The sequence below is a fragment of the Macaca nemestrina genome, chromosome 1 (assembly GCF_043159975.1).
Source record: "Macaca nemestrina isolate mMacNem1 chromosome 1, mMacNem.hap1, whole genome shotgun sequence".
Lineage (NCBI taxonomy): Eukaryota > Metazoa > Chordata > Mammalia > Primates > Cercopithecidae > Macaca > Macaca nemestrina.
This window is the reverse complement of record NC_092125.1, coordinates 112,117,164-112,239,059: the sequence shown is the minus strand read 5'-3', so window position 1 is coordinate 112,239,059 and position 121,896 is coordinate 112,117,164. Positions and strand designations below refer to the sequence as shown.

The 121,896-nt window shown below is 46.1% G+C and overlaps 8 protein-coding genes and 3 long non-coding RNA genes across 21 annotated transcripts; 4 read left to right on the top strand and 7 right to left on the bottom strand.

Annotated features, from left to right (window-relative positions):
• The first annotated feature begins 338 nt into the window (after positions 1 to 338).
• LOC105479039 (uncharacterized) lies at positions 339 to 10,706 on the top strand. Its single transcript, XR_985647.3, has 4 exons — positions 339 to 663; positions 4,903 to 5,927; positions 9,646 to 9,775; positions 10,618 to 10,706. It is a non-coding gene; the product is annotated as an uncharacterized lncRNA (long non-coding RNA).
• On the bottom strand, positions 2,573 to 21,831 carry LOC105479040 (integrin subunit alpha 10). 7 transcript variants are annotated; one of them, XM_011736828.3, is made up of 30 exons: positions 21,119 to 21,374; positions 19,097 to 19,208; positions 18,788 to 18,897; positions 18,483 to 18,574; positions 18,147 to 18,261; positions 16,419 to 16,546; positions 15,783 to 15,931; positions 14,556 to 14,706; positions 14,199 to 14,364; positions 13,991 to 14,064; positions 13,623 to 13,767; positions 13,267 to 13,415; positions 12,886 to 13,029; positions 12,542 to 12,742; positions 11,766 to 11,896; positions 10,875 to 11,041; positions 10,636 to 10,778; positions 10,158 to 10,271; positions 9,867 to 9,952; positions 9,559 to 9,700; positions 9,294 to 9,386; positions 9,054 to 9,130; positions 8,811 to 8,900; positions 8,311 to 8,395; positions 8,026 to 8,139; positions 7,673 to 7,753; positions 7,325 to 7,438; positions 5,603 to 5,698; positions 5,228 to 5,341; positions 2,854 to 4,930 (listed from the first exon to the last, which is right to left on the bottom strand). In XM_011736828.3, exons 1-30 carry the CDS (start codon positions 21,357 to 21,359, stop codon positions 4,865 to 4,867), a joined length of 3,690 nt encoding a protein of 1,229 aa, XP_011735130.2. In that variant the 5' UTR covers positions 21,360 to 21,374; the 3' UTR covers positions 2,854 to 4,864. The 7 variants fall into 7 exon arrangements, with proteins under 7 accessions (XP_070926011.1, XP_011735136.2, XP_024647798.2 ...); XM_011736829.2 differs by having other exon boundaries at positions 2,855 to 4,930; positions 12,542 to 12,745; XM_071069910.1 differs by lacking the exons at positions 18,788 to 18,897; positions 21,119 to 21,374 and having other exon boundaries at positions 2,573 to 4,930; positions 12,542 to 12,745; positions 19,097 to 21,112.
• Positions 21,832 to 22,518: 687 nt separating this feature from the next.
• Positions 22,519 to 29,558, bottom strand: LOC105479041 (peroxisomal biogenesis factor 11 beta). Of its 3 annotated transcripts, none has more exons than XM_011736838.2 (4): positions 29,445 to 29,558; positions 28,515 to 28,630; positions 27,632 to 27,833; positions 22,519 to 23,713 (listed from the first exon to the last, which is right to left on the bottom strand). In XM_011736838.2, exons 1-4 carry the CDS (start codon positions 29,498 to 29,500, stop codon positions 23,308 to 23,310), a joined length of 780 nt encoding a protein of 259 aa, XP_011735140.1. In that variant the 5' UTR covers positions 29,501 to 29,558; the 3' UTR covers positions 22,519 to 23,307. The 3 variants fall into 3 exon arrangements, with proteins under 3 accessions (XP_011735140.1, XP_011735141.1, XP_070926183.1); XM_011736839.2 differs by having other exon boundaries at positions 29,449 to 29,534; XM_071070082.1 differs by lacking the exon at positions 29,445 to 29,558 and adding an exon at positions 29,241 to 29,342.
• Positions 29,559 to 29,789: 231 nt separating this feature from the next.
• Positions 29,790 to 36,484, top strand: GNRHR2 (gonadotropin releasing hormone receptor 2). Its single transcript, XM_011736840.3, has 3 exons — positions 29,790 to 30,719; positions 34,277 to 34,487; positions 34,933 to 36,484. Exons 1-3 carry the CDS (start codon positions 30,210 to 30,212, stop codon positions 35,349 to 35,351), a joined length of 1,140 nt encoding a protein of 379 aa, XP_011735142.2. The 5' UTR covers positions 29,790 to 30,209; the 3' UTR covers positions 35,352 to 36,484.
• LOC105479043 (RNA binding motif protein 8A) lies at positions 35,829 to 37,617 on the bottom strand. Of its 2 annotated transcripts, none has more exons than XM_011736842.3 (6): positions 37,460 to 37,617; positions 37,117 to 37,176; positions 36,908 to 36,985; positions 36,581 to 36,717; positions 36,145 to 36,281; positions 35,829 to 36,035 (listed from the first exon to the last, which is right to left on the bottom strand). In XM_011736842.3, exons 1-6 carry the CDS (start codon positions 37,524 to 37,526, stop codon positions 35,990 to 35,992), a joined length of 525 nt encoding a protein of 174 aa, XP_011735144.1. In that variant the 5' UTR covers positions 37,527 to 37,617; the 3' UTR covers positions 35,829 to 35,989. The 2 variants fall into 2 exon arrangements, with proteins under 2 accessions (XP_011735144.1, XP_011735145.1); XM_011736843.3 differs by having other exon boundaries at positions 36,908 to 36,982.
• A 5,221-nt stretch (positions 37,618 to 42,838) lies between these two features.
• LOC105479289 (limb and CNS expressed 1 like) lies at positions 42,839 to 67,389 on the bottom strand. The gene is made up of 6 exons (XM_071070072.1): positions 67,007 to 67,389; positions 56,049 to 56,212; positions 50,584 to 50,724; positions 46,671 to 46,766; positions 46,001 to 46,078; positions 42,839 to 45,644 (listed from the first exon to the last, which is right to left on the bottom strand). Exons 1-6 carry the CDS (start codon positions 67,296 to 67,298, stop codon positions 45,402 to 45,404), a joined length of 1,014 nt encoding a protein of 337 aa, XP_070926173.1. The 5' UTR covers positions 67,299 to 67,389; the 3' UTR covers positions 42,839 to 45,401.
• Positions 47,728 to 53,149, top strand: LOC139356374 (uncharacterized). The gene is made up of 2 exons (XR_011608143.1): positions 47,728 to 47,842; positions 53,051 to 53,149. It is a non-coding gene; the product is annotated as an uncharacterized lncRNA (long non-coding RNA).
• A 1,416-nt stretch (positions 67,390 to 68,805) lies between the features above and the next one.
• LOC105479044 (ankyrin repeat domain 34A) lies at positions 68,806 to 71,939 on the bottom strand. Its single transcript, XM_011736845.3, has 2 exons — positions 71,799 to 71,939; positions 68,806 to 71,257 (listed from the first exon to the last, which is right to left on the bottom strand). The coding sequence occupies exon 2, from the start codon at positions 71,129 to 71,131 to the stop codon at positions 69,641 to 69,643; it is 1,491 nt and encodes a 496-aa protein (XP_011735147.1). The 5' UTR covers positions 71,132 to 71,257; positions 71,799 to 71,939; the 3' UTR covers positions 68,806 to 69,640.
• Positions 71,777 to 85,807, top strand: LOC105479045 (RNA polymerase III subunit GL). Of its 2 annotated transcripts, none has more exons than XM_011736847.3 (8): positions 71,777 to 71,872; positions 73,973 to 74,136; positions 81,870 to 81,999; positions 84,012 to 84,080; positions 84,422 to 84,478; positions 84,716 to 84,789; positions 84,921 to 85,034; positions 85,320 to 85,807. In XM_011736847.3, the coding sequence occupies exons 1-8, from the start codon at positions 71,803 to 71,805 to the stop codon at positions 85,404 to 85,406; spliced, it is 765 nt and encodes a 254-aa protein (XP_011735149.1). In that variant the 5' UTR covers positions 71,777 to 71,802; the 3' UTR covers positions 85,407 to 85,807. The 2 variants fall into 2 exon arrangements, with proteins under 2 accessions (XP_011735149.1, XP_011735150.1); XM_011736848.2 differs by lacking the exon at positions 71,777 to 71,872 and adding an exon at positions 81,386 to 81,552 and having other exon boundaries at positions 73,974 to 74,136.
• On the bottom strand, positions 72,577 to 93,940 carry LOC139356377 (uncharacterized). Its single transcript, XR_011608147.1, has 3 exons — positions 93,678 to 93,940; positions 74,031 to 74,207; positions 72,577 to 73,852 (listed from the first exon to the last, which is right to left on the bottom strand). It is a non-coding gene; the product is annotated as an uncharacterized lncRNA (long non-coding RNA).
• A 6,213-nt stretch (positions 93,941 to 100,153) lies between these two features.
• On the bottom strand, positions 100,154 to 103,891 carry TXNI (thioredoxin interacting protein). The gene is made up of 8 exons (XM_011736849.2): positions 103,311 to 103,891; positions 102,689 to 102,761; positions 102,428 to 102,575; positions 102,213 to 102,315; positions 101,824 to 102,080; positions 101,558 to 101,714; positions 101,293 to 101,444; positions 100,154 to 101,162 (listed from the first exon to the last, which is right to left on the bottom strand). The coding sequence occupies exons 1-8, from the start codon at positions 103,558 to 103,560 to the stop codon at positions 101,127 to 101,129; spliced, it is 1,176 nt and encodes a 391-aa protein (XP_011735151.1). The 5' UTR covers positions 103,561 to 103,891; the 3' UTR covers positions 100,154 to 101,126.
• Positions 103,892 to 121,896: the final 18,005 nt, after the last annotated feature.

Below are 121,896 nucleotides of genomic sequence, written 5' to 3'. Positions count from 1 at the left end.
CTTGACTTCTTAGGCTCAAGAGATCCTCCCACTTCAGCCTTCTGAGTAGCTGGGACTACAGGTGCACGTCACCATGCCCAGCTAATTTTCATATATTTGGTAGAAACAGGGTTTCACCATGTTGCCCAGATGGGTTTTGAACTCCCGGGCTCGAGCAATTCTCCTCGCCTCAACTCCCAGAGCGCCAGGCCTCAAACTGTTCTAATTTATAATTCCCTTTGAGGCTGGTGATTAATCCTCCCAAGAATGCGTCCTGTCACATTTGATCCCTGTGGTGGAAAAGTTAAATATTAAATTTGAACTCAATTGAACGTGGACAGAAACAATGGTCACCGAGTCCCAGAACAGGTTGTGTGAGCCCTTTTGAGGTGTTCATCCAGCACTGTTTTGGAGAAATCTCTATTTCAATCTATTCCTATACGTTAGTTATTGAAAAACAATAGACAATTACAAAAATAAGTTGAACGTTTTGTGTTTCTTGAGCCCAGTTGCCAAGGGCCTCGTGACTGGGCCTCATGCCAAACAACTCGTTACAAAAAGAGGTAGGGTCCCAGACTGCGCCAAAACTTCATGAGACCTCTCCTCGTCTGTGCATGGACCAGTGGCCAACTCTGGAGCCCAGGCTGTTGCTTCTCAGTCTGGTGGTGAATCCTCCATAGTCTGGTGAGTGTAAATATCTTTTCCCTTCTCCCCTTCCCATTGCAATTTGCCTATTATATCAATCTGTTTATTATATCATTTGCTTATTATATCATTTGCTTATTATATCAATTTGCTTATTAATTTGCTTATGCCATTTGCTTATTATATCTGCATTGCCATTTACGTGGATAAAGCTTGTTTACCCTTAAAGGTATTGTGTGTGTGTCTTTTCTTCTCCCTTTGCGTGTTTCCTGCACAGAACAACCCCCAGGCCAAATTTCTTTTTTCTATAAAGTTTTCCCTTACAACCCTGCCACCCCCACTGCCCAAGAAAGTGTGCCTCTTATATGACATACTCCTAGTACTTGTTGATATATAGCAACCACCTCTTTGCATTTGCCTTTTTTTTTTTTGCTTTTGTTTTTGAGATGGTGTCTTACTCTGTCACCCAGGCTGGAGTGTGGTGGGGTGATCTCGGCTCACTGTAACCTCCACTTCCTGGGCTCACGCCATCCTCCCACCTCAGCCTCCCAAGTAGATGGGACTACAGGTGCGCGCCACCGTGCCCAGCTAATTGTTTTTGTATTTTTGTTAAGGACGGGGTTTCACTGTGTTGTCCAAGATGGTCTCGAACTACTGAACTCAAGTGATCCGACTGCCACGACCTCCCAAAGTGCTGGGATCACAGGCGTGAGCCACTGCGTCCAGCCTGTATTTGCCACTATTTGTTTACATGTTTGTTTCTGCTACTAGATTGGACTCTTTGATGGTAGTTGTGTTTTATATTATTGCCATTGCCAAGCACATATTATGAGCTTGATATCTGATGAATAAATGAATGAAAAAATTAATGAAGAAGCAAAGGACTAATACTATTGCAAATAAAGGGATAACAAGATTGGGGTTAGAGAAAGTCCCAGTCTGGTGCTGAGGATGGATAGGAGGGGTATCTCTAGGTGGAAAAATACATTAAAAGTGCTCTCTTAATCATATGGATAAAGAATTACATGAGGTCAGGCACAGTGGCTCACACCTATAATCCCAGTATGTGGATAGGCCAAGACAGGAGGATTGCTTGAGGCCAGGAGTTGGAGACCAGCCTAGGCAACATAGTGAGACCCCCTCTCTAAAAAAAATTTTAAATATACACATATATATGCATATATGTGTAAGAATTAGGAAACCCACCTCCATTTGGGGGCTGACTGAGGGTAAAGAGGAGAGGAGAGTCTGTCAACATAACACGGTTGCAGTCTCAGCCCTAGAAACTCTGTGCTCCATAAAGGCTGATAAAGTTACAGCCTGTATGAAGTGCACTGAGGGTCACGATGGAAACCCTTTCCTGTCACAAAACAACTCAGCAGGTTGACAGAGAATGGTGTTCATGCCAAATAGGCCAGACAGGCCACAATTCTCAGGGTTAGGCAACAGAGGCAGAGACTGGGTCTCTAGAAGGCCATTGCTTAAGTGCACATGTTCCCTCAGGGTACTGGAAAAACTCTGGGTGTTTCAAGAGGAGCCTAGAAGATACCTGCTTAATAGAATCAAATAGATTTGATCCCTACCATTAGAACCTTAAATTCTCCAGCTAATTATCACCTTAAAGAGCTCAAAGAGTTTATTTCAAAAAGGATGAGGCAGGCCAGGCACAGTGGCTCACGCCTGTAATCCTAGCACTTTGGGAGGCTGAGGCAGGCAGATCACGTGAGGTCAGGAGTTCAAAACCAGCCTGGTCAACATGGTGAAACCCTGTCTCCAAAAATTAGCTGGGCATGGTGGTGCACACCTGTAGTCCCAGCTACTCAGGAGGCCTGAGGCAGGAGAATCACTTGAACCCAGGAGGCGGAGGTTGCAGTGAGCTGAGATCACGCCACTGTACTCCAGCCTGGGCGACAGAGCGAGACTCCATCTCAAAAAAAAAAAAAAAAAAGGTGATGAGGCATAGGATAAGATTTAGTGGATGAGACAATAGCACATAGAAGAAACACACCTTCACGATCTGGGAGATGGGTCAGAGAGCAGGAACGCCACCACCTGGTGCTCCAGTATACTTTCTCCCTTAATCCTCACAAGGCATGATACGGTAGATTATTTTACGACAAAATAGTTTTATAATCATAGTTACCATTTACTGAGCATTTACTAAATGCTCACTTTTCTTGGATTATTTCATTTTGTCTTCATGACCCTAACAGGTTTAAAGATGAGAAAGCCAAGATTTAGAGAAGTTAAGTCTGTCCTAGGTGAAACGGAATTTTTAAGTTGTATAGCCTAGATTTAAACCCAAATCTGCCCTCATTGTTCACCACTGTAATACACAGCCTCTTATTATTATCTGAGCCTCAGGGAAGTTATGACTTGCTGAAGGCCATATAGTTAATAAATGGCAGACAGGATTTCAGTCCAAGCCTCTGTGCTTCCCAGACCTTTATACTTTCTGGTCACTTAAGCAGGTGAGAATTACAGGAGGCTAGAATACATCTCCTGTGGGAAAGCTACAGAAAACATTTAAAATACTTCTTAACTTTGCCTTCCAGGGACTCCATTCTGTAAAGTCCCAGGCAAAACAAGTATCTACCTCTCACTATTACTGAGCAGTCTATATCCTAGGGAACACATATAGAGCCAAAGGTCATTTGACACTGAACTTTATTTGTTCTGACCATCTGATATACTGTCCACCCTGCTGGGAAACAGAGACAATGCCCATGAGGGTGGGCCTCTGCAGAAGGCCAGAGACATGCCAAAATAAACACTGTGGTCAGGCCTCAGGAACAGCCTGGGAGGACAGGTTCTGTGACTGCTAGTCAACCACCCAATCAGGTCTTCTCTTTTCTCAGCTCTAAATGAGTGCTGATTCTTCAAAAGGCTCTCAGAGCTGCACTCTGGAGATCAATAACTGACTTCGATATCTCAAGTCTTGATTACAAAGAAATATAAGTTACCCAGTTGTCTATGAGACTCCAACTGCCTTTACTGGCCATGACCCAAATATGGAGTGGGTTGGGGAGGGGTCAGAGATAGAAATTAACCTGGAGATTTCCGCTAAACATCAAGCAAGGGCTGGCAAACTGATTCCACCAGAGAAACCCTGCAAAATATGACCAAGGTTCTATAGGGTTGCCCCAGAAACATTTTCCTAGGAGCTATTTGTGCTACATAACCAGTGCTGAGCAAGTAAGGGCTTGCTCCCCACAGTCCCATGCCACCCTCGAAGGCTTCTTAATGCAGACCCCTCACGTTAGATCCCATGGGGCTGCTGCTTCCCAAAGCTGGTAAAGTGAAAGCATTTCCCATCACCAAGCAGCAGGACACTCTCTCCTGTCTGCTTTCTAAGCAGGCCCTAAGGAGGGCTCAAGAGTGAGTATAAGACTTGAAAGAAGTAGAGAAAACATTGCCTAGGTACACCCAGTCCTCCCTGCTTTTCCAGCTCCAGCCACCTGAGGGCTCCTGGCTACAGAAAATCAGGCACCAGGCCCTGGCTCTGCTCCCAGAAAAGGCTTGGAATCAGGAAGCCTATGCCCAGCGAGCCTGGGGGCAGCTCTGTTTCACCAACACCTGAGGGCGGGCGAGTGCACCACAGGTCTCAGGTTTCACGGGGGATGGCAGTTGCCTGTCTAAGGCTTCTCTGTTCCTTGGAATTGTACAGAATGTCTCTTGTGGCTTTTCCTCCTCCCTCCTTTTTTCCTGTTGACTCTCCCCATCCGGCTCTATGAATCACCAGAGTCCACAGGAAAGCAGCAGATGTTGACTTTACTCCTTTCAAGCCAACGTCAGCTCCCTCCTGTGGAGTGGGGAACAGGCAGGAAGGTGAGAGGGTGGAAGAATCGAGGAAGATAACTCTTATCCTTTCCAAACTGTGAGGGAAGATTAAGAGGGAATCTGAAAGGAGTCAGGCACCTAGGCAAAAAAATGATTGGTTCCTGGGGATAAAAGGACCCCAAACAAAGGCCCCAGTGTTGGCTATGGAACCAGGATCATGAAGAGGAGGGAAGCAGAGGGTGGGAGCATGGCTAGTTTTGGTGCCAGCTCTTCTTGTCTGAGGTAAAGTCTCTTCTCTAGCCAACAGCATCCCTAGGACTCAAAAGTCAAGTCAGGCTGCTGGTCTGGGGAGATAGTCCAGAGGCGGCTTCTTGTCCCATCTGAGCCCCCAAACCTCCGCTTTTATGCAAGTGTCTTGAAGAAGCTGCCAGGGAGGACTTTCTAGACCCTTATTCTACATTCATTGTTCCAACTTCTCTTCTCTTTTTTCTTCCTCAGGGATTTTCTTATGGGCAAAGAAGCCAAGCTGTAGAGGAAAAGATAAGCGTCATCGCCAAATGCCTGGACTGGGAACCCTGCCAGTAGCTCTCAGACTTATCTGAGATCTTCACTTTTGTTCTGTTTCCAAAAATGGAATTCAAATTTATTTTATTTGGCTTAGGAGAATTTAACCAACATTTGTGGGGTACAGTGAAGGAGACCTGGGCATGACATCCACAGCCTGCTTAGCTGCCCAGCACAAATCATGTTCTCTCTGCTATAATCAAGAATTCTTCAACTCACGGGCAGCATGCTCCACACTCCCCACTAAAGCAGTGCTTACCTTCCACAGGCAGAAGACAAGGAGAGCAAGCAGGAGCAACCCTCCCAGGACACTGCCTATGAGGATCCACAGGGAGATGAGGATAGGCCGGGTCTGAACCACCTCCAGAAGGCTCTGTATGGAGAGAAGAGTAGTTTTCTACATGCGTTCTGTAACCCAACTAGTCTCATCTCACACTATACCAAAGCCAGCCGCTAAATAGAATAACCTCCTTCTACTTAAAAGAAAGAAACTGAGGCAGGAATGGCGGCAGTGGAACACTAGGATCCTGCTACCTGATGGAGATGCCTTCGTTCTGGAAAAGCCCATGGGTGGCCCTATCCTATACCCATCATCATTATTTTCACAGCTCTCAAACTCGGTCTCCGGCCCCACCTCACTCCAACGGGAGGCTTCAGTCAGCTGTAGGACACTGCCCTCCTCGGTTCCCAGCTCAAAGGTGCTGACCACCATCAGGGACTTGAACTTGGCCTGTGGAACAAGTGGATAGGAAGACATTTAAAATGAGCCATCACCAGGTGATGTAGTTGTTTAGAATCCCAATAGCAAAGTTGAGGCCGAGAGACATAACCTCAAGGGCTCTCAAGACTAGAAGAAAAGGCTGAAGACCAATGGGAAAAGAGAGGAAGGATAATAGATGGAAAACCCCTGGTCACATCTGCTGCTGCTGTTTGTTTTCCAAGGACAGTCAGTACATCTGGTACTTTACCTGAAATGCATTCTACTTCTCTTTCCTTTGGCTGACCTCTACCCCTCCTTTAGATTGAAGTTTAGAAGTCATCCCCTCTGGGATTTAGGGAAATCATTCTTCCTAACCCCCACCAACCCTGGTGTTTACTTCTGTCTTTCACTCCTGAACTATAAGATCCTCCAGGTTAAAGGCTGTGCCTTAATAACTTTTGTGTCCTTGGTGCCTAGTAGATAGCACAGTGCCAAGTATGTAGCAGTTTCTTTCTTTTTTTTTTTTTTTTTGAGATGGAGTCTCTTTCTGTCACCCAGGCTGGAGTGCAGTGGCGTGATCTCTGCTCACTGCAAGCTCCGCCTCCCGGGTTCACGCCATTCTTCTGCCTCAGCCTCAGCCTCCCAAGGAGCTGGGACTACAGGCGCCCGCCACCACACAGCAGCTAATTTTTTGTATTTTTAGTAGAGACAGGGTTTCACTGTGTTAGCCAGGATGGTCTTGATCTCCTGACCTCGTGATCCGCCTGCCTCGGCCTCCCAAAGTGCAGGGATTACAGGCGTGAGCCACCGTGCAGCCATGTAGTGGTTTCTTAATAAATCTTTGTTGAAAGCATGAATAGATTAATGAAAAAAAGATACCAAAGAAGGACAAAGAGACTTGGAGAAGGATGGTTTATTGGACTGAACTTCCCTAAAACATATGATGACATCCCAGGGATCTTGTGTTATTCCAGGTAGATATGGGAAAGCACATCAACCTTAGTGCCAAATGCCATTACAATTAAGATGCCATTCCCCTGCCCAGGAGGAACTCACACTGACTCCTCACTACTTGTCATATTAAGTTCAATTTCTCCCTGGATTCAAAGGCCTTTCATAATCTAGATCCCTCTCGCCTATACAATCTTACTTCCCACTGCTCCCCAATGCAAATCCTGCATGTAATATCAATTATTCATTCATTTAGCAAAAATATATTAAGCACCTACAATGAGTTAGGCATGGGGGCTAAATGTTGGAGATATTCTCCTCAGTGTCAGCCTAATACAGGGCCTTTTACGTAATAAGCACTTGATGGATTATTAACTGATTAGATGTAGGTATCCTGTAAATGTTGATTGATACAGCACTAAGGAATGGTCAGTGGAGGAAAATACAAGGATAATAACTTGTGTTCACCATATGTCCAGCTCATTATTCATTTATTCTTTATAACAACCCCATGAAATTGGTATTATCTTCCCCTTTTAGAGATTAGGAAAAAGAGGCTTAGGGAGATGAAATAACTTGCTCGTGGTCAAATAGCTAGTAAGAGGCAAAAGTGAAACTTGAACATGGGTCTGTCTACCTCCAAAACCTATGCTAAAGTTCCAGAAAGGAGCAAAAGAGGGGAATAGTAGAAAAGGAAAGGCTTACTCTTCGGAAAAATTCATTGTGAACCAGCCTCAATAGTCCAACAGAGACCTCGGTCCCCTTTGCCAGCTGCCCAAGGTGGCACCTCACCACCTGACACTGAGTATTGCTCCCATTCTAACAGAAGAGAGAGAGACAGACAGATCAGGACTCTGTGGTGGAAAGATCCTCTTTCCCCACCTCTAGTTCACACAGTCTTGTCCCAAGGCACCTGACTCCATTTTCATTCCCACTCCAGATCAGACCCTGGGGTGGAAAGATCCCTTCCTCTCCGCTCCAGTTCCTACCCCCTTGTCCAGGGCACCCAACTCCACTTGCATTCCCACTCCGACACCCCCTTGTGACTCATACCAGTCTGTTTGTGTGTTGAAGCTCCTCTGGATGCACAGGGGGTGCTGGGGGTTCAGTCAGATTCTGCACTGTGCAGCTTGCCTAGGGGAAGATCCAACTTGAAAGACCCTCCTGATGGGGTGGGGCTAGCCACTCAAGGCTGAGCTGGAACATACCCACACCTTGCAGTTCTTCCCCTTATAATCCCTTTTTATTCTCCCAAATAAGCCACATGTGTGAAAAGAAAGCCCCCCCCAGAGAGAGGAGCCCCAAGAGTAGCAGCCCAACAGATAGGGAGCTGGTCTGGTGTCCAGCTTCAGTGAGTCCACCAGCTCAAGGGGGCAGGACTCCATGCCCTCCTAGACCAGACTCACATTGTTAGTGATGACTTGAGACAGTGATAGGAAGTAATTGCCCCCATGGGCTACAGCTGGAAGGAGGGCTGAGATGATGAGGCCACTGACCACATAGCAGCCTAGGTTCTGAACCTAAGAGGAAGGTTGGGAATAGTAAGAAGTGGGAGATGGAAGGCCCTTCCTCATCTGTTCCCCTTCACCCTAGATACCATTAAAATCCAAGAGAGACCCTTCCAATCCTTTTCCCACAAAGCTGCTGTTCTCCCACCTCCCCTTCATGCCAAGACCCCTCCAGCTTCTCACCCTAAGAGTGGTTTTGAATTCTGGGCCAGGACCCACTGGGAGGGTCCCATATGGGTGAACCTCATAGCGGTGCAGGGTAGACTCACTGTATGAACACCAAGTCAGGAAGTACATGGTCACAGCCATGACACAGACACAGGGGCACATGATCAGCACACAGACATGGATTCAGAGGAGGCAGGGCCAGCACATGGATAAAGAGATGGGGGTACATGCAGAAGACAGAAGTAGAACATGACACAGACAATGCAAGCTTTGTGGCTACATCCCACATCCCCTCATCCCAGCTCCAGTGCCCAAGGCCTGGCAAAACCTTATATCTAGGAAAGTAAGATGCTTAAAAGGGAAGGTTCAGCATGAATAGGATTAAGGGCAAAAAGACTGAGCAGCTGCAAGGGCTTGGGTTTTGGGAAACACTGAGGCACATGGAAAGGGAGGGAAGCAGCATAAGGGTATGAGTGTGAAGTGAGAACTGGGTCCCACCTAGAAGCTGGGCCTACCTAGAGAAGAGGAGATGGGGCTCATATTGGATGTGGGCTGAGGTCTGGGCTGTGTTATCTTGAAGGGTTCCATCTCTCTCCAGGCTGTCACTGTAGGGTCAGAGAGGGGAGAGGCTCACATCTCAACCCCTCCTCAGAAGACGCCCTTCTCTGCTAATAGAGGAATCAGTGTTGTTCCTCCCCACCACTCCAGTCAAGACTCAGTAGGAGGAGAGGTCTAGAAGAAAGTTCCCTCATTCTCACCTGCTGGCAGTCAGCTTCACGAAGACTTGGCTCAGGAGAGAGGAGCAGCTAAACTCGAACTCAAGCAGAAAGGTCACCTAGGGGCAGGGGACACGGGGTAATGGTAGAGTCTTTCTCATGGAACAACTACAGAGGAACGAACAGGAGCCCTTGTGTGCCTCCTTCCCTGAAGTCCCAGGACCCTCAGATCCCAGCCTCTGCCCTCCTAGAGCCTCCTTTTCATCCTAGACCCCAACTCACCTTGGCTCCAGTCTGGAAGACAGGATGCCCCACAATGCAGAGCCTGGCATGAGTAGAAGGGGCTGCACATTCCACCTTTATTGGGCTGTCTCTCTGAGGGCAGGGGAATGGAGATGGAAGCTGGAGCTGGGGCTGCAACTGCTGTCCTACCCACAGCCTCTAAACACTGAGCCATTCTCTAGAACACCTCACAGCTGAGGCCAGTACCCCAACCTTCTTCCTCCTCCTTTCTTTCCTTCTCCCACACCCCCTCCTCCAAGGGCACCTGAGGAGTGAGACTGGCCAGGTGGAGGTTTCTAGAGAAGATGAGACTCAGGCTAGTATTGTAAGCATTTTCCTTCCTGTTTTCCAGAGTTGCAGATACCAGCGCTTTCCGCCGGCCACCTCGAACCACAAATGGGGCCTTCCTGGGAATGATGAATGAGGGAGAGACCAGGAGTTGAAGGAGGGGAGTGCCAAAAGTCTCACTTTTGTTATCATGGGTAAGAAACAACCCCCTACCCCCAGCTCCCTTCGAGTCCCTTCCAGTCTGTCTCAGGTCACCCTGGTTTGCCCAGTACATGTCCATCCAACCTGGAGCCTCTGATGTCCATATTCACTTGAAGCACCAGGTCTGTGACACATTCATTGTCAGGGCCACAATCCTTTGAGAAGGGGACCTGGAAGAAAGGGAAGGGCCTAAGGGTTGAGAGGGAAGCAAGGAGGAAAGGAATAGAATAGGGGAAAAGTGAAAAGACAAAAGTGGGCATATTTTTATTCGAGGATCCCAGGTCAGATTTCACCATGATCTCATGTCTTCTCCCTCCCTTTTCTCTTGAAAGAGGGCAGTGTTGGGGGCAAGGGGCAGGGCATGGCACTGCTGACCAGCTTTTGTATAGAGGTGGGTGAGCCCTCATCCAGCACAGGCCCTGGCTTTGTGGTATTGTCCAAGGCAAAGGTCACAGTAAAGGCCACAGGCCGGAGGTAATCTGACGTATCCTGAAGGAAAACAGAGTCACAGAGTCAAGGATCATGTGATAATTGTAGTGATCATTTATGAAGTATTTTCTGTGTGCTGGGCACTGTCCTAAGATCTTAACTGTATTACTAAATTTAATTTTAATACAACTCCTATGATATAGTTATTATTATTATCACCCCTTTGCAGACAAGAAAACTGAGGGTTGGACTTGCCAGAATTCATAGGTGGTAAATGGCACAGCTAGGATTCAAACCCAGATCAGCCCTGACTCCAAAGTCTGAATCATCTCGTTCTCCCGGCTTTGGCTTTCTTGCTGATCCAGCTGAAATTCCTCCTCTGACCCAGACTTCTCCTCATTCTCAGTTCCTGCCCTCTCCTTACCAGCACATGGAAGTGTAGCTGCTCACAAGTGACATTCCCCACACTGAGCCGGAGCCTCCGAGGGGACAGCCTCTGGCCAGAGCCATCAAATGCTGCACGTGCCCCAGCCGTCCATTCATCCAGTGATGCTGTGAACCTCATGTCTGAATGAAGGAGGCAAGAGTGAGGGTGGAAAGGGGTCTAGTGAGGAAGGCAGGCAAGGAATTGAGAGTTGCCTGTGATGCGCTTTAGTCACTCACAGAATCGGCGATCCCAGCGACCAGGAGTACGGGAGGTCACTTGGAAGCAGAGGGCTGCAGTCAGACAGACTGCCTCCTGGCCTCGCCGCCTACAGTCCCTCTGAACCACACTGATGGCCTGTGGGGTCACCTCCAGTGACGGGGCCAGATGGACAATGGGCCGGGAGCTGGGAACAGTGTGGAAAAGAAATTCTATCAGTAGGAGGTAAGCCCTTGAGAAGCGCAAGCCCAGTGTTTGCTTCTCCATGGTTAAAACAAAGAAGGAGGGGCTGAATGCATATGTCACCCTCCCCGGGAGCCCTCTGACAGAAGTAAGATAATAGATTCATGTCATTGATCTTTTTTTTTTTTTTTTTTTTTTTTGAGATGGAGCTCACTCTGTGGCCCAGGCTGGAGTGCAGTGGGGCCATCTCAGCTCACTGCAACCTCTGCCTCCTGGGTTCAAGTGATTCTCCTGCCTCAGCCTCCCGAGTAGCTGGGATTACTGGCGCCCACCACCATGCTCAGATAATTTTTTGTATTTTTAGTAGAGACAGGGTTTCACCATGTTGGCCAGGCTGGTCTTGAACTCCTGGCCTCAAATGATCCTCTTACCTTGGCCTCCCAAAGTGCTGGGATTACAGGTGTGAGCCACTGTACCCGGCCCTAGATTCACGTCAATAGGCACTTATATGCTAGGCACTGTGTTAAAATCATTATATGGATTATCTCATTTAACCCTCACAATAAACCTATAAGGTAGGTACTATTACTATTGTCATTTTTTAAACTAGGAATGGAGGCACAGAGTAAGTTGACCAAGAAACCCAAATCTCAGTCTGTGACTTTAAGGCCCTTGCCTTTAACAGCTATGCTATGCTGTCCACTGCTACCTGAGCTGGGACCCCTCACCTGAGCAGGATGGCCGCCCCCTGGGCACCCACAGCCACATCGACCAGATCATCTCCATCCAGATCTAGCCGGCCATCCACACTTCGGCCAAAGTAGCTGAGGGCATGTGGCATGGAGGCAGCAGCAATCCTCTGAGAGGAAGAGAGAGGAGACTAAGGCAGGGACCCATACACCTAGTTTCTCAGGCCTCCTGCCTTGCTCTTTCTTTATTTTTACTTTATTTATTTTATTTATTTATTTATTTATTTTTATTTTTTATTTTTGAGATGGAGTTTCACTCTTGTTGCCCAGGCTGGAGTGCAATGGTGTGATCTTGGCTCACTGTAACCTCCGCCTCCCAGGTTCAAGCAATTCTCCTGCCCCAGCCTTCCAAGTAGCTGGGATTACAGGCCTGCGCCACCAGGCCCAGCTAACTTTTTGTATTTTTAGTAGAGTTTCATCATGTTGGCCAGGCTGGTCTCCAACTCCCGACCTCAGGTGATCCGCCTGCCTCGGCCTCCCAAAGTGCTGGGATTACAGACGTGAGCCACCGCGCCCAGCCATGCCTTGCTCTTTATAATCCTCCCATCAGTCCTGGGAATAAGAGAAACTTGCCTGTGTTCAGGAGTTCTTAGTTCAGCAACCTGTATTCTACCCCGCTGCCTTAAGTTTTTGCCTACTAATAAAAGCACTTGTTCAGTTTGGGTCTCAAGCCAAGGGGACTATTGACAAGCAAAGAGCATCCCCCTACTCCTCTTCCTACAACCATGCCCCTGCTTTATTTGGGTACTCTTGACCTGGGCAGGATGGGGCCTGACTCCACTCTGGGTTCCATGGTACAGGTACAGTGCTCCCTGGTGCCCATCCTCCAGAGGTGCCCCCACAGCCACATCAGCAAAACCATCTTGGTTCAGATCAGGAAGAGCACCCATGGCAAAGCCAAATCGAGCATCCTGGGGGGGTTCTGGCTGAAGTGTTCCTTGGAGGGTCAGCAAGGACTGCTGGTGGAGGAGAGAAGATAGAAGATGCTAATCCAGCAGCCCCAACCTCTCAGCAAACCCTCAAATATGTACACCCTCCCTCCTTTCCTCCCCCACCCCCACAACGCAAGTCCAGGGCAGGGGGTCCCAGCAAGTCTCACCTGGCCCACCAGATACACATAAACACGTCCTGTTTCCTTGTTCTGGGGTCCCAGGAACATGGGGGCAGCCACAAGTAAGACATCAGTTGTTCCATCCCTATCTGTATCCAATGGGCAGAGCTCACTGCCAAAGTATGAACCAATCTGGGGAATGGTGGGTGATGATGACCCCAGAGAAAAGGGAAGGTGACTGTAGACAAGTGGACTCAGTGGGAAGCACTCACCAGCCTGCCAGTCTGCTCCTTACATCCCTGACAGACTCTGCCAACCAGAATTCCGCACAGACTTTGCAGGCCTCTCTCTTACCCACTTCACACTCCTCCCCAACAGCCCGGAGGTCCCTGGGAATCCAAAGGTCCCACCCTGCCTTGGATGCCCTACCTGCTCCCCCTGGAGGCTCTGGGCAACCCTCACAGCCCCATCTTTCTTAAGCTGGAAGGCGATGACTTTTCCTCGATGTCTAAATCGAGGAGCCCCAGAGAGAAACAGGCGGCGTCCAGCCCGCAAAAGCATGGAAGAAACAGAGTAACCTAGAAGTGAGCGAAGTAACAGAGGTAAAGGAAAAGAAGATGGGGTCCAGAGTAGGGGGTTCCCTAAAGGCACAGCAGGAGGTCCCAAGGGAAGTAGTAAGAGGTCAGTGAGAAACCTCATGAGTTAAGAGGGAGTATTTCATACCCCGCAACTAGGGATGTATTTCCTCCCCTACCCTGCAAGTCCTCTGCAACTCTGCTACTCACCCAGGTAGGCTGCATGGTTCTGCAATGCAGAGGGGAACTCGTCTTCCAGAGCCATTCGTGGGGGGAAAAGGTGGTGACCTCCTTCAAGCCATAGCACAGAGCCCCCCCAGTCATAGGCCCCCACCATCCCAAAGAGAATCCCATCCTGTGGGACAGAAGCAGATGGAGTCACTGAGAAGACAGTGGGGAATAAAGGGAAAAAAACATTCCAGGAGTGAAAAGATCACTGAGGGTCTGCTGGGCTCAGTTGGAAAGGCATGGGAAGGTCAGCATGGAGGCTGGTTAAAGGAGGAATCTGGAGGGCCCTGTGGTTGAAGTTATCTGAGTCAGAGAATGGGAGAAGTCATGAAGGGGTCAATCTGTCCAACCTTTAGCCGATGAGTGGAGAAACCAATCTGAGACATTTCCAGCCCAAAGGAGCTTTCATTTTCTGCATGGGACCCTTAGTCGTGAGAAAATATTGAGACAATATCAGGGGAAGACAGTTTCCCCTTTGACCTACTGAACTCACTCCAGAGCCCCACCCACACTCCAGAACTTCTCCCACCCTGTCCATTTTTCCAGAGTAATCCTCACCTTCGAGGCCAAAAATCCGATCTCCTAGTGCATCCACAATGTCAGTCAGAGCAGCCTCATCTGTGACATTGAAGAAGAATCGCTCATCTGGATCACTGGCAATAGTTCTAATTTCTCTCAGGAAAGAGCTGGGATCTCGCTGCCGCCGGAGGTAGTGACCAAGGACCTAAGAGGTCATAAGATCAAGGAATGAGGTGTTAGAGTTGGCACAGAACACAGCCAACTAACATGATGTGGCTGAAGTCTGGGAAGTAGTTAATGCCCTTGTTTTCCTCAAGTTCCCAGTACTTGGACAGTTCACAAGACACTGCCCCCCTGCCACCCCCCAACTCTTCCAGATCCAGGGTGAATTCTCACTGCAATCCCATAGCGTGTCACTCTTCCAGCCTCACAGGTCTTTAGTGCTGCAGGAAGCTCCTCTCCATCATGGGACTCTCCATCAGTGACAACCACCAGTAGCCTGGCAGCCTCAGGTCGGCCCCCATGGGACTGACTGAACCCTTCTGTGCTGAGAAGAGAAAGGAGTGAGGTGTGATCAGATGTGTGCAGACACACACACACACACACACACACACACACACAGGATTTAACATCAGCACTTCACTGAGGTCAGGCATCTTGCCTTTTAGGCCATTTCTTGAGTATTTAACATGGAGATGGCATGGAATGAGAGCTCAAATGTTTGAATGTCATAGAACATACAGAGTAGCTTATCAATCTAAATAAGTACAACATTCATACACTCAGATTCATTCAACAAATATTGTACTTGGGAGGACAAATATTAAAGAAATATAGAACAGAAGAGAATGGTCTGGGCAGGGACTCCTCCCAGAGATGAGTTGTTTTGTTTTGTTTCAATTTTACCAGTGTGCCCCTAGAGATGAGTTTTGGATCATGTTTGGAACGTGGGCTAGGACATTAGTAGTGGAAAACCTGTGGGCCAGGATCACTGTTGGAGTGGAGGGATAGAAAGATACTTCTGTCTGTGAAATATGGAAAGACACAGACATAGACACTTTGTAGAAATGTAGTGAGAGGGAGTGCAGTGACAGCCCACTTAGCCTTCCTCTGTGTACCATTAGTGTACATACAAAGAAAGTATGCAAGACATCTTGGGATATACACACTGCACTCCAAACCTGCCCTAACTTCTCCTTCTTCTTTTTTTTCTTTTTCTTTTTTTAAAGGGAAAGTTTTATTTTATTTCTTAATTTATTTTATTTTATTTTATTTTTGAGATGGAGTTTTGCTTTTATTGCCCAGGCTGGAGTGCAATGGCATGATCTCGGCTCACCGCAACCTCCACCTCCCGGGTTCAAGAGAGTCTCCTGCCTCAGCCTCCTGAGTAGTTGGGATTACAGACATGTGCCACCATGCCTGGCTAATTTTGTATTTTTAGTAGAGATGGGGTTTCTCCATGTTGGTCAGGCTGGTCTCAAACTCCCGACCTCAGGTGATCTGCCCGCCTCGGCCTCCCAAAGTGCTGGGATTACAGGCGGGAGCCACCGCACCCAGCCCTGCCCTAACTCTTCTAAGGCTTCATTGCTCTAGCCTCCCACACCTCTCTTCCCAGTGCCTCACCAGGCCACCATTATTGCTTGGGCAGTCTTTGTTTCTCGTCCCTCCCGCCGACTGAGGTTCTTTGCTGCTCTCACCACTTCTTCCTTCGTTCGAAAATCTCCCAGGGACCACTCATGTACAGGGCTCTCCCCATACTGTACCAGTCCCACCTGGGAATAAAGCGCATTCAAAAGAAATGTATGTATGTGAGATCGGGGGAGAGGAGGAAGAAGAAAGTATGTAAGAAGAGGAGAGATGAACACCTGGATACTACTGAAGATAACACCTACATTTATCCCCTCTCTCTCTCTCTCTCCCCTTCCAAGCCCATCCATATTGCTTTTCTCTCTCTAAGAAATGGGGTCTCACTCTTTCACCCAGGCTGGAGTGCAGCTGTGTGATCAAAGCTCACTGCAGCCTCAAACTCATGGGCTCAATTGATCTCTTACCTCAGCCTCCTGAGTAGCTGGGACTGCAGGTGCATGCCACCATGCCTGGCTAATTTCTTTTTTTTTTTTTTTTCATATTTTTAGAGATGAGGTCTCACTATATTGCCCAGGCTAGTCTTGAACTCCTGGCCTCAAGGGATCCTCCCACCTCCACCTCTTGAGTAGGTGCCACAAGCAACTGCGCCTAGCTCATATTGCCTTCTCTTACCTGTATCTGTTCCGGGTCAATAAACAGTTTCCCTACCAGTCTTCGTAGGAAGGTCTGAACTTCAGACCAGGGGTAGATGCTGTTGGAGCCATCCAAGACGATGACAACATCCATGTATGTTGGGCAGCCTAGAAGGAAGGGGAAAACTGAGGTAGAAGACACTGAGCTGGGGGCAACAAAGGAAAGAGGTCACAGGAGGACACGTTCAATTTAGACATTTATAAGGCACTTCTTACATGCAAAAAAGGTACTGTGCCAGGCTCTGTGTAAGTGTAGAAATTAATAAAAGATCCCTTTAGTAATCTTCAGTAATTGTGTGTATGTAAGTATATATATAAATGTATATATGTGTGTATATATGTATATATAGGTATATAAACACACAAATATACACATTTATATATATATAATTTATAAATACAATGCTCTAAAAAACAAGAAGGAATTAAATGCTAGGTAGGAACATAGCATGACTCTGTACAGTGGGGGAACAAAAGCAGATTGGTTCTGATGGTGGGGAATGAAACATGGTAGCAACTAAGAAGATAGTAAAGACTGAAAATATTTAAGGAGAAGGGAATATTAGGAAAGGCATTTGGGTAGAGAACATTTTGTTTGTTTTTGAGACAGAGTCTCACTCTGTTGCCCAGGCTGGAGTGTAGTGGCATAATCATGGCTCACTGCAGCCTCGACCTCCTGGGCTCAAACGATCTTCCCACCTTGGCCTCCTGAGTAGCTGGGACCACAGGCATGCACCACCATGCCTGGCTAATTTTTTTATTTTTTATTTTTGTAGAGATGGGGTCTATGTTGCCCAGGCTGGTCTCAAACCTCCAGACCTCAAACAATCCTCCTGCCTTGGCCTCCCAAAATGTTGGGATTATAGGCATGAGCCACTGTGCCAGGCCAGATCATGGACTCCTGATAAGGAGTCCGAGTTATTATTATTATTATTTTTGAGATGGTGTCTTGCTTACTCTGTTACCCAGGCTAGAGTGCAGTGGCACAATCTTGGCTCACTGCAACCTCCACCTCCTGGGTTAAAGCGAGATTCTCCTGCCTTAGCCTCCCGAGTAGCTGAGATTGCAGGCATGCACCACCACGCCCGGCTAACTTTTGTGTTTTTTTCTCTTTTTTTTTTGAGACAGAGTCTCACTCTGTCACCAGAACTGGAGTGCAGTGGCACGATCTCGGCTCACTGCAACCTCCGCCTCCCTATATCAAGCGGTTCTCCTGCCTCCGCTTCCCGAATAGCTGGAACTACAGGTGCTCGCCACTATGCCCAGCTAATTTTTGTATTTTTAGTAGAGATGGGGTTTCACCATATTGGCCAGTATGGTCTCAATCTCTTGACCTTATGATCTGCCCGCCTTTGCCTCCCAAAGTGCTGGGATTACAGGCATGAGCCACCATACCCAGCAATTTTTGTATTTTTTTAGTAGAGATGGGATTTCACCATGTTGGCCAGGCTGGTCTTGAACTCCTGACTTCAAGTGATATGCCCACCTTGGCCTCCCAAAGTGCTGGGATGACAGGTGTGAGCCACCATACCTGGGCAGGAGTCTGAATTCTAATCTGTCAGGAAACATGGAGCTTTTGCAAGCATATTAGGTAGCAATGAGGACAGCCATGCAGGCCCTCTGCCAGGCATCATACCCCTTTGCCCCATCTTTTTCCCACCCAGTATCCCCTTCTGGGAACCAAGTACTCAGCCTTCCTCTGGCTCACGTTGGGCAGTGGGTGCCAGGCTTCCCTGAGGCCGGAATGAAGCATCCACACGGGCACATATCCCAGAACTGAAGACAGAGCTGCCACAAGCACGAGACCAGAGAGGGGCACAGGCCTGGGGATGGGGAAAATAGTTACTCCCAGGCTTGGGAGGGCACCCTCAGAACATGCTCCCAGTTGAAGGAGGCATGAAGACCACTCCCTGACATTACCTACCTTGCTTTCTAGGTTTTTAACTCCTTGGCCCCTCCACACAGACCATTTTCCCTTACCACATTGCTCTTTTTTCTGTTATGGACCTTCAGAGACACTGCCACCACCCTTTCCTTAGCTCACCATGAATCCCCCATCACCATCTGTCTCTAACAGAGACATCCCCAGGTGCATATTCACAGCAGGATGAGATGAATTTCCCAGTTGGTAGTCACCTGGTTGGAAGGAGGCAGAAGAGAATGAGATCATGGTGTTATAGACGGAGTGCTTGAATTCATGTGATTTTGGAGGAGAATGAGCAGGGATTGGTATCAGATTGGGGACAGGGAGTATGTGGATTTTAGGGGTGAAAAAGCTGAGGTATAGGGAGTTGAAGCTTCTAGAGCATCAAGGTCAGGGGTTAGGAGAAGGGTCAGGTATCTTCTTACCTAAGTGGCTCTTGGCACATGGGGCATGGTGGGCCCCCCCTACAGGGCAGCGATAAACATCCCCCCTCCGGTCACCTGAAGGCCCATCCCAGGGGGCGCCCACCAGCATCCTGGGAAGAGGATGTGAATATAAGCATAGGGCAAACATGACCCTTGACATAGGCCAAAGGGAAAAAGCATGGAGGTGGCAAGTTTAGAGCCCCAGCCACTTTCAAAAGGCCAGATTAGTTTAGAGTCCCATCTATCTTGCCTCCTCTTTGTTAGCACTACTGCAGTCCCAGTCCCCTGGCACTCCAGTTTCTTCCTCACCATCGCTGTCCACCCCCAATATGTTGTAAGACACTGTATCCAAATTCAGCTTCTGGTGGCCCTGGGAATAGGCGTGGGTGATGTTCATCCAGGTTAAAGGGGGAGCAGAGACCTGTGGGGCCAGGATCATAAGGTTAGCACGAAGCAGTGAATGGCTAGAGGCACAGCCAGAGAGAAGCTGTGAGGGAGCATCTTAATCTCTGTCTGCCTGCTTTTTCACTCATAAGCTTTTCTGGCCTCTCTCAGTGTCTTGTGCTCAGAGCCTCAGGCAAAGATGATCCCCTTCCTGTGTTTGTGTCCAGATGCCTAACCTGTGGCCTTCTGCCATGCTGATGTACAGCTGTATTTCCATTCCCACCTCTGAAATTTCATTCACAGACATGTCTGAAAAGGTCAAGTTACTCTTTTCCACAACATTCCTCCCACACACACTCCTCAACAAACTGTGAGGGTCAAAAGAGGGAGAGGGCCTTTCTGTATCCCCAGAACAACCATTGCTTCCAATTCTCCCCAAGATAGGGGAAATGAAAGGAAGCTAAGAAGCACCGCACGTCTGGCTCTCTCCTTCTCTATCTCTTCCTGACTCCCAGGGTCATTGTCACACTCGCACTGTCTTTTTCCAATGTCTAGGTCTCTGGTTGATTCCAGCCTTGGCAATCTCAGTGGTAATTAACTGGGTGGAGCCACCCGCCTGCCCACACACATAGTTTGCCATCCATCCTTGCCAAGGGTCCCATCACCCTGAAGTTTCCCACAACCTGCCTCCTTTTTAACTCATCTACTCTCCCAACTGCTCCCCCCCTCCCCCACCGCCGACCTCTATGGTTTCCTCAGTCTTCAACCCACTCTAAAGGTGCCCGACCCTGGCTGATCTTCCCTTTTGACCCCAATGCCTTTAAAAATCAGAGCTGGTATTTTAGGAAACAATGATTACAGGGCACTAGCAAGGAGAAATTCCAGGCCTCTTGTCCTTCCCATGGTCCTTTCCCCAACTATGTCTTGCTCTGTACTTCTAAGCAACCCCTCTCAGGCTACCCCCCACCATTACCAATGGCTGTAGCTTTATCCCAAACCATGCTCATTTTCAGAAAGGTGTTTTGTATGTGAGCAGTTCTGCATCCAGAAAACTGGCAGGGCTGTATGACTAGAAACTGCAGCTCATTGGTTAGATAAACCCAGAGTTCTGACCACATAGTCAGTTATGCCTCAGGCCCCAGGGACCACCAAGGGTAAGAAGTTAGGGAGGAGATAATAGGAATCAGACTAGCAATGGAAGGTCACATCACATTTCTTTTTTGTCTCCTTACTCCTATAGGGCTTAGGATGAAGATTTTATATATTTAGATACAAATCTCAGCCAAGCATGCTGGCTCATGCCTATAATCCCAGCACTCTCGGTGGCTGTGGAGGGCGGATTGCTTGAGTCCAGGAGTTAAAGACCAGCCTGGCCAACATGGCAAAACTCTGTCTCTACAAAAAAAAAAAAAATTAGCCAGGTGTGGTAGCACATGCCTATAGTCTCAGCTACTCAGGAGGCCAAGGTGGGAGGATCACCTCAGTCTGGGAGGTTGAGGCTAGAATGAGCCATGATCATGCCACTGCACTCCAGCTTGAGTGACAGAGTGAGACCCTGTCTCAAAAAAAAAAAAAAAAAAAAAATTAGCTGGGTGTGGTGGCACGCACCTAGTGGTCCTGACTACTGAGCTATGGTTGCACCACTGCAGTCCAGCCTAGGCAACAAAGTAAGACTCTATCTTTAAAAAATAATAATTATAATGATTATTATTAGATACAAATCTTACACAAGGTCCTAGGCAGCTTTAGCCCCTGCCAGTCTCAATATTGAAACAGTCATATGTGAGGGCATAAAAATGCACAAGGACACAGACACACATAACAAGAAATGTAGAGCCAGTGTTCGCTTCCTAAATCCCAAAGAAATTTTAACTCTAATGGTCCCAATTCCAAACAATCTATGTATCTTCCATTCCCACCAGAAACCAAGAAGTTAATTTCCCTCACCTGTCAGGAACACCAGGGGCAAGAACAGGTGAGTGATGAGGGGGAGTTCCATGCCTGATCCGTTTCTGTCCGGTATGAGAAGTCCTCTGGCCTCTGTCTGTCCCTCTCCTTTTCTGTTTTCTTTACTTTCCCTCCCATCCTGCCCCCTCCCAATGGCAGCTAAAAATAAAGTTGGAAGGAATGGGAGGAGTGACGGTGGGGAACTGTGGGGAGCCCCAGACCAAGGAAAGGACTGAGCCATCTTAGTCTATTTCTCTGCCTTGGTGCTGCCCCCTGGAGGCCTCATCTCTATATCCAGAGAACATATTTTTTTGTTCATTTCTGCTATTTCTTTTTTTCTACTGTTTGTTGTTGCCAGGTCAATAATGCTTTCCTCAAATTTGGAATAGGAGTGGGAGATGGATTCTTTTTTATAAGAAAAGAATCTTAAACTTTTATCTAAAAGCTTTAGACAAATTATTTATATTGAGAATACAGACAGGGTTTCACTATGTTACCCAGGCTGGTCTTGAACTGAACTCAAGGAATCCTCCCACCTCAGTCTCCCAAAGTGAGCCACTGCACCCGGCCGGGGGATAGGAGATAGGTTCAGATTCTTTTTTTTTTTTTCTTTGTTAAAGCAGAGTCTCACTCTATCACCCAGGCTGGAGTGCAGTGGTGCAATCTTGGCTCACTGCAACCTCCGTCTCCTGGGTTCAAGCATTTCTCATGCCTCAGCCTCCCAGGTAGCTAGGACTACAGGCACATGCCACCATGCCTGGCTAATTTTTGTATTTTTAGTAGAGGCAGGGTTTCACCATGTTGGCCAGGCTGGTTTTGAACTCCTGACCTTAAGTGATCCACCTGCCTTGGCCTCCCAAAGTGCTGGGATTACCGGCGTGAGCCACCACACCTGGCCAATAGATTCTTTTTACTTCCTAACCTTATTTATCTCAACCTGGAATATGGAAAATGAAAGAGCTGACAGCAGTGGTATCATTTTCTCTACCCACCCAGGGGAGTCCCAACATGTGAAGATACAGCTCCAAATCCTTACCAGCCCCACACCACTGAGTTCTGTTCTTGGCTCTTAGCCTATGCTGTCATATGGCATTCTACTTCTTAGAGGGATTATATATCAGCTGGTATGAGATGTGTTTTGTGGAGCCAGGACAATAACTTTAGTATTAGACCACCCCTCTGCCACCCCAACTCCTCAGCTAGGTTATAAACTTCTTAAAGTTGGGAGTATGGAGCTTCTTAGATTTCTGGATGCCCACTAAGTATTTTGCTTGACATACTGTAGGTGCTCAATAAAAATAATGTGGGTGACATTAGTGGCTAATCCCAAGAAAAACCCAAACCACAGTGACAGGAATAGGGGCCTCAAATGACCAAAAAATGAGGGACCAGACTAAATGTTGATGAGCAAACTGAACTTTAATTTGCTTACCTGAAAGGCTTGCTCTTCATTATTGGCATAGGCCACAGCTATTTACACAGAATCATTGTACAAGATTTACAGCAAGATGCTACACTAGGGAACAGACTAGGGAATAAAGCTCTGAAATCAAAGTGTAAGCAGAAATCTGAAGGTATGTGTACAAGGAAGGATAAGGGCCAAATCATGAGCGAGGCTGGTGAGGTAGACATGAGGGAGGAAGAGGAAACATCCAACCACTTGTGGTGCAGAGATATGAGGGAAGAGTCCACTGGCACATAGTATTAAAAATTATGTTTGGAGTTTCAAGGAGGAAAAATCTGCCATAAGCCACCTCTGTGAGAAAAAAGAAGGCAGTTAGAACCTTACAGACCAAACCTTATACCTCCCCTACCAAAAAGTAATTCTGCTGATTAAATCCCTGGATAGAAGAATGAGAAGGTTAAAAAAAGAAAGACAGAGAGAGATGCATAGACACAGAACCTTAAATAGACTTAACAGACAGAAAGTAAATACATTCAAGAGAGACACAGACAAAGACAGAGGAAAAGAACAGAAGCTCAGGCACATCTAGAAATTAGAGACATCCTATTAACTTCACGAGTCACCTTTCCTTACCTCATCTTCCCCAAAGCTCTTCCTCCACCCCTAAATCTCTGAATTTCTAACTTTAACCAAAGAGTAGAATTCGAATGAGGCTGGTACATGGGGGACGATCTAAGATTCCATCTCACCAATTCAGGTCCCCTCCTTATCCTGTACCAGAAGGTCAGGGCTTGAGTCGTAGCCAGGGATAGATTAGGGTGAGAATAGACAGGATGGAGGACACAAGGCCACAAAGCCCCACAATCCCAGGGCCACAGCGCCAGAGGCCTAGTTTGTCCAGTGGAATGAAGAGATCACAGGCATTTCTGACCACATCTAGCAGAAGTGGGGGATGACCTCTAAGGACTCGAGCCAGGAGCAGGACTTGCAGCCGAAGTTTCAGAGCCAACTGGGGCAGACCTCCTCCTGGAGTCCCTGGTCCCCCAAGTCCCCCAGTTTCACTTCCTCCGGGGACTCCTCCTCCAGAACCTTTCAGTCGCCGGCTACAAGCTGAAGACTCTTGCTCCATCAGTAGGCGAATCTCATAAGCATCACGGCTCAAATTCATGATGAGGGAAAACAAATAGTACCTGATACACAGAGCAAAAGGGTCAGTAAGGGCATGGATACCTACTTAACATATCCAACATCACATTTTCACATTTTCTTTTCCTGTAGCACAAAGAGATTACACATTAGATCATCAGAAGTAAAGTGAATGCTATTACCCCTATCAGAAATGTCCTCCCTTGAGGACACTATGCTAAGCAAAATAAGCCAGACACAGAAAGACAAATACTGCATAATCTCACTTATAGGTGGAAGCTAAAATAAGGCCGGGCGTGGTGGCTCATGCCTGTAATCCCAGCACTTTGGGAGGCCGATGCAGGTGGATTACCTGAGGTCGGGAGTTTGAGACCAGCCTGGTCAACATGGCAAAACCCGGTCCCTAATAAAAATACAAAAATTGGCCAGGTGTGGTGGCCAGCGCCTGTAATCCCAGTTACTCGGGAGGCTGAGGCATGAGAATTGCTTGAACCCAGGAAGCAGAGATTACAGTGAGCCAAGATCTCACCACTGCACTTCAGCCTGGGCAACAAAGAAAGATTCTGTATCGAAAAAAAAAGGGCTAACTCATAGAGGCACAGAATAGAATGGGGGCTGCCAGGGGTTGGGGAGTGGGGGAAATGGGAAGATATTGGTCAAAGTGTACAAGTTTCAGTTATGCAAGATGAATAAGTTCTGGAGATCTAATGTACAACATTGTGACCATAGTTAACAATACTGTATTGTATACTTGAAATTTGCCAGGAGGGTAGATCTTAAGTGTTCTTACCATAAAAGAAAAAAGGTAATTATGTGAGGTGATGGATATGTTAATTAGCTTGACTGTGGTGATCACGTCATAACATACATGTACAAACATCGAGCTATAACTCCTTAAATATATATAATTTATATTTGTCAATTATGTCCCAATAAAAATGAAGAAACAAAGTCCTCCCACCATTCTATAACTAGTACATGTTTATGTGCACCTTAAGATCCTGTTTTAAACTTCATGAGCATCATGAAATCTTCCAAGGTCAACCTCAAACTTCATTTTCCACTTGGCAACACACACACACACACACTCACACACACACACACTCTCTCTACTTGACCTATAACAAGGCAAACTTGTTTTGAAAGAACAAATTTCAGTTGTTTCAGAGACTCAGACATATTAAAGGTGATCTAAATCCAATCCCTATTTCTTTAAAAAAAAAAAAAAAGTGGCCCAGAGGTTTAAGTAATTGCCAAATGTGTTAAATTATAAATTTCTTTAGTAAAAAAATCCATGTTTTTTATTTGCAATCCAATCTGACAATGGTGGTCTGTACTCAATAACTTCATCTACCTTCAAAGTATATCCTGAATCCAACCACATCTCTCTATCACACCCCACCGCCATACTCTAAGCCACTAACATCTCTTATCTGGACTTCTGCTTTAGTGTTTTAACTGGTCTCACTGTGGCCATTCTTGCCCCACCCCCAACAATCTATTTTCATATAGTAGCTAGCATAAACATAAATCACATCATTACTTCCCTTCTTAAAACGCTCCATGGTTGGCCAGGCGCGGTGGCTCATGCCTATAATTCCAGCACTTTGGGAGGCCGAGGCAGGCGGACCATGAGGTCAGGAGTTCCAGACCAGCCTGACCAACGTGGTGAAACCCTGTCTCTACCAAAAATACAAACATTAGCCGGGCATGGTGGCACGTGCCTGTAATCCCAGCTACTCAGGAGGCTGAGGCAGGAGAATTGCTTGAACGTGGGAGGTGGAGGTTGCAGTGAGCTGAGATTGCACCATTGCACTCCAGCCTGGGCAACAGAACAAGACTCCATCTCAAAAAAAAAAAAAAAGAAAAACAAATAAACAAACAAACAAAAAAACACAGCTCGTCATGGTTTTCTTCCTATCACATTCATAATAAAATATAAATACCTTAGAGAGGCTTACAGGACTCAGCATCTGGTCCCTACCCCTCTAACTTTACCTTGTATCATTCTTTCCCTCAATCATTATGCTCTAACCATGTTGGTTTCTTTATACATTTTAATTTCATCATGCTTGTTCTTGCCTTAGGACCTTTGCACTACCTATTCCCTCTACCTGGAATATTCTCCCTCCAAAATCCTCACATAGCTAGTTCTTTCTTGCTTTTCAGGTATGAGCTTAAATATCACCTCTTCGGAGAGGCCTTCCCTTATCCCTAAATCTAAAGCACTGAATTAGTTACTCTCTACTCCATAACCCTGTTTTAATTTCCTGCATAACACTTGCCAGTATGATATTTTAATTTATTGTTTATTTATGTTTATCTCATCCCATTACAAGGTAAGTTCCAGAGGAGCAGAGGCCTTGTTTGTCTTTAACCACTGTACCCCTGTATGTAGACTGATGCCTACGGTAAGAGCTCAGTAAGTATCTGTTGGATGAAATGAATAAATATAACATATAGACTCCTTTAGGGAGTTGCTTTTCCATACTGCTCCAGCCATGCCTCTGCTCCCACCCCTCATACATCATAAGCCATGTTATAGTTGTAAATCACTGAGAAAGATGAAGGGAAAAGCAAGGTTAATATAACGAAAAAGTACAATCATAGGAAAACAAAAAACAAATACAGATAGTATGTTAGGGAATTTTACTCCCACATCGTATTTCTCTCTACCTTCATTGTCAGCTACCTCCTTTGTCCAAGCCAAGGTCATCTCTTGCTCATATTAGGGCATCTCCTCCTCTCTTGTCCCATTGCAATCAATTTTCTTTTCTTTCTTTTTTTTTTTTTTTTTTGAGATGGAGTCTTGCTTTTGTCACCTAGGCTGGAGTGCAATAGCACGATCACAGCTCACTGCAACCTCTGCCTCCCGGGTCCAAGCAAGTCTCCTGCATCAGCCTCCCGAGTAGCTGGGATTACAGCTGCCCGCCGCCACATCTGGGTAATTTTTGTAATTTTAGTACAGACGGGGTTTTGCCATGTTGGCCAGGCTGGTCTTGAACTCCTGACCTCGTGATCCCCCAACCTCGGCTTCCCAAAGTGCTGGGATTACAGGTGTGAGCCATTGCGCCTGGCCTGCAATCCATTTTCAACATCTCAGAAAGAGATGTCCTTTAAACACAATTTGAATCTTGTCATTTCCCTGCTCAGAATCCTTCAATAATGTTCCATTGTAGGATAAAATAAAACAAGCATTAACTAAAAGGCCCTGTATGAAAGGTCTGGTGCCTGTCTACCTCTCAAATTTGAACTGATGGACTCAATACTGTCAGTCACACTGGCTTTCTATTTCTCTAATTTCCTGAAGTCTTAGTTCAAAGCCTTACTTAGAATGTGCTATTTTCTCTGTTTGGAAATGTCTTTTCTGCTACTGTTGGCTTTGTCTAACTCCTCCTACTCAGACATCAGGTCTGAACTAAAATATTGCTTTCTCAAAGAGTTTTTTCCCGATTTTTCAATCTAAATTAGCTCACCTTGTGATATTCTTTCATAATACCGCATACTTTCCCACAAATATATATGAGAAGTTATTCATTGTAGTATCTAACTCCCCCACTAAACTGGAAGTTTCATGGGAGCAGGCACATAGGCACATTACCTGTTTAGCTCTTTGCTTTATCCCCTGCCCCACAGTAAGCATCTAATAAATATTTTTGGAATGAATGAGTAAGCAGGTAGTGAGGGGGAATAACCTGTGGTATAGAAGCACAATTAAAGTGATATAATATCTTACCTTGCACAATATTAGTCATTCATTATGGAAGATCATCTGTCTTCCATCTCCCCCCATTTGATATTCTCCAATAGTTTAAGATCTAACTGAAGACTGGAAGCCAAGTGACTGATCAAGACTTAAGTGGAAAGATCCTAAGAGATCTTTCCCTCATATAAGACAAGCTATGCAATATACAGACTACAAAAAAAAAAAAAAAGTCTTGAAGGAGAAAAGGATATCAAACCTGAATGAACGCTGGGCCCACTTCTCCTGATCCACACGGGGAGCCAGTCCAGACTTTCCAGCCCACAGGACATTGTCACAGGCAAAGTACAAGGCTCGATTGAGGTGACTAACAGTGATGCAGAATCTCAGGACAACATCTGATAGGTGAACAGCTCTTTTGGCTGACTCAAGGGCATCTGCTGAGTTACCCAGGCGTAGAACTTGTGGAGATTAGAAAGGGAAAGCAAGGATTTGTAAGTAGAGAGGCAGATAGCAAGAAACAGAAACAGAGAAAGCAAGAAGGCAAAAGTTGAGCAATAATAATAAGCAATTTTTTTGAAGCGCAGAAACAGGCTGGACGCGGTGGCTCAAGCCTGTAATTTCAGCACTTTGGGAGGCCGAGGTGGCTGCATCACCTGAGGTCAGGAGTTTGAGACCAGCCTGGCCAACATGGTGAAACCCCATTTCCACTAAAAATACAAAAATTAGCCTGGCATGGTGGTGGGCACCTGTAGTCCCAGCTGCTCAGGAGGCTGAGACAGGAGAATTGCCTGAACCTGGAGGCAGACGTTGCAGTGAGCCGAGATTGGGCCACTGCACTCCAACCTGGACGAGAGACTCTGTCTCAAAAAAAATAAAAGATAAAGAGCAGAAACACTTCATTTTTCAATTTCAAATTTAATTTTTGTGCCAGTTTAGTTTTCTCAAACTTGCCCCATTCTCTCCAGTCCTAATTACTTCCGTACCCCTGCTCTCTTATCTCAACTTGACACATGCAGAGGGTAAGTGCAGAGCCAAATGAGAAAGAACAGGCAGAGAGGGTACAGGAAGGAGGGACCAAGGAAGGAGAGCTGGGGATGGAGGAAGGGTTGGGGGATAAAAGGAAAGACAGAGTTACTTACGCTTTCTTCCAAGGCTCAGGTGGCCCTCCAGCTGTCGAATCTGTTTCTGTAACTCAGGACTGGCTCCATGCCTTTGCAGCGCATGGCCAAGAAGAGAGCAAGCATACTGGGCGGCCCTAGAGGAGAGGGCAGGCAAGGTAAGGTGGAGACCTCCCTTACCTTCCGCTCAAAATTATCCTCCAAAAGGCACAGACTTCCCCCTTTCCCAGTTTGAGACCACTCCCCTTCCTCCTCCATGCCCATATCTCACCATTTCTCCAGGTCAGAGGAAGGAAAAGGCATAAGGAGAAAAAAGAGTCTAGAAAGGGGTGGGGAGCACTATTGAATGCTGAGCAAATAAGAGATTTGACAATGATGAGGCCTGAAGGGGCCAGTGCAGGCCGCAGGGGTCCATCACAAGCACATCAGCGTGAGCATGTATGTGATCGATGAGGGGAGGCAGACAGTTGGAGGGCATTTTATTCCTCAGAATAGGTGAACTAAGAGATTTCAAGGCCCTCTAGCTGAATGGAGACCAAACGCCAGGACGGACGCAGAGGAGTTCCCGAATGACAGCACGGTGTGGGGACATGGAAACTGGGAGTGCCTCCTCAGCTCTGGGGGCAGAGTACAGGGCTATCCACCGTGGGGTGAATGCTCCTCATTCCATCACCGCTCAGTGAGAACACTGTCGGTCTTATGTGGACACAGCAACCCTGAGTGGCCTCCCCGCTGACCCACTCATGCCTCAGTTTCCCCATCTCTTCCGCGAGCGGAAAGGAATCATCTCCTCAACAGCGGCTCAAATCTGCACCTCACGGTCCGTTCGGGCCCCCGTAGCCAGAGTTGACCCTTCTTGACCCCCCTATAGCCTGAACTGACTTCGCCTCACTAGAGTCTTCCTTTGCCCATCCCTCCCCCGCCCCACCCCCATTCCTATTCGGGTCGCACCTACATAGCCGCTCCCGGGCTTGGCTCTGAGCACTGAAGCGGACCCAGGCGTCCATGACAGCGGTAGCCCAGGCTCCGCGGCCCCGCTCCCGCCCCACTTCCCGCCCCTAGTCACGCCTCCTGCGCGACCCAACGGTGCCTCGCGAGGGACAAACAATATCAGAAAAGAAAGCGAGTGGAGCTGGCCCTCCAAGCGGAATTTCAGGACGCGAAACGCGTGTCTTTTGAGCCTACATCTGCGTATTATTGTGTGTGTCTCTGTCCGAGGGTCTCCTTATCAGACGATCACCACTCCCTAGCACGCCTCCAGCGGCACATTCTTCTTTAAATATTCAGGACCAAGGGCGGGGCCTGCAGGGGTCGGGGCGGGGCGAGAAAGCGCCGCAGTGAACTCCACGCCTTGGAGGCCGGAATAGGTGTGCGCCCGGCAGAACATCCCAAATACACATGCACTCAGGCTCCGACTGAATCCAGGGCTGTAAGGGCTAAAGAGGTCTAGGGCAGTAGAGACCGGAAGCCCAGGCTGGTCTTTCCAAGGAAAAAAGGAGCGTGACTGATACCAGATCTTCGTTCCCTGCAGAACCTTGACAGTTGGACAAGTGACCTCCTCCAGAACAGACGGAGAGTCTCCAGAAGCAGAGGCTTTAGTGAACGAAATTCGCAAAAATCAGCTCCAGATCCTGAAAAGGTGGGCGAAGAATCAATGGCCAAAGCTAAGCGCTTCATACCCACACTGCCTCCTCCTCAGTTTCTCTCCAGGCCACCATGTCTGCAGGCAACGGCACCCCTTGGGGGTCAGCAGCGGGGGAGGAGGCCTGGGCTGCATCGGGAGTGGCGGTGGAGGGCTCAGAGCTGCCCACCTTCTCGGCAGCAGCCAAGGTCCGAGTGGGAGTGACCATTGTGCTGTTTGTTTCTTCGGCTGGAGGGAACCTGGCCGTCCTGTGGTCAGTGACACGGCCGCAACCCAGCCAGCTCCGCCCCTCTCCGGTCAGGACACTCTTCGCCCATTTAGCAGCTGCCGACTTACTAGTCACTTTTGTGGTTATGCCCCTAGATGCCACCTGGAATATCACTGTTCAATGGCTGGCCGGGGACATCGCATGTCGGACACTCATGTTCCTGAAACTAATGGCCATGTATTCTGCAGCTTTCCTGCCTGTGGTCATTGGACTGGACCGCCAGGCAGCAGTACTCAACCCGCTTGGATCCCGTTCAGGTGTAAGGAAACTTCTGGGGGCAGCCTGGGGACTTAGTTTCCTGCTTGCCTTGCCCCAGGTGAGTGACCTAGGACTCAGGACCGGGCAGGACAGGGATTGGGTCTCTAGCATGAGTTAAAGGGTGCGCTCGGGGGCCATTAGCCATTAATTCTCGGGGAGTAAGCCCCTGCCTTCTTTTTTTTTTTTTTTTTTTTTTTTTTTTTTTTTTGCCGGCTCACTGCAACCTCCGCCTCCCCGGTTCAAGCAAGTCTTCTGCCTCAGCCTCCCGAGAAGCTACAGGCGCCCGCTACCACGCCCGGCTAATTTTTGTATTTTTAGTAGAGGCGAGGTTTCACCATGTTGGCCAGGTGATCTCCATCTCCTGACCTCGTGATCCGCCCGCCTCAGCCTCCGAAAGTGCTGAGATTACAGGCGTGAGGCACCCTGCCCGGCTACCTCTGCTCTCTTCTGTAAGATTATTTGCATGTTAATTTACATCTGTTAAGAGCCTGCCTTTTATAAGCAGTATCCTCTATTTGTGCCTCTTCCATTAGATCTGTTTTACTACACTTGGCTTCTGCATCTTTGCATCCTCCCAATCTCACCTCCTTCAGATTGGGGCAGGGAAGAAAAACAGAAAAACATACATGGGGGTCTATGAAGAGAGTGAAGTCAGTGGTTTGGGTAAAACTTTGTGGTACACTCATTTATCCATTCAAAAGTAATATGCATCTCCAGGGCCACTCAAATTTTGCTAAGGATAGGGCAGCAAAATTCTGCCTTCAGGAAATGTATTGACTAGCGCAGGAAACAAAGAAATTAGGCACTTACAATATAGTGTATTCAAAAGTGTTATGCTAAAGGAGCTAAAGAAGACAATGGGGGTGGGGAGCAGAGAGGGGTGTCTGACACAGCTGTGCAGTCAGGAACAGCTTTCCAGATGTTAACGTTTGATTCTTCACAGATAGGTGTTAGACCAATTAAAATAGGAGAAATACTAGGGAAGATGGAGGATAGAGGATCTCAATGCCAATGCTGCTAAAGCTGAGGACTAGTTAATGGTGAGTAATGAGCTGAGAGGGGAAGAGCCAGCCAGATCACAAATAATAAAATTGTACTTTATCCTGAGTGCAGTGGAGAGACACTAAAGTAAAGAGAGTGACATAACCAAATTTGTGTTTTTTACTGACTTTATTGTTGAATGAGCGTTAAAATTGGAAAGAGGCGAGCATCTGAACCTGAGTACTAGGTTAATCAAATCTCAAAGCAAATCCAATACTGAAAAGGAACTAGAAATCTAGGTGGGGAAAAAAGCTAAATACAAAGCAATTCCTTCAAGGCAAACACCACTATCACTATCATGGGGTTGGGGGGCAGGATAGAGCAGCATCTCCGAGACTGTAGGATTAGAATTATGTCTAGAAGGAGGCCAAGAAGGGTCTAGGATTTGTTTCTGGAATGATAATATATTATACTGATTTAAGATTTGATCCTTACTTACATCCTCAATTATTAGAAATATAACTACTAGAAGTTAGTCTGACTATACTCCTAAGAACAAAGAAAGGCCTGGTGGCTCAAGCCTGTAATCCCAGCATTTTGGAAGGCCAAGGCGGGTGGATCACTTAAGGTCAGGAGTTCAAGACCAACCTGGCCAACATGATGAAACCCCATCTTTACTAAAAATACAAAAATTAGCCCGGTGTAGTGGTGAGCACCTGTAATCTCAACTATTCAGGAGGCTGAGGCACGAGAATTTCTTGAACCTGGGAGGTGGAGGCTGCAGTGAGCCAAGACTGCACTGCACTCTGGCGTGGGCGACAGAGCCAGACTCTGTCGGGGGGGATAAAAAGAGAAAAATAATACTTCTAATATGTTGCAAACAAGACCTTTACCAATCCAAGTGTTAAAAAGAAGCCTGTTGCTACAGTGCCATTTACAATTAGGTTTGTTTACATAAAGCAAATTTTACATGTGGACTGGGAATTAGAAGACTTTTTGTTTCAGTTTGCCTGTTTTACTCTGTTTTTTTTCTGAGTCTCGGGCTCTACTGCTAACTAGCTATATGATTTTGGCTAAGGCACTTGAAATCCATGGGCCACAAGATGATGCAATGGGAAATGAATTTCATCCTTTCTTATAGCCTGACAATCTGACAATATTTGCAATCTCTATTTGTTTCAATGGCAAACTGATTGTGACACGCATGATACTTGTGCAAAAGGTGAAATTTTTTGGTTCCAAATTAGTATCCTTGTGGGTAAATTCTGCCTTGCCCATATGCTGTAATTGTAGTTAAAATATTAGTGTTAATAAAATAAAAAATTTAATGTCACGTTAGTGTGGTAAGGGCTTAGGAGTCCTTAGGGGTACTATTGGGGTGGTTAGAAATTACTTATTTTTGTAGGCTTTGACTTTTTTTTTTTTTTTTGGAGAGAGTCTCGCTCTGTCACCCAGGCTGGAGTACAATGGCACAATCTCAGCTCACTGCAAGCTCCGCCTCGTGGGTTCACGCCATTCTCCTGCCTCAGCCTCCTGGAGTTCCCCAGCAGCTAGGACGACAGGCACCTGCCACCACGCCCGGCTAATTTTTTGTATCTTTAGTACAGACAGGGTTTCACTGTATTAGCCAGGATGGTCTCGATCTCCTGACCTCGTGATCAGCCCACCTCAGCCTCCCAAAGTGCTGGGATTACAGGCATGAGCCACCGCGCCCAGCCAGCTTTGACTATTTTTATACTCCTCACGATTCTCACGTACTTCTTAGGCATAGCACAAAAACAAAAACAAATTATAAATATATGAATGCAAGAGATGGGAAGAGGAAAGAACATTTTCCAACTAGCTCAGAGTAGCCTGATCGTAACTCCAAACAGTTCTCAAAATTCTGTCTTATGCTGAAACTATTCATCTTTCCTAAATGTCCCTCATGTCTGCTAAAATCACTGTCCCAAATGCCTTGTATCTAGGAATCTGATACCTACTGAGCTTACCTTTTATCAAATTAATAGTGACAATCTGCATTACTGGAACCCAGGCACTTTAACCTTGTAGTTCTAAACGGAACTAGTTTTTACTGATTCAGTTGGAAAACCCAGCAATTTAACAAAAAGGGGGAGGGGCAGCCCAACAGCATTTGGAAAATGTTAAATTTTATTATTTAACATTCTTTACCATTATAGTTACTGCACATAAGACTATTACTACTAAAGGTCACTTCAGAGTCACTGCAAAATGGCCTGGAATTTTGGCAGCACCTATTTTACACAGTTTTTCTTTTTCCACAAAATAACAGACATACCAGGAAAATCATTTCAGCTAAAAATATGAGTGAGGTGGTAGAAATATCATCCCTTATAAAGCGCAGTGTTAGAATAGTACTTGAGAAGGTGGGATTGTTTTAAGTTCCAAGATTTAACAAACTCACTGCTCAGCATCATATTCAAGCCTAAAAGGAAGGCAGGATTTTCAAGACATATTTCCAACCTCTTTAACATGGCACCATGGATGAACTGTTTTCAGCACTGTGCTGCTTCACTTGGAATTAAGGATGAATTGGGAGGAGACAGTATGACATAGGTGGGTAGGCTGGGTGGTGAGGGGAACCAGTTCTAATAGTCCTGAACTCCACTCCAGCTGTTCCTGTTCCATACTGTCCACCGAGCTGGCCCAGTCCCTTTCACTCAGTGTGTCACCAAAGGCAGCTTCAAGGCTCGATGGCAAGAGACCACCTATAACCTCTTCACCTTCCGCTGCCTCTTTCTGCTGCCACTGACTGCCATGGCCATCTACTATAGCCACATTGTCCTCAGTGTGTCCAGCCCTCAGACAAGGAAGGGGAGCCATGGTGAGACTCCAATTCCCAGGCCTTAATCCTTAACCCTAGACCTGTTGCCTCTAGCATCATTTATCCACCTACCTAATAGCTATCTACCAGTCACTCAACTGTGGTGAGATCCTAACCATGTCTAGCACCTGATGCTAATTTTGTTGAATCCTTTCAATTATAAACAGCTGAGTTAGCTGGACAAGGACTAGGGAGGCAATCAGTATTATTTATTCTTGAACACCATCAAGTCTTAAAGTAGACTGGGTGGCTTCACATTTCTATCATAATCCCTGGGGGTAAGAGATCATATAGTCCTAGGATGGGAAGGGGAAAAGGGTTTGCAGCATTCTCCTCCTTGTAGGAGGCAAGCTCTGTGTCACTAGCTATGCCCCTCCATCAGTTCACCCTACACTCAGTTCAGAAGCTTAGACTCTGAATTACAGTATATTTTCTAAATTCCTAGCCCCTGCTGCTGAATTTGCCCTCTGCCGCTCCTTTGACAATTGTCCCCGTGTTCGTCTCCGGGCCCTGAGACTGGCCCTGCTTATCTTGCTGACCTTCATCCTCTGCTGGACACCTTATTACCTACTGGGTCTGTGGTACTGGTTCTCCCCCACCATGCTAACTGAAGTCCCTCCCAGCCTGAGCCACATCCTTTTCCTTTTTGGCCTCCTCAATGCTCCTTTGGATCCTCTCCTCTATGGGGCCTTCACCCTTGGCTGCCAAAGAGGGCACCAAGAACTTAGTATAGACTCTTCTAACGAAGGGTCTGGGAGAATGCTCCAACAGGAGATTCATGCCCTTAGACAGCAGGAAGTACAAAAAACTGTGACATCAAGAAGTGCAGGAGAAACAAAAGACATTTCTATAACATCTATCTGATCCTAACAGAGTATATAGGAACAAAATAATAAGTCTTTAATACCATAAGATCTTAACATCTCACTTCTACTCCTGCTCTCCTAGTTCCCCCAAAAAAGAAATACTGACCAGTGTCTACTTTAAACCCTACCTGAAACTTGAGACTGTATCTAGTATAGAAATTCACATAACCAACCCAGGCAACACAGCAAGACCCCATCTCTACAAAAATATTAAAAATTTAGCCGGGCATGCTGGCATGTGCCTGTAATCCCAACTACTAGGGAGGGTGAGGCAGAAGGATGGCTTGAGCCCAGGAGTTTGAAGCTGCAGTGAGCTATCATCACGCAGCTGCACTCCAGCCTGGGGAACACAGCAAGACTCTATCTCAAAAAAAAAAGAAATAGAGTTCAGTCCCTAGAATTATCTTCACAATGATCCATACAGCCTTACTATGCTTTAGAACTTTCAATTTTATGATAGGAAAGTAATATTAAATGTAGAAAACAAAAATGGAACATTTATTCGCAACTCAAATAGTATGCATATAGGGTAAGAGATTAAATATAAACACAGCAAGTTCCACCCCAGTCCTATTTGTCCAAGGCTGCATGGTCAAATGGAATCTTGAAGAGAACACCTGGACAACAGAGGACCTGTCAGCGACGTCTCCGGTCTGGACTTCTGCTGCGTCTTCGGCCTCCTCTAGGGAAAAAGCAGCAGGGAGAAGAGTCCATCAGAGGGACATAATACTGCCTCCTCATTCTGTTTTGTTCATATTCCCTTCACCCAGTGTTTGCCCTCTTCATTTTACCTCCTCTTGCCTTTTGGTGGACCCCGAACAAAACACCAGTCAACGCTGATGGGCTGTCCCATCAAATCCTGGCCATTGAGTCCCTCCATAGCAGCCTGGGCCTCCTTGTATGTTTCATACTCAACTAGAGTATACCCCTGGGGAAAGTAAAAAGACAGATATGAAAACCCTCCTATTTCCCCAAGCATCACTGAGTACCTTTTTCCTCAAATCTAAACTCAGAAAAATCTATAAAATTTAAGCAATGAATGTACATCATATATCTCTGTATATATACAACATGTCTGTCTCTTTGGCGTGTCTGACAAAACATATCCATGTTTTAAATGTCATTTTATTTTAACTTTGCTCTTGGCCAACCACAGCAAACACAGAACTACCAATGCTGTCTAAGGGTTATGAAAGAAAGGAGGCAATAAAGTGTCACTTAGGATACCTTCAGATATCCTGTTCGCCTGTCGAGGTTGAGGTGAATGTTTTTAATTTCCCCATATTCTGCGAATTTGTCGTGTATGTCTTCTTCAGTGGCTTCCTCATGGACTCCAGTGACAAAAAGAATCCAGCCTTCAACAGCTGTTGGGGGACGGGGGGAAGTTGTATGAGTACATGAGAGAAACGCTTCAAGCAGGCTCACGGGAGTAGAGTGAGTGTGGACTCAGATTGTTTAAGCTATCTCTGAACCCACTCCTACTGCTTAACTATTTTATCGCTTTCTAACTACTACCACAGGCACGGATACCTCACAGGTTCCATTATTACTCACAGCGTTGTGGTCCGGGTTCATCGCCATCCTGCTCCACGCTGTCATAATCCTCACGCATCCGCGCTCGGGACCCCTCTTCTATAAGGGACACACACGAGATCACCGAAAACTCCCCCTTTCTCCCATTGTTCCTATGAGTTGGGTGGGGACTCCAAAACCCGGGGCTCCTGCCCTACTAGGCCACTCTACCCCATTCTCCCCACACTCACCGGAGCCAAAGCCGCGACCCTTCCGTTTCTTCGCTTTTTCTTTCAGTTTGTGAATGCTCTCTGGAGCCCCAGAAGATAAAAGAGTAAGTAACCATGACAGTCATTTGTAACGATCGTTTCTTTCCCAAGACACTGTCTGCAAGCCGACCCAAACCGCCTCCAGTCTCAGTGCCTTCCCGGTCACGCCCTCCCTTCTCCCAAAGGGGGCGGAATCTCTAATCCATCCAAGACCCGGTTCCCCGATTCCCATCCTCACGACCCGGGAGAAAAGAGAGTAAATTTTCCTATTATAGCCTTCTCTCACACCTTCCCCGCTACGCCCGGCCGCCTCCACTGTCCTCACCGTCCCCATCCTCATCCATGGCGAAATCTTCGCCCCCGGCCTCGTGAAGATCTAGCACGTCCGCCATCTCGCCTTCGATCGAGATCTCGTCTGTGCCGCTCAGACACTAGGTACCTCGGGAAACTGTCGCAGAGGGGAAAGGTCGCCAGTCAAGCTGACCAATCAAAGGCTAACTCTAAATCCCTCCCTCTGCACGGTAAAAATACGCAAATTGGGGCGGGCCTAGTTCGGAAAGATGCCGGAAGTGTTTCTGTGGCCATCTTGAGCAGGTCGCGAGCTAAATGCTGCCATGTTGGGAGGTGCAGACTACAGGGGTCAGTGGATTCCTCTTAACCGCGGCAGCTGCTGAGAGATACTGTACTATTAACAGTGAGGCCCGGCGTAATTTCCTTATTAGAGGGCTTCTTTATGTCTCTTCATCCCAAACTGGGAAATGGTCACTGAAGACACCTTTTTCTATCAAAAATCCCAGGCCTGTACCCTGTTCCGAGGCAAGGTGATGTATGATAGGAACGTCTTTAAAAAATAGTTTGATCAGCAATACGGGCATAAAGAGCTGCTTCTGGAACGTACTGCAGCACCTAATTTCTCTTCAGGAAACTAACAGACCTGGTTGCAATATGATTGGTGAGACCGATATCAATTTTTGTTTTTTTTAAGATAAAACTCCCTGCCTGTAATCCCAGCTACTCGGGAGGCTGAGGCAGGAGAATCGCTTGAACCCGAGACGGAGGTTGATTATGTGGGCGTGGTGGAGGGCGCCTGTAATCCCAGCTACTCGGGAGGCTGAGGCCAGAGAATCACTTGAACCTGGGAGATGGAGGTTGCAGCGAGCCGAGATCTTGCCACTGCACTCCAGTCTGGGGGACAAGAGCGAGAATCCGTCTCAAAAAAAAAAAAAAAAAGTGAAAAAGAGTAAAACGAAAAATAAAATTTCAAAGCGATTAGGAGACACTAATTTATTCTCCACGTAGGTAGTGTGATCATTTTAAAAATCAGTTGGTTACATGTCTACTAAAAACCCTTTTTGTTGTTTTGAGACGGAGTCTCGCTCTATCACCCAGGCTGAGTGCAGTGGTGGTCTCATTTCACTGCAACCTCCGCCTCCGGGGTTCGAGCGATTCTCCTGCCTCAGCCTCCTAAGTAGCTGGGACTACAGGCGCCCGCCCCCACACCCGGCTAATTTTTGTATTTTTAGTAGACATAGGATTTCACCATGTTGGCCAGGCTGCTCTTGAACTCCTGACCTCAGGTGATCCACCAGCCTCTGCCTCCCAGAGTGTTGGGATTACAGGCATGAGCCACGGTGCCCGGCCTAAAAACCCTTTTTGTTAGAGGGGTCTGGCTATACTACCCAGGCTGGCCCGAAACTCCTGGGCACAAGGGATCCTCTGGCCTCCCAAGCAGCTGGGACTACAGGCGTGTAACCCTGCACCTGGTTCTTTCTTTGGCTTTTTGCTGCACTTAAAATAAAATTTTTAACTCACATAGCCTGCTCTGTGTTTTCAACCTGTTCTACCACCATTCTTCTCCGTCACCCATGAAGCTCTCCTTGCACTTTCGCCCAATGGTGGTGTGCTCTTTCTCATCCCAGGGCTTTTGCAACTTGTTTGTTTGTTTGTTTTTGTTTTCAAGACGGGAGTCTCTGTCGCTCAGGCTGGAGTGCAGTGATGCGATCTTGGCTCACTGCAACCTCCGTCTCCCGGGTTCAAGTCTTCTCCTGCCTCAGCCTCCTGAGTAGCTGGGACTACAGGCGTGCGGCACCACACCTAGCTAATTTTTGTATTTTTAGTGGATATGGGGTTTCACCATGTTGGCCAGCCTGGTTTCTAACTCCTGACTTCCGATCATCCCCCCTTCTCAGCCTTCCAAAGTGCTTGGATTACAAGCATGAGCCACTGCTCCCCGCAGCTTTCTGTTCCTGGTGCTCTTCTCCTCTAGCTTTTCACATATTGGGTTCGAACTCATTTTTTTTTTTTCTTTGAGATGGAGTCTCGCTCTGTCACCTAGGCTGGAGTGCAGTGGCGCGATCTCGGCCCACTGCAGCCTCCACTTCCTGGGTTCAAGTGATTCTCCTGCCTCAGCCTCCCAAGTAGCTGGGACTTCAGGCACGTGCCACCACGCCCAGCTTTTTAAAATTTTTTTAGTAGAGACGGGGTTTCACCATATTGGCCAGGCTGATCTTGAACTCTTTACCTTGTGATCCACCCACCTCGGCCTCCCAAAGTGCTGGGATTACAGGCGTGAGTCACCGCGCCCAGCCGAGTTCGACCTCATTCTTAAGGTCTCAATAGTACTGTCACCCAAAGGGATCTTCTGTACCCTCCTATCTTTCACTGTGTATTTCCTTCACAGAACTTAAATCAGAATCTTTTTTTTTTTTTTTTTTTTTTTTTGAGACAGGGTCTCACTCTGTCAACCAGGCTGAGTGCAGTGGTGCAATTATGGCTCACAGCGGTCAATCTCCCAGGCCCAAGTGATTCTCCTGCCTCAGCCTCCTGAGCATCTGGGACTACAGGCACACGCCACTACATGCGGCTAATTTTTAAAAAATCTTTTGTAGAGGGCCGGGTGCGGTGGCTCAAGCCTGTAATCCCAGCACTTTGGGAGGCCGAGACGGGCGGATCACGAGGTCAGGAGATCGAGACCATCCTGGCTAACACGGTGAAACCCCGTCTCTATTAAGAAATACAAAAAACTAGCCGGGCGAGGTGGCGGGCGCCTGTAGTCCCAGCTACTCGGGAGGCTGAGGCCGGAGAATGGCGTAAACCCAGGAGGCGGAGCTTGCAGTGAGCTGAGATCCGGCCACTGCACTCCAGCCTGGGTGACAGAGCGAGACTCCGTCTCAAAAAAAAAAAAAAAAAAAAAAAAAAAAAATCTTTTGTAGAGACAGAGTCTTGCCATGTTACTTAGGCCAGTCAGAATCTTTAATTACCTTGTTTACTTTCTAACTTATTGTCTGTTTTTCCCATTAGAATGTAATCCTTATGGCAGAGATAGTTATTTACAACTAAAATCCCTAAAGTTCAGCCCAATGTCTGGCTCATGGTAGACATCTGATAGATACTTATTGAATGAATGAATATTAGAATGGCAGGATATTCTGTCTGCCTGATGCTATGTGACTGGAAAATAAAGCTGGAAATACAGTTTAGGGTCTGCTATGCTAAGGATTTTGGAATTGATGCTATAAGCAAGAAATTTACCTACTTCAAATATTTGAGTATTCATGGTTTTTAATATTTGCAGATAGTCCCCATACTAGTTTTTGCTTATTTTTCCTTAGACTGACTTTAAACATAAATGTATACTGAAAGGAAAATCAGTATTTTTCTACTACAAATTCAGATAAAAGCACAACTATTAAAAACTGTTTGCCCATCTATCATCTAAAATCATCTCAGGAACACATATAAAACTGGGAAATGGTAGGCCAGGCATGGTAGCTCACGCCTGTAATCCCAGCACTTTGGGAGGCCAAGGCGGGTGGATAGTTTGAGTTCAGGAGTTCAAGACCAGCCTGGGCAATATAGCAAGACCCATCTCTACAAAAAATTTAAAAAGAATTACTTGGGTGTGGTGGTGTGTGCCTATAGTCCTAGCTACTCTGGAGGTTGAGGTGGGAGGATTCCTTGAGCCTGGGAGGCGGGGTTGTAGTGAGCCAAAATCACACCACTGCATTCCAGCCTGCTTATTAGAGTGAGACTCTGTCTCAAAAAAAATTTTTTTTTTAACTCTGGGACATGCTGCTAAAGGTAAAGATAGTTCAGTGATGGCTTAAGCAAGGGAGTATCACAGTCATAAGTATTTTATAAAGAAATATGACAGTAGTGTGGAGGATGTTAAGAATGGAGGTGAAGACCAGCTAGGAAGCTATTATAGTGATCCAGTCTGGAGATGAGAAAGGACCAAACCTAAACTAAGGCAGTAAATATGGACAAAACATATTAGGAGGTAGGCCAGGCACAGTGGCTCACACCTGTAATCCCAGCACTTTGGGAGGCCGAGGTGGGCGGATCACCTGAGGTCAGGTGTTCGAGACCAGCCTGGCCAACATGGTGAAACCCCATCTCTACTAAAAATTTAAAAATTCGCCAGGTGTGGTAGTGGGTGCCTGTAATCCCAGCTACTTGGGAGGCTCAGGCAGGAGAATCTCTTGAACTCGAGAGGCAGAGGATGCAGTGAGCTGATACTGCACCATTGTACTGGGCGACAAGAGCAACACTCCGTCTCAAAAACAACTACTTATTAGGAGGTAGACTCAACAGTAGTGACTGATTAGATTATGGTAGAGAAGAGTTGAGGGCAGATCTAAGGTGTGTGGCTTAGGTAACAGCATAGATAATAATTCTAATAATAGATCAGCCAGGCGTGGTGGCTCACACCTGTAATCCCAGCACTTTGGGAGGCCGAGGCAGTCGGATCACCTGAGGTCAGGAGTTCGAGACCAGCCTGGCCAACATGGTGAAACCTGGTCTCTAATAAAAATACAAAAATTAGCCGGGCGTAGTGGTGGGCGCCTGTAATCCCAGCTACTCGGGAGGCTGAGGCAGGAGAATCGCTTGAACCCAGGAGGCAGAGGTTGCAGTGAGCTGAGGTCACGCTATTGCACTCCAGCCTGGGGGACAAGAGCAAGACTTTGTCTCAATAATAATAATTTGAATAATAGATCTAGAGAGTCAAAGAGGAATCAGTAGGGAGAAATGTATTTTATTTTGGATATGTTTCAAAGGGCTTTTGTCATATTCAGGTGGTCATGTCCAGTATGTGGAAAGTAAATGTAAAAGCTTAAAACAGGTTGGGGAGGAAGAAATAGATTTGAGAGTCATGTGTATAGTGGAGTTCAAGCCACCATAATGGGTGAGATTGCCAGTGGGAGTAGGTAGAGTTGGGGAGAAAGGGCCAAGGACAAAGTCCAGGTTAAATGTCTGCAGAAAGGGAGGCAGGCTGCCTTGTGCAATCATTTCTACCACCCCAAAAATGCTAATAAAAATTCTTTTTTTTTTGAGACGGAGTCTCGCCCTGATGTCCCAGGCTGAAGTGCAATCACTCAATCTCGGTCTACTGCAACCTCCACCTCCCAGGTTCAAGCGATTCTCCTGCTTCAGCCTCCCAAGTAGCTGGGATTACAGGCGCCCACCACCACGCCCAGTTAATTTTTTATTTTTTTTAGTAGAGATGGGGGTTTCACCATGTTGGCCAGGCTGGTCTCAAACTCCTGACCCCGTGATCCACCCACCTCGGCCTCCCAAAGTGCTGAGATTACAGGTGTGAGCCACTGCGCCCGGCCTAAAAATTCTTATTTAGTATACATGTAAAAGAACAGGGCCGTTTTAGAGCTTCTCTAATATATAGGTCTCAAGAAAGAGTCAGTCTGGCTCACTAGACAAAAATCTATTTTTAATTGTATAAAATTATACATATAAAATACATAGAATGTACTAAGAAGATGAGTAAAATCTTTGACACCAGAATTGGACAGATCAGGAAACAATTTTTCTCAAGTTATTTGGGATCTTACTGGTTGGTATTTGAGAAACATAATAAATCCAGGAGGTACGAGGACAATTCTTCCCACAACTCACACCCCTTAACCCATACTTCTTCCCAGAGAAGGGAGCACAGGAGAAACAGGAGTGTTGATGAGTGCCAGCTTATAAATATCAATACAAACAGACACACCTGGTATGTCTAGCTGTTTTTGCCTTTACTCCAACCCAACGTGTTTCATGGAATACAAAGATGGGGCTTCTACCCCAGCTCTCTTCTGATTAGTAAGAAAAAAAAAAATGATAGGGCCTGGAGAATTCAAGGAAGCCCGTTTCAAGCACTAATAAAATTGTAGCTGGATTCCTTACCTCTTATCCAACATGATTTCAAAAGCAAGAAAGTTGCCTTTCATCTTGCCCCTACCAAATCCAAAAGAGCAAATTATGGCCTATTTCCTAATCTATTTATTCTTATTGTTGTTGTTACACTTGAACTTTCTGTTTGGAACCTCATCTATTTCTAAAAGGAAAGTCTGTATAACTGTCAAGTGCAAAGTCCAATTGCAGGAATACTAAATGTCCCAAGCTCACTTTAGAAAGTACATGGGACAATAATATAGTATAAAAGAGATCACAGAAACAAGGGGGAAATATATATTAGAGACCTCCAAAAAAATTATCTGAAAGGAGAATACTTTAGCTGCTGTACTACCAGTTATTTCTCTCTTATGTCACCCAGGAAAGAGGTGGGGGAGAATGGTGTTAAAAATACAAATAGTTTGGGAGGCCGAAGCGGGTGGATCACGAGGTCAGGAGATCGAGACCATCCTGGCTAACACAGTGAAACCCCGTCTCTACTAAAAATACAAAAAATTAGCTGGGCGTGGTGGCAGGCGCCTGTAGTCCCAGCTACTCGGGAGGCTGAGACAGGAGAATGGCGTGAACCTGGGAGGCGGAGGTTGCAGTGAGCCAAGATCACACCACTGCACTCCAGCCTGGGCAACAGAGTGAGACTCCGTCTCAAAAAACACCACCACCACCCACAAATAGGCCAGGCGCAGTGGCTCACGCCTGTAATCCCAGCACTTTGGGAGGCTGAGGCGGGTAGATTACCTGATGTCAGGAGTTCACGAACAGCCTGGCCAACATGGTGAAACCCCGTCTCTACTAAGAATACAGAAATTAGCCAGGCGTGGTGGCGTGTGCCTGTAATCCCAGCTACTGGGGAGGCTGAGGCAAGAGAATCGCTTGAACCCTGGAGGCAGAGGTTGCAGTGAGTCGAGATCGCCCCATTGCACTCCAGCCTGGGCAACAGTGTGAGACTCCATCTCCAAAAACCAAAAAAAACCACACACACACAAATAACTGCAGTCTCCCAAGGTGTCATTTAGGAAGTGCTAAAAACTAAAGTCTCATTTAATTTTCCTGATCAACTCATGTTCTAATAATTAATGTGGAAGAAGAGAAAAGAAAGAGAAAACAAATGAGAATCTAAGGTAGTAAACAGCAGCAACTTAGCGGGAATAAGGGGAACATGGTTCTCACTAACCAGATAGGACTGATAATGCTTCCAGAAAATAAAATATTGGGTGAAAGGAAATATGGAAATATGTTTTACCTTCTACTAATAGCTGCAGGCAGGAAGTTCTAAACGCAGGGTTTAACGAAGCTGGGTGAGCAGGGGACATGTGCAGAGGGAATAGTGAAAGATAATCAGTTTCAACCATAACCCCCATCTACTGTAGAGTATATCCAGAAATCTAGACTATTAGTATGGTATACATATGCCCTAGAAGCAACTTAGGTAGTAAAGTCCCATGAATTGTTTGTAATTTAACTTGTCCCTGGGCAGTTTCTTAGGAGTGGCTTCAGAAGCAAGATCTCTACTTCTTTCAGAATAATAAGGTAGGGAAGGAAGCCTCAAAACAAAGTGGAAATTTGGAGGCAGAGAAGGAATAAGGTAGTGGTGGGCAGGAAAGGGATAGCAAGCAGGTTCAGTTCAAGAACTAAAGGCAAAATCTTCATACTCATACCCTGTTTGAGTCCAAGAAGAAGCATGAATGAGAGTAAGAGTGGGGCATATACTCCTTATTCAAGCTACTGATATTTGAAAAGAAGGAGACATGAACACTTGAGTTAATCTTTTAGTGCTACTGAAATGACTACACAGTTAATCTGAAAGTTTAAGAGCTAACAAAGCTTCAAAGACAACGTGCTCTTTCTTGTAAAGTGGACTGAAGATGTTTCAAATAAAACTACATCCAAAAACTGGAAGTAAGAAAAGGGATCTCTTAGCAAATAGGAATCTAGGTGTAGAATCTATACACACATATATATATATATATTTTTTAAGTATAAAATTGAGAAAGTATGTACAAAAAATCATTCTAAATCTTAGAAAGGAGACATACAAAAAAGGCTGTGGAAAGGCTGGGGAGTACGTGGGTGGATGCCTAGCAGTTGGAAGAATGCATATTGCCCAACTGCCCAGCAGCCAGCACGAGAATATCTTTCTTCTCCTTGTGGAAGCGCAGCTCCTTGCCTGCCAGTCGGGCTTCATCCAGCTCCCGCTCAGTAGAGGCCAGCTCTCTAGACAGTGCCCCTGGCACACTCTGCTCCCGGCTCACCCAGTCCAAGGCCATTTGGTGGCGAATATCATCATCCAGAGCCCGGTGCGAGTAATGAGCCAACACCTCCTAGTAGGGGAGGGGAATGTGAACAGCATTGAGAAGGTAAAGGTTCATATCATACCACACTGACCCAACTGGGACTAAGAACTCAGTTTTAGAGACCTAACTGAGGTCAGCACCTAAATCCTTCAAGGAGATTCTTAAAGGAAACTTCCTGGTAGGGGAAGCAAGATAGACAAAAGAATCACAGCTAATATTTAAATAGGAAAGATTACAGGGATGAAGAGGGTACTTAGGTAAGGCTTTCAATATTCACAACCATAGGTCACAATAGACCTTATTCCTAACATAGTAACCACCTCAAAAGAGTCCGCTGACAGATTGTGCTCCCCTCATTCACCCCCACTCATAAAATCTCTTACCTGCCGAGAGCATTGTCGTTCCCTCATGGCCTTAAGGCTGCCATTCCAGTGTAGCAGTTGAAAAACTGTCATTAGCTCCTGGCGGAAGAATAGGAAGTACCGGGACAGTGATTTTATATTGGGAGGTTACATCAGAATTACATGGGAAACCTTTTACAAAATGGATTTGTAGAAGCAACTTTCATCACTAACTCTGATAGGCCTTTGGGAAAGGAAAATATTTATTTATTTACTTATCTATTTGAGACAGAGTCTTGCTCTGTCACCCAGGCTGGAGTGTAATGGTGCAATCTCAGCTCACTGCAACCTCTGCTTCCTGGGTTCAAGCAATTCTCATGCCTCAGCCTCCCAAGTAGCTGGGATTACAGGCATGTGTCATTATACCCAGCTAATTTTTGTATTTTTAGTAGAAACGGGGCTTTGCCATGTTGGCCAGGCTGGTCTCAAACTCCCGGCCTCAAGTGATCCACCTGCCTCAGCCTCCCAAAGTACTGGGAATACAGGCATGAGCCACCACGCCTGGCCAGGAAGGTATTTATTTTTGAAAAACAGTGTAACAATCTTCTTTCCTTTCCAGTATCAGTGAGTTAGGAATTAGTAGGAACCATTATATATTATAGGAGCAGGCTGACCCATGTTATTAGAGCCAGGGAAGTACATGGGAAAGTACCTGGAACTCCAACATTGATTTGCCCTTGTTGGATTCCAGCATGAATCGGAAGGCACCAATCCCTGTATTTGGGTTGTCAGCTTCCTCCCTGTTGCCCTGGTAGTAGAGGAACAGAAAAGACAAATAGATTTTCAACCAGGATTATCATCTCAAGCAGCACTGTCCAGTAGAAATATAATGCAAGCCACATATTTAATTTAAAATTTCCTCTCTGCCACATTAAAGTAAAAATAAAGAGGTAAGTCCAGGTGCAGTGGCTCATGCCTGTAATCCCAGCACTGTGAGAGGCCAAGGTGGGTAGATCACTTGAGGTCAGGAGTTTGAGACCAGCCTGGCCAACATGGTGAAACCCTGTCTCTACTAAAAATACAAAAATTAGCCGGGCGTGGTAGTGGGTGACTGTAAATCCCAGCTACTCAGGAGGCTGAGGCAGGAGAATCACTTGAACCTAGGAGGTGGAGATTGCAGAGATCGGGCCACTGCACTCCAGCCTGGACAACAGAGTAAGACTCTGTCTCAAAAAAAAAAAAAAGTAAAATTAATTTTAATAATATATCTTATTTAACCCAATATGTTCAAAATAATACTTTTCAACTGTAGTCAGTATAAACATTATTAATAAAATATTTTACATTCTTGTACTGAGTTTCTGAAATGTGGTATAAGTGTGGGAAATTCTGGGTAGCAGTGTGGTCTCCTGGGCACTGACCTATTGTGTGTTCTATTGGTTATGTAACCCTGCAGGGTTAGAATTAAGACACGCTGGCCGGGCGCGGTGGCTCAAGCCTGTAATCCCAGCACTTTGGGAGGCCGAGACGGGCGGATCACGAGGTCAGGAGATCGAGACCATCCTGGTTAACACGGTGAAACCCCGTCTCTACTAAAAAAATACAAAAAACTAGCCGGCCGAGGTGGCGGACGCCTGTAGTCCCAGCTACTCGGGAGGCGGAGGCAGGAGAATGGCGTGAACCCGGGAGGCGGTGCTTGCAGTGAGCTGAGATCCGGCCACTGCACTCCAGCCTGGGTGACAGCGCGAGACTCCGTCTCAAAAAAAAAAAAAAAAAATAGAATTAAGACACGCTGTCCTGCATTCAAGCCTAGTATGTATAAAAACCACTACAGCACGGAAGTTAAGAGCATGGACTGGAACTCCTACAAATAGTGTGGCCTTGGTAAAGCCATTTAACCTCTCTGTTCTGCAGTTTCCTCTTCTGTAAGATGGGAATAATCATAGACCTACCTTAAATGATTGTTTTGAGAATTAAATACAATTTTAAATTAAAAATAAAAATTTAATTTTTTTTTTCTTTCAGACGGAGTCTCACTCTGTTGCTCTGTCACCCAGGATGGAGTGCAGTGGTGCAATCTCGGCTCACTGCAACCTCTGCCTACTGGGTTCAAGTGATTCTCCTGCCTCAGCCTGCAGAGTAGCTAGGACTATAGGCATGCGCCACCACACCCGGCTGATTTTTATATTTTTAGTAGAGACGGGGTTTCACCATGTTGGCCAGGCTGGTCTTGAACTCTTGACCTCGGGTGATCCACCAGCCTCCACCTCCCAAAGTGCTGGGATTACAGGCGCGAGTCACCATGCCCAGCCCAGCATTTACACTGTATTAGGTTTTATAAGTACTCTACAGATGATTTAGAGCATTCATTTGGGAGGATGTGCATAGGTTATATGCAAATACTATACTTTTTTTTTTTTTTTTGAGACTGTGTCTCATTCTGTGTGTCACCCTGGCTGGAGTACAATGGATGGTCACTGCAGCCTCAACCTCCCCGGGATCAAGTGATCCTCTTGCCTCAGCCTCCCAAGTAGCTGGGATCACAGTCAAGTGCCTCCATACCCAGCTAATTATTTTATTATTTTTTTGTAGAGATGGAGTCTCCTTATGTTGCCCAGGCTGTACTCTGCTATTTTATATGAAGGACTTGAGCATCCTTGGGTTTAGGTGTCCTCAAGAGATCCTGGAACCAATCCCACATAGATCCCAAAGGAAGACTATAGAACCATCCTTTTTTTTTTTTTTTTTTTTTGAGATGAAGTCTCACTCTGTTGCCAAGGCTGGAGTGCAGTGGTGCAATCTCAGTTCACTGCAACCTCTGCCTCCTGGGTTCAAGCGATTTTCCTACCTCAGCCTCCTAAGTAGCTGGGACTACAGGTGTGTACCACCATGCCTGGCTAATTTTTGTATTTTTTAGTAGAGATGGGGTTTTGCCACGTTGGCCAGTCTGGTCTTGAACTCCTGATCTCAGGTGAACTGCTCACCTCAGCCTTCCAAAGTGCTGGGATTACAGGCATGAGCCACAATGCCCAGCTAGGAACCATAATTGCTTTCTTTTCTTTTTTTTTTTTTTTTTTGAGACAGGGTCTCACTTTGTCACCCAGGCTGGAGTACAGTAGTACAATCTTGGCTCACTGCAGCCTTGACCTCCTCACTCAAGTGATATTCCTGCCTCAGACCCCCAAGTAGCTGGGACTACAGGCACGTGCCCCCATACCCAGGTAACTGTGTTTTTTGTAGAGATGGAGTTTCACCATGTTGCCCAGACTGGTCTCCAACTCCTGAGCTCAAGTGATCTGCCTGCCTCAGCCCTGCAAAGTACTAGGATTACAGGTGTGAGCCACCACACCTGGCCTAGAACCATAATTTCAATAACAGTGAATTTAGTTATTTATTTTTTGAGACAAAATTTTGTAATCCCAGCACATTGTGGGGCAGATGACAGCAGATCACTTGAAGTCAGGAGTTCGAGACCAGCCTGTCCAACATGGCAAAACCCCCTTTCTACTAAAAATAGAAAAATTGGCTGGGCACGGTGGCTCATGCCTGTAATCCCAGCACTTTGGGAGGCTGAGGTGGGCAGATCACGAGGTCAAGAGATTGAGACCATCGGGCTGACATGGTGAAACCCCGTCTCTACTTAAAAATAAACAAGGCCGGGCGCGGTGGCTCAAGCCTGTAATCCCAGCACTTTGGGAGGCCGAGACGGGCGGATCACGAGGTCAGGAGATCGAGACCATCCTGGCTAAAAAAACGGTGAAACCCCGTCTCTGCTAAAAAATACAAAAAACTAGCCGGGCGCGGTGGCGGGCGCCTGTAGTCCCAACTACTCGGGAGGCTGAGGCAGGAGAATGGCGTGAACCCGGGAGGCGGAGCTTGCAGTGAGCTGAGATCCGGCCACTGCACTCCAGCCTGGGCGGCAGAGCCAGACTCTGTCTCAAAAAAAAAAAAAATAAATAAAAATAAAATAAACAAGCGGCCGGGCGCGGTGGCTCACGCCTGTAATCCCAGCACTTTGGGAGGCCGAGGCGGGCGGATCACAAGGTCAGGAGATCGAGACCACAGTGAAACCCCGTTTCTACTAAAAATACAAAAAATTAGCCGGGCGCGGTGGCGGGCGCCTGTAGTCCCAGCTACTCAGGAGGCTGAGGCAGGAGAATGGCGTGAACCCGGGAGGCGGAGCTTGCAGTGAGCCGAGATTGCGCCACTGCACTCCAGCCTGGGCGACAGAGTGAGACTCTGTCTCAAAAAAAAAAAAAAAAAAAAAAAAAAAAAGAACAGCAGAAACTAAGGTCTTAACCCAAATTAGCAAAAGCAAAATTCAAGCTCAATTTTCATTTTGGAATAGCTCTACAATTCCATAAATATGCAATTAAAGGTTTCTAGATACCAAAGATAAAATGAAAGAGACAAAACAACCAAAAACACATAAACACAGATATAGAATTAGAGACTGAGACATGTGGAACACATGACACAATAGACTGACAGAGAATAAATCAGAAGAACAGAGAGGTGGACCAGAAAGAAAACAGGAATTCATGCTCTGTTTCACAGTAATTTATGAATTCCCAAGCAGCCGGTTCTCCCATCTCCCACTCTCCTTCCAGCTCCATATAACTTACATTGAAAGATGCCAGGGCCTCAGAGACACTCTTCTCGATGAACTCATCCGTGATTCTTCGGGAAGGATGTTCATTAAACACAGAATTCATTAGCGCAATCTTTGCAGCACTCCTCCGGGCCTCAGCTTTTGTGGGGCAAAACTAGGCAGGGGAGAATGAGTGAGAATATGTGTATTTGTGCATATGAGAGAGAGGAAGGAACAGTGGGAGGGAAACACTTCAGATAGAAAACACTTGGACACTCTTTGGATAAATCAGTTGTGTTCAACACACTCTCCAAGGTTTTTATGGTAAAGTGGTCGGGATGTTTGGAAACGTAATTTTGATTCAACATCCTGAAGTCATTAAGGTACTGGAGAGTGCTGTAGCTCATACCAAACTGAATGCAGAATGAGGAAGGCTGCTTAAGTCAGCATATAATCACTGGACATGAAAAATACCCCTGTTAAAACTGTCGACAGAATTAATTACTCAAAAGTCAGATTCTGGCCAGCTTAATAGAAATCTGTATCTTGTTCTGTGGACAGGCAAGGTTTTTTGGATTCCTCTAGATAACCCAAGATTAGAACTGAAGCTGTGTCTAGGCTGCTTCTACAGAGAAGGCCACTGGTCTCTATCAGAAGCACCCATCTTGGAATTTTGGACTTCATTTTTAGCTGTGAACAGGCATTTTCTCAATGTAGTGAGCCAAAGGAGCTATCCCTGAGAAGGGTTTAAGTCTGAGGAAGGAATTTGTAGACTTCTTTTCTTTTTTTTTTTTTTTTTTTTTTTTGAGACGGAGTCTCGCTGTGTCACCCAGGCTGGAGTGCAGTGGCGCGATCTCGGCTCACTGCAAGTTCCGCCTCCCGGGTTTACGCCATTCTCCTGCCTCAGCCTCCGAGTAGCTGGGACCACAGGCGCCCGCCACCACGCCCGGCTAGTTTTTTGTATTTTTAGTAGAGACGGGGTTTCACCATGTTAGCCAGGATGGTCTCGATCTCCTGACTTCGTGATCCACCCGCCTCGGCCTCCCAAAGTACTGGGATTACAGGCTTGAGCCACCGCGCCCAGCCTGTAGACTTCTTTTCTTCCCCCCAGTGGAAACAAAGAGAAGAGGAGTAATTACGGGAAGGAAAGCTGACTTAAGAAGGAAAAAAATAAAAATTAATTCATGTTTTTATATTGTATCCAACATAGGTATCACAGAACAAGTCTGATCTGCAGAAGTCTCAAAATTATTCAATTTCAGATCTCTAGCCACCATAGTATTCCTTTATAATTCATCTTTATTGGCTATCTCAAAGGCCTCTTTGCCCTATGTCATTTATGAGTAATTAGAGGAAAGGAAGAAAATGATGTTGCAGTTTTTAAAAGTAGACCAAGGCTGGGCTTGGTGGCTCACATTTGTAATCCCAGCACTTTGGGAGTCCAAGGCAGGAGGATGGTTTGAGCCCAGGAATTCAAGACTAACCTGGGCAACATAGCAAGACCCCTGTCTCTACCAAAAAAAAAAAAATTAGCCAGGCATGGTGACACGTGCCTGTAGTCCCAGCTATTTAGGAGGCTGAGGCAGAAGGATCACTTGAGCCAGGAGTTCCAGGCTGCAATGAGTTATGATCACACCATTATACTCCAGCCTGGGTGACAGAGTGGGACTCTGTTTCTAAAAGAAAACTTAAAATAAAAAGTAGAACAGAGGTTGGGCATGGTGGCTCATGCCTGTAATCCCAGCACTTTGGGAGGCCAAGGCGGGAGGATCACTTGAGGCCAGGAGTTTGAGACCAGCCTGGCCAACATAGTGAAACGCTGTCTCTACAAAAAATTTAAAAATGAGCTGGGCATGGTTGTGGTGCACACCTGTGGTCCCAGCTAATCAAGAGGTTGAGGTAGAAGGATCACTTGAGCCCAGGAGTCAAGGCTGCAGTGAGCTATGATTGTGCCACTACACTCCAGCCTGGGCAACAGAGCACAACTCTGTCTTAAAAAAACAATAAATAATGGGTGCGGTGGCTCACGCCTGTAATCCCAGCACTTTGGGACGCTGAGGTGGGCGGATTACGAGGTCAGGAGTTCAAGACCAGCCTGGCCAAGATGGTGAAACCCCGTCTCTACTAAAAATACAAAAAAAAAAAAAAAAAAAATTAGCTGGGCATGGTGGCAGGTGCCTGTAATCTCAGCTACTTGGGAGGCTGAGGCAGAGAATTGCTTGAACCCAGGAGGCGGAGGTTGCAGTGAGCCGAGACCACGCCACTGCACTCCAGCCTGGGCGACAGAGTGAGACTGTCTCAAAAAAAAAAAAAAACCAAAAAAAAAAAAAAACAATAAATAAGTAGACCAGGATGTGTTTAGTACTTAAACATCCCTACTATCAATAATTCCTAATTTCTATTAACTGACAGGCTCTCTGAGACAGCATATGAAGTTTGGTAAATAAGTCTGAAGTCTTCCCAGTGCTTCAATTTGTCTGTTTCTATTTGTCTATTACTAGCCTGCTGGCCTGCTCTATAGTGCTGTTGCTTAAAAAGTCATCTGTGAAGAAAACCAGTGGGAGAAATTTCACCTGCCAAAGTGGATAAAGAGGTATAAACTCAAACCCATCTTGAATTTGAGCAGTTGTGGATTATGCCCTTGCTCAGTATATCAGACTACCAACACCCAGCCCATGTTCTGATCTAGCTTCAGTTATTGCACCCTGCCCCTGGCCAGGTGACTCACACCTGTAATCCCAGCACTTTGGGAGGCTGAGATGAAAGGATTGCTTGAGCTCAGGAGTTTGCGACCAGCCTGGGAAACATGGCAAAACTCCATTTCTACCAAAAATACAAAAACTAGCCAGGCATGGTGGCACATGCCTGCGGTCCCAGCTATTCAGGAGGCTGAGGTGGGAGGATCACTTGAGCCCACGAAGTCAAGGCTGCAGTGAGCCATGATTGTGCCACTGTACTTCAGTCTGGGTGACAGAGAGAGGCCCTGTCTCAAGAAAAAAAAAAAAAAAAAAGCTGGGCGAGGTGACTCATACCTGTAATCCCAGCACTTTGGGAGGCTGAGGCAGGCAGATCACCTGAGGTCAGGAGTTCAAGATCAGCCTGGCCAACATGGTGAAATAATACAAAAATACAAAAATTAGCTGGGCGTGGTGGCAGGCGTCTATAATCCCAGCTACTCGGGAGGTGGAGGCAGGGAGAATTGCTTGAACCTGGGAGGTGGAGGTTACAGTGAGCCGAGATCACGCCACTGCACTCCAGCCCAGGTGACACAGCAAGACTCCGTCTCAAAAAAAAAGTTTAGGCTAAAAGGCCAAGAAAGATAATTCTACCCTTTCCAAAAATAACAGAAATATAATTACTACAATGTTTCAGTTATGGGCATCCATCATAAAATGTTCAAGTCATTCAACAATGTAATGAGGTGGGAAGAAGAAGGAAAGATCAGCCAGGCCCGGTGGCTCACGCCTGTAATTCCAGCACTTTGGGAGGCCGAGGTGGACGGATTGCTTGAGGTCAGGAGTTCGAGACCAGCCTGGCCAACATGGTGAAACCCCGCCTCTACTAAAAATACAAAAAAGTAGTTGGGCGTGGTGGCAGGTGCCTGTACTCCCAGCTACTTGGGAGGCTGAGGCAGGGAGAATCACTTGAACCCGGGAGGCAGAGGTTGCAGTGAGCTGAGATCGGGCTGTTGTACTCCAGCCTGGGCAACAGAGCGAGACTCTATCTCCAAAAAAAAAAAAAAAAAAAAAGAAGAAGGAAAGATCTTATTCTCTTAGAAGTGAAAGCATAGGCTGGGCGCGGTAGCTCACACCTGTAATCCCAGCACTTTGGGAGGCCAAGGTGGGCGGATCATGAGGTCAGGAGATTGAGACCATCCTGGCTAACATGGTGAAACCCTGTCTCTACTAAAAATACAAAAAAAAAAAAGAAAAAAGAAAAAAATTAGCCAGGCCTGGTGGCACGCACCTGTAGTCCTAGCTACTGGGGAGGCTGAGGCAGGAGAATCACTTGAACCCAGGAGGTGGAGGTTGCAGTGAGCCAGGATCATACCACTGCACTCCAGCCTGGGCAACAGGGTGAGACTCCATCTCAAAAAAACAAGTGGAAGCACAAACATTCGTCATCTTGGGTATATATTTATTTCTCTGAAATGACTGAAGTTCTTTTCACTGCAACCTCCGGCTCCCAAGTTCAAGCAATTCTCCTGCCTCAGCCTCCTAAGTAGCTGGGATTACAGGCATGCGCCATCACGCCCAGCTAATTTTTGCATTTTTAGTAGGGACGGGGTTTCACCATGTTGGTCAGGCCAGTCTCAAACTCCTGACCCCGTGATCTGCCCGCCTCGGCCTCCCAAAGTGCTGGGATTACAGGTGTGAGCCATCGCACCAGGCCTGAAATGACTGCAGTTCTAAGGGAAAAAATTTCATCACCTGATGTGAAATGAAGTTTCCTTAGGACTGCTTTGTTTGAGGCATAAACTAAGCTGCAACGGCACTCATTCATGCAACAGACATATTTGCTTACTATCTGGTAGGCACTAAGATAGGTGGTAGGGATTTAACAAGAAGACAGACACAATCTTTGCCTCTATGGAACATAGTCCACTAGGAGAGACAATTATGATATGTTGTAATAAGTGATATGATAGGGGAAGTTCAAGGTGCTATGCAGACACACAGCAGGGCTTTTAACCTTGTCTAAGGGTTATACAAACCATATGGAAAGCAGAACAAAGGTGTTTATTATTTTCTCTAAATTCCATTTCAGAGTTTTAAACTGACATTTCAGAAGGCTGCCTCCCTGTCTGCAATGTAAAAAATCCATCTTTGATAAGAATATTCATACTAGTCCATAATTTCTCACTACCTCATAATGGCAACCATTCTTTTCATCATCATAGGTATTTCACATAATTGTAGAATGTTAGTAGTAGAAAAGACTTCAGAAATCATCTAACCTATCTCCTTCATGTTATAGATGGGAAAAGTGAGGCCCAGAGATTTGCCCCATTGATATTCAGAGGAATGTGAATTTAGATCTCCTAACTCTTAGATGAGTACTGTTCCCACCATACATAGTCCCTCCGATTTGACCTCTTAGAGAACTCCAACATTGCTTTCTTTAGTAATTGCCTATGAAAAAGTACTGGAGGCAAGGAATATTGTTCTATATCCTCAACAAGAGATGAAAAATAGTTGGAATGCAATAACTGAAGCCAGATTGGAACATGGGTTGGATGATGGTAGTCGGATATACTGAGCAAGGGGATATTCATAACTGCTCAAATTCAAAATGGGTTTGAGTTCTTGAAAGGAAAGCATGATACTGAGGTTCTATTATGGTCAAATTGGCCTCAGATGCTTGCCAGAATAATTTTCCCAGAATTGCTTTAGGTCCTCAAATATATGATTTTAGGCAGTTTAATGGCCAAAGTGATGGAGAAAGCCGTTACTAACATCTAAGCATTTACCTTTGCTACTGCCACCTCACAACTCTTACCTGGAAACTCCCAAAGCAACTTCCCCCAGGCAGCGTGACATAGCAGACATAAGGAGGGCTGTTGGAGGGAACCATCTCATAAACCACTAGAGCCCCATTCTTTAAGTCAGCACCACGGGACTGCTTCATCTGCCAGAATTCCTGAAGTGCCTCCACCACATTCACTATAAAAGAGAAATAGTTAAGTTCAGCAATGAGAACACCTCCAAGTGGTGCTATACTTCAATACAGTATCTGTAACCTGTACCTACATTAAGAGTCAGCCCCTTAGCTCCCTACCTATTGCCATTTAAAAGCATTTAAATTAATAAACCTAGACTGTGATTAAGTTAATTTGCCTAGAAAGACCAGCATATGCCTGCCCTCCTCCACCACTTTTCTGGTTCACATTTTATTTTATTTAAATTTTTTTTTCACTCCCACCTCCAATCTGAATAGTTCACATTTTAACTTAGTCCTAGAATAACTTAAATATTGGAGGCAGAGTTCCCAATGTCAGCAGACCATTATCACTGCCTGATGAAATACAAGTAGATTACTCCACAATTGTTAGCTGGCCCAGGATGATAATAACCACCACAATAAGTGCTAACATGTATTGAACACATTGTATGTCAGGCATTTCTGTAACTGCTTTACGTGTTTAATCACAGCAACTTTATGAAGCAGATATTTTCACTATCCATATTTTACAGATGAGGGAAATGAGGTATAGAGAGGTTAAATAACTTGCCCAAGGTTATGCCAGGAGAAAGCAGCAGTTTGAGTATTCAAACTCAAGCAGTCTCGCTCTGTCACCCGGGCTGGAGTGGAGTGGCCGGATCTCAGCTCACTGCAAGCTCCGCCTCCCAGGTTTACGCCATTCTCCTGCCTCAGCCTCCCGAATAGCTGGGACTACAGGCGCCCACCACCTCGCCCGGCTAGCTTTTTGTATTTTTTAGTAGAGACGGGGTTTCACCGTGTTAGCCAGGAAGGTCTCGATCTCCTGACCTCGTGATCCGCCCGTCTCGGCCTCCCAAAGTGCTGGGATTACAGGCTTGAGCCACCGCGCCCGGCCGCCAATGAGTATTCTTTTATGCAATACTGCTGGCTCAAGGAAATATAGCCCTAATAACCATTCTCGAGCCTGTGCTTCTAGTAAGCACATCCATTGCTAGATTCCTTTTCCAACCCAGAATACTATGTATATACTATGGGTGTGAGAAGCCAGGGCATGGAGGTGGGAGAGAACTCTTTTGAGGCTTTACCTGGGTATAAATGATTTTTGGAGGAACTATATGGTGAGATGCAAAGCAATGAAATGGGAAGCAATTGGAGGACTTTAAAAAGAAGCACTCCTCCATGGGCCGGTCTCTTATGCTCCTTCACATCTTGCTAGGTATGGCAAGATTGCAAAACCCTGACTGCTCTTTACTTGGGCTACTTTTCAGGACTGTGCTTGCAGCAAGAAATATTGAGGGATGAGGTACTATCTTCACTCAGATAAAGAACATGCTTGCTTCTGCTTGTTGTAAAATGGCAAGTTCCCCAAGCTGCAGGTTCTGTAAGTGTTCCTCTGTTGTGAAGCAACCCATGGCCTATGCAAGTATCTACCTGAGTCCTCTGCATTGGACTTGGGAGGAGGCAAGGAGAACTAATATAAACATGATGCTCATGCTACTTGCTGTGCTATGAATAATAAATTCCTTTGTCTCTAATCTCAAAGTCTCTTGACTTCTGCCAGCATCCATGAAACAGTAAATGGCTAATTTATTAGTTGTAAGTAGGCTAAAATCAAACTCCAGACCTGACATTGTATTCTAGAACACTTCCTCTCATCCCCTACGTTTTCCTTATGTAGCCTACAGTGTAAAGAGGGAAAGAGATATTAACCAGATCTCTAACAAATGTAAAATTGCACCTGTGATCAAGTTCTATAAAGGAGTGATAGATGTCGGAGTATCTGACCTAGTTAAGAAGGTCAAAGAAAGCTACCCTGAGGAGGCAATATCTAAGTTCAGGTATGAGTAGGAATTCACTAGGCAAGAGGAGAGAGGACAGTGTTCTGAGTATAAAGAACAGCATGTTCAAAGGCTCATGACAGCAGGGAACATGATGAATAAAGGGAATTAAGACCATGTGGCTATGGAAGAGTGAGTGAGGGGAAGTGTGATGCAAGATGAGGATGCAAGAGAAGGCAGGGATCAGACCAAGTAGGGCCTTTTACGCCATGTTAGAGTATTGGCTTTATCCTAAAGCAATAGGAAGCAATGGGAGGACTTTAAAAAGAAGGAGGGATTCTTTTGAACTCAGCTCCAAGGAAAAATAATTAATTAAAAAAAAAAAAAGAGGGATGAGATCAGTTCGCTTTTAGAAAGGATCACATTGACTCTAGGGTTCCAAACATTTCAAATAGTTTTAGCTAAAGCCTCATAATAAAAAATTATCACAGGTGCTCTCCAATATCTTGCAACATATTGACCACTCTCCTTTTTTTTTTTTTTTGAGACAGGATCTCACTCTGTTGCCCAGGCTGGAGTGCAGTGGAGCAATCTCAGCTCACTGCAACCTCCACCTCCCAGGCCCAAGCAATCCTCCAACCTTAGCCTCCGAGTAGCTGGGACCACAGGTGTATGTCACCACACCCGGCTAATTTTTGTAATTTTTGTAGAAACAGGGTTTCACTGTATTGCCAAGGCTGGTCTCAAACTCCTGAGCTCAAGCGGCCTCCTAAAGAGGTCCTCCTCCACCTCAGCCTCCCAAAGTGCTGGGATTACAGGCGTGAGCCACCACGCCTGGCCTCTCCTCTCCTACTCTTAATCGCAACAAAGGCTCATTCGTTCTTTCATATTTTCTTAGTTCAGATCTGCCAAGAAGACACCAAGATGGGATAGGCAATTCCAAGAGACTTATTGGGGAGGAAGTAGGAGAAGACAGGGAGAGCCTTCTGAGCACAGCAAAGATCTGATGACCGTGGAAGAGAGGCAAAGAAGGAGGTCTAGATATGATAGTTTCAGACTGTAGTACAGTTGTTGTTGTCGTTGTTGTTGTTTTGTTTTTTTTTTTAGACAGAGCCTCACTCTGTCGGCCAGGCTGGAGTGCAGTGATACAATCTCGGCTCACTGCAAGCTCTGCTTCCCGGGTTCACGCCATTCTCCTGCCTCAGTCTCCCAAGTAGCTGGGACTACAGGCGCCCGCCACCACACCCGGCTAATTTTTTGTATTTTTAGTAGAGACGGGGTTTCACCGTGTTAGCCAGGATGGTCTCAACCTCCTGACCTCGTGACCTCGTGATCCACCCGCCTCGGCCTCCCAAAGTGCTGGGATTACAGGCGTGAGTCACCGCACCCGGCTATAGTACAGTTTTAAGAAAGATTTGGCTAAGCCAGTGAGAAGTCCTCATCGCAAAAGAATCCCGTATCTCACCAGGATCTGCCTGTGTTAATACCCCTGATGTGCTCGGTCATTGGTTGGGAGCAGCCTACAGGAAGCGTGGTCCCTTCAAATGTGGTTATAGATGCAAATGTGCAACTTTGGGGTGCAAATGTGATTACAGATGACCCAGGGTGGGCAGTGGCTGAGGCTGTTAGTTATGCTCCCTGCAGCAGGCAATCTGAACTGCACATTTTCATGGCTGTCATACACACATTAGCTAAAGTTTGAGCATTTAATAGGTACATGGCATTATTCTAAGCACTGGGCATGAAAAGAATAACACACAGTTCCTGCAAGCAAAGAATTAATTTTATATTTGAGTTGGAGTCTCACTCTGTTGCCCAGGCTGGAGTGCAGTGGTGCGATCTCGGCTCACTGCAACCTCTACCTCCCAGGTTCCAGCAATTCTTCTGTCTCAGCCTCTTGAGTAGCTGGGATTACAGGCACATGCCGCCATGCCTGGCTAATTTTCGTATTTTTAGTAGAGACAGGGTTTCACCATATTGGTCAGGCTGGTCTCAAACTCCTGACCTTAGGTGATACACCTGCCTTGGCCTCCCAAAGTGCCGGGATTACAGGCGTGAGCCACCGCGCCCAGCAAGTGAGGAATTTAAAATCAGTGGCCAATAATAAATTGTCTCGCCTGCTCTGTGACTGAAACAAACACCCATGTACTAGCCTGAGTTTGAGAAGCAGCATAAACTCTTTTTAATAACCTACATTTAACTGACTTTTAAGAATGCTCATTCTTCTATTAAAAGACAGCATGAGGGCACGTCATTAGGACCTCCTGAGGCTCTGTCATGGGCAAAAAAAATTAAAATTAAAATTAAAAATTAAAAAAAGATCCAGCATGAAAAGAAAACTCTCTTTCCCTCCATTGGTTTTGGCAGGGCTCTTCAAAGGTCAATACTGACCAGAAAGCTCAGCCATCTTTGTTCTCTCCATGAGATCTTTTCAGCTCCAGTTCCCTCTTTGAGACAGTTTAGCACAATGCACTGGGTGACAGCTCTCCTGACATGCACACAACAGGGAGAATACTGGAATAAAGGGGAAGAGGAGGAGACCACCATAATTGGGAAGGTCCTATTAAAAAGCATATGTTCAGTCTCTATCCAGTTAAACATTTCTTCGCACAGACCAGAGAACCATTTTTTTTTTTTTTTTTTTTTTTTTTTGAGACGGAGTCTCGCTGTGTCTCCCAGGCTGGAGTGCAGTGGCGTGATCTCGGCTCACTGCAAGCTCCGCCTCCCGGGTTCACGCCATTCTCCCGCCTCAGCCTCCCAAGTAGCTGAGACTACAGGCGCCCGCCACCACTTGCCCGGCTAATTTTTTGTATTTTTAGTAGAGACGGGGTTTCACCATGTTGGCCAGGATAGTCTCGATCTCCTGACCTCGTGATCCACCCGCCTCGGCCTCCCAAAGTGCTGGGATTACAGGCTTGAGCCACCGCGCCCGGCCCAGAGAACCATTTTTTAATGATTACTCAAAGCCAAGGGGCATGGGGAGTCTTGATTTTAGAAATGTGAGTATGAAATGATAATTGGGCAAAGTGGTCAAGAAAAAAGCAACTAATTGTGATCCGCATTTGAAAATGCTTCTAGACTTATTCATGTTTAGAACTGGAAGGAACTTTAGAGATCATCTAGTCCAACACTGGCTAAGAAAGAACAGAAGACTTGTTAGAGGTCACATGGCTATGGCAGAGTTGGGGCATAAATCTAGATTTCCGGGGGCCAATATTCTTTCCAATTTGGGAATCTTAACTCAGGCTCCAAGGTCCAGTCCATAGCTGAGCTTCATGGAGGTTCACAAGCTTCCTAAAGTAAAATTATGTGTGTGTCTGTGTGCATATGAGTATCTGTGCATGTGTATGTGTGGAGCACTCACATTTTTTATCATATTTTCAGTGAGGAACCATGGATATAATGGTTTACATAAAGATGGCTAAAGAACAGTAAGGTGGGAGGGTAGGAATAACAGATATACACCTCTGACAATTGTTTTCTCAAAGTCCCTCACAAGAAAGACCAAGATAGGAATATTTCAGTGCTTATACCCTGCTGTTGAATAACAAAAAAGAGAATAATTTAGTTTTTGCCTTTAGGAGATAAAATATACGAACGTCTAATTGGACAGGATGGGAATGAGAGGTAGTGATCATTTTCAGCCAAAATAAAAACTTTTTTGTTGTTGTTGTTTTTGTTTTTGAGACAAAGTCTTGCTCTGTCGCCCAGGCTAGAGTGCAGTAGCATGATCGTGGCTCACAGCAACCTCCACCTCCAAAGTTCAAGCAATTCTCCTGGCTCAGCCTCCCAAGTAGCTGGGATTACAGGTACACACCACCACACCCAGCTAATTTTTGTATTTTTAGTAGAGACAGGGTTTTGCCATGTTGGCCAGGCTGGTCTTGAACTCCTGACTTCAGATGATCCTCCCACCTCGGCCTCCCAAAGTGCTGGGATTACAGTGTGAGCTACTGCACCTAACCTAAAACATTTTTTTTTTGAGGCAAAGTCTCACTCTATCACTGAGGCTAGAATTCAGTGGCACAATCACACCTCACTGCAGCCTTGACTTCCTAGGTTCAAGTGATCCTCCCACCTCAGCTCCCTGAGTGGCTGGGACTACAAGATGCATGCCACCATGCCTGGATAATTTTTAAAAATTTTTGTAGAGATAGTATCTCACTATGTTGCCCAGGCTGGTCTCAAACTCTAAGGTTCAAGCAATCCTCCTGAGTTGGCCTCAAAATGTTGGGATTACAGGCATGAGCCATTGTGCCTGGCCAGGATAAAAATATTAAGACAATATATGAAACTACAGTAAAAATTTTATATCATAAGGATAAATACAACCTTGCCAGGAAGGTAATTAACAAAAATAAAAGAAAAAATAATAATAAATACAACTTTGTGGTGGGGAAGCAGGAATAAAGAGATAATGAAATTAAGAGGTGAGTAAAAACAGTCTCCTTGATCATATAGGATGGCGAGAATAGACTGACCCTATTCACATTATTATGGAAGATAGGGAAGGTGGTTAACAATATTTCATCTGTTTCTTATTTCAATGTTTAGAAGGTACATCTGCCCCTAAATAGCCTACAGTGCACAGTCTCTTTGGAAGGAGAGACTGCAAAGTAACAGTGACTTTGGGAGGGGACTCTGGTAGACTGAATGATGCCACCTTCCAAAATGTCCATGTCCTAATCCTTGGAACCTGTGAATGTCACTTTATCTGGCAAAGACTTTGCAGATGGGTTTAAATGATTTGAGATGGGGAAATTACCTAGATTGTATAGGTGGGCCCTAAGTGCATTCACAAGTGTCCTTATAAGAGGGAGGCAGGATGGGCACATTGACTCATGCCTATAATTCCAGCACTTTGGGAGGCCAAAGCAGGATGATCACTTGAGGCCAGGAGTTCAAGACCAGCCTGGGCAACATCGTGGGATCTTGTTTCTACAAAAAATTTTTTTAAATCAGCCAGTTGTGGTGACATGCACCTGTAGTCCTAGCTACTTGGGAGGCTGAGGCAGGTGGGAGGATCACTGGAGCCCAGCAGTTCCAGGCTGCAGTGAGCTATGATTGCACCACTGCAGTCCAGCCTAGGCAACACAGCGAGATCCCATCTCTTTAAAAAAAAAAAAAAAAAAAAAAGGAGGCATATTTGACGAAGAGGAGGAGTCACAGAGGTAGAGATTATAGTGATACAGCAATAAACCAAGTAATAAACCAATATCAGCAGCCACCAGAAGCTGGAAGAGGCAAAGAATGAATTCTCCCCTAGAGCTTTTGGAGGGAACACGGCCCTGCCAACACCTTGATTTTGGCCCAGTAATACTGATTTTGGACTTCTGGCCTCCAGAACTATGAGAGAACAAATTTCTGTTGGTTTAAGCCACTAAAGTTGTGATAATTTGTTACAGCAGCCACAGGAAACTAATATAGGGACTAATCCAGCATTTCTAAAAATTGGAAATATTTGGCCCAACCCATTTAACTCCAGTCTTACAGAAAAGAAGCTGTCTGTGATTCTGAGGAAAAGGAACAACTAAATAGAAAACACTACACAAGATTCATTAGTTCAACTTAGTGAAATAGCAGGGCAAAATCTCCAATCATGCAGCCATATTGTAACATAAAAGGATAGCAATACTTCCAAAACAACAGGTTTGAAGAGGGAAATGTAGCAGTTACAGAGCAAGGCAAGTGAGTTACTCGATCCTGCCTGTTTAGAGACTGCCAGATGTCAAACATGAGAAAGAGACTATATGCCATAGAAAAAAGGGGGCAAAGGAAATGGCAATGCAGAACAATACGTATCATTTGCAGTTTCCAAAGCATTTCCAAATGCACAAAAATAGCAACCACACTAAGTACCATGTGCTGCATGCTTTATATTCGTTGTCTCAGTTAATCCACACAAAACTATCAGGATAAGTATTATAATACCCATTTTACAAAAAGTAAGCAAGTTAAGGAACAGGCCAGAAGTGGCAGAACCAGGATTTAGAAACAATGTTTGGCTCCAAAGTCAACCCTCTTTGTATTGGGCTGGCCTGCTTTATTACACCATTAATCTTTATACATGCTCTGTAGTATGAACTGTGAGCTCCATCAAGATAGGGACTAAATATCTGCCTTGTCCACCACTGCATCTGGTGATCAATAAATATTTGTTAAATGAATGAAGAGAACAGATGAGGCATAGAGAGATTAAGCAACTTCTCCAAGATCATACGGCCAACTTTTTAACAGGGCTAGGTCCTCTGATTACAAATCCCATGCACTACAAACTTATCAAGATCCTACAGAATACTGAGCTATGTGTGTATCTTGGGTAAGTGGGTAAGGGAGGCAGATAAAGGACAGGAAAGTTTTTAAAAATACATACATACATACATACATACTGATATTCCACATGAGTGAAGGTAGATCTAAAGACTGGCTGGAAAAGGTGAATTTGGAGCATTCAGGAAGAAGATGAAGGATGTTAATTGAAGATGATGCGGTAAAGCATTGCTGGATGAGGGAATGAATTGTCTAGGCAGAGGCTAAAGTAAATTGTATTCAGGGGAATACATCCATTCCCCCAAATACCATGCCATCAGTCACAAGGGTATGTGAGTACATGCCAGTGGCAGCTTTGTCTAAGAATTGAAGCAGAATAAGTGATTCCATGTGGTAAAGGACTTCTGAGCCAAATGGGCAGAGATTCTGCTTGCCTGAAGCTGAACTATCTGCCAGATTCTCCTAAAGTACTGGCTGGACACCCAGACTGGAAATGAGAAACTCAAGAATAATGAGAAAGACTGCGATGGGAGGTGGGGAGATAGGAAAGAAAATCACCACAGAGTCTGAAGCCTGACTAATTGCCCTTTGTCAGCACAATCCCCTTGTTCCCTCATCCTTGCTAAGGAAATGAAAGTTTTTATAGGATGCCCAGTTTAGGAGCCAAAGCAGAGGCTCTCCAGGTAACACAGACAAGAAAAAGGGTGTACTCCTCTACAATTTTAATAAATGCCTGTAAGTTTCCAAGAGGAAGGCTTCAGATTTAGCGTGACCACTCTAGGCTACTCCTGTGCCCAGAGGCAAAGACCTTCCCTTGATCTTGACTTAGAGACTTGAAGCAGCAGGATAGTAGCTAATAGCAGTTCCATCACATAGCCTTGTTAAATCTTGGGATTACATTGGGAAAATAATATGTCCTTATGAGTTTCGGATTCATCCATTTGTATCCCCAGCACCTAGCAGAGTTCCTGTCTTATAACAGGAGTTCAAATTGTATGAAGAACAAAGGGAAATTGAAGATAAATGAATCATAGGCACATATAGCAAAATGGCTCTAAAAATCTCTTTTCACAGGAATTTTTGGGTTTACATTATCAGGATTTAAGAGTGGGAAAAAGTGAAGCATGTTCTACTTGAGGAACTATGAACCAACACATTTGAGATAATAATCATTTTTAGGTTACATGTCATTTGCAATGTCTCAGTTAATCCATATTGTAATCCTTGAAGAAACTGATGCTCAGTGAGATTAAGTCCCTTTCCCAAAGATTTGGCTGGTAAGTGACAAAGATCTCCAAACCCTGTGTGTGCTCTTTTCACTAAACTTTCTTAAAAAAAGAAAATCTACAGAAAAGCCCTGTAACTTTTCTCTGCATTATTGTTAAACCAGAAAGTTAAAAATATAGTCACTTCCAGGTCAAGCAGGACCTGGCCAAGGAGACAGAAGGGATGTGTTGTAAATTCCAGGCTTAAATTCTGTATTCCACACCCTTCACTATATATTCCTTATTACTTACACTATAAATCTGGAACTCAAATTCAGATAGGAAACTACACTAGTTAAACAAAAACAACAAAGAAAACCCTCACATCCCTCTTTAAAGAAATTAGACATCTTTAAGACGAAGTTTTCTAACTGAAATAGAGTTTCTAACCTGGCTCATTTCCACAGAATTTAACATTGAAAGAGCCAAGGCCTGGGATTTATCCTCAGTTCCTGGGCAAGGGCCAGGAAAACAGAGCCAGACAGAAAAGCTGGAGCTGTGAGTCTCCATACTAAACAAGATACCAAAGTAAGGTGCTAAGCCATAGGAAGCTGGTGTGAGCTCAGTGGTACAGGTCCGGATTTAAATGCACAATTACTATTAGTGACTTGTGAAGGCACTACCTAGTTCCCCAGTAAATCTGAAGTTGCACTGAAATTTCAGAGTGAAGGTAAGTAAAGAATTTAAAAGTCAAGGTTAGGCCGGGCGCGGTGGCTCAAGCCTGTAATCCCAGCACTTTGGGAGGCCGAGACGGGCGGATCACGAGGCCAGGAGATCGAGAGACGATCCCGGCTAACACGGTGAAACCCCGTCTCTACTAAAAAATACAAAAAAACTAGCCGGGCGAGGTGGCGGGCGCCTGTAGTCCCAGCTACTCGGGAGGCTGAGGCAGGAGAACGGCGTAAACCCGGGAGGCGGAGCTTGCAGTGAGCTGAGATCCGGCCACTGCACTCCAGCCTGGGTGACAGAGCAAGACTCCGTCTCAAAAAAATAAATAAATAAATAAATAAATAAAATAAAATAAAAGTCAAGGTTAAGGAGCTGGAGCAAATTAACAGGGGAGTCCAGAATTGCAGAGATCACAGAGGAAAGATTGAGAGGGTGTGGATGAGAAATTGGATCTGAAATAAAAGACAGGATCTCACACAATGGGGACTGGTTCTCAAAGGCAGAGAGATGTTAAGGTATTAAGCTGGAGGAGGAATTCCATTTCTAAAGGAGAAAAGCTTAGGAAGAAAAGAGGATTGTATCTGAAAAAGGGTCCCTGGAGAATATATTAATAACTCAGTAAAGGGAAGGAGAGGTAGGAGGCTTAAACGTGTGTATGAGTGTGTGCGTCTGTGCGTATGCGTAGCCCAGAAGGAAACTCCCCAAAAGGAAATGCAAGTGAGGGCTCCACGCCAGGAAAAGCGATCCGGAGGACTGTGGGAGCAAGGCTCCTTTTCAGAGGGTGTCGCACAGGAGGCCAGACCCGCAGACTCACCTCGGCCATAGCCCTGCGTGTGCTTGGCGAAGCTCCTCACTACGGCCTCCACGGCCTCTCGCAGCACTGCCGGGCTGCCGGCGGCGCCGGGGGGCAGGGGCAGTCCTGGGGCCCCAGACATGAGCAGCGGCGGCGGGGGCGGTGCGGGAGGCGGCGGGGCAGGCGGGGGGCCCGCAGGGGGTGTGGCGGCTGCAGCCGCAGCCCCAGTCACTCCGGGCCGCAGTGCTCGGAGAGTGCCCCTCCCGCTGGTGCCCACACCAGGCTGCAGCCGCTGCGCTCGCATCGTCTCCATCCCGGCCGCCAATGGAGTAGCGCCCCGGAGCCTGCCAGCCTGCCGAGCTAACGGTCCCAACCACCCCAGTCAGCTAGCGCCTGGGGACTGAGGGCGGCGCCAGGGCCGAACCTTCAGTCAAGTGGGGGCGGGGACGAGCTAGGTCCCATGCCAATCACCAGTGATGGGGCGGGAGCTAGAGGGCTACTACTCCGCCATAGGCAAATTGTTGAGGAGGGTGGAGATTCTGAGAACCAATTGCAAAGAGAAAAAGCGCATCCTCTGAAAGGCAGACGCGTAGCTTGGGCGCGTCTTTGGGAGTCCTGTGGCAAGCACTAGAAAGCGGGCCAGAATCCTGGGGCGGGGCTTGAAGAAAAAAATGGGCCTAGATGCAAGACTGGGGAGAATTGCAGACAGAGTAGAGATCATTTTGTCCTACCATTTCATTTTACAGATTGTAGGTGAGGAAATTGTGGCTCAGAGAAGTAATTTGACTTGTCCAACATCACATGCAATTGGTGGTGGAGCTAAGGCAAGAAAGATACTGACATTTAATGAACATAAACTATGCAATGTACTGTAATGCATGTCTTCTTTACAATCACAATCACTAGATTTTATTATTTTAGGGATAAGGAAACAGATGCTGAGGGAGGCTAGATAAATTGTCCAAAATTAAATAGCTAAGAGATGGCAAAGTGGAATTCAGAGTTTAAGCATAGGTGTTCTGATTCCCAATATTTTTTATCTTTTTACTATGCCACATTGTTGGGTAAATTTCTGATTTCACTTATTCTAAGTAGGGGAAGGGAATAAGAGAGAGTGGGATGGGCAAGTCTTTTTGCCTTCCATTAGAGTGAGAAAGAGTTAGGATACATGCAGAAAATTAGAAAACTGAGAAGTCCAGTTGGGGGAATTAAGAAAATTACCCTTGTTGGTATAACATGTCAGACTTGGTTCCTCTGATTACTTTGCACACACACACACACTTGCACACATGCACACACACACACTCTACATACCCTTTATCATGTGGTCACTGGGCCATTTTTACTTAGGTGAGATTATATTAACTGCTTCCCACCATCTCTCCTACAGTGGCTCAGAAATCAAAGATGGGGAAATAGAGGCCAGAAGTAGAAGAAAATAGAAGAAACACACTTGGTGAAATGAAAATTAGACCCTGACTAAAAACTGTGAGTGGTCAAGAAATAGGAAGTTTGAAAAAGAGACAGTTAATCTACTGGGATATATCTGCTGATGATGGAGGGAGGAACTCTTTGTAGGAATCTTTATTCAAGGTTGGACATAGAGGAAACTGGAGGAAATGAAATCCTGTCGAATGCCTTAAAACCTTTAGGACACAGGACACTTGCCTTTTCTCTATAGAAAAGTTGGTTTCTTGGAAAGAAGGTGGCTGGAACGGCTAAGTATCCCTTGGATAATTATAGCTATAAGTTAGTATTACCCTCCCTCCCCATTCCTCATTCCCCATACCCACACCTCCAGGCAGAAGTGACAAAACAGAGACTTCTGAACACATTTATTTGATATGTCAAGTGGAGAGAGGAGTGATTTAGGGTTTCTCCCCACTTCTACCCGTGGGGGTGTTCATAAGCTCAGACAGACAGAAGAGCAGTTTAGAGCCCATGACCCACCCCCTGGGAAAATGAGACAATCTGTTGTAGTTGTTGGAGGAACAGGGTGGGAACAAAAAGCAGGAAGTTGAGAAGTGAAGTTGAGAGCAGTAAAGACAGCAGCAGAACATAGGCTGGGGGTTGCTGCAGGAACCCCCAAGAAGAGTGAAAAAGATATCCTGAAAAGTGGTTGGGGTTGGAAGCGGGGTGTGAATAAGGAGCCAGGCCTGGAGAAAGAAGCAAGACCTGGAGAATGGGCTGTGATGTTCATGGAGAGAGTAGAGTATGCAAAATCATGATAGGCTGTGTTGCAGGGCATACATGGAAAGCAAGGGATTGCTTCTGCAGGAGGGCAAAGACATGGGAGACTGCCCATAAGTAAGGGTTCCCTACTGCTTCTGCTTCTGAATAAATGCAAGAGAGTTTGGGACCCTAGCCCTGTTTATTGATGTGCTGTGCCCGCAGGTACACAAGTAATCCCATATGCACGTGAAATGACCAGGGCATGAATACATGTGTCTATATACCCAGTAAATAGAGTACTTATTCTTTCTTGCTAATAAGAGTACTGTGCTTATGGACACATGTTTAACCATGTGTGGGTGCACTGTGCACCCATGAGCACATGCAAGAGATCCCTATGTTCGTGGTGTGTGTGTGAGCTGGTTCTCCCACCTATCCCATTAAGGTCCTAATCCCCACCCTCCTTGGCTCCTCTCACTTCTCTCAGCGCCCTGGCTCCCCAGGCCCACCTAGACTCTGGAAGCCCCCTAGCAGGCGGATCTGCTCAGTCTGCATGGAGTGGCGTCTCACCAATTTGCGCTTGGTCCTGGGGGAGCCTGGCGCCCCGGCATAAGGAGGGGCAGGCAACGAAGGCGCCCGACCTCCGGGTTGAGGGCGAATGTCAGGGATGGGAGGGTGGGGACTGACGTTGAGAGGGGGCAGGAAACCCGGCCGCGTTTGCGAGATGTGGTCCAGGAGCAACGTCCCCGAGCCCCTCCGCTCCAGCAGCCCCGGACTCCGCCTCCGTCCGCTTAGCGGAGATACTGCCCCTGGCAGACTCTCCTGGGACTGGCGCGGAGAGGGAGCGGAGCCGGCTGGAGGGAGGGTCAACGGGGAGGCGCTGTATCGGCGGCGCTCCAGGGACAGGCGGCTGGACTCAGGCGAGTCAGGGCAAAGGTGTCCGGGGGTGTCGAGCTCCACTGGCTCCATGCGGCTCAGTTTCTGCCTCAGCCCTGAAGGGGGACCAGACTCCTGAGCTTCTGGTGCTGTGTTTCGGCGAGAGAGAGGACCCCCGCTAGTCACTTTCTCCGCCCATGGGGGCGGGTCCTCAGGGCCTTCGGTGCTGTGACGTCGGGAAAGACGGGGTCGACCGGTCAGGGTCAGGCCATTGAATTCGGCAGTCAAGCGCTCGATCCCCGGTCTTCCTTCGGTGGGTGGGACTGGTTGAGGAGGGGCCACTAGGCCCCAGGGCTCGGAGTTGAGCCTTTTGAGTGGTTTGGGGGGGTGGCGTGGTGGTTTGGGGAGCGGCTCGGAAGGGGATGGGTCATCGGGGGGCTTAGGAAGAGGAAATTCAAATACGTCCCGCTTCTCCTCTTCTTCCTGGGCGCGAGGGGATAACATCCCACGCCCTCCTCCTCCTGCGGTCTGCAGTTGGATTTCCGAAGGCGACGTGCAGATCCCCGGGCTAGGAGGAGCGGGAGCAGGGTCCTCCACCCCTGGGGATGGTGGAGAATTGAGATACTGCCGGGTCTTCTTGGTGCCCGAGGGCGAGGTATCGGTGGTGATGATGATGACCTCCGTGCCCTTGGCCTTGCAGGCGTCCAGCAGTGTGGCAAGGGTCTCGCGGTCCCCGCGGTCCAGGGCGTGGACAAGAGCCGAGGCGCCCGCGTGATCTCGGACTGAGGGGTCTGCGCCGTGGGCAAGGAGCAGCGAGGCCACCGCGGCGCCCCCACCCCCGGCGCAAGCGTGCATGAGCGCCGTGCGCCCTAAGCGGTCTGCGATGTTGGGGTCCGCGCCTTGCTCCAGGAGGTAGCGTACCATGCGTGCCTTGTTCTGGGGGTCGTCGTAGCGAGCCCGACAGGCTGCCATTAGCGCAGTCTCCCCCTGCGCATCACCCTCATTCACGTAGGCGCCTCCCTCCAGAAGCAAACGGGCCAAGCGTAGCTTACCCTGACCCACCGCCCGAAGAAGAGCGTGGCCCTCGGTGTGCAACATAGCTGCGGCTGGGGTGAGGGCACAGATGGAGCCGGGACTGAGACCTGCCGAGGACGGCTAGGGGTAGGGGGTAGGGGGTGGGGGGTGGCTGGCAGAGGCCTGAGGTCTCAGTGACGAAGCCGATCCCTGCAAGAGAGACATCTTATTGATAGATTCGGCAGGGAAACTGAGGCACCGATGCAGGAACCCAGCGTGGGGTGGGGGAGATCTTCACGGCATACAGTCCTTCCTCTAACTCATGCCTTTGAGCCGGCCCTTCCCCCGCAGCGCATGCCTGAGGAGGTGGGAAGGGTGCACCCGCACTGAAGGACTAGCGCGCGTGCAAATGCGTTCGTGCACGCGCAGGGATGTCCGCACCCCCACCCTCACCCCATGGCTTATCAGACCTTTCCTCTATCCCCCTTTTCTTATCCACACTTGGGATCCCCCTTTCTAGGATGCTGAACGCCACCCACCCACATACATGCACCCTACAGTCACACATGTATTCTCATTCCTAACCTCTTTTAGCTTGCCACAACCCCAAAAATTGAGTGGGGGAAGGGAAGCAGACTGCATTTGAGACCTAAAACGGGTGGAGGGAGAATTGGGGGGTTCTTTTGCCCCTGCGATGTTCCCCATCACTCCTTGCTCTTTCCCCTCCCAGGCTGTGCGCCCAGATAGATACCTGAATGTCCGCAGAATCTCCTCCTGGCCAAGATTGGGGCCGTGGCCACGGGGCAGCCGAGGTGGCGGAGCCAGGTTCCTGGGGGCCCGCATGGTGTGGAGGGGGGGCACCCGGATTCCCTTGGTGTCAGTATCTGCGCCCCAGCGCCGGATCGTCGTCCCTCCTCCCGGAGCGCCCCGGGCACAGCGCCGGCTCGGGAGGAGAGAAGCTGGGGGGGGGGAGGGGGGGCGGAGCTCTGCTGTGCTATTTATAGCCTAGTCTCTGCGGGTGGGGGCGTCGGGCACCAAACTGCTCCCCCACTCATGCACACATAAACCCTCAAAAACCTAGAGGCTCCAATCCTGACTTCCTTTTCTTAGCCGACCTCCCCTCAGCCCCAACAAACCTAAGTGTTCCTTAGGGGACTCCTCCGCGACCCAGACAGGGACCATCATCATCCAGATTCTTCGCTGAGCTTTAGCAGATCCCCATTCTCTGCACTTGGTGTGTTTATGCGCTGCTGTGCGCCAGACCTGACCTACCACACACGGCACATGGCACACTGTGCAAGAAAGGTGTAGACAGGCTTTTTGGATCCACAGCCGGTGTCCATACTGTGCAAAGAGAGGCAAGAGATGTGGCTTTCTTCCTGTAGTTTAATTGTGAAGGAGACACGGTCTAGCCTGGAGTCAGACACAGATACACCCCCGCCCCATCTCTCAAAAACGGAACACCCATCGCAGAGAAACTCGGACCTCAGCTCCCTTATATAGACCTAGATAAATATGAGGAAGGTGGATATGGGGGCACTTTTAGACAGGGCAAGGGACATTCCCAGGTGCCTCCACCCCGTATTATTGTGGGCAGGGAGATAGGAAAGTGGCAGGAAGAAGAGCGAACCTGGTAATACACTCTGTCACATTGCACCTCTTTAATCTCAGTCTTGCTTAGTCGTCTTATTTTTTCCATCTTGCTTGAAGATCTCTGTCTGAAATGCTCCTTATAGCTTCTCTCTTCCTATCTGTCTATTGGTCTCTCACACTGTCTCTGCCTCTCCTTGCCACCTGCCCTGTCTCCATGGTTACCATAGCTTCCATCCACATATTTTAGGAATGAGTTTGTGTCCAGCTGGAAGGCACCAAGGAAAGTGGGAGAAGAAGAAAAATCCTAAGGTTTTAAAAAGTTCACTCAGGGTCCTGAGCTAATTCGGAGGCTGGAGGCCCCCCAGATGCAAGATACTGAAAATAATGTTCCCAGGTATGGGAGAGAGAGAAAGATTTGAGGGAAGCTACCCATTTTTACTAGTTATTTCTTGGACACGTGTCAACTATGTGCCATGTGCTTTACATACACTATTTTCAATCCTCACAACTCTGTAAGATAGGAACTATCATCTTCTTGTTACAGATGAGGAAACAGACTTCATAAGTTTAAGCAAGTTCTCCAAAGTTTCACAGCTATATTTCTGTTCTATGGCAAAGACTGGGCGCTTGCCGCTACACCTACAGCCTCCCAGTTTACAGGTCATTTTCTCTTACATCTGGGATATTCTTCTTGACTAACTCCTAGACTTCATCTCCATTCTGAACCCTTTCTCCCTTGTTTCTGTTTTCTGCGAAAATAGGACTCCTCCTTCCACGCTGCTCGCCTTCCCAAGGAGCGCGCAGGAAGTGGAAAGTAGTGGAAAATGCAGAAAAAGCTGGGCTTCTGCCCTGTCTCCCCAACTCTGGTACTCTGATCCCAGATCCTTCCTTTCTCAAACCCTCTGCCCACCTTCTCACAGACACGGCAGCAACCCACAGAAAAACATTTTTAGAAAAGAAGTATCCATTGGTGGTGCTGGAGAGAGGCAGTGTATGATTGAAAGGAAGGCTGGAGTAATGGAGAGACCAAGCTGTGAAGCTAGAGTCACAAAGAGACTGATCCCTAAAGAGCAGCTTTCACAGGGGTTCATTTCTCCGTAGGCCCTCTCCTCTTTTGGCCTTTCTGTAGGGGCTCCCTCAACACGGTCCCTCGATGAGATACGAGTGTCACGTTCCCTTGGTGAACTCTTGCCGGCCAGTGGCTCCTTCCATCTGGAGTGAGACCGGAAATAAGTGACCCTAGATGATTCTGCAACCCCCATCTCTCTCTGCGACCCGCTTCGCAAGCTTCGGTTCCGGGCTTACTCGCTCCCTCCCTCCTTCTCTTCCTAGGCTTCAAGAGGGCGGACTTCCCTCCTCAGCTTCTCCTGCATTGGCCGAGAAAACTCACCAATAGGGAGCTCCGGGAGGCGGGCCTAGAACGCCACCGACTTGAGGAAGCCCAGTACATTTCAAGTTGGCCGCGGCGTGGGCTCCGCGTGGGGGAGGGACAGCAGGTAAGGCTCCGACCTGGTGGCTCTGACCTGGTTCGGTCCCACACTTGCCGAACTTGTTCATCCCGGCCAGGCTGCGAAATAGATAACGCTTTCCGTCAGGTTGTTGGATCAGCCCCCTTCTGGCTCCCTACCTTTTCTCCCCTGGGCCCCCATTTCTGTATTGATTGTATACTAGAGAATGGTAGTTTTCTGTCGCGCACGGGGAGAGACATTAAAGCAGAAAACGAGACAGCCTCTTGTACCTCTCTTTGCTATAGCATCAACTTCCTCCCAATCTATTAATATTATCCCAAGAGCCTGACAAACTCCTGTTATCTATGAAGACTAGCTGAAATGCTACCTGTAGTTTTCCTGGGCTGCCTTTCTTGCAAAATGAATTGTTCCCCCGTCTGACGATAGCATTTTGTGTATACCTTTATTGGGACACTTAGTGCACTCTCTCTCTTTAATGACTCTATGCCTTTTAGAATAGAAGGTTTTATAGGATAGGTGCTAGTAGTTAATATATAGTGCCCAATAAACGTTAGTTAAATAGAATTGATTTTTGGCAACTAGCACTCTTTTTGGGGAGGCAGAATTTAAATTCCTAACATAAAATAAAAATAAAAATAAAAACTAACATAACTAGAGAACAATAAAAGACAATACAGTATGTAATTAAGAGCCATTAAATTAGTGGTTCATAATATTAGTGTTTCATAATTGTTTCTGCAATCTAGAGAAGGAAGAAAGCAGGGAGAACTGGAATGGTGAGGGGAGGCTTTATGGATCACAAGGTCTCAAGTTTGGAAAGGCCCATAGAAATAATGTATTTATTCATTCATTCAACAAATATTTATTGAGCACCTACTATATGTGAGACACAATGCTAAATCATGCTGATCACAGGGAATCCTCTACTAGAGCCATGCATCCTTCTTACAAACCCTATTTAGTAAATTGTTGCCCAGCTTCTATGTAAACATCTTTAGTAAGGAAACTCTCTTGTCTCTCTTGTAGGTCATTCCATGTTTTGATATCTGTTCTTTAGTCAATATCCAATAAATATTCTAAATAAGAACTATATAGCTAAAGGAAATGCATTCCACACTTCCACTGTAAACAGGGGAAATCTGGCTGGGAGCGGTGGCTCACGCCTGTAATCCCAGCACTTTGGGAGGCTGAGGCGGGCGGATCACCTGAGGTCGGGAGTTGGAGACCAGCCTGACCAACATGGAGAAACTCCGTCTGTACTAAAAATACAAAAATTAGCTGGGCGTGTTGGCGAATGGCTGTAATCCCAGCTACTGGGGAGGCTGAGGCAGGAGAATCATTTGAACCCAGGAGGCAGAGGTTGCAGTGAGCTGAGATCGCACCATTGCACTCCAGCCTGGGCAACAAGAGCAAAACTCCGTTTCAAAAAAAAAAAAGACGGAAATCTGTCCTTTTACAGTGGAATTGGTAGCATTCTTAAAAGCAAGCCATTTCTAGCTGGGCGTGGTGACTCATGCCTGTAATTCCAGCACTTTGGGAGGCTGAGGTGGGCAGATCACTTTAGCCCAGGAGTTCAAGACCAGCCTAGGCAACAACAAAACCCTGTCTCTACAAAAACTACCAAAAATAAAGAAAAAAATAGCCAAGCATTGTGGCTCAGGCCTGTAGTTCCAGCTGCTCAGGAGGCTGAGGTGGGGGGTTGCTTCAGCTGGGGAAGTCGAGACTGCAGTGAGCCAAGATTGCCACTGCACTTCAGCCTAAGCGACAGAACAAGAACCTGTCTCAAAAAAAAAAAAAAAAAAGAGGCCGGGTGTGATGGCTTACACCTGTAATCCCAGCTCTTTGGGAGGCTGAGGCAGGTGGATCACGAGGTCAGGAGTTTGAGACCAGCCTGGTCAACATGGCAAAACCCCGTCTCTACTAAAAATACAAAAATTAGCCAAGCGTGATGGTGGGTGCCTGTAATCCCAGCTACTCGGGAGGCTGAGGCAGGAGAATTGCCTGAACCCGTAAGGTGGAGGCTGTGGTGAGCCGAAATCACACCACTGCACTCCAGGCTGGGTGACAGAGCAAGACTCTGTCCCAAAAAAAAAAAAAAAAAAAAGGGTACACAACTCTCTGCACTAAAAAAATTTCCAAAAAACCTCATCCCTCAAATTAACCATTGTTAATTTTTGGTACATATCTTTCTTTAACAGCTTTTTAATTCATATGTGTGTATGTATTTCTGACAGAAGATTACCTTCTACATATATTTAATATTTTTTTCACCAACTAATCTCTTGTGAATTTTGAATTGCTACTTGATTTTTGTTTTAGCTTTTTGTTTTGAGACAGGGTCTCTCTCTGTCACCCAGGGTGAGTGCAGTGGCATGATCATGGCTCACTGAATCCTCTATCTCCTGGGCTGAAGCGATCCTTCTACCTCAGTCTCCCAGGTACCTGAGACTATTTTTCGTAGTCTATTTTTTTATTTTTTGTAGAGATGGGGTCTCACTGTGTTGCCCAGGTTGGAATCAAACTCCTGGACTTAAATAGTCATCCCATCTCAGCCTCCCAGAGTGCTGGGATTGCACACAGGTGTGAACCACCACACCCACCCTCGAGGTTTTTTTTGTTTTTGTTTTAATTCATAGATTATATATTTTAGAACAGTTTCAGACTTACAGAAAAATTTAGCAGATAGTGCCAAGAGTTCCCATTTGTCCCAGTGCACAGTTTCCCCTATTAACATTGTAGATTGGCCGACCATGGTGGCTACCGCCTGTAATCCCAGCACTTTGGGAGGCTGAGGCGGGTGGATCACGAGGTCAGGAGTTCGAGACCAACCTGGCCAAGACAGTGAAACCCCATCTCTATTAAAAATACAAAAACAAATTAGCTGGGCCCGGTGGCGGGCTCCTGTAATCCCAGCTACTCGGGAGGCTGAGGCAGTAGAATCACTTGAACCTGGGAGCTGGGAGGTGGAGGTTGCAGTGAGCCGAGATTGCGCCACTGCACTCCAGCCTGCACAACAGAGCAAGACTCTGTCTCAAAAAAAAAAAAAAAAAAAAAAAAAAGGCCGGGCGCAGTGGCTCACTCCTGTAATCCAGCATTTTGGGAGGCCGAGGCGGACGGATCACCTGGTCAGGAGGTGGGGACCAGCCTGACCAACGTGGAGAAACCCCCTCTCTACTAAAAAAAAGTATAAAATTAGCCGGGCGTGGTGGCGCATGCCTGTAATCCCAGCTACTCAGGAGGCTGAGGCAGGAGAATCACTTGAACCCGGGAGGCGGAGGTTGCAGTGAGCCAAGATCGCGCCATTGCACTCCAGCCTGGGCAACAAGAGCGAAACTCCATTTCCAAAAAAATAAATAAATAAAGTAGATTAGTATATTTGTTACAATTAATGAATGAATACTGATACATTATTAACTAAGGTTCATACTTGATTGACATTTCTTTGGTTTTTAGCTATTGCTCTTTTTCTGTACATGGATCCCATTTAGGATTCCACATTATATTTAGTTGTCACATCTCCTTACGCTCCTCTTAAGTGTGACGGGTTTCTCACACTTTACTGTTTTTGATGACTGACAGTTTTGAGGAGTTGGTTATATTGTAGGATGCCTTTCTGCTTGAATTTGTCTGATGTTTTTCTCTGTATTAGCCTGAGGTTATGGGTTTTTAGGAGGAGGATCACAGAGGTGAAGTACCATTGTATTGTATAATATTAAGGGCACATACCGAAAACATGATTTATGAGTATTGATGCTGACCTTGGTCATCTGGTTGAAGTAGTGTTTTTCTGGTCTCTCCACTGTAAAGATATTCCTCTTGATTTCCTAAATTATACTGAATGAGGGCTGGGCGCAGTGGCTCACGCCTGTAATCCCAGCACTTTGGGAGGCCGAGGCAGGCGGATCACGAGATAAGGAGTTCAAGACCAGACTGACAACATGGTGAAACCCTATCTCTACTAAAAGTACAAAAATTAGCCGGACATAGTGGCATACGCCTGTAATCCCAGCTACTCAGGAGGCTGAGGCAGGAGAATCACTTGCACCCGGGAGGCAGAGGTTGCAGTGAGCTGAGATTGTGCCACTGCACTCCAGCCTGGGTGACAGAGCAAGACTCTGTCACAAAAACAAAAAACAAAAAACGTGTGTGTATATATATATATATATATATATATATATATATATATATTCCCTATACACAGTCCACATGTAAGAAGTGGGAAGTTATAGCCGGTGCAGTGACTCACGCCTTAATCCTAGCACTTTGGGAGGCCAAGGCGGGTGGATCACCTGAGGTCGGGAGTTCGAGACCAGCCTGACCAACATGGAGAAACCCCATCTCTACTAAAAATACAAAATTAGCCAGGTGTAGTGGCACATGCCTGTAATCCCAGCTACTTGGGAGGCTGAGGCAGGAGAATCGCTTGAACTCGGGAGGAGGAGGTTGCAGTTAGCCGAGATCGCGCCATTGTACTCCAGCCTGGACAATAAGAGCGAAACTCCGTCTCAAAAAAAAAAAAAAAAAAGTGGGGAGTTATGCTGCCCTTCTCCCTTTTAGGATGGTGTGTCTACATATTTTATTTGGAATTCTTTTTTTTTTTTTTTTTTTTGAGGCGGAGTCTCGCTCTGTCGCCCAGGCTGGAGTGCAGTGGCGCGATCTCGGCTCACTGCAAGCTCCGCCTCCCGGGTTCCCGCCATTCTCCTGCCTCAGCCTCCCGAGTAGCTGGGACTACAGGCGCCGCCACCACGCCCGACTAATTTTTTTGTATTTTTTTTAGTGGAGACGGGGTTTCATTGTGTTAGCCAGGATGGTCTCGATCTCCTGACCTCGTGATCCGCCCGCCTCGGCCTCCCAAAGTGCTGGGATTACAGGCTTGAGCCACCGCGCCCGGCCTTTTATTTGGAATTCTACATGAGAGATTTGTCTTTTCTCCTCCATTTAAATAAGTTCAGTCATTTATTTATATCACTATGGACTCACAGACGTTTATCTTATACTTTGGGGTTATAATCTAATACGCTTTACTTACTTTGTTCCTCAAATTGTTTCAGCTTTGACCATTGGGAGCTTTTTCAGTTGGCTCTTATTTCCCTTTGACATAACCTCATCAATATGTTTATTTTTTTCTTTTTTTCTGCTTTTTGTTTGTTTTTTGTTTGTTTGAGACAGAGTCTCTACTCTGCCACCCAGGCTGGAGTACAGTGGCACAGTTACGAGTCACTGCAGCATCAACCTGCCCGGCTCAAGCGACCCTTCCCAGTAGCTGTGACCACAGGTGCATGCCACCATACCTGGCTAATTTTTGTATTTTTTGTAAAGATGGGGTTTTGCCCTGTTGTCCAGACTGGTCTCAAACTCCTAGGGCTCAAGTGATCTGCCCACTCCAGCCTCTCAGAGTGCTGGGATTATAGGAATGAGCCACTGCACCCAGCTAACCCCATCAATATGTGAGTGTGGTTGTTGTTTTGAGCACTTCCTTACTTTTTGACACCTCAAGATGCTCTAGACTCATCCTGTGTGTTTCCTACCCTGTCCTAGAATCAGCTAGTAGTCCAGGTAGCCCTGGTTCCTTTTATTGGAAAATTGTATTAGAAACCAAGATCTGGGTGCTAAGTGTGCTCATTGCTGCTGGGATATCATTTCTCTTAAGTTTTCTTTTCATCTGGTGATTTTATTCCCCCATCCTAGCTGCCTCTGACTGGTTCCTCAGGATTGACAATAAGAGACAGAGTGAAAATTCAGTAGAAGGAGAAACTTTGGATTCATCAGTGTTCATCACAGTGGAATATACTGTCTTGGGGGAGAATGGATACCATCTCTTTAGGGAAATGTCACCAAAAGCTGAATAACAATTCACAAAGTAGGGTCGGGGTGGTGACTCACACCTGTAATCCCAGCACTTTGGGAAGCCCAAGCAGGTGGATCACTTGTGTCCAGGAGTTCGAGACCAGCCTGGGTGACATGGCGAAACCCCGTCTCTACAAAAAATACAAAAATTAGCCAGGCTTGGTGGCACATGCCTGTAGTTCCAGCTACTCAGGAGGCTGAGGCAGGAGGATCACTTGAACCTTGAAGGCGTAGGTTACAGCGAGCCAAGATTGCACCACTGCATTCCAGCCGGGGCAACAGAGTGAGACTCTGTCTCAAAAAAAAAAAAAAAAAAAAAGACACACATACACCAAACAACAACAAAACAATTTACAGAGTGAAGTCCTGCACTGGGAGGGATTTAGACTAGATGACCTCTAAGGGTCCTCCGAATTCTAAGATTCTGTGCTTCCAAGTGGTGTTTAAAAAGATCAATCTGGCTTCTCGTGGTGGCTCATGCCTGTAATCCCAGCAATTTGGGAGGCCGAGACATTTGGATCACTTGACATAATGAAATTCCATCTCTTAAAAACAAACAAATAAACAAACAAAAAAACAAAACAAAGAGCCAGGTATGGTGGCACATACCTGTAGCTCCAGCTACTTGGGAGGCTAAGGCAGGAGGATCACCTGAGCCCAGGAGGTTGAGGCTACAGTGAGCCATGATCACACCACTGCACTCCAGCCTGGGTGACATAAAGAGACCTTGTCTAAAATAAAATATAAAATAAAATAAAATAAAATTTGATTGTAATGTCTCTTTTCCCCTGGTTGACAATGAAATTGATGACTCATCCCTGTGCTCCCACAGTGTCTGACACTATCTTTTTCATGGTAGATGATTAATAAATGTTTCGCTGAATGCATTTCTTTGGATTGAATTGGGGCCTGGTCAGGTTTGGAAGGCCAGAGATAGAAAGAATTCAAAGGTTATACATATAAATGCAGTTAGTGACTGGGCATAGTGGCTCATGCCTGTAATCCCAGCACTTTGGGAGGCTGAGGCAGGAGGATCACTTGAGCCCAGGGGTTCGAGGCTAGAGTGAGCTGTGATTGCACCATTGCACTCAAGCCTGGGTGACAGAGTATCTCTAAAAATAAAAATAAATAAATGCAGATAGGAATAAACATCAAATTGTCTTAGGGATGTAGAGTTTTGTCCGAGGGTCTAAGCACTTTCTCCTTTGTGCTAAACTATATTGTAATTATCTGACCTGTTTGGGGGACCATGTCTCATTCATGTTTATGTTTCCAGAAATTCTCTCTCTGACACTGTGCCTTCTCAGTCAAAATTTGTTGAATGACATTGACTTATGTCCCAGCGATAAAAGATTGAATGTCTTGTACCTCCTTGGCTTCCTGTCCATTCTACTACATTTCTTTTTCTCTTTGTTTTTGTCTTTATCAGGTTTTTTCGCTGGATCTCTGAACACCCAGGCCCCCTCCACCATGGCCAGCCGGGGTGGGGGCCGGGGTCGTGGCCGGGGCCAGTTGACCTTCAACATGGAGGCCGTGGGCATTGGGAAAGGGGATACTTTGCCCCCACCCACCCTGCAGCCTTCTCCACTCTTCCCTGTGAGTCTCTCCACTTCCTTCCCAGACTCTCATGTGCCCCTGGCTGACTGTACATGATTCTGAATTCCTCCTGGACCATCATAAAACCATCCTCACTGGCCCTCTCTGTCTCTATACTCCCAATGCACAAGGGATGTTTTGCAGTCAAAGAAGTGTCCACCTTTATTTCTCCCCAGCTTTCAAAATGATATGTTACTCTCCCCATTCTCTTTCAGCCCTCTGCTCAGGGGAATATTAGATTAAATTGGGAGGAGGGGTCTTCCTAAATTTGTACTAGCATTTTCTCCCTGAACAGACCACTGCCCCTGCCTCTTTAGCCTTTGGAGTTCCGCCCAGTACCTTTGCCTTCAGGAGAGGAAGGGGAATATGTCCTGGCACTGAAGCAGGAGCTACGAGGAGCCATGAGGCAGCTCCCCTACTTCATCCGGCCAGCTGTCCCCAAGAGAGGTCAGTTGGAATGCTAGCATCATATTCTGAGTGCCTTCCGTGGGGAGTGCCCTGTGCTCAGCACCACTGGGGGCTGGAGAGGCACAGGAAGCATACTGTCTAACTGGGGAGATCATAATAGTTACTCCTGCATCTGAAATGCATTATAGTATTCATGGTTTGTTTTGAGTCTCATGATAGTTTTGGGACAGCAGGAGGTTAAATATTAAAATCCCATTTCTTGTGTGTAGGTGGGGGGATGTATTTTCTAAAAATTTATATATTTTTTATTTTTTTGTAAAATAGAGATGGGGTGTTCTTATGTTGCCCAGGCTGGTCTTGAACTTCTGGGCTCAAGAGATTCTTCCGGCCGGGCGCGGTGGCTCAAGCCTGTAATCCCAGCACTTTGGGAGGCCGAGATGGGCGGATCACAAGGTCAGGAGATCGAGACCATCCTGGCTAAAAAAACGGTGAAACCCCGTCTCTACTAAAAAATACAAAAAACTAGCCGGGTGAGGCGGCGGGCGCCTGTAGTCCCAGCTACTCGGGAGGCTGAGGCAGGAGAATGGCCTGAACCCGGGAGGCAGAGCTTGCAGTGAGCTGAGATCCGGCCACTGCACTCCCAGCCTGGGCAACAGAGCAAGACTCCGTCTCAAAAAAAAAAAAAAAAAAAAAAGAGATTCTTCCGCCTTGGCCTCCCAAAGTGCTGGGATTACAGGCATGAGCCACCGTGCCCAGCAAAAATTTTAACAATCTGGATATTAAAAGCACCAACCAACAACAGAATACTGAAATCCTGGTTTCTTATTCCCTAGCATACTTTCCACTGCATCACACTATTTCTTAATACAGCCATGCCTTTGAACTAAGGGACAGGAAAAAAAAAAAAAGTCATCATGGCCGGGTGCAGTGGCTCACGCCTGTAATGGCCAGCACTTTGGAAGGCTGACATGGGTGGATCACTTGAGGCCAGGAGTTTGAGGCCAGCCTAACCAGTATGGCGAAACCCTGTCTCTACTAAAAATATAAAAATTAGCCAGGCACAGTGGTGTGAGCCTGTGGTCTCAGCTACTCAGGAGGCTGAGGCACGAGAATTGCTTGAACCTGGGAGGTGGAGGTTGCAGTGAGCTGAGATCTCGCCACTGTACTCTAGCCTGGATGACACAACAAGGCTCTGCCTCAAAAAAAACAAAAACAAAAACAAAACAAAACAAAAAAACACTGGCCAGGTGTGGTGGCTCACACCTATAATCCCAGCACTTTGGGAGGCTGAGGTGGGCAGATCACAAGGTCAGGAGTTCGAGACCATCTTGGCCAACATAGTGAAATCCTGTCTGTACAAAAAAAAAAATACAAAAAATTAGCCAGGCCTGGTGGCAGGTGCCTGTAATCCCAGCTACTTGGGAAGCTGAGGCAAGGAGAATTGCTTGAACCTGGGAAGTGGAGGTTGAAGTGGACTGAGATAGCGCCACTGCACTCCAACCCTGGGCGACAGTATGAGACTCCGTCTGGAAAAAAAAAAAAATTCATAATTTTGGGTGGAAAAGAAACAGGTTAGAAGAGTGATAAGGGGCCGGGCGCAGTGGCTCACGCCTGTAATCCCAGCACTTTGGGAGGGCGAGGTGGGTGGATCACAAGGTCAGGAGATTGAGACCATCCTGGCCAACATGGTGAAACCCTGTCTCTACTAAAAATACAAAAATTAGCTGGGCATGGTGATGTGCACCTGTAGTCCCAGCTACTCAGGAGGCTGAAGCAGGAGAATCACTTGAACCTGGGAGGTGGAGGTTGCAGTAAGCTGAGATTGCACCACTGCACTCCAGCCTGAGTGACAGAGCAGGACTGTCTCAAAAAAAAAAAAAAAAAAAGGAAAGAAAAAAAAAAGGGATAAGGTCCTCACTGAAGCTGACCCCCTGGGCTCTGAGTTTGGGGTAAGGAAACAGATAATTCCTGAGTATTGAGAGGGTTAGACTCTCAGGAACAGTCCTGTTCTGGGTCTCAAGGGATAAAACTTTGACCCTTCCACCCCTCAGATGTGGAGCGTTATTCAGACAAATATCAGATGTCAGGTCCGATTGACAATGCCATCGATTGGAACCCTGGTAGGTGATGGGCCCTTTCATTGACTGCCTTTCTTTCAAATGCATGAGATGCTTCAAGCCATTTCCACCACGCCCATGTCCCCACCCCATTCCCTGATCCAACATCTGCAAGCTAGAGCCTTAGTTATGTACCAAAACACTCTCAGATTTTACCTGAAAAAGCTATTAAATAGTTCCCACTACTCAGGAGATATCTAAGCCACAGTTTTGTTCTGAACAACTTTGACCCAGCCCCTTCCTTCCTCTCCTTTAAAACCCTCAATCCCCTTTTAAAACTAGTCATTATTCACTGGAGACCCCAGGCAGGGTCCTATTGACATTTACATTCCCACTATTCCCAGATTGGCGGCGTCTACCCCGGGAGCTAAAGATCCGAGTGCGGAAACTACAGAAGGAACGTAAGTGTATCTGGAAAAAGGAGGGAGAAGAGAGGTTTCCTTCATCAGCCTCAGGGCCAAGGCTACTGCGGGTCTCACCTTCCATCCCAGTTCCTATACCCAATCTACCAAGTGTTGTTGCTAGATGTCATAGTGGCCACATGAGGGCAGCAGAGTGACATGTTCTTTGCATGAGGATGCGCTATAAAGCTGGCAAAATTTGCTCTCTGATGGTTCACCTTTTGATCTCCCCACCAGGGATTACAATTCTGCTCCCCAAGAGGCCCCCTAAGACCACAGAAGATAAGGAGGAAACAATACAGAAACTAGAGGTGAGGAGGAAGTGTGCATAGAGACCTTCTGAACCCTGGATCCATTCCCTCTCTCTTGACCCATGTGTGCCTCAATTTTTCCCTTCTGTGAACCGAACCTGAGTTTCCATTCCTATTCATCCCCACATGAGACCCTGGAGAAGAAGGAAGAAGAAGTAACTTCAGAGGAGGATGAGGAGAAGGAAGAAGAAGAAGAGAAGGAAGAGGAGGAAGAAGAAGAGTATGATGAAGAAGAACATGAAGAGGTGAAGGGGACTCCTTCCACCTTAGTCCCCCTCCCTTTACCCCAGAAACTCTGGGGATCTCAACTCTTTATACTAGGGATGCTTTCCTCAGAGGGTTGGCATGCCAACAGAGATAGTGCCCCCCAGGGTAGGGGCTTCCCTCTACTCCCTCTGCCCACTTCTCCAAACTACAGCTGGAAGAGCTGTCTCAGGCCTGGAATGGTGTGACTGGGAGGAGAGGGGTCTGGTACACAGGAAGGAAGGTGAATGCCAAATTGACTTTTACTTTTTTTTTTTCCATTTCAGGAAACTGATTACATCATGTCATATTTTGACAATGGAGAGGACTTTGGGGGTGACAGTGATGACAATATGGACGAGGCTATATACTGAAGAAGGTCTCTGGACCCTTGTGTCTTTCTTGAGGCTACAGAGAGTAACTGTCCCTGTTATTTGTTTTTTCGGACAAGCAAATCATTTGGTCAGAGTTCACATAACCTCTCTGGTCCCTGGAGATGGGAATGGAGGATGATGACAGTTTATTTTCTACGCTTCCCCTCCTTCCACGTTTGTATCACCTCTGCTATCTTGGAGAAAGTGCAAAGGACAAATATCTCAATTGTATGAAGGGAGAAAGGAGAATTGAAAGAAGAACTGGGGTTGTTAGAGCTGAGATAACTGTACACGTACCCCTGCCCAATTTGTATAGCTCTTTGTGGAGATAATTAAGGATGGGAGCAGTTTGAAGGAGTAAGCCTGGTTTTATACTTTTAAATAAAGTGTTTTTATCTGTCTCTGTTGTGGGTGAGGCCTGGTGATAGAGGGCTGGAGGAATGAAGGAAATGATTAACTAAGCAGGGTGCTGTGATACACTGGAGGGTTACAGCCCGCTTGTCCTTTGTCCCTTCCCTTCTACCCCCATGGTGGGATACATATTCACAATCTAGCCCCGCCAAGGAATATTCAAGGCCTCATCTGTAGGGCAATGCAGAGTAAGTTGTAGAGAAGAACAGTCTGTGCCCCCTGCAGACCAGCTGACTTCTGAGCCTCTGGTCATCAGGCCACAAGGACATGATTGTGTCTGTTCACACATGTTCACAAGGACACAGACCCTGTCTTTCCCACACTTGACCTTGGTCTTGTCCTTATTTACAAAAAATGGTTACAGCAATTTTTGTGGGAAAAGTCAAGAAAACCAGGTATGAGGAGGGAGGAGGAGCTGACTTATCCACCATACTCCCTCCTCTTCCAGACCCTGGAGATGCCACTTTGAAAGGTATATCTGTGCAGAGTGAGCCCCCCTAAATACCCTATTCTCCAGTTACAGAAACCAGTGTGTGACTGAGTTGCAGTTTCTCTTTTGGTTCTTCCCTTTGTGGAATTTAGTTAGCCTTTCTCACTCCCTTTCTTTGGGGGAAGGGAGGTAGGCGGTGTTATTTTACAGGAAGTAAGGAGGGTGGGGAGGAAGGGAGTGACTTAGGGACACTCACAGATCTGAGAGATGCTTTCTCGCCCACAGAGCTCTCCCTTGGGTGAGGTCACTTTCCGAGGCTCTGATTGGCTTCTGAGGAAGCCTTAGATGAGCTGATTGGTTCCAGCCACTTGACATGCAACAGTCACGGGCAAGCTGCGTGTCCAGAATAGGAACTGAATAAGGAGGCATGCTATCATAGCAACCCTACTGAGCATTTGAAAGCCGTAAGATGGGATATAGAAGAACCTTCAAAACATTCCCCAACTGCATTCAAGCAGGCCGACTGAATTCCCTACAGCATCAAGTGATGGAGACTGGCAATCTAAGGTTGAATATGTTTGACCCCATTGTAAAGAATGAAGAAAGAGTGTGACTCCATTGAGAGAAAGCACCTTAAAAGCCTAGTTTGGGTGTGTTAGTTAGTGTTTACATAGAAGCAGTGGCAGGCGCCATGGCTCAAACTTGTAATCCCAGAAGTTTGGAAGACTGAGGCAGGAGGATTGCTTGAAGCCAGGAGTTTGAGACCAGTCTAGGCAACAAAGCGAGTCCCTGTCTCTACAACAAAAATATTTAAAAATCTTTCAAATAGCTGAGCGTGGTGGCACTCCCTAGTAGTCCCAGCTACTAGGGAGGCTGAGGCAGGAGGATCCCTTGAGCCCTGTAGTTTGAGGCTGTGGTGAGCTATATGATTGCACCACTGTGCTGCAGCCTGGGCAACAAAGCAAGAACCCGTCTCGAAGAAAAGAAGAAAAGTAGAAGCAGCGAAGGAAACAGGAATAGAAGCAGAACGTTCCAGAGTCATTGAGCAATTATGATGATTGACGTGTTTCTTTTTTAGTCCTCGTGAGGTGTTGTGTTGAGTGGCAGGAAGGAGATAGGGGACCCGTAACTGGGATTTCCCATAGCTGTACTTCAGCCTGTGATTATAACTAGGGAGAGATCAGCAAAAACAAAAGTAAAAGCTATTGAAAATTTTCCTTTTGCATTGTTCCCTACATACACACACCAAGTCCTAACCTGGTCAATTATGTGTCTATGTTGGGAGCACAGCCACCCCATAAAGCCCACCAAATGTCAACCTGGGAACTTAGTAGGAACAAAGAAGATTCTGGAAAAGCAGCACACATCCTATACTCACACATCCTTTTCCCATGAAACTGGGGAAATGAGGACAAAGGTTGGAGTGACCACTTGAGATCAGTTGTATTACTTCAAAGTGTCAGAAAGATCAGACTATTCTTGGACTCTGCCCTGTCTGCAGGTGACCTTGCTGGACAAAGCCAGGGACACAGAACCCAGCAGCTTTCCCAGATTCTGAAGTGGTTCCAAGAATGAGCTAGACTTGTTTCCACTGACCTTTCCCCTACTTTCCATAGGTACTATCAGGCAGGCCTGAAGCCCAAGGCCTAGTAAACAGGGTCATGGCTCCTATTCACTTTGGAGGAACCCCTGAGAGGTTAGGAGTTGAGGCCATGCTTGCAAACTTTTTTTGTTTTGTTTTGTTTTGTTTTTTGAAATGGAGTCTCACTCTGTTGCCCAGGCTGGAGTGCAGCGGCGCAGTCTCAGCTCACTGCAACCTCCACCTCCTGGATTCAAGTGATTCTGCTGCCCCAGCCTCCTGAGTAGCTGGGATTACAGGCGCGTGCCACCATGCCCGGCTAATTTTTGTATTTTCAGTAAAGACGGAGTTTCACCATGTTGGTCAGGCTGGTCTCGAACTCCTGACCTTGTGATCCACCTGCCTTGGCCTCCCAAAGTGCTGGGATTACAGGCATGAGCCACCATGCCCAGCCCCTGCTTGCAAACATTTACAGAGGACCTACACAGAGCTGCTCAGCCCAGTACTACTCGCCCGATAGGGCTTATGTTGAACAGATTGCTGCCATGTCCACCGTCTGGGCTGCACTGGCCCCAGGCAGGGTAGGTTCTCTGTCAAGAATCCTGTCCTGGGCATGGTGGCTCCCACCTGTAATCCCACCACTTTGGGAGGCTGAGGTGGGAGGTTGCTTGAGGCGAGGAGCTCAAGACCAGCTTGGGGCAACATAGTCTTCCCTAAGTCTGCCTCTACAAAGAAAAAAAAAAAAGGAAAGAATCCTATTTTTCTCTATGCTATGTTCCATCCCTAGCCTCATGATTTCCTCCCATCTCAGGTGGGCAGTTTAAGAGGGGTCTGCAAACAGGCTCAGTGACTCAAGTGGTTTGAGGGAGGCTAAATGGCAGACCTGAAAGCAACATGTAGTTTACACTGGGAGTGGAGACCAAAGAAAATTGGAGGGTCGGATGAATAAGGTAATTGGGCACCTATAATTTGGTAAGGAAAAGACAGTTCTTTTCCTCAATTCATTTTTTTTAAGAGACAGGGTTTCACACTATTTTATGGTACTAGTTTCACCACTCTATAGCTTTGTGCCCTTCGGAAAGTCATGTATGTCTCCAAGCCTCAGTATTCCTCATGTGTGAAATATAAATTTGGACTAGATGTGTCCAATGGGAGCCCTTCTAGCTCTCACAGAGTAGGGCTTATGCTGATCCATCTGTAAGAATTCAAATGGGCCTGAGAACAAAGGCAGGATGTGCCTAGCTTTGGCTGAACATATTCCATTCGCTGGATTTCCCCACTTTATTTTCAGCCTAGGCAGACTAAAGATACCTCAGGCATCTGGCCAGTCGTTTCCAAGAACCTGCTTCAGCTCGGGTAGCAAGAAGATCAGCAATTCCATCAACAAGCAAGAAAAGGACACCACTTACAGCAGAGTTCAAGGTCACAATCGGCAAGCCAGGACTCAAATCAAACAGGCCACCAGTAGATTTCTGACTGAAGAAGGGGCTGGTGGGCAGGTCCTCTTCATCTCCCCTCATATGTCATGTCCAGCCAGAGGATGGGTAAGAGAAACGAGCTCAATGAAAATAGCTCCACTAACTAATCTGGCCAAACCAGTAGTGACCTCTTCTCCACTGACCTTTCCCCTTCTGGGGCTCCCGTTTCCTCAAGGTCATTTGGGACCACAAAACTGGAAATAAGTTCTAGTTTCCTGCTATCACCTCAGAAAGGCCTTTGGCTCATCCCTAACAGACTTTAATTTGCCTCTTTGTATCTAGGAAAGAAGGGAGGTCCCCCTCATAACCTTAATGGGGGAGTCAGTGGGAAGACACTGATCCAACTTAACTGCAGGATCTTAATGGCTAGGTGCTCTCACCTTGGGAATCCAAGATGTTGGGGAAGGAGTCCAGAGATTCCTCAGGCCTGATCCCAACAAATGCAGGAAGGGGCTAGGTCCCCATGACCTCAGAGTCTGAGATTATTCTCCAGTCTCAAACTTCTCCTCCTCCCAGGATCCTCAGCTTTGGACTGTGCTCCCAGCCCTTTCCTGAATAGTTCTCATCCTTGTGATTCCTCATTGATCTTGGTTTACAGTAGAGAAAGGGGGAAAATATCCAAATCCTGTCTCTGATATTCTTTGGTACACTCAGGGCAGTGTTGATAATATTAGGTTAGGAGGGAGGGGGTTAGACCTATTTTTGTCTTACCAAAAGGGGGAGGTGGAAGAAACTCACCTAAGTTAGGGATGCGGATTTGGGGTATTTCCTGTCTTGGAGAGAATAGGTAGAGTCCCATTTGGACAGGGAAAGAAGCCCTGGTACTCATCCTCCTTAGGCTCTGGTGTATTCAGAGATACAGCCATTTTGGAGAAGAAATTCCCTCTTCAAAGGAGGACAATTTAATGCTTGTACTTCATTTTTCTTAGGCAGAGTGATAAGAGGAAGTGACACAAAATGGGCTCAGTGGGAGAAAGGGCAAATGCTGATCAGCCCTTTTCTAAGTCTTCCATTTCCTTTCCAAGCCTCTTTCCTGGCACCTAGACACTCTTTCTCATCTGACCATACTTGGCTGCTCTGGATCCCTCACCTCTCCCTTACTTGGCTTGGCTCCTGTTTTTGGGTCTTGCTTTCTACCCTGAGCCGCCACACTAACACCTGTCCAGAGATATCAGGGATGTTTATACACTTCTCAGTGGCTGAACTGGGCCAGGCCTGGAGGGTTGGCTGAGGACCAGACAGAGAGCTTATTACTCAGACTCATTCTTGTTGTCTTTCAAATTATTTTCCTCTCTTTGACTCTTTCTCCGTGTCTCTCTTTACCTCATGCCTTTATACGGTGCTGTTTAAATTGGATTATTCCTGGGGTGATATGGTGAGGACTATTTGGAGCCACAGAATACACATGGCACATCTTCCAGAGTGTTAATTTTACTTTTAAGATTTGGTGGGGGAAGATAAATCATTTTTATGCTAAAACCAACACAAATATATTATGCAGTGTAAATCAAAATCTGCATTTTTTAAAGATAAAATAGGTACTTCAAAGACATTTCTGGCTCATGACAGGCTCCTTTAGACTGCTTTGGGAGTCCTGGGGGAAAATGGTTCACTCTCTTGTATCTTAGGGGTCCTGCAGAGGAAATATTTGAGAAGCTCTACTTAGAGCAGAGGTAACAAGTTAAGAGAAACCTAAACACTAAACAGGAGTCAGGCAGATATAAAAGATCGAAGCATGCGAGTGTAATGCAATAGAGAGTGGTGAGAACTGGCAAACCAGAGCCTGCCTAGCCCCTTCAGCTCCAGCCGATTAATGCCATGAAAGAAAGTGACTCAGTGTTACCAAATATGATTGCTTTTTTTTTTTTTGAGACGGACTCTGGCTCTGTCGTCCGGGCTGGAGTGCAGTGGCCAGATCTCAGCTCACTGCAAGCTCCGCCTCCCGGGTTTACGCCATTCTCCTGCCTCAGCCTCCCGAGTAGCTGGGACTACAGGCGCCCGCCACCTCGCCTGGCTAGTTTTTTGTATTTTTTAGTAGAGACGGGGTTTCACCATGTTAGCCAGGATGGTCTCGATCTCCTGACCTCGTGATTCGCCCGTCTCGGCCTCCCAAAGTGCTGGGATTACAGGCTTGAGCCACCGCGCCTGGCCATATGATTGCTTTTTAAGAGACACCAGAATGGTAGATGTTAGTGAAATCTGATTTTTAAATGTTTACAACTGATCAAAAATGTTTAGGAAAGGAAATACAGGTTGGTTTATTTATTATTTTTTTCGAGACGGAGTTTCACTCTTGTTGCCCAGGCTGGAGTACAATGGCACGATCTCGGCTAACTGCAACCTCCGCCTCCCGAGTTCAAGCAATTCCCCTGCCTCAGTCTCCTGACTAGCTGGGATTACAGGCATGCACCACCACACCTGGCTAATTTGTATTTTTAGTAGAGATGGGGTTTCGCCGTGTTGGTCAGACTGGTCTCGAACTCCTGACCTCAAGTGATTTGCCTGCCTCAGACTCCCAAACTGCTGAGATTACAGGCGTGAGTCACGGTGCCCAGCTGGCAATATGGGTTTCGAAATGTCTGCAAGCTGGTTTGGCCTATGGGCCTCTGATTTGCTGCCTCTGGCTTAGTGTTTCCTCCAGCTTTGCTTAGGTTCATCATCAGCTAAAATCAAGACAAAAGAAGAGAAACACGAATCACAGTGTGATCTCCCTTCCCTAAGTCCATCTCCCCACCAGCTTCCCATCAATCTTGGAGCACTAATGTCAGGGATTTTCTCCTCCACCCCACTAAGCAGGGTGGGCAGTATCAGAAATGGTGTTGAGATACAGGAAAGAACAAGAGGAAAGAAGGAAGCAGTCTTTGGATATAGAAGGTTATTCAGTTTAAAGGGTATTCACCAAGGGAAGATGAAACCCCAAATAGGGAATTATCATAATTTTTTTCTCTCCTTCCTCACTTTCATTCCTAACCTCCAGGCCTCCCTCACAGTCAAAAAGATATTCTGAACTTGCTAATGATCAACCTCTCTCCCAGCTCTTCCACCTCCCAGGTGACCTAATTTTCCCAAACCAGAGATGGCAGATCTTGCCTTGTCAGACTTGGTCGCCATTTCCAACCTCTCTGACCTTCACGATCATTTCTCCTACTTTCCAAAAGTATATGAAGCATAGGCCTGGGATTCCATGGTGTCAAATTCTGTTCCCAAGAGTTGGGGGCAGTGGGATGCAGGAAGTTGCAGGAGAGTTTGGAGCTGTCCTGCGGGACAGCTTGAGGAGGTAGAACTGCAAAGAAGCCTCGAGAGTACCACTGGCAGAGGTATACCTATGTCCAGGGGAAACAAAGGAGCTATCGGCCCTGCCCAGCCACCCTCTTCCTGATCTACAGGAATCGGGAGGTAAAACAGAAACTAGAGTTTCCTCAGAGTTGGAAGGTGAAGCAAGCATGAAAGACAGGGAATAAACAGAAATGGGAGAGCAGGAGGCAAAGGATTAACCCTGAGTCTGGCTAGATGAAGGAGGAAGCCAGAATCTGGAGAAGTGGAGAGGGAGGGATCTTTAGCCACAGAACCATATAAGGGAAGCACAAATGTTGGCCAGGCGCGGTGGCTCACGCCTGAGATCCCAGCACTTTGGGTGGCCGAGGCAGGCGGATCTATAGTGAAACCCCATATCTACTAAAAATACAAAAATTAGCCAGGCATGGGGGTGGGCACCTATAATCCCAGCTACTCAGGTGGCTGAGACAGGAAAATCACTTGAACCCGGGAGGCGGAGGTGCAGTGAGCCGAGATCGCGCCATTGCACTCCAGCCTGGTGACAGAGTGCGACTTGTCTCAAAAAAAAAAAAAAAAAAAAAAAAAGGAAGCACAGTTCTCATGCCCCTGAATACCTCCTCCCCTCTCAGCAGCTGAAATTCTTGCTGTATCCATCTGTCCAATACGTTAAAAATATCCAAGCTGGGAACCTAGCCAGACATTTCCAAGAACCTGTTTACTGACCATTTGATTAACTTTGATTGTCAGCAACTTCATAGCCCAACAGAGACTGAGAATGGACCTTGCCTAACATCTCAGGACTCAGGGAACATGGAATTCACAATCCTGTCCCTTTGTTTTCCCTGTCTTCTTTCTCCCATCACTCTGTTGCCTGGAGATGACCAGTCAATTGATAGTCAGAGTCTGTTCATTCTTTTCTCTTTACATAACAGGCCCAGCAGAGAGTAGGGAACGGTCAAGCAAAGGGAAAGGGCAGGACAGAACAGGAATAGCCTAAATAGGCTAAACTGGGCTTCATCTGTGGGGTCACCTCCACTGACATTTGTGCTACTCAGTCTAGTCTACCTCGCGGAAAAAAATCAAATGGAATGCAATACCTTGAAAGAAAAAGTCTGCAAGTCCTGTGACATTACATTGTATATCCAGCACTCTCTGTTCCTCAGTTTATCACTCCAAATGATGGGAAGCTTTTCTTTGGAGTTGTATACTGAAAAGTTAAGAAAGTTCAAATAATTTTTAGAAGGTTACAGGGTTTAATCCACAGGCTTGGGAAACACACTGGGAGTGTGAAAAAGAAAACCCTGAGGCCAAGTGGGTACTGTGGCTCACTCCTGTAATCCAAGCACTTTGGGAGGCCGAGGCAGGCAGATAGCTTGAGTCAAGCTATCTGGAGTTTGAGACCAGCCTGGGCAACATGGTGAAACCTCATCTCAGCTAAAAATAAAAAAAATTAGCCAGACATGGTGGTGCACGCCTGTAATCCCAGCTACTTGGGTGACTGAAGCAAGAGAATTGCTTGAACCCAGGAGGAGGAGGTTGCAGAGACTGCCCCACTCCACACTAGCCCAGGTGATAGAGTGAGACTGTCTCAAAAAAAAAAAAAAAAGTAAATTATTCAAGGGGGTGATGAGGGATATGTCTCTTCTTTTATTTTAGGTAACAATCACTTATGTGGCATTGTTCTAACTTTTTATATATATTTAAAAATTTCTCACAATCTTCTGAGGTAGGCATTATTATTATCTCTCATTTTATAAATGAACTAACTGTGACATAGAGAGGTTAAACAAGTTGCCCAAGGTCACACAACTGGTTAAATGGTAGAAGAAAGGTCTTAATTTAGATAGTTTGGCTTCAGGGTCCATGTGCTTAACTACTATACTATACTTTCTTCCTTTCTCTTTTCTTTTCTTTTTTTTTTTTTTTTTTTTTTTGAGACAGAGTCTCACTGTGTCACCCAGGTGCTGGAGTGCAGTGGCGTGATCTCTGCTCACTGCAACCTCCCTCTCCGGGGTTCAAGCAATTCCCCTGCCTCAGCCTCCCAAGTAGTTGGGACTACAGGCGCACACCACCTCACTTGGCTAATTTTTTCTATTTTTAGTAGAGATGGGGTTTCACCATGTTGGCCAGGCTGGTCTCAAACTCCTGATGTCAGGTGATCCGCCCACCTTGGCTCTCAAAGTGCTGGGATTATAGGCGTGAGCCACCGTTCCTGGCCTATTTTTTCTTAATAGTATAGGAAGACTAATCTTTGGACTTTTTCTGGGTTCTAGACTTACCTATTAAGCCAGGACCTGCAGCCCTGGATCTTTAGCTCTCTGAAAAGGAGTGTTTCAGCTTATGAAATAGAGGTGGATGTGAGGTCATAACAGAGAAAGGACAAAAAAAACTTCCCATCCCCCATGCCCAAACTATTGAGGCCAGGATGCCTGGGGCAGGGACTTCTGATCATTGGAAGGTCAGTAAAATATTTTCCTTACTCACCTTATGCATTTTATCACCTAGAGGTAGCCCAATAAAATAATTCTAAGAGGGATCTGTAGTCTTTTGAAAGAATTGGGCCAAGGTTGCATGTGCCTGTCTCTCAGCTACATGGGAGGCTGAGTAGGGGGAATCCCTTGAGGCTATGAGTTCAAGGTCAGAGTTTGCTATAATTGTGCCTGGGAACAGCCACTGCACTCCAACCTGGGCAACATAGTGAGAGCCTCTCTCAAAAAGAGAAAAAAGAATTGTGCAAAGGTTACTCCTTGACTCCACTTCGTGCCCTTCAGCTCTTGTGTGATTGTTTTTTGCTGAACATGTGCTTTGTCCAGATCCTCGCCTCCACATTTTTCCCTCCCAGTACCTCAACCCAAGTTAGATCCTTGTATTTCCAGTCTGTTCAGAGGTATCAATCAAGGCAGCCAACGACTGTGGTTGTTGAAGTACCTGTTTTTTGTTTTGTTTTGTTTTGAGAAGGAGTCTCTCTCTGTCTCCCAGGCTGGAGCGCAGTGGCCCGATCTTGGCTCACTGCAAGCTCTGCCTCCCCGGCTCAAGCGATTATCCTGCCTCAGCCTCCCAAGTAGCTGGGACTACAGGTGCCTGCCATGCCCGGCTAATTTTTATATTTTTAGTAGAGGCGGGGTTTCACCATGTTGGCCAGGCTGGTCTCAAACTTCTGACCTCAAATGATCCACCCACTTCCGCCTCCCAAAGTGCTGAGATCACAGGCCTGAGCCATTGTGCCCAGCCCCTTTTTCTTGTTTATTGTCTTGCTCTTTTCTCTCTTTAGGTAGTTTTCTTTTTTATTTCTCTCAGATCTCCCTATACCAGATTGAACCTACTGAATAAATGATACTCAGAACCACATCTCCTCTAATGATTGTACCTGTAGGTCATAGCTCTTTAAAAATTAAAAGGCACATGAGAAGAGGATAAGCAAAGAAGACCCAAAATATTCACCCACTTAAGTGGGGAAATAGCTAGGCCACTATCCAAGGAAGTGTACTAAAGCAAGCCTGTACGCAGAAAATGTCCTGGGGTGAGGGAGAAATTGTATACAGAAGGCAAAAAGAAGTAGAGCGGAGTTTTTGTGCTGTACGAGAAGGATAGGTTTCCTCTGGGGGAACAGCTCTAGCTGCTTACTCCTTTAGATTTTGACGTGGTATTCAGTATGGCAGTCACTAGTCACACAAAGCTGAAGTTTAATTGAATTAAACAAAATTGGGCCGGGCATGGTGGCTCACGCCTGTAATCCCAGCACTTTGGGAGGCTGAGATGGGCAGATCACCTGAGGTGGGGAGTTCAAGACCAGCCTTACCAACATGGAGAAACCCTGTCTCTACTAAAAATACAAAATTAGCCAGGTGTGATAACGCATGCCTGTAATCCCAGCTACTTGGGAGGCTGAGGCAGGAGAATCACTTGAACCCAGGAGGTGCAGGTTGCGGTGAGCCGAGATTGCGCCATTGCACTCCAGCCTGGGCAACAAGAGAGAAACTCCTTTTCAAAAAAAAAGAATTAAACAAAATTAAACATTCAGTTACAGGCTGGGCACGGTGGCTCACACCTGTAATCCTAGCACTTTGGGAGGCTGAGGTGGGAGGATTGCTTGAGCTCAGGAGTTTGAGACCAGCCTGGGCAACATGGCAAAACCCTATCTCTATGAAAAATACGAAAAGTAGTTGGGCTTGGTGGCATGCACCTGTAGTCCCAGCTGCTAGGGGGCTGAGGTGGGAGATCACTTGACCCTGAGAGGTGGAGGCTGCAGTGAGCAGAGATCATGCCCCTGCACTCCAGCCTGGGAGACAGAGCAAGACCCTGTTTTAAAAAAAAAAAAAAAAAAAATTCGTGCACAGCACTTTGGGAGGCTGAAGCAGGCAGATTGCTTGAGCCTAGGAGTTCAAGACCAGCCTGGGCAACATGGTGAAACCCTGTCTCTACAAAAAATACAAAAAATTAGCTGGGCATGGTGGCGTGTGCCTGTAGTTCTAGCTACTTGGGAGGCTGAGGTGAGAGAATGACCTGAGCTTGGGAGGTCAAAGCTGCAGTGAGCCGAGATTGTGCCACTGCACTCCAGCCTGGGGGACAGAATGAGATCCTATCTCAAAAAAAAAAGATGAGAAAAAAATCAGTTTATATGTCACAGTAGCCACATTTCAGGGCTAGTGGCTAGTGTATTGAACTTTTCCATCATCATAGAAAATTCTATTTGGACAGCTGGATAAAGGATATTAAGGGTATCTGGAGGGAATGCCCATGTTCTGGTCCTTCCAGGATCAGATCTCTCTTTTTTTTTTGAGACGGAGTCTTGCTTTGTTGCCCAGGCTCAAGTGCAATGGTGCAGTCTCGGCTCACTGCAACCTCCGCCTCCTGGGTTCAAGTGATTCTCCTTCCTCAGCCTCCCGAGTAGCTGGGATTACAGGTGCCTGCCACCACGCCCAGCTAATTTTTGCATTTTTAGTAGAGACAGGGTTTCACCGTGTTGGCCAGGATGGTCTCGAACTGCTGGCCTCGTGATCCACCCACCAAAGTGCTGGGATTACAGGCGTGAGCCACCACGCCCAGCCCCAGGATCAGATCTTTAAGAGGCCTTGGGTATAAAGTTATCTATCCTTTCGAAGCCATCCGTCTTCTCATATTGGGTACTGGTAGCCGGATTGTGCACACAAACAACCAGGCTCATGTACTCCATGGTCTCTCCATTCCTTTGTCCTGCTTTCTGGCCTGTTTTTGTCATTGCTTCACCCCTCTAATCCCTGGAAAACAAGCTACAGAAAAAACTTTTCCATCAACTTTGACCTAATTTCCTGGTCACAGATTTGAAGGGGAGGAGCTGCTAAATTCTTGAACAGGTGAGAAAGGGGCGGAGAGTTCAGGTGAAAGTCACCCTGGCGATAGGTAGAAATAGAGACTGACACTTTGGTAATGGAAGAGAGACAAAGAGAGGGAGGAGTGTGCTATAGAAAATGAACGATAAACGAAAAATGAAGATTGAAATAGAAAAGGATCTTTTAAATCTCACTTTCTGTTAAATTCACATTGATTTTAGTTTGCTTATCATTTATTTATTTATTTTCGAGGTAAAATCTGTCCCCCAGGCTGCAGAGCAATTGGTGCAATCATAGCCCACTGTAATCTAGAACTTCTGGGCTTGAATGATCCTCTTGCCTCAGCCTCGTGAGTAGCTAGGGCTATAACACCCCACGTTGATGTCATGTAGAATTTCCAGGTGCCTGTTATTTGGAATTAGTTTGTGAAAGTCCTCAGGAAAGCCGTTCCCCAAATAAGGGCCCAGACCAGAACTGTGCAAAGATTTAAATTAGCCATCCCAGGGTTTCTCACGGGTCAGTTCTTTAGGAATGAAAATCACTGCTGGGTGTGGTGGCTCACACCTGTGAACACTTTGGGAGGCTGAGGCGGGTGAATCATGGGAAGTCAGGTGTTCAAGACCAGCCTGGCCAACATGGTGAAACCCAGTCTCTACTAAAAATACAAAAATTAGCTGGGCATGGTGGCTCATGCCTGTAATCCCATCTACTCAAGAGGCTGAGGTAGGAGAATCGCTTGAACCTGGAAGACAGAGGGTGCAGTGGGCCAAGATTGGGCCACTGCACTCCAGCCTAGGAGACAGCGAAATTCTATGTCAAAAAAAAAAAAAAAAAAAAAGAATGAAAATCACACCGATTAAACATGGGATTGTTTAATCTCATGTTTAGCCAATTACTAATAGTAGTAGTACTCTACTATTACCCTACAAGGAATAGGAACTACCAAAGCATCTAAGGGATGAGGGTGGAGTTGAATAGTTAGCAAACATTTACTGAGTTATGTGCTTGAATAGGAATTGTGAAAACAAAAAATAGTTAGCTGCCTCCAAAGAATACTCCTAGCTCTATAACCTCTTAAGTCCTGAATAGTTATCCTTGTTAGTATATAAATCAAGTTTACACTGGGAAGAAACTTTATATGATAAAACCAAATTATGAAAAAGGGATCTTCAGCCAGGTGTGGTGTCTCATGCCTGTATTCCCAACACTTTGGGAGGCCAGGGCCAGCAGATCACTTGAGCCCAGAAGGTTGAGGCCACCCTGGACAGCATGGCAAAACCCCAGTTCTACAAAAAATATAAAAATTAGCTGAGTGTAGTGGTGTGTGCCTGTAGCCTAGCTATGTGGGAGTCTGAGGTGGGAGGTTCACTTGAGCCCAGGTCAAGGCTGAGTGAGCTAAGATCATGCTACCACACTTCAGCATAGGTGAGACTGTCTTTAAAAAAAAAAAAAAAAAAAAGGAACCTCTACTCTTTTCTTTCAAATTCCCTCATAAACATCATTTCCCTGTATTTCAAGAACTCATGAACTCCAAAACTGAAGGAATTTAGTAATAATTAGTTATGGATTTGGAAAACTAGACAACCAGAAAATCCCAATATAGTTCTTCAGTGAATCTGAATGAAACATGCCTCAAACTGTTTCCCTCTTCACCTCCAGCCCCCACTCTGCCGCCATTCCTTAGGGTCCATAGGGAGTGTTTTCTCCACAAGGTTTTCACTGGTGTGGATTGTTAAGTAGAGGAAGACTCCTTTAGGCATACCTTCTTTCCAAAAGCTTCTCCAAAGCCATCTCACAGACAACATTTTTTTTTCCCGTTAAAAAAACTTTATTTTTATTTTTTACAAGAATATCCCCATCTGGGGTAAAAATATATCTGGTGAAGTACAAAATATAGTCTTTACCATACAAAAAGATACATAATACAAAAACATGAAACCACCTTCAGTCCACACTTTCTGGCTGCAGTAACGCTCAGAAAAGGGTGGAGCTCAGTGCTCTGACACAGGACAGTGAACAAAGTGCTATGGCTGAGAGTGACTGACCAAGTGCTGGCAGCTGCAGTGAGAGAGGGGCCAATATCCCTATCTCCTAACACAGGGCAGGAAGGGGGTTCGAAGGGCTTTTGTGAAGACCTGCCCTCTAGTTTCTCATGGCAGTATTTGGAGGTTCTGATCAGTGTTGGGCATTTTGATCAAGAGTTCCTCCTTGGGTTTGGAGAAGTCACAGTGGGCAAGGCTGACAGCAGCAACCCTTTCACATGATTTGAGTCTTAGAATTATGTAATTCTGTACATTGGGGCAATCTCAAAAGTAGTTAACAGTTTTTTTTTCTTTTTGTTTTTGGGCTTACCCCTAGAGACATAGTAGACGAGTTTCAGCTTACATTTAAGATGGTGGAGGGGGGAGGACAAAAAATTTGACAGGAACTAAAGTGCTAAGAACATCACCTTAGAATCAATTCCAAGGACTTGCATGAAGAGAAAAATATCCTCCCATATGAAAATATTTGCAATAGGAGAACACAGTGCAATACGCTCCAAAAATGGCTTTTAAGACCTTTGGTGGGACACAGTTACTACCGCTTTAAAAGCCAGGTTAAAGTACACTCTAAGCAAAGACGACCATAGAGCAGCTAGCTTCTTTTTTTATAATCACAGAGAAAGCTCTCTCCAAATGTCCATCAAATCAGCCCTAGAAGGTTTTTCTTTTTTTTCTGCAAGTGCACAAAGGGGAATACTGATTTTAAGAACCTCCTTTTCCCAAAGTTTTGGCCATAATTTCCCTTTTCATGTTCCTAGTTTGCTAAATTGGCTCTTTTCCACATGATAGATACATAAGTTGAAGGTCCAAAGTGGTTATCACAATTTGCACAAAGCCTCCAAGAAACCTTGAAAAGCTCATGCCAGGAGGCCATTTTTACCTGACCCGAAACTACCGAAAAGGCCTCAATTTTCAAGGAGATCTGAGAAAATGGATGGGCCTGAGTTTTTCTAGCTGTTTTTAAACCCATCCAACAAACACCCCTGTATCACAACATCGGCGCTGGCTGAGGATGAGTCCGCATCCTTTAAGGCCCAGGAGATTGCCTGCTGACCACCTCCTGCATTGGGAAGTCAGAGGCTAAGGTGGATCCACACTCCATTGCAGAGACTACTGAGTCTCTGAAAAAGTGAGAGTCCAGGAAGAGAGACAAAAAGAAAGAAGTAGGTAAAGCTGCTTCTTTTCTTCCACATGTTCACTGCACGTTGTTGTTGAGGATGCACGGATCCACCTAAAGGAAGAAACAGACTATTTTCAGTTCAGGTAAGAACTAAAAGAACAAACCAGTTTAGCAATCCCTCTAAGTCAACTTCTTATAGAAAGCTTAGGACAAATTTAACAGTAAATATGACAATTCTCACCTCAGTATAAGTAGGTGGTGGCATGAACTTGAACTCAGGGGCATACATAAAGATAGGGCTGTCTTGAGCGCCATCCATGTCATCTAGCAGAGGAGTGGTGGGGCTCTCCAATCGGTGATCTTCGGGAATGATATCCATATAGCAGGGAGGAGCTAGAAAAGAAAATATGGCCACATAAGAAGCCTGCCCAAGAAATGCTGGACCATCACAATTTTACAAACCCAGGTAGACCAGAAATGAAGAAAAGACATTAGGTCTGGCTCACCTTCTGGGGTATCAGGGATATTCAGATCTACCCAACTCATCTCAGAGCTGGTTCGGCTGGCCATGCTGGATGTTCTGCTGCTTAGACCTGATCTGCTGCCAATTACCAGGGGCAGGTCAAGGATGACCTTCTTGGACCCAGGAACGCTAACATAGATCTAGAAAAGGAAGATGGTAGTTTGTTAGACCAGAGCGCTCTGGTGAAACAAGACAGTTATGGTAACAGATGAACAATTTCTCTGCTGAACCCACCCTGCATCTACTCACCAGTAAAGAATATTCAACTCGAAGAATGTTGCAGCCCAGGATAGAAGGCCTGATCTTCTGAACCCGAAGGCTCTTTCCACGCCATGATGCGCATGTCCCTGAGATAATATGATTGCCTCTGACTGATGACAACTTCTGAGTCAGCACCTTGGTCTGGCCATTGGCAAGATAAGTGTGGCGGGCCACAATGGCAGCTTTGGGGACCACAATTCGGGAACACGTATTCTCAAAGTCAGCATGGATGGAAATCTCATCACCTAGCAAAGAGAAAAATGAAAACTTACTGATACTCAGTATAGTTAATGACATTTCCTCTACCCCAGTCCCATGCCCTTGCCCCTAAACCTAGTTCCTGTTATATCTGTCTGCCATAAGCACTAGGATTTTACCTTCACAGAATCCTTTTCTGTCAATTCGAGCAGAGACAGACACCCGCCCATCAGGAATGAACATGCAGGAAACTTTCTTTTCCTTTTTAGCAGACACAGGTGCCTATGTAGAAGGGGACAAAAAGGTGTTTTGAGATGCTTCAATCTAATGCCCAAGACATCTGATTTATCATCCCTGTGACCCAGGAGAATATAATCTTTAAAATGAATCTCACCATTAAATCAGGGGTATTGACATCCACCAGATCCACTACTTCAAAGTTTTTCTTTGTCTCCTGAGTTGGCTGGCTGGGGCGGTCAAGAAAAGCCTTCACCCAGTAGTCTACACACCCATATTTTCCTTTGAAGGATGTTCCCAGAGGCCTGTGTCAAGAAAATGAAAATTTTTAAATGCTCTCCAAGGAACAGTAAGTGATCAAAGGAGGGCAAGATATTTTAGACAGAAAAGTTCAAAGATGCATTTAGCTGATATTTACCCCTGGGGAAGCTCAAAGCCGAACTTGTACTCATATTTGTTTCCAGGTCTCATGATCACCATCTCATTCTCACCTGAAGGGAAAGAAAATCGAGTAGCCATTAGGCTTCCTGTTACACTTAAAATGCATCTGTGTGATAAGGAATGTTTGGGTGGCATGCAAGGTATTGAAGTACCCCTAATTTCGTCCCACAGAGAGGTATTTTAATCATCCCATGTTGTTCTTAAAGAGAAATTCTGATGTATTTTGTTGGGCAGCAAGTTCCCAAGTTGCCCTGCAATGCTTTTAAAGATTCACCCAGGACAGTTCTTCACTAACATCTCAAACAGGAAGTAGGCAAAGAATAAGCAACTAATGCACACATAAGATTTTTAACTATCCGAGGCAATGCCCCTCAGAACCACCTTTAGGACACAGCACCATAAAAAATTGTACAAACCACCCTTTTTTTGGGGGGGTGTGGGGGGGAGAATGTCTGCAAATTAGAAAAAAGGAAGTAACAACGTGCAATTCACACCACTCAAACTGAGCAACTTAAAACATTTCGTATAGTTTTGTGTATTCCTTTCAATTATCTTCTCTAATCAGCTTTCACCCTCCAACAATGAATTGGGCCGCTTACCTGTTGGCTGGTCTTCCGGAAGAAGCGTGTCTTCATAGCGCAGGTACTCCGAAGTCTGTTTGCACTGCTGGGATCCCTGCATCCAGAGCACTTTAGCCACTCCGCAAGCAAGGATCCTAACGGCTTTGACACGAGTAACTTCACACACCTCCACTATCACCCGGCCAGCCACCTTCTCACCACTGCCGTACACCTTTTCAGGGTCGTTAAAGACCACCTCAAAAGACTTGATCTTCTTGAACATCACCATGATGGGACGGAGTTGGTTTGAGAGTTAGAAAAGACCGTGGAAGAATAAAAAAAAAAAATGCACCAAATCGAGGAAATTCCTTTGCAGTAAATTATTTCACTCTTCCTAAGGAATGAAGATATTCTTAAGCAGTTTGAGCTTAAAAATAAAATGAGATTTAAACAAATGAATTTTAACTAGGTTTTCGAAAAGGCGTCCAAAAAATTTACGCCGCTGGTTACACTAAGCGATTTCAGAGAAAAAGTCTTCTTTTCCCCGATTGCTGGAGAAGAGATCCGATCTCCGCAAGCACTTCTTGACAGAGAAAGAGAGGTTAGTTTCAAGCAGCAGGCGGAAACAGCTCTATATAGAAGCCCCGGCCAGAAGAGCCACGCGAGCGCTGGGTCGGAGGCTCGTGCTGCCCTCGTGCACATCCCTCCCATTGGCTGCCCGGTCCTTGTTTACCAGGAGCCCGACCAATCAGTGAGATCGCTGAGGCGCGTGGACACGGTGTGCTCCTGGCGGGGAAAATGGTTGTTGTGCTCGGGAGCGGCGCAGGGAGGGGGGAAGGAGAGGAATGAGGGGAAGGAGGGGGCTGTTGAGTCTTCACCCGGGCCTAGTGGAAGGAGGATACCACTGACCCTAAAACCTAGCCAGGGCGACAGGCCATCGGAGGGCGGGTGTGGACGTTTCTGGTCTGAGAGCGGTGGTTTGAGGTAAAAAGAAAATGTGCTTATGAGGGAATTTCATGCCTAGTCTTAGCCAGTGCAATTACTTTATAGTCTGTCGTTTATTCATGGCTCGTAAATAGCAAGTGTGTGAAAATCCCATAGCTCCAAGAATACTTTTAGGTTTGGGGCCGTGGAGCGCAGAATGCTTGGTGTTACTGTTAAGGAACAGCCCCTTTGTCCTTCTCTTGCCCCGCATCCCTATTAAATGTAAAAAAACACCACCATCTCTGAGGGAAAGGAGAACTTTCAGGCCTCATTGCGGCTGTAGGACTGATGTCTTCTACTTCCCGTTCCAATCCCTTGGGGCTAGGGCTGGGGGCTGCGTGCGTGTGCTGTTCGTCACCCCCCGCCCCTTGTACCCTCTCTTCCGTTCTCTCTGTTCTCTGGCACGGAAATAGGACAGGCGTGTTTACATCCTGTTGCTTATCCTGTTATCTCTTCAATTTCTGCCTGCAAAGTTGGGGAACACTTTGTCTGTGTTTCCCATTTACCTCATTACCTCTTTAGTGAGGTGTGTCCAGGCGCTGATAATCTCGCACTCCCTACCTGCTTCTGGAGGAAAAGGAAGTGGGGGGGGGGGAACAAGGATGCTTCACTTTTTTCACTTTCTTCCAGAGGTATGTTCACTCTTTCTTGTCTCCCTCCCCTCTCCCAACTCACTAAATCAAATATACATCCATAAATCTGGTTAAAAGCAAGAAAGTCCTCTTGTTTATATCCAAATTTCCAGTGGAGAGATGGCCATACACCTGTTTGAAGGAACAATTTTTAAAAATATTTTCAAAGGTTTTTCCCTAAACGGTTTAGAAAACAGTAAGAAGGAAAAGAGAAGAAAGATCGGTCACCAGAGCACTATAAATTCAAGCCAGAAGAGACCCTACCCTCCCTTTGTTGGTTTCATTCTTTGTTGGTTTCGTTTGGCCAGCTGTCAGATGGATTTTCCCCTGCTGGCTGTGAGATGCTTTAGGAGCTGAGTACTGAGAACTTACTCTTAAATGTAATAAGAAAAACCTGTATGCAGAAGTGCAGGGATTCTTCCCCCTTTTCTTTGATTCATAGACCCTTCCCATATCTGTGCTGGGGTATCAGAAGATTATCATCTCATTCCTTGGGCTGGAAAGGAAAATGTCCCAAGATTGAGATGGGGAAGTAACTAAGAAGCATTCAAGTATATTGAAACCCTACCCAGTCAGCAAAAAAGAAACCTATTCATTGCTGTTAAGGAGACTTCTTCCTTCCTCAGACACCCTAGCTGGATTGACACCCCAAGGCTAACAAGTTACAACTCAACCCCAATATTAAACAAGCTCAAGAATAGGCATCATGAGTCTCTTGGAAAACACACACACACACACACACACACACACACACACACACACACACGCATTAAACCCCAGGAACTTGTTGATCCTTAGGGCGTGTTTGAGGCAGCACCCTGTTCTAGAAGCTTAAGCAACTAGGCTTGAGGTGTTTTCAGTTGGTTAACAATATTGATTGAGTTACTGGGAGCAGAGGAGGTGGGACTCTGAAGTAATTTTTTTAAAGATAGAATCTCACTCTGTTGCCTAGGCTGCAGTGCAGTAGCCCAATCTTGGCTCACTGCAACCTCCGCCTCCTGGGTTTGAGCGATTTTCCTCCTCAGCCTCCCAAGTACTTGGGATTACAGGCATGTGCCACCACACCCAGCTAATTTTTGTATTTTTAGTAGAGACGGGGTTTCACCATGTTGCCCAAGATGGTCTTGAACTCCTGATCTCAAGTGATCCTACCCACCGTGGCCTCCCAAAGTGCTGGGATTACAGGCGTGAGCCACCGTGCCCGGCCTGACTGAAGTAATTTTTCTTTTTTTGGAGTCCCGCTGTCTCCCAGGCTGGAGTGCACTGGTGCGATTTCAGCTCACTGCAAGCTCCGCCTCCCGGGTTCATGCCATTCTCCTGTCTCAGCCTCCCAAGTAGCTGGGACTACAGGCACCTGCCACCATGCCCGGCTAATTTTTTGCATTTTTAGTAGAGACGGGGTTTCACCGTGTTAGCCAGGATGGTCTCGATCTCCTGACCTCGTGATCCACCCACCTTGGCCTCCCAAAGTGCTGGGATTACAGGCGTGAGCCACCGCGCCCGGCCAGTAATTTTAAAAGTTCCTAAATTGTGGCTTCTGGGAGAACGTTTAGTTTGATGGGTATGAAAGTGTAAATATCAAACATCAAAATGCTGACAAATATATGAATCAATATTGTTAACTACATAGTCAATATTGTTAAATATTGATAAATCTTAACTACATACATTTTGAGGGAATAGGAAAGATGGTGGCTAGTGATGGATCAGGGTGGTGGTAATATGGGACATCTTAAGAAAAGGGAACACTGGGCCGGGCGCGGTGGCTCAAGCCTATAATCCCAGCACTTTGGGAGGCCGAGACGGGCGGATCACGAGGTCAGGAGATCGAGACCATCCTGGCTAACACGGTGAAACCCCGTCTCTACTAAAAAATACAAAAAACTAGCCGGGCGAGGTGGCGGGCGCCTGTAGTCCCAGCTACTCGGGAGGCTGAGGCAGGAGAATGGTCTAAACCCGGGAGGCGGAGCTTGCAGTGAGCTGAGATCCGGCCACTGCACCCCAGCTTGGGCGACAGAGCAAGACTCTGTCTCAAAAAAAAAAAAAAAAAAGAAAGAAAAGGGAACACTGATATTTATTTGGGCACGTCTCTGAAGTACTGAATTGCTGAGTTTTTAAAAATCCTATGACAATTCTCTCATTCTAAGTTTCTCTCCTGGGCTCTAGTTTCCTCGTATCTTCCCATTTGCAGAGCTCACTACAGACTATGTTGCTCTGTGTTATGCCTGGGTTCCTTTAAATGCCAAAAAATTATTTAGCTTTGGCAGCAGCTGCTGCCTACCAGGCCTGTAGCCAAGGCATGTTCTGAAGTAGAGCCCTCCTGGACACAGTTGTTTACAACCTTTCACCTTGTAACCTGGTATTCTGATAAAAATCTGCCCCCTGATTCTCCTTTCCCAGTTCTTGGGTCTAAGAAGAAAGACATTTTGTAAACTCTTGTCCTAAAATCAGGGTATAAAAACGCTTGTGAGGTTTGGGAAAAGATGTGGGCCAAGGAGGAACAGCAAAGTAGGGCACAGTCCAAGAGTTTTGCAAGTTGGATCATCTTTATCAGCCCCTTCTCTACCCTCTTCAGTCCTAGTGCCAATAGGAAACCAAGTGGTGATTGTTGTTTGTTTGCTTTACTGCAAGTGATAGAATAAAGCCAGCACTTTGTTGCCAGTCAGAGACAAGACACTGATTGCATTCTTCTTTTCTTTAACCTGTGGCCTGACAAACATTTAGGACATGAAGACTCTTAGTTCTTAATGCAGAACAAAGCCCTTTCTTGGTCCTTTTAATCACTTCTGTCACCTCTACTCTGCAAACTTCCCTTTTACCCTTACTCATTTTCCTTTCTCTCTCTCTCTCTCTTTTTTTTTTTTTTTTTTCAAGATGGGGTCTCACTCTCACCCAGGTTGGAATGCAGTGTCACTTGGCTCACTGAAACTCCACATCCCAGGCTCAAGCAATCCTCCCACCTCAGCCTCCCGAGTAGCTGGGACTATAGATGTGCTCCAGCACGCCTAGGTAATTTTTGTATTTTTGGTAGAGATGGAGTTTTGCCATGTTGGCCAGGCTGGTCTCAAACTCCTGCTCAAGCAGTCCGCCTACCTCGGCCTCCCAAAGTGCTGGGATTATAGGCACCCTTTTCCCTTTCAATTTTTTCCCTAAGGAATTTAGAGGCAAATTAAGAGTTTGAAGACTGCCGAAGTCATAGATAAATAAGAATCAATTAACAATTGTAAGCCAGATGTGGTGGCTCATGCCTGTAATCCCAGCACTTTGGGAGGCTGAAATGGGAGGATCACTTGAGGCCAGGAATTCTTTTTTTTTTTTTTTTGAGACGGAGTCTCGCTCTGTAGCCCAGGCTGGAGTGCAGTGGTGCGATCTCCGCTCACTGCAAGCTCCGCCTCCCAGGTTCACGCCATTCTCCTGCCTCAGCCTCCCGTGTAGCTGGGACTACAGGCGCCCGCCAACACGCCCGGCTAATTTTTTGTATTTTAGTAGAGACGAGGTTTCACCGTGTTCGCCAGGATGGTCTCGATCTCCTGACCTCATGATCCACCCACCTCGGCCTCCCAAAGTTCTGGGATTACAGGCTTGAGCCACCGCGCCCGGCCGAGGCCAGGAATTCAAGACCACCCTGGGCATTGTAGTGAGATCCCATCTCTATTTAAAAAAAAAAATAGGCTGGGCGTGGTGGCTCATGCCTGTAATCCCAGCACTTCGGGAGGCCAAGGCGGGCAGATCATAAGCTCAGGAGATCGAGACCATCCTGGCCAACATGGTGAAACCCCTGTCTCTACTAAAAAATACAAAAAAATTAGCCGGGCCTGGTGGCGGGTGCCTGTAGTCCCAGCTACTTGGAAGGCTGAGGCAGGAGAATGGCGTGAACTCTGGAGATGGAGCTTGCAGTGAGCTGAGATCGCGCCACGGCACTCCAGCCTGGGTGACAGAGCGAGACTCCGTCTCAAAAAAAAAAAAAAAAAAAATTGTATAGCATGTTAGAGTTCCAAGTGACTTTTTAAGTAATTGCCATTTATTGAGCACCTATAACGAACCTGGTCCTTTATATAATTATGTCAGTGATATGTATAAGGTCATCTGTCATGTTGTTCTAGAAAGTATTTGAGATTAGATTGTTTCATTTAATTCTCTGAATAACCTTGTGACTCAGTGTTGGTTCAGTCAGGCTCAGAAGTGAAGTAATTTGCCTGAGGTCACAGATTTTGTAAGTAGAGCAAGATCTTAAACCCGAGTCTGTCTAAAAGTATGTACTCTAATGTGTTGTCTTGGCTCTCAGTGCTTTGATGCACAGTATCTTGTTTGATTCTCACAACAGTCTTATAAAGGTTTCAGGGCAAGACTCAGAGAATTTTAGAGTTAAAGGGGACTCTAGCAGTCTTTTATTTTTTTTAAAACCAGTTCTTATTTTGGTTAAGTGACTTGACCTGGGACCTAAGCTAGTATCTGGTGGAGCCACTCTCCAAACCCAGGATTCTCTTTATTATCTATTAGTTTATTTTGTTGTTGCCCAGACTACAGTACAGTGGCACAAGCATAGCTCAGTTGTGGGAACCACTAGGAACATACACCATACTCAGCTAATTTTTTTTTTTTTTTTGAAAAAGGATCTTGCTCTGTCACCAGGCTGGAGTATAGTGACATGACCATGTCTCACTATAACCTCAACCTCCAGGGCTGAGGTGATTCTTCCACCTTGGCCTCCTGAGTAACTGGGACTACAGGCACATGCTGGGCTAATTTTTGTATATTTTGGTAGAGATGGAGTCTTGCCATGTTGCCTGGGCTGGTCTGGAACTTCTGGGCTCAAGTGATTCACCCACCTTGGCCTCCCAAAGTGCTGGAATTATAGATATGAGCCACCATGTCCAATCTTGTTTTTTAATTTAGTTTTAACTTTTAAAAATATCTCATCTGAAAGGCCACATTTCATGTTTACTGAGATCAATTTTTCTACCATGATAAGCAAAGGACAGAGATCTCAGTATTGTCCAATGTCATGGCAAGACGGGGAGAGGGGTTGAATTAACTTGTTCGGAGGTATTGTAGTCTCATTTAAGATAGTTATTTTTGGCTGGGTGCCCCGGTGGCTCATGCCTGTAATCCCAGCACTTTGGGAGGCTGAGTCAGGTGGATCAACTGAGGTCAGGAGTTCGAGACCAGCCTGACCAGCAAGGAGAAACCCCGTCTCTACTAATAATAAAAAATTAGCTGGGTGTGGTGGTGCATGCCTGTAGTCCCAGTTACTCGGGAGGCTGAGGCAGGAGAATTGCTTGAACCTGGGAGGTGGAGGTTGCGGTGAGCCAAGATTGTACTCCAGCCTGGGCAATAAGAGCAACACTCCGTCTCAAAAAAAAAAAAAATTTTTTTTTCTTTCTGAAGGCCCTTATAGTAACTTCCTAAAGGTAGTTCTTCTTTTTCTTTTCTTTCTTTCTTTTTTTTTTTTTTTGTAATTAGCTTCATTTATTTATCTATTTACTTTTGAGACAAGGTCTTACTTTGTCACCCAGGCTGTAGTGCAGTGGCGCAATCTTGGCTTGCTGCAACCTCCGCCTCCCAGGTTCAAGTGATTCTCCTGTCTCAGCCTCCCTAGTAGCTGGGATTATAGGCACCCACCACCATGTCCAGCTAATTTTTTTGTATTTTTAGTAGAGGCAGGGTTTCACCCTTTTGGCCAGGCTGGTCTTGAACTTCTGACCTCAGGTGATCCACCCGCCTTGGCCTCTCAAAATGCTGGAATAACAGGTTTGAGCCACCATGCCCGACTTTATTTATTTATTTTTTATATAGAGTCTCACTCTGTCACTCAGGGTGGAGTGCAATGACACGATCTTGGCTCACTGCAACCTCTGCCTCCCAGGTTCAAACGATTCTCCTCTGCCTCCAGAGTAGTTGGGATTACAGGTGTTGGCCAGGCTGGTCTTGAACTCTTGATCTCAAATGATCCACCCACCTCGGCCTCCCAAAGTGCTGGAATTACAGGCGTGAGTCACTGTGCTGGGCCATAGTTCTTAAAGTTGCCTTTATACATGATAAAAATATCTTATTCCCCTTCTCATGCTGTTACAGTATTCTTGTTTTTTTTTTGGAGGCAGTCTCACTCTGTCACCCAGGCTGGAGTACAGTGGCTTGATCTGAGTTCACTGCAACCTCCGCCTCCCTGGTTCAAGTGATTCTTCTGCCTCAGCCTCCCAAGTAGCTGGGATTACAGACACCTGCCATCAAGCCCGACTAATTTTTGTATTTTTAGTAGAGATGGGGTTTCACCATGTTGGCCAGGCTAGTCTCAAACTCCTGACCTTAAGTGATCCACCCACCTCGGCCTCCCAAAGTGTTGAGATTATAGGCGTGAGCCGCCGTGCCCAGGCGGTATTCTTTTACTGTCAAATTTCTTAAGAGAATAACCTGTATCAGCTTTCTCTGTGGACTGAACTTGTCCCTTTGTAGTCTGCCTTCTGGTCTCTCTGAAACGATTTCCTTCAAGGTCTCCAGAGGAAATTAGAGTAGTTTTTATTTTCTTTTCCTTTTTTTTTTTTTTTGAAATGGAGTCTTGCTTTGTCACCTAGGTTGGAGTGTATTGGTGCGATCTTGGCTCACTGCAACCTCTGCCTCCTGGGTTCATGCAATTCTCCTGCCTCAGCCTCCCAAGTAGCTGGGATTACAGAGGTGTGCCATCATGCCAAGCTAATTTTTTATTTTTAGTAGAGACCAGGTTTCGCCATGTTGGTCAGGCTTCTCTCAAGCTCCTTACCTCAAGTGATCCACCTGTCTCGACCTCCCAAAGTGCTGGGATTACAGGCATGAGCCACCGTGCCTGGCAAAATCAACGTAGGGTTTGTTTTGTTTTGTTTTGTTTGAGACAGGGTCTCGCTCTGTTGCCCAGTCTGGAGTGCAATGGCGCGATCTCAGCTCACTGCAACTTCCGCCTCCTGGGTTCAAGCAATTCTCCTGCCTCAGCTTTCTGAGTAGGTGGGATTACAGGCATGTGCCACCACGTCCGGCTAATTTTTGTGTTTTCAGTAGAGACAGGGTTTCACCATGCTGGCCAGGCTGGTCTGGAACTCCTGACCTCAGGTGATCCACCTGCCTTGGCCTCCCAAAGTGCTGGGATTACAGGCATTAGCCACTGCGCCCGGCCAATCAGAGTACTTTTTATAGGCTTTATTCCTTTTGACTTCTATATAATTTGAAAACTGCCATCTTTTAAAATTTGAAACACTTACCTTGACTTTTGGACTTCATCCTTTTCTCCTTTGCTAACAATTCTTTTTTTTCTACTCCCTAAAAATTCTTCTTAAGGGCTTGTCCTTGGCCTTCTCCTTTTCTTTCTTGAAGTTTCACTTTTCAGTTTGACTATCTGTACATCACTCTGTGTAAATTACTTTAAATCTATGCTATACTTTTAGCCTGTCTCCAAAGTTATAGCTGGTATCTCAAATTCAGCTTGTCTAACAATGAATTCATGATCTTTCCTTGGTCCTCAAACCCATTTCTTTGCCTTTTTCCCCCCTCCCCCACTTCTTTCTTTCTTTTTGAGACGAGTTCTTGCTGTGTCACACAGGTTGAAGTGCAGTGGTGGGATCATAGCGTACTGCAACCTTGAACTCCCACGCTCACAGGATCCTCCTCCCTCAGCCTCCCAAGTAGCTAGGACCACAGGCATGGCCACCATTCCCAGCTAATGCTTTCATTTTTGGTACAGATGGGATCTCATTTTGTTGCCCAGGCTGGTCTCAAACTCCTGGGCTCAACGGATCATTCCACCTTGGCCTCTCAAAGTGCTAGTATCATAGGTATGAGCCACTGCACCCAGCCCCCTTGTTTGTTTTAATAGAACCATTATACATTCCCCTAGTTATAAAGGCTTAAAATCTAGGGATTGCCTTTAATTCCTTCCTCTCTGGCATGCCCCACGTCCAGTCAACTGCTGAATTCTATAGAGCCGTCTTTCTAGTGTTTCTAGCACCTATCTCCTGTTTCTTATTCTACTGCCACCATTCTGGTTCATGTTTTTGTTACTTTTGCCTAGATTAATAGCTTTTAACTAATTTTCCTGCTGTAATCTATAGAACATCACTAGATTAATCTCACAAAATTGAGTTCCTGTGTGTTCCTATAATACTGCAAAATGTATTGCTTACTGAATCACATTTAAATGCTTCAACCTGGCATTTAAAACCTTCATGAAATGTCCTCAACCAAATTTTCTCATTCATTTCCCACTATTTCCTCATATATGTACCCTATACTTCAGCCAAAACTGAGTACTCAGTGTTCCCTTAATATATCCTTCTCTGTCTTTACGTCTTTGCTTACATTTTTCCTTATACCTGGAATGCCTGTCCTTCCCCATCTCTGCTTTTTGAAATTTTACCCAGTCTCCTGTAGACAGCCAAATAATTTTTCCTCTATTAAACCTTTCTTGGCTGGGCACGGTGGCTCACACCTGTAATCCCAGCACTTTGAGAGACTGAGGCGGGTGGATCACCTGAGGTCAGGAGTTTGAGACCAGCCTGGCCAACACGGTGAAACCCCATCTCTAATGAAAATACAAAAATTAGCCGGGCGTGGTGGCAGGTGCCTGTAATCCCAGCTACTCAGGAGGCTGAGGCAGGAGAATTGCTTGAACCCGGGAGGTGGAGGTTGCAGTGAGTTGAGATCATGCCACTGTACTCCAGCCTGGGTGACAGGGTAAAACTCTATCTCAAAGCAACAAAGCAAAAACAAAAACGTTTCTTGCTTCCCAATCCCCTCAATCCCCTCACTTTTTTTCTTTTTTTAGATAGGGTCTCACTCTTTTACCCAGGCTGGAGTACAGTGGTGCTATCATGGCTCACTGTAGCCTTGATCTCCCAGGTTCAAGCAATCCTCCCACTTCAGCCTCCTGAGTGGGGCTACAGGGGCATGCAACCACACCTGGCTAACTTGAAAACAAAACAAAACAAAACAAAAGACTTGTAGAGACAGGGTTTCACCATGTAGCCCAGGCTGGTCTTGAACTCCTGAGCTCAAGCGATCCACCTGCCTCAGCGTCTCAAAGTGCTGGGATTATAGGTATGAGCCACCACGCCCAGCCAATCCCCTCATCTTTTACCTTACAATCAAATATTTTTTCATTTGCTTTGAAATACTCCATAGCACATTTATATTTCTCACATAGCACTGACATGTAAAGTGCCTTTTCTCTCCTAATTAATTCTTAGAGAATAGAAACTATGCCCTTTTTAATCTTTGTATTCTTCCTAGCATCTACTAGAGTACATTTCACAGAATAAATATATTATTAAATATAAATTGAGGCCAGGCACAGTGATGCTTGTAATCCCAGCATTTTGGGAGGCTGAGGCAGGCGGATCACTTGAGCTCACAAGTTCAAGACCAGCCTGGGCAACATGGGGAAACCCTGTCTCTACTAAAAATAAAAAAAGTTAGCTGTGTGTGATGGTGCATGCCTGTAGTTCCAGCTCCTCGGAAGGCTGAGGTGGGAGGATGGCTTGAATCACCATGTCATAAAAAAGAAAAAATATGTATATATATATACACACACACAGACACACACACACACACATATAGAGATAGATTGATTGAATTGATAGATTGGGTTATGTCTCTGGATAGAATATACCACTAATTCAGATCCTAGTATTATTTCTTATTACTGTTAGACTTGACACCTCAACTTCAATTTCTTATGCTAAACTGTATCATATTTGTCCCTCCTCAAAGCCCATGGCCCAAGTATGTATCAGAGCAGGGACGGTAAGGAGGCGAGAGGTGATGGTTTGTTTTTCTGTGAGAAGAAAATTGGACTGCGTTGGTGTTTATAAGTATGAGGGAGACGGGACATTGTGTACTCAACCCAACTTCCCCTTTTCTGAGAAATTATTTCTTACACAATTCAGAAATACAGTTGACTCAGCTCTGCCACCTAGTGGGCAGCTTAATATACTGTCAAAATTCTTAGTCCAAGAATTGTCTCAAACAAGTAAAAGCTTTTCTGAGAGCGGAAGCAGCCCGGATCACTCCCCTGAGTGGCAAAGATGATTCTTGATCATGAGAAGGAACAGATGAAGGAAATGTGGTGTTCATGACTGAGGGAAAGAAATTATACATTAAAACAAGTTTCTGTTTTTTTATCCAGACTGACAATTAACAATACTTTCTTTTCTAAGAAAAGTTTTTAAAACATTTATTTATTTTTCTAGATCCATCAATGCCTTTTGAAAAAATAAATTAATTTTTTAAAGAGATGGGCCTCTCTCTGTTACCCAGGCTGGAGTGCTGTCGTGCTATCAGCTCACTGTAGTCTCCGACTCTTAGGCTCAAGCAACCCCCGGCCTCAGCCTCCTGAGGAACTGGGACTATCACCATGCCTAGTTAATTTTAAGTTTTTTGTAGAGATAGGGGTCTTGCTATGTTGCCCAGTCTGGTCTCCAACTCTTGGGCTCTAGTGATCCTCCCACCTTGACCTTCCAAAATGTTGGGATTATGGGCATGAGCCACTGTGCCAGGTCAGTACTTTCTTTTTTTTTTTTGAGACAGAGTTTCACTCTTGTCACCCAGGCTGGAGTGCAATGGGGCGATCTCGGCTCACCGCAACCTCCACCTCCCAGGTTCAAGCGATTCTCCTGCCTCAGCCTCCCTAATAGCTGGGATTACAGATATGTGCCACCACGCCTGGCTTATTTTGTATTTTTAGTAGAGACAGAATTTCTCCATGTTGGTCAGTCTGATCTTGAACTCCCGGCCTCAGGTGATCCACCCGCTTTGGCCTCTCAAAATGCTTCGATTACAAGCGTGAGCCACTGTGCCCGGTCAGTACTTTCTTTGTTAATTATATTTTGTTATCTATATATCTATATCTATATCTATGCATTATAACACAGTTGCACATTTTATTCTCACCAGGTAAGCAGAAAGACATTTTGCAGAAGAGAATATTGTGATTCAGAGAACTCAAATGACTCCTGTGATCACACAGCAAGGACAAAATTCCTAGTGAGTCCCTGAGCCTTAGAAAAAAATCATCTTGGCCAGGTGTGGTGGCTCACAGCACTTTGGGAGGCCGAGGTGGGCAGATAACCTGAGGTCAGGAGTTCAAGACCAACCTGGCCAACATGGTGAAACCTCATCTCAACTGAAAATACAAAAATTAGCCAGGCATGATGGCGGGTGCCTGTAATCCCAGCTACTCGGGAGGCTGAGGCAGGAGAATCACTTGAACCTGGGAGGCGGAGGTTGCAGTGAGCCAAGATTGCACTACTGCACTCCAGCCTGGGTGACAGAGGAGACTCTGTCTCAAAAAAAAAAAAAAAAAAAAGGTCATCTCCTTTGTAAAACTTTCTCTGATTTCTACATTTATTTTTCATTTTTAATTAATTTGTTTTTAAATTTTTATCTATTTATTTTTTGAGACAAGATTTCACTCTGTCACCCAGGCTGGAGTACAGTGGTGCAATTTCAGCTCACTGCAGCCTCGACCTCCTGGGTTCAAGCAGTCCTTCCAACTTAGCCTCCTGAGTAGCTGGGACCACAAGCACACACCACCACTCCCGGCTAATTTTTTTGTATTTTTTGTAGAGAAGGGGTTTTGCTATATTGCCCAGGCTGGTCTTGAATTCTTGAGCTGAAGCAATCCACCCACCTCGGCCTCCCAAAGTACTGGGATTACACGTATGGGCCACGGCACCTGGCCTTTAATTTATTTTTAATTCTTTTATTGAGATAGGGTCTTGCTCTGTCACCCAGGCTGGAGTGCAGTAGTGGGATCATAGCTCACTGCAGCCCCAGCCTCCTGGGCTCAAGTGATCCTCCCACCTCAGCCTCCCAAGTAGCTGGGACTACAGGCACGTGCCACCACAACCAGCTAATTTTTTATTTTTTGGTAGAGACGGGGGTCTCACCATGTTGCCCAGGCTGGTGTCAAACTCCCGGGCTCAAGCAGTCCTCCTACCTTGGCCTCCCAAAGTGCTGGGATTACAGACATGAGACACTGCTCCCAGCCAGCCTACTTTTTTGAAAATTTCACTTAGTTTCTCAAAGGTAGAAGTGTTGTATCAAAGACTGACTATGTGAAACCCTTAATATTAAAAATATTGGTTCTGTGCCAGGCGTAGTGGCTCACGCCTGTAATCCTTGCATTTTGGGAGGCCAAGGTAGGTGGATTGCTTGAGCCCAGGAGTTCGAGACTGGCCTGGGCAACATGGCGAAACCCCATCTATACAAAAAATACAAAAACCAAAAAATTAGATGGGAATGGTGGCTAGCACAGTAGTCTCAACTACTTAGGGGGCTGAGGCAGGAGGATTGCTTGAACCTAGGAGGTCAAGGCTGCAGTGAGCTAAGATTGAGCCACTGCACTCCAGCCTGGATAATGAAGTGAGAACCTGTCTCAAAAAAAAAAAAAAAAAAGGTTCTTTGAACCAATAGCAAAGAATGATTCCAAAATAGCCCTGTATTGGAGGTAGAATCTAGTTATCCTTCCTGGTTTTTCGTTTTCAGTTTCTCAAAGCCCACCCTCCATTTATATAACTTTTATCTCAGGAAACGTATGTAACTTATTTCTTCTGTTAATTGTTGGAAAAATGATTAGTAATTTGGTTTGGGAGTATACAGAAAAATTGAGGAAGGCCTTTTATTTCCTAGTTTTATGTCTTCTTTCCTTTCCTTAGTGCCGTTATGGTTTCCTGGCACTGATTTTGAGAACTATAATTACTGGGCTATGGCTATTATCTCTGTCTCCTTGAGAAGAAATGTGGGAAGGAACTTGCCATGAAGTACATAGGGTGGAGTATAGTAGGGAGGGAAGTGTTTGGTTGATCTGAGAAGTGGTTGAGATGGCCACAAAGTTAAAGCTCAGGCCAAGGTGGAAATGCTCCTTTTTTTTTTTTTGAGAGTGGGAGATGAAGTCTCATTGTTGTCCAGGCTGGAGTGCAGTGGCACGATCTTGGCTCACTACAACCTCCGCCTCCCCAGTTCAAGTGCTTCTCCTGCTTTAGTTTCTCAAGTAGCTGGGATTATAGGCGCCAGCCACCACGCCCGGCTAATTTTTGTGTTTTTAGTAGAGTCAGGGTTTCGCCATGTCCATGGCTGGTCTCAAACTCCAGACCTCAAGTGATCCACCCGCCTTGGCCTCCCAAAATGCTGGGATTACAGGTGTGAGCCACTGCACCTGCCCAGAAATACTCCTTTTTTTTGGTTTTTGGGTTTTCTTTTGAGAGGGAGTCTCACTCTGTTGCCAGACTGGACTGCAGTGGCACAATCTCAGCTCATTGCAACCTCGGACTCCTGGGTTCAAGCAATTCTCCTGCCTCAGTCTCCCAAGTAGCTGGGATTACAGGCATGCACCACCACACTAATTTTTGTATTTTTTTTTCTTTTTTTTTGAGACAGAGTCTTGCTTTCTTGCCCAGGCTGGAGTGCAGTGGCACGATCTCGGCTCACTACAAGCTCCGCCTCCCAGGTTCACGCCATTCTCCTGCCTCAGCCTCCCGAGTAGCTGGGACTACAGGCACCCGCCACCATGACCGGCTAATTTTTTATATTTTTAGTAGAGACGGGGTTTCACCATGTTAGCCAGGATGGTCTCCATCTCCTGACCTCGTGATCCACCCGCCTCAGCCTCCCAAAGTGCTGGGATTACAGGCGTGAGCCACTACACCCAGACCTAATTTTTGTATTTTTAGTAGAGACGGAGTTTTACCATGTTGGCTGGGCAGATCTCGAACTCCTGACCTCAGGTGATCCTCCCACCTCAGCCTCCCAAAGTGCTAGGATTACAGGCATGAGCCACTGCGCCCAACCAAATGCTCTTCTTTTTAATCAATGTAATGTAACATCGTGTAGTTAGAAATCACATGATATTAAATGATTTTACAAAAACCAGCAGCCCTCAAGCCCAAGCCCCCTTTTCTTTTTCTTTCTTTTTCTTTTTTTTTTTTTTTTTGAGACAGGATCTCACTCTGTCACCCAGGCTGGAGTGCAGTGGGGCAGTCTCAGCCCCAGGCTGGAGAACAGTGGTACGATCTTGGCTCACTGCAACCTCCACCTCCTAGCTTCAAGCAATTCTCCTACCTCAGCCACCCGAATAGCTGGGATTACAGGCCCACACCACCACATCTGGCTAATTTTTGTATTTTTAGTACAGACGAGGTTTCACCATGTTGGCCAGCTGGTCTCGAACTCCTGACCCAAGTGATCTGCCTCCACTTGGCCTCTCAAAGTGCTGGGATTATAAGAATGAACCACTGCACCTGGCCCCTGCCCCTGCTTTTTTTTTTTAAACAGGATCTCACTCTGTTACCCAGGCCAGAGTGCAGTGGCATGATCATGGCTTACTGCAGCCTTGAATCTCTGAGCTCAGGTGATCCTCCTGCCTTAGCCTCCCAAGTATTTGGGACTACAGGCACACACCACCATGCCCAGCTAATTTTTATATATTTTGTAGAGACAGGGTTTTGCTATGTTGCCCAGGTTGGTCTCGAACTCCTGGGCTCAAGGGATCCACCTACCTAGGCCTCTTAAATCCATGCCTAGGATTATAGGCACAAGCCACCGCACCCTGCCCCTCTTTCAGCTTTTTCGTCTGGTATGCACTTCATATTTCTTTTTCTTTTTTTTCTTTCTTTTTTTTTTTTTTTTTTTTTTTTTTTTTTTTTTTTTTTTGAGAGAGAGTCTCGCTCTGTTACCCAGGCTGGAGTGGCAGTGGCGCAATCTCAGCTCACTGCAACCTCCACCTCCTGGGTTCAAGTGATTCTCCTGCCTCAGCCTCCCAAATAGCTGGGGCTACAGGCCACACCACCATGCTGGGCTAATTTTTGTATTTTTAGTGGAGATGGGGTTTACCATGTTGGTCAGGCTGGTCTCGAACTCCTGGCCTCAGGTGATCCACCAGCCTTGGCCTCCCAAAGTGCTGGGATTACAGGCATAAACCACCTACCTGGCCTGGCCTATTTTCCTTTTTAAAAACATTTACAAATCATGTGCCAGACTGGGTGTTGAAAATATAAAAATACACCTAGGCTCGGTGTGGTGGCTCACGCCTGTAATCCCAACTACTTGGGAGGCTGAGGCATGAGAATTGCTTGAACCTGAAAGGTGGAGGATAGGGTGAGCCGAGATTGGGCCACTGCACTCCAGTCTGGCGACAGAGTGAGAACAACAGAGCCTACTTCATGCCCCTTTGTAAGCCATTCCTCCTTCTCTCTGCCCATCCCTTAAGCAACCATTGATCTCCTTTTCTCACTATATATTTGCTAACATTATATATATATTTTGAGAGGCTGAGGTGGGTGGATCTCTTGAGGTCAGGAGTTTGAGACCAGCCTGACCAACATGGTGAAACCCACCTCTATCAAAAATATAAAAAGTAGACAGGCCTGGTGGTGCATGCCTGTAGTCACAGCTACTCGGGAGGCTGAGACAGGAGAATCGCTTGAACCCGGGATGCGGAGGTTGCAGTGAGCTGAGATTGTGCCACTGCACGCCAGCCTGGGCAACAGTGAGAGACTCCATCTCAAAAAAAAAAAAAAGGAAACAAAATAAATATTAGACATATCTACTCTCTTATGGTTATAGTAATTGAAATTTTAACTCTTACATCATGCTATATTCCCACCTTTCCTTTCCTCTTACCTCATCCTCCCAATAGAAAGTTATAGCATAATTCTGGCTGAATCAGTAGTCAGTGTTTACATTAGTATTACTGTGTAAATGATACCCATCAAGGAGCCAAGTAGTATATATTGATGCATGTCTTGAACAACCCTTTGTTTATTGTTCAATTATAATTTATTTAAAATTTTACTTTGTTTACTATGTTCCTGTCTTCAATTTATTTCCTAAATGTCAATTCTGGCAAATGCCTATTAATATTTTCTCTCAAATGATCAACATATCAGATAATCTTAGACAGTAATTTTTCTTTTCCTGGAAACTTGCCTCTTGTCTGCCAAGTCACTTTTTAGTCACTAGCACCACCTGCTGACTCTTGGTGAAGTGGAAAGACAGAATTATGATTCACAGAGTTGATGTTCTTAAATTGGAAAACCTCCTTTCTGTGGTCTCTGACTTTGAGAATGACATTCTGAAGGAAGGAATGTGGTCCTTGTCATAGGAGTAGCGGAGAATATAAAATCACTAAATATGCTCTTTCCTTTGTTCTGTCACCCTCTTCTTTTGTATGTTTCCTAGAAGAAGGAAAGTCTCTGTTGTAATCTTCCTTGTCATGCTATGGTCATTCTAAGCCTTTTGTCTGATCCACCAAGAAAAAAGAGAAAGATGTGCTACCCATTAAAAAAAGAAATCTACAGCTTTATTGAAGTATCCTTGATGTATGATAAATTGTACATATTCAAGGTGTATCATTTCATCTGTTTTGACATATACAGGTATATATACGTATATAGGTATATACACACACACACACACACACATATATATATCTCTCCATGAAACCACTGCCACAAACAAAGCAATGAACATGTCTATCATCCCCATGAGTTTCCTTATGCCCCTTTGGGTTGTTTTGAGACAGAGTCTTGCTCTGTTGCGTAGGCTGAAGCGCAGTGGCATGATCTCGGCTTTCTGCAACCTCCAGCTCCTGGGTTCAAGTGATGCTCACGCCTCAGCCTCCTGAGTAACTGGGATTTCAGGCTTGTGCTACCACACTCAGTAGAGACAGGGCATTTTAGTGGAGACAGGGTTTTTAGTAGAGACAGGGCTTTTTATTAGAGACAGAGTTCTGCCATGTTGGCCAGGCTGGTCTCAAACCTCTGGCTTCAAGTTATTCACCCTGCTAAGCCTCCCAAAATGCTGGGATTACAAGTGTGAGCCACCATACCTGGCCTACTTTATGCCCCTTTGTAAGCCATCCCTCCTTCACTCTGCCCATTCCTTAAGCAACCATTGATCACCTTTTCTCACTATATGTTTGCTAACATTTTATATATATTTTTTTACAGTCTATGATCTGCTGAAAATTTTTAATAATTGGATATGAATGG

Excerpts from the sequence above, each read along its gene's own strand:
- LOC105479040 (XM_011736829.2), bottom strand. The coding sequence starts at position 21,359 with ATGGCTCAGTCCTTTCCTTGGTCTGGGGCTCCCCACAGTTCCCCACCG. Across the intron at positions 14,065-14,198 it reads TCGGATTTTTGGCCTCGAAG|GGTCCCATGCAGAAAATGAA; the intron begins GTGAGGATTACT and ends CTCACGACTAAG. Across the intron at positions 5,699-7,324 it reads ACAATGAATTTTTCCGAAGA|GCCAAGTTCAAGTCCCTGAT; the intron begins GTAAGCCTTTCC and ends CTTGTTCCACAG.
- LOC105479041 (XM_011736838.2), bottom strand. The coding sequence starts at position 29,500 with ATGGACGCCTGGGTCCGCTTCAGTGCTCAGAGCCAAGCCCGGGAGCGG. Across the intron at positions 28,631-29,444 it reads GCCCGGGAGCGGCTATGTAG|GGCCGCCCAGTATGCTTGCT; the intron begins GTGCGACCCGAA and ends CCTCTCCTCTAG. Across the intron at positions 27,834-28,514 it reads CCTGAGCCTTGGAAGAAAGC|TTCTACGCCTGGGTAACTCA; the intron begins GTAAGTAACTCT and ends AATCTCCACAAG.
- GNRHR2 (XM_011736840.3), top strand. The coding sequence starts at position 30,210 with ATGTCTGCAGGCAACGGCACCCCTTGGGGGTCAGCAGCGGGGGAGGAG. Across the intron at positions 30,720-34,276 it reads TCCTGCTTGCCTTGCCCCAG|CTGTTCCTGTTCCATACTGT; the intron begins GTGAGTGACCTA and ends ACTCCACTCCAG. Across the intron at positions 34,488-34,932 it reads GACAAGGAAGGGGAGCCATG|CCCCTGCTGCTGAATTTGCC; the intron begins GTGAGACTCCAA and ends CTAAATTCCTAG.
- LOC105479043 (XM_011736842.3), bottom strand. The coding sequence starts at position 37,526 with ATGGCGGACGTGCTAGATCTTCACGAGGCCGGGGGCGAAGATTTCGCC. Across the intron at positions 36,718-36,907 it reads TGAACCCGGACCACAACGCT|CTGTTGAAGGCTGGATTCTT; the intron begins GTGAGTAATAAT and ends GTCCCCCAACAG. Across the intron at positions 36,036-36,144 it reads CCACCAAAAGGCAAGAGGAG|AGGAGGCCGAAGACGCAGCA; the intron begins GTAAAATGAAGA and ends CTTTTTCCCTAG.
- LOC105479289 (XM_071070072.1), bottom strand. The coding sequence starts at position 67,298 with ATGGAGACGATGCGAGCGCAGCGGCTGCAGCCTGGTGTGGGCACCAGC. Across the intron at positions 56,213-67,006 it reads CACGCAGGGCTATGGCCGAG|TGAATGTGGTGGAGGCACTT; the intron begins GTGAGTCTGCGG and ends TCTCTTTTATAG. Across the intron at positions 45,645-46,000 it reads AACGACAATGCTCTCGGCAG|GAGGTGTTGGCTCATTACTC; the intron begins GTAAGAGATTTT and ends CTCCCCTACTAG.
- LOC105479044 (XM_011736845.3), bottom strand. The coding sequence starts at position 71,131 with ATGTTGCACACCGAGGGCCACGCTCTTCTTCGGGCGGTGGGTCAGGGT.
- LOC105479045 (XM_011736847.3), top strand. The coding sequence starts at position 71,803 with ATGTCCGCAGAATCTCCTCCTGGCCAAGATTGGGGCCGTGGCCACGGG. Across the intron at positions 82,000-84,011 it reads GCCAGCTGTCCCCAAGAGAG|ATGTGGAGCGTTATTCAGAC; the intron begins GTCAGTTGGAAT and ends TCCACCCCTCAG. Across the intron at positions 84,790-84,920 it reads AAACAATACAGAAACTAGAG|ACCCTGGAGAAGAAGGAAGA; the intron begins GTGAGGAGGAAG and ends TCCCCACATGAG.
- TXNI (XM_011736849.2), bottom strand. The coding sequence starts at position 103,560 with ATGGTGATGTTCAAGAAGATCAAGTCTTTTGAGGTGGTCTTTAACGAC. Across the intron at positions 102,762-103,310 it reads TCCGGAAGACCAGCCAACAG|GTGAGAATGAGATGGTGATC; the intron begins GTAAGCGGCCCA and ends CTTTCCCTTCAG. Across the intron at positions 102,316-102,427 it reads TCAATACCCCTGATTTAATG|GCACCTGTGTCTGCTAAAAA; the intron begins GTGAGATTCATT and ends CCTTCTACATAG.